The following is a 144,179-nucleotide window of genomic DNA, read 5'->3' as shown; positions in this document are numbered from 1 at the left end:
AGATCAAGGATCCCCTAAAGGTTCCCTCACGGTTGTACAAACCGATTTCAAGGCGATGCCTGAAGATAAACCAAGTTTTGTTGTTCGAACAAAACGGTGTCCACGAGCAGTTTCCAATGTTTATTTATGTGAGCAAATCTGTCTCTGATATAAATCTCTTTCTGGTACAAGAATATGATCCCAGAAACTACTTTTCCTCATACAGTAGACAACTAATGAACACATTCCAATGAAAGTTAACAACAACTTGCATTCCCAGACTGCCTTGAATGGAATAAACATTCCCAAGCGGATTCACGGAGAAGTAAAAGGAATAAGAAGGTGTCAGGAGGACTGGCGAAAACCTTGGTCAAAGAGTGGGTTTAAGGAGGGTGTAAAATGAGCAGAAGTAAATGGAGAATCGGAGGGGATATGATTGGTTTTCAAGAGTAGAATTTCGACGACTCCTGACCAAGGAAGGAAATAGTAGGAAGGACGGCAAAAGCTTGAAGCAAGAGATGGCTTCTTGGAAGGTCTGAAAAAGAAAAGAACTTGCTTTTCTCCAGCGCCGTTCTTGACCTCGGGACGTCCCTAATCAGTCAATGAAGTACATTGTGAAGAGTAGTCGCTGTGTTAATGGAGGAAACGTGGCAGCCAATTTGCACGTATCAAGCTCCCACACACTGCAATGAGATAAATGTCCAGAAAGTCGGTTTTATAAACATTGGTTGAAGGGTAAATATTGGCCAGGACACTGGAAGGAACTCCCCTGCTCATTTTCGAATATTGATGTGGGATCTTTTACATCTACCTGAGAGGGCAGATGAGCCCTCGGCTTAAAGTATCCTACCGTCGACACCATCGACAGGACAGCGCTCCCAGAGTACTGCCCATCCGACAGTACCGCGCTCTTTTAGCACTGACCATCCAGCAGTGCGCCAGTCCCTCGGTGCCGACCCTCCGACAGTGCAGCACTCCCTCACTGCTGACCCTCAGACAGTACTGTGCTGCCTCAATATTGACCCTCCAACAATACAGCACTCCCTCAGTACTGACCCTCCGAGAGTACTGTGCTCCCTCAGTACTGACCCTCCGAGAGTAATGTGCTCCCTCAGTACTGACCCTCCGAGAGTAATGTGCTCCCTCAATACTGACCCTCCGAGAGTAATGTGCTCCCTCAGTAGTGACCCTCCGATAGTCGAGTGCTCCCTCAGGACTGCACTGCAGTGTCAGCCGGGATTATATGTTCAAGTCTCTGGAATTAGACTTCAATGCACAGACTTCTATCTCACAGGGGAGACTGCGACCACTGAGCCACGTCTGACACGTGAAAGGAGGAATGGAGATGGAGGGGCTGAGGGTGGGCATTCAGGAGCGTGGATATGGCTGAAGGCACGACTGTCAGAAGTGGGACAAATGGACTGCAGATGCACAAGCGGCCAGAGGTGGAGGAGCAGAATGTTTGGGAGGGGCTGTCGAAACTGGTAGTTTATAGAGATAGGGAGGGGTGAGACCCTGATGGATTCAAGTGTGAGAAAGAATAAAAATAAACTAAAGGCTGAGGAGATTGGAATCCAAAGCAAGTCAGTAAGGGCTTGAGTGGTTGGTGAGTGACTCACCAATCAAAAAAACCAGGGGTGAGGATGGAATCCCTGGCAAAGTTCATGACTTCCCAATTTTTAACTGGAGGAACTGGCGGCTCATCTAAAACAGAATGTGGACCTGACAACACAAAGATATTGGAAGGGTCAAGAGAGGCGGTGGTTTCGTCAGCGTCCATCTGAAAGCTGGTCCGTGTCTGTGGACTGTGTCACCAAAGGGCAGCATGTAGATGAGGAAGAGGAGGGAGCCAAGGATTGAACCTTTGGTAACATCAGAGATAACGGTGATAGGGTGGGAAGAGAAGCTTCTCCTGGCTATGATCAGATAGGTGAGTGCAACCAAGTGAGGGGAGTCCCAGCAAAAGAGGCCAGTGTCCGATGAATGAGATGGTGACGGGTGAGTTGTCTGTAGGTATGGAAATGGGGAGGGGTGGGCTATGGAGGGTTTTAAACCCAAGGATGAGAATTTTAAATTTAAGTGATATGGAACTGGGAGCCAGTGAGGGTCAGTGAGGCCGAGCAGGACCTGGTGCTGGTTGGACACGGACAAGAGTTTTGGACGAGCTCACGTTTATAGAAGGTGGGGATTGGGTGGCCGGTCAGGAGTGCATTGGAGGAATGGAGTCTGGAGGGGACAGAGACATTGATGAGGGTTTCAATGGCAATGGGCTGAGGAAGGAATGGAGGCGGTGAGGGAATTAAGGGGCCTTTGTGATGGAGGTGAAAAGGGGTCATGAGCTGAGCTCGGTTTTACACGGGACCAATTTTACTGGAGCCGTTAACCAATGTAGAATAAACGGGTAAACATCTGCAGTAAAATAGCGGAGAGAGGAATGTCAATGGGACACGTTCAGTCTCCGTCCCCTAATATCACCCACATTCATTTCGAGGCTGCAATCCTCAACCTGCCCTTTAACTGTCCTCGTGTCAGAGACTCACAATTCATATTTTGACTGGGAAACTACAGGAACAGAGTGAAACGGGTCTGCTGTGTCCCTGGGTTCAGTGCACACTGCGGAGACATCTGTCTAAATTATAAATGAAACACCAGGAGTGAACATGGTCAATGCAGTTATAAAGAAGCTGCAAATGCAGCCGTTTATTATTGTTGGATCAGTCCTGTATGAGATCAGATTTAAACTTTATTCCTGAGAGAGGTCTGATTAAGTAATAACATGGACTTTGAGATGTTTGTGTTTTATTCACCACATTATTTACATCGGAGTCAAAGCTGCTGATATAATGTGTTTGTTAAACTGACTGTAACTAATAGCAATGATCAGGAGTATAACCGTGTCAGTGGAGACTTAGCCCCTGTATAAATCAGGGCTTGTTGGAATGGATCAGCTCAGAGTGCCTGCTGGAGCTGTGGTTTCCAGGGTAACAGAAGTCAGTGCTTCTCACAGAAATGGAAGATCCAGTAATCTATCAGATACAACGTATTTATTATCCTGTTCTTGCAGCCATTGGAGTTCCGGGTAAGCCGTTATCTCATCTGTTAAAGGTGTAAATCGGTGTTAACTCTGCTGCTGTACTTGGCAAATTGTTTTTTGTCCCGACATATTTTACACAGTCACTTGTTCTGTTCTATTGGTTGAATGATGGAATGTGTTAAGTCTCTGCTCTTTCGGTATTGAGGCGCTGCATTATATCTGTCATGAATTTGTCGATCCAACCCTGGCATTGTTACAGGATTATTCCCTGTACTGAATGTATTGGAATCAGGTGTCTGGGCTAAGAGTTGGTATCAGACCATCAGGAGATGATAATAGTTTCTTGTTGTGGAACTAACCTGTCCTGGAATATGTTTTCATCAATGTGTTTTCAGTGATTGATAATGAGACAGCTCACGGTCTCAGTGTTACAAGGAGGCAGCGCAATGTCCTCCCTCTCCAATAACATGCTTCAGTTTAACTGAGATTTCAATGTATTTATTGGTGATCACTGTTACGAAATATTATTTCATTATGTGTGTATCTGACGCCGCTTCAGATGTCTGGTTACTGAACTGAGTTTGCTGCTGACTCTTTCACATCTCCTTCTCTGCTTCACTGTGGATGAATTCACTGACTGTCACTGGACTTCACTGTAAAAGTGAAATGTTTTGATGTTTTGTGGTCTCAATTTGCACTGTCCCTGTTGAAATCAGCAGCCCTTCTATGTACCTGTAGGTTATAAGTGTGATGTTGGCGTTTTATAAATTGAACAATCCCGCCATCTATCACTTTACTTTATAATTACTGGAGAAGGAATCTCAATTATTGTGAGATCTGTCTGGTAGAGGGATTCGATTCTGTTTATTCCATGATTTGTGGATGAAGTGAACAGTGTTGGTGAACAGGTGGAGAATTGGATGATCTGTGGAAATATTGAACTATTCCACAAAGGCTTCACTATTTAATAAACTGACACTGAGAATAGGATCGGTGGAACACGGGGCTGGTGAACAGAATGCAGGCACAGGATGATAGGATTTAATCGGATATGAAAATGGACTTGAGATAGGGAGTAGAGTGAGTGATAGAGAGGGTGACTGAGAGGGAAAGCGAGAGGCTGTGGTGTGAATAATTCATCAGAATGAACTGCTGAAACTTCCAGTACAATTAAACATCGAAAATGTGATTTGAAGGTGTTATTATGAAGTGGTCAGATTGGGTGAGTTTTTATTGTGGGACTCGCTCCTCATGTTTATATCCCTGTCAGGTCCTCAGTCTGTTTTTGTGAATGTTCCTTGTTTTCCAACTTAAAATTAAACATAATGAAAACTTACTTCAAGAACACAATCAGTAATTTCTTGATCGTAATGAATCATTCGGATACTCTGTTTTTAAAGCTCGGCTGAATTCAATAAACAACTGGGTTGATTTAATTAATAAATATCTATTTAATTTCAATTGAAGGTACAAAGTATATTTATTGAACATATTTTACACCCAACACAGGTTCCCTGACATCAATAACCACAGAAATGAACTGTTGAATGTATTAGTTGGATTTTGTAAGTTGGAGCTATATATTTGATTGCCTCGAACACTCTGCTGCAGTCTCTCTCTCTCCGAATCCCAGCCTCTCCTCCCACTGCATTTTATCCTCTGTCTCCTCATCCGTTCCTTCAGTTTGTCCACTTTCCCAAACCATCTGCTCCTGACTCCCCTCCAGCTCTTACATATCCTTTTCCTTGCCTCCCTCCCAATCTCACTCACTGGCTCGGTCTCCAACTGCCTTTCCCATTTAGTGCCTGCCCCTGTCGGCTCACTTAACCCAGAACAACAAAGCAGCTGCACCTCCCCCTGTCCCCTCACATTCACGGCCTTTCCCCTCTCTTTCCTCGTCCGTCTGGAGCCCAAACCCGGTTTAATCCACTGTATTCCCGGTGTGTAAAACCCCTTCTCCCTTCCCCAAGGCACTGCACCCTCACTCAGCCCTTCCACTAGATCCGGTGCTCACTTTATTCACTTTCTGTATCCATCTCCCAATTCATTATTGATCATTGTGTTTAAAAACATATCTCTGCCCGAAAGCACTGCCCAGGTCAATCAATCACTTTCCACCCTGCGATGCAGCAACAAAGCTGGAAATTTCACCCCAGATCATCTCAATCTGCTGCTTTGACTCCAGGTCTGATCAGTAATTTCTCTGCTTCCTTTTCTCTCTCTTCCAGTTAACTTGGTGGCGATTGTGATCCTGTCCCGAGGAAAGTGCGGTCTCTCCAAATGTATCAGTGTCTACCTGGTGGGAATGGCAGTGGCCGATCTCATGGTCGTTATCGCTGATCCGATATTGAGATGGATTAATGAGCTGTATCTCTCATGGTCATTCCTGCACATCACTCCCGTGTGTAGTTTTGTTATATTCTTGTGTTATGTAACCGCGAATGTTTCTGTCTGGTTCACAGTCGCTTTCACCTTTGATCGATTTGTGGCCATTTGTTGTGAGAAGCTGAAAACTAAATATTGCACCGAGAAAACGGCGGCTGTGGTTCTGGGAACAGTGAGTGTGCTGGGCTGTTTGGAGAGTGTCCCCTGGTACTTTATATATGAAACTTTATATATAATTGATAATGTTCCCTGGTTTTGTGTGGTTAAACCGAGCTTCCGTACTTCCCCCGCATGGACCGCATTTGACATGTTTCACCTCATTTTAACCCCTTGTGTCCCGTTCTGTCTGATTTTACTGTTCAATGTTCTGACTGTCAGGCGTATTTTAGTGTCCAGTCGAGTCCGCATGGGACTCCGGGGCCGCAGCAATGGAGAGAATCAGAGTGATCCAGAGATGGAGAACCGAAAGAAATCCATCATTTTACTCTTCAGTATATCGGGCAGTTTTATACTGTTGTGGCTGACATGGGTTGTATTTTTCATTTATGTGCGAATTGCAGACATTCGGAATTTTTACTCCTACACTGACCCTGTTTATCTCACACAACAGACAGCAAAGATGCTGCAGCTTCTCAGTTCCTGCACAAACACGTGTATTTATGTCCTGACCCAGACTAAATTCAGAGAGGAGCTGAAGAACGCGGTGAAATACCCACTCAATCTAATTATTAAATTAGTGAAATCATAGAAAGAACAGAAGGGTTTCAAGCACTAGAACTAAATTCCATTTCATTCTCCATCCCCTACACTTCCCAGGGGATGGAAAGTACATTTTATATTAGCAGCACAGAGCCATTAAATGATCTTAAATCTGATTCGAAGATTATATTTTATTGATAATCTGACCTATTGAGGCAGCATTTGCTTTGCAGACAACACGTGAATTGTTGCTCAAAATAGCGGCACCAAAGAGCTCAGCTGGACTTTAATTAACTGACCGCAAGGCAAAATGGGCAAAGCTGGAAATCAAAGTCACTTCTGTGGCCCTGTTCAGAATGTGTGTACTCCACATAAATTGTGAGAGAGAGGGAGAGAGGAAGGGAGAGACGGAGAGAGAGACGGGAGACAGAGAGAGAGAGCGTGAGAGACAGAGAAAGAGGGACAGAGATAGTGTGGAGGGGGAGAGCGGGAGAGAGAGAGAGAGAGTGAAAGAAAGAGAGAAGGAGCTAGAAGGAGGGAGAGAAAGGGAGAGGCAATTAGAGAGGGACAGAGAGAGGGAGAGAGAGAAAGAGTGAAAGATGGAGAGAGGGTGCTCGAAAGAGGGAAAGAGAGGGATAGGCAATTAGAGAGAGACAGAGAGAGGAAAACAGAGAAAGAGAGACAGAGGGGGAGAGAGGGAGAGAGAGACAGAGAATGTGACAGAGAGAGACACAAAGAGAGAGGCAGGGAGAGAGAGACAGAGAGAAAGAGAGAGGGAGGGCAGAGAGAGAGAGACAGAGAGAAAGAGAGAGGGAGAGACAGGGAGGGCAGAGAGAGAGACAGAGAGAGGGAGACGGAGGGAGAGAGAACACAAGGACAAAAGAAATATACCAATTACAAAAGTGCAGAAACAAAGAGGGGCAGAGATAGAGTTACTCGGAGACGAAGAGAAACAAGGAGTAGGTTATTTAGATTGGAGATAAAAATAAAGAGAGAAAAAAAGCATATATTATAATGAGAGAGAGACAACACAAATATGGATGGAACGAGAGTGAAACACTGACAAATGATTATAAAGTGATCGGAGCGGAGAGGTAATTAGATGGAAGAAAGCAATTCAAAATAACTAGAGACTGAGAGTGAGGCAGAGCAGGAGAGTGTCAGACATAAAAAGACAGTAAGAGAAAGAGAGAAATAGGAACAGAAAGCAAGGAGAATAATAGAAAACAGGAGAGATGGGAGAAATACAAAGATTAAAATGGAGACTGAGAGAGATGGAATGAAATACTGAAACAGATGGAAAGAAGAGATCGAGAAGTCAAATGGAACCGGAGAGAAAGAAGGAGACAGAAGTAGAGCTGGAGAGAGTGAAAAACAAACAGAATAGAACAAAGACAGGTGAAAAGGGAAAAGTAGATCCACAGAGAGAAACAATGAGAGAGGTGATGCCGGGATGCCCCACAATAAAGTCACTCAGCCTTGTGTACCTGACCCTGACCATTACTTACTGCAGGAGTTTCCCAGCTGCTCTGTGCAGTAAAAAATCATCTGATAAACGAAAGGCTGAAATTAAATCAGCTTCAGCATGTCTGAAGGAAAAGGATGATTAAAAGGTGGAAGGACTGTTAAAAGGATTGTTAATGACACATTGTGAAAGATCACACAGCAGAGGATAGATCACCATAGCAACAAGAACGATTCAAGGAGGGCTCGAGGTCGTTTGAACACCTGCCGACTTAACTTGGTTACGTTGTGGATACTGAGAGACAACAAGTGAAGTGTCAATCAATCGTGGGTTATATTTGTCTGAACCAATTGTTGATAACCCACCGTCCCAGAGGTGTGATTCTTTGTTAAAAAGGTCTTTAAAATCTGGGCAGACGTTGATTGGAGAGAGACACAGATCCACCACGACTGCTCCAACCTCATCTTTCACTTCCTGGCAGCACCACCTCACCTGGAATCTTCCTGACTGCTCGCTAACTCCCAGCTTGATGCCTCGATGCTGGTTTACAGATTGCCTGTGAAGCAGATGGCCTGGATACAAGAGAAAGTCACACTACACTACAACGGTCTCCATCAAAATACCTGGAATCTTCGCGGCAAGATTGAACCAACCATGAGGATATAACTGTTGTTATGGGATCAGTCTAAGATAGATATTTGATTTCCAAACAGTTACGTATTTTGGGAATTCAGAGTGTGTTGTTTTATTGTTGTTGAAGCAATTCTAAATCTGGCATAAACCAAAGATGTTGATTAAATTGTAATCTCAATTTTTCTAGTAAATTAATAATAATAATAAATGATTGTTTTGTTCATAAAGCCATGGTTTGTGCCTGAAGTTTCTTTAGGATAAAGAGCCCATTATTTCAATATAAAATTAAACATCGTGGAGACAAAAAGTCATTGATCCCAAATTAAAGTGTAAAATCACTTTGCACCTTTTTGCTCCTCCATCTGGACCATGTGTAACTTTCCCAGTGAGCTGCTGGATTCTGTAATAATTCACAATGTACTCTTACCCCTTCTGCTGTGTTACTAAACTGGACAGGGTCCCTCAGCACTCTCCTGATCTGCTACTGTTACAAATACTGTTATTGTTTCAGATTAAAGAAAAATATTAATAATGGAGAAATGAATTAAATCCCAGATCAGAACTACATTCAGATTGAGTCCAATTTTACTCTGATTTATTTAACAGAAGCTAGAATTACATTCTCTACACAAAATGGCTAATTGGACCTTTCCTCCGAATGTCTGGTCTCTCCTTCTCGGTCACCATTACGTCCAAATAACCAAATGTTAATCCACTTTTTTTTCAGAAGTTCACCTTTTGTTGTTTAATTCCCTCACTGCACCGCTGTCTTTGTGTTACACACCAGCTGGTGCCGTTCTCACTCAGTTTGTAGTTCAACAGTGATTTAACAGGAACAACAAATGAACCCTCTCCATGTCTCTCACCAGAACAAGCTTCTCCTTGCCCCTCAGTAAGATGGCTGCCTTACTCATGTCCATTCAGTTTCACGTTCACGGCGTTGAAATTATTGTTCATCGATTCATGGTTTCATGGTGGGTACGATGCAAGAGGGAGTCCATTCAGCCCACCATGCTTTTGCCAGCTCTTTGAAAGCGCTATCCAATTAGTCCCATTTCCCGCTCTGCTTTTCCCCCACAGCCCTTTTGGAGGCTTTGTAATAGTAGGTGTATAATGGAAATACATATATATGTGTATGTGCAAATTTAGTTGCAAATGATTGTCTCTCAATCTTTTACTCTTGAGATTCTTCTCCTTTATGAACTGGGCTTTGCTTGTGCGCAAATGAATGTTGCTGAGAGATTGTCCCTGCAACTGAGTGAGGGATCATGCTGTGCATTAGTTTTTTGAAAAAAACACTTTTTTGCTTTGGCTCTTTTATACGTCATGAATTTGTTTGAACTCTTTGGCAGATTGGAAAAAGCCACTAACTGTAAGTTGACCACAAACTACAGGCTTTTTGTCCATTGCTAATTAAAACAAGAGAAAAGAGCAAAGGTAAAGTTCGTTCACCTTTGCAAACTGCAACATAAAGGGGTAAAGTAGCAAAAAATGCCCAGAGTTTTGTCGCCTGCTCCAGCAACAGAAGAGAAAATGAGCACAGGAGTAATGTGGACCATGCAGAAAACACTAACCAGAATAGACAGACAGACCAGCACCTTTTAGGGGAGAGGTGAGAGGGAGTGGGTGAGTGAGGGAATGAATTTCAAAGCAGTAGAGAAAACCCTGCAAACTTGTATTAGAGAGAGAGAGAGAAGCAACTTGTGCTCTTCAGCCTGCCCTGAGTGTCTTTCTGTCTCTCTCTCTCTCCCAACTTTTCTCTCTTTTCTTTAGATTCTCTGATTTGTAACTGGGGAGTTTCTTTGTCAGTGGTGTTTGGTGAGAGATTGCCTGCCTATGTAATGGAGTGAGTGAGTGAGTGAGTGAGTGTGAATGTGTGTGAGTGAGTGAGTGTGAGGGAGCTCTGGGCTCTTGCTGTGCCCTTTCAATCACTTGCTTTGTTTTTAATCAATTCCTTTTCAGCACCTCTCTCTCTCCCTAAAGAGGATATTTTTTTTGTGGAAATGCTGTAACATGAAGATGTGGAAAGAGAATTTTTGGGAGGAGGAGGAATCCTTGGACAAGAAGCTTTCTCTCCACAGGGAACTGACCGAGGCCTTCACCACAGGCTGCACTCAATGTGGCTCATGTGAGTTTTGCCTGGGTCACTGTGGGATCGGTGGGAGCACTGTGGGATCACGGGTTCCTGTGGGATCACTGGGATACTGCAGGTTCACTGGGGCACTGGCGGCCATTTTGTTTCAGCTTCATGGGGTGACAGGAGAAACTACTTTACCCATTCTATGTAATATAGAAATATTATATACATATATATATATATATATATACATATATATATATATCTTATTTTATATACACATGAAAGTCTCTCAAACATTTACACAAATTCAGTTTGGATACTGGGACCTCTGGGTGCACTGTGGGATCACTGGGATCACTTTGGGAGCACTGTGACATTATCACTGGGTGTGCAGGAGGATCACTGGGTCACTCTGCGATCACTGTGGGATCACTGGGTTCAATGTGGATCACTGGGACAATGTGGATCACTGGGATACTGTGCATAACTGTGGCATAACACTGGGTGTACTGTGGGGGTCACTGGGTCACTCTGCGATCACTGTGCGATCACTGGGTGCACTGTGGATCACTGGGACACTGTGGATCAATGGGGCACTATCACTGGGTGTACTGTGGGATCACTGGGTCACTCTGCGATCACTGTGCGATCACTGGGTTCTCTGCGGATTACTGGGACAATGTGGATCACTGGGACGCTGTGCAAGACTGGGGCAGTAACACTGGGTGCACTGTGGGGGTCACTGGGTCACTCTGCGATCACTGGGTGCACTGTGGATCACTATGACACTGTGGATCAATAGGGCACTATCACTGGGTGCACTGTGGGATCAATAATCACTGTGGGGACTCTATGGGATATTTACTTACCCAGTTGGGCCGAATGACCTCTGTTTCTCTGCTGTACATTCGATGTAATTCTATGTAGTATACAAATATAGATAATGTTGTTATGATGTTGTGGGAAAACAGGGAATCCCGGAGAGACTTCCTTACACAGATGGGCCGAATGGCCTCTTTCTGTGCCGTGCAGTATTCAATGCTATATATATATATATATATATCTCAAAAGATAAATATTTTATATATACAAGCAAATGTTGTAAAATAGAATTAGAAATCGGGCTGAATGGCCTCTGTACTATACTCTGTTGTACTGTACATTCAATGTAAAATATATGTAACTGTATAATTCTATTATATATTATATTATACCATATATTCAACAATTTGTTGTTGTTGTCAAATAAGAAATTCAGGGGAATTTCTTTACCCAGATGGGCTGAATGGCCTGTTTCTGTGCCGTGCTGTATTCTATGTAAAATATATATAAAGAAATGTACGGGGTTAAATTCGATAACCCCCGAATCCGGGCGCGGGGGGCGATTAACCCCCGAGTGATTAACCTGCACCCGGTCGTTGAGATGCAGACAGTCCGTGAGATTGGTGCTGCCTGGTGATTTACCTGATTCCTGCGAGCAGTCAGGCCTGGCTGTGCTGTTGAGCGGCTTCTCACCAGCAGGGGGGCCCTGATATTGCGTGAGTGGTGAGCGCCTCGAAAAGGCAGCCCGCACCTCTTCAAGGCAGGCCGCACCTCTGAAAGGCAGGCCGCACCTCTGAAAGGCAGGCTGCACCTCTTAAAGGCAGCCCGCACCTCTTAAAGGCAGGCTGCACCTCTGAAAGGCAGCCGGCACCTCTTAAAGGCAGGCTGCACCTCATAAAGGCAGGTTGCACCTCTTAAAGGCAGGCTGCACCGATTAAAGGCAGCCTGTACCGATTAAAGTCAGGCTGCACCTCTTAAAGGCAGGCTGCACCGATTAAAGGCAGGCTGCACCGATTAAAGTCAGGCTGCACCTCTTAAAGGCAGGTTGAACCTCTGAAAGGCAGCCCGTACCTCTTAAAGGCAGGCTGAACCTCTGAAAGGCAGCACGCACCTCTCAAAGGCAGCCCATACCTCTCAAAGGCAGGCTGAACATCTGAAAGGCAGGCTGCACCTCTTAAAGGCAGGCTGAACCTCTGAAAGGCAGGCTGCACCTCTTAAAGGCAGGCTGCACCGATTAAAGTCAGGCTGGATCTCACAAAGTCAAACATTTGATTCAGATTCAAACCTCCGGGGTCATTTCCTCTCGTACAGTTTTGATTGGCAGCTTCTTTTGAATTAAACAAACCATTGCTTAAAATGACTGGCTCCCAGTCACTGTTTTGAAGCCATTTTTCACCTTGTCTTTTTCAAACTGGTGAGTCTGTTTGGAATCTCTGAGAATGTTAATCAAGTCGACAGCTTCCATAGTTTGTGATAAAAAGACAACAAAGAACCAGGATGTTCGAAAGTTCGGTCACAGTTTCGTATAGTATTTGTGAATTATTTATTATTTTCTTTTCCATTAAGGATCTGGTTGAGCTTTACAGTAAAACTGTTGTCTTACTGCTACTATTTTGTTTGTTCTCTTATTGTTTCATCAATTTGTTTGGCAGTTAAAGTCTAAAACAAGCTCTAGTGTAGTGTGAATCTGTCTCCCTCTGAAGAGCAGGCACTATTAGGCACTGGATAGAACGAGTGGGCTGAGATAATCTGAAGCGGTTTCACTGTTCATTACCTGGCGCCCTTCAAATGTTACATTGATATCAGGACAAGCGGAAACACTGAGACATTGGGAGTGAAGCCTCACCTAACAGAGGAGCTGTTTTTTCAAGCTTAGAAATACAGCTGATTTTAAATCAGCAAACATTCACTTCATTAAAGTAGACAAAAAGGCAACTATCTCTGAACTGTCGCCACTCTCTCAAAAACATAGATATTTTACTGATCGGGGAATAATGGTCTTGTTCAAACTGTACAAAATAAAAATCAATTGTGATCTTTTTAAAATAATGAACTGATTTAAAGCATTGTCCAACCAAACAAAGGCACCAAGAATTCCCAGGACATTGAGAGATTATGAGTGGGCAATACTGTGGCAAATGGGGTTCAATGTGGGGAAAGGTGAGGTCATCCACTTCGGATCTAAGAAAGATAGATCAGAGAGTTTTCTAAATGGTGAGGAGCTCGGAACTGTGGAGGAGCAGAGAGATTTAGGTGTCCAAGTACAGAAATCATTAAAAGCTAGTGGACAGTTAAAAAAATAATTAAAAAGGCTAATGGAATGTCGGCCTTTATTTCAAGAGGGCTGGAATATAAAGGGGTGGAAGTTATGTTCCAGCTGTACAGAGCTCTGGTTAGACCCCATCTGGAGGACCGCATTCAGTTCTGGGCACTGCACCTCAGGAAGGATATATTGCCAATGGAAGGGCTGCAGCGCAGATTCACCAGAATGATCTCGTGGCTAAAAGGGGTTAAATTATGAGGACAGGTTGCATGGACTAGCCTTGTATTCCCCTGAATAAAGAAGATTAAGGCGTGATTGAATTGAGGTGTTTAAGATGATGAAAGGATTTGATAGGGTAGATAGAGAGAAACTACTTCCTCTGTTGGGGGAGTCCAGAACAAAAGGCCATAACCTTAAAATTGGAGCTCGGCCGTCCAGGGGTGATGTCAGGAAGCACTTCTTCACACAAAGGGTCGTAGAAATCTGGAACTCTCTCCCACAAAAGTCTGTTGAGGCTGGGGGTCAATCCGAAATTTCAAAACGGAGATTGATAGATTTTTATTAGTCAAGGGTATTGATGATTAAGGAACCAAGGCGGGTAGATGGAGTTAACATACTGATCAGCCATGATCTAATTGAATGGCAGAACAGGTTGAGGAGCTGAATTGTCTACTCCTGTTCCTATGTTACAGGCTCGTGTGGCTGAATGGACTTCTCTTGTTCCTATGTAACATGCTCGAGGGGCTGAATGGACTCCTCTTGTTCATATGTAACATGCGCGACAGGCTGAATAGCGTCCAGATCCTGTATAACAGTCTCGAAGGGCTGAATGGCTTCCTCTGTTCCAGTGCAACGAGCTCGAGGGGCTTAATGGCCGAGTCCTATTCCAGTGTAATCGGCTCGAGGTGCTGAATGGCCTTCAGTTCCCGTGGAACACGCTCGTGGGGCTGAATGGCCTGCTGCTGTACCTATCTAACAGGCTTGAGAGGCTGATTGGCCTCCAGGTCTGATGTTTCGGGCTCGAGGGGCTGAATTGCCTTCAATTCCCGTATAACACGCTCGAGGGGCTGAATGGTCTGCTGCTGTTCCTGTGTAACAGGCTTGAGATGCTGATTGGCTAACAGATCTAGTCTAAGGTGCTCGAGGGGCTGAATGGCCTCCTCCTGTTGCTATCTTACAGGCTTGAAGGGTTGATTGGCGTCTAGTTCCTATATAACAGGCTCGAAGGGCTGAATGGCCTTCAGTTCCCAGATAACAGGCTCGAAAGGCTAAATGGCCTCCTCCTTTTGATATTTGACAGGCTTGAGGGGTTGATTGGCCTCAAGTTCCTGTATAACAGGCTCAGAGGGCTGAATGGCCTCCTCCTGATTCTATGTAACAGGCTTGAGGGGATGATCGGCCTCCAGTGACGATGTAACGGGCTTGAGGGGCTGAATGGCCTCCTCCTTTTCCTGTGTAACAGCCTTCAGAGGCTGAATGGCCTTCAGTTCCCATATTAAAGGCTTGAGGAGCTCAATGGCCTCCTTCTGTTCCTGTCGAACAGCCGTGAAGGACTTGCGGCCAATTTGTCCAAGATGTCGGGCGAACTTGCCACCATTTTGTCTAAAAATTAGAGCCGAACCTTTCAGGAGCGAGATTAGAAAACATTTCTACACACAAAGGGTGGTAGAAGTTTGGAACTCTCTTCCGCAAATGGCAATTGATACCAGCTCAATTGCTAAATTTAGATCTGAGATAGATAGCTTTTTGGCAATCAAAGGTATTAAGGGATATGGGCCAAAGGCGGGTACATTGAGTTCGATCACAGATCAGCCATGATCTTATCAAATGGCGGAACAGGAACGAGGGGCTGAACGTCCTACTCCTGTTCCTATGTTCCTATGATATTATTTATATGGAATTCCGACAGGCATTTGATAATGTTCCACACAAGAGACTGTTGGCAAAAATGAAAGCGCATGGAACTTGAGGCAATGTATTGGCATGGGTAGAGAATTGGTTAGGAGATAGTAGTCAGAGAGTGGGGATAATGGGTACATACTCCAATTGGCAGGATGCGACTCGTGGTGTCTCCCAGGGATCTGTAACTAGGGTCTCAGATTGTCACCATATTTATCAATGACTTAGATGAAGGAACAGAGAGTCGTATATCCAAGTTTGCTGATGACACTAAGTTAGGTGGTACAGTGAGTAGTGTGGATGCGAGTGGAAAGTTGCAAAGGGACATTGATAAATTTAGTGAGTGGGCAAAACTATGGCAGATTGAGTTCAATGTGTGGTAATCCACTTTGGACCTATGGTCAGGGTATTTTCCAAATGGTAAGAAGCTCGGAACTGTGGAGAAGCAGAGAGAATTAACGGTTCATTTACATAAATCAGTAAAAGCTAACGGACGGGTCCAAAAATAATTTAAAAGGCGAACGGAATGTTAGCCCTTATCTCAGGGGGCTGGAATATAAAGAAGTGGAAGTTATGTTCCAGTTTTTTAAAGCTCTGGTTAGACTGCGTCTGGAGTAACTGCGTTCAGTTTTGAACACTGCACCTCAGGAAGGATAGATTGGCCTTGGAGGGAGTGCAGAGCAGATTCACCAGAATGTTACCGCGGTTAAAAATGTTAAACTATGAGGACAGGCTGCATGGACTGGGCTCGTATTCCCTCGAGTACCGAAGATTGAGGGGCGGTCTGAGCGAGGTGTTTAACATGTTTAAATGAGTCGATAGAATAAAGAGAGAGAGAATCAATTTCCTCTGGGGAATCAAGAACGAGGGGGACAGAACCTTAAAATTAGAACCATGCCATTCAGGTTCGAAATCAGGAAGCACTTTTTTACACAATGGGCAGTAGAAGTCTGGAACTCTGTCCCCCAAAAGACTGTGGATGCTGGGGTTCAATTGAAGCTTTCAAGACTGAGATCGATAGATTTTTGTTGGGTAAAGGTATCGAGAGATAGGGAGCAAAGACGGGTAAATGGATTTGCGGTTCAGATGATCTCTGATCTAATTGAAGGGTGGAACAGGTTCAAGGGGCGAAATGGCCTCCTCCTGTTCCCAATGGAAATGTTGAGAATATGCTTTATTGATGCTGTGATGCCAGGTCCCACACCTGTCAAAACAAGGCCACATTTGGGAGTTTAATAACTTTGAAATGAACATCTTTCTTTTGTGACTTGTGCAACTTCGATCAATTGAATAGTTATGAAAGAGAATCAATGCCGTCATTCTAATTTCTGGCTGACCACCAAAGCAAAGGTTTCCGTAGTGTAGTGGTTATCACGTTCGCCTCACACGCGAAAGGTCCCCGGTACGATCCCGGGTGGAAACATTATGTTGGGGCAGATGTTTTTTTCATCTGTGAAAGAGCCGGTCCTGTTAAATTTAACACAAATTCGTGGTCTCACGAGCACTGAACATTTTAAACCGAGCCCTTCAAAATACAGTGTGTAAAATGAGAAGGGATAAAAAGTTCATCGCACAAAAGAAATGATTTCAAACTTCCCTCAGTCGCCTTTCTGCAAAATAACGTTATCGGTTAATTAATGGTGATGAAAACAATGATCGTTTTTTTTTCTTGCCACAGCCTTTCAATTAGTTCATGCGACTAATATAACAAGTGTTCAAAAGTTGCTTTTCTGACCGGGAATCGAACCGGAGCCGCGGCACCCTCTGAAGAGCAAGCACTATTCGGCACTGGATCGAACGAGTGGGCTGGAACCCTTCAAATGTTGCACTGATATCAGGATAAGCGGAAACACTGATACATTGGGAATGAAGCCTCACCAACAGAGGAGCTGCTTTTTCAAGCTAAGAAATACAGCTGATTTTAAATCAGCAAAATTTCACTTCATTAAAGTAGACAAAAAGGCAACTATCTCTGAACTGTCGCCGCTATCTGAAAAACACAGACATTTTATTGATCGGGGAATAATGATCTTGTTCAAACTGTACAAGTTAAAAATCATTTCGAATCTTTTAAAAATAACAATCTGATTTCAAGCATTCTCCAACCAAACAAAATCACCAAGCATTCCCAGGATATTGGGAGATTATGTGAGTGGGTAAAACTGTGGTAAATGGAGTTCAATGTGGGGAAATGTGAGGTCATCCACTTCGGATCTAAGAAAGATAGATCAGAGAATTTTCTAAATGGTGAGGAGCTCGGAACTGTGGAGGAGCAGAGAGATTTAGGGTCCAAGTACAGAAATCATTAAAAGCTAGTGGACAGTTACAAAAATAATTAAAAAGGCTAATAGAATGTTGGCCTTTATTTCTCGAGGGCTGGAAAATAAAGGGGTGGAAGTTATGTTCCAGCTGTACAGAGCTCTGGTTAGAGCCCATCTGGAGAACTGCATTCAGTTCTGGGCACTGCACCTCAGGAAGGATATATTGGCCTTGGAAGGAATGCAGCACAGTTTCACCAGAATTATAGCCGGGCTAGAAGGGTTATATTATGAGGACAGGTTGAATAGACTAGGCTTTATTCCCCTGAATATAGAAGATTAAGGGGTGATCTAATTGAGGTGTTTAAGATGATTAAAGGAGTTGATAGGGTCGATGGAGAGAAACTACTTCCTCTGGTGTGGAATCCAGAACAAGGGGGAATAACCTTAAAATTAGAGCTCGGCCGTTCACGGTTGATGTCAGGAAGCACTTCATTCTGTTGAGTCCTGGGGTGAATACGAAATTTCAAAACGAAGATTGCAGATTTGTGTTAGGCATGGGTATTAATAATTAAGGAACCAAGGCGGGTAGATGGAGTTAAGATACAGATCAGCCATGATCGAATTGAATGGCGGAACAGGTTGAGGAGCTGAATTGTCTAATCCTGTTCCTGTGTAACAGGCTCGTGTGGCTGAATGGACTCATCTTGTTCCTGCATTAACATGCTCGAGGGGTTGAATGGACTCCTCTTGTTCCTATGTAACATGCGCGAGGGGCTGAATGGCATCCAGATCCTTTATAACAGTCTCGAAGGGCTGAATGGCCTCCTCCTGTTCCAGTGCAACAAGCTCGAGGGGCTTAATGGCCGAATCCTATTCCAGTGTAATAGGCTCGCGGTGCTGAATGGCCTTCAGTTCCCGTATAACACGCTCGAGGGGCTGAATGGCCTGCTGCTGTTCCTATGTAACAGGCTTGAGGGGCTGATTGGCCTCCAGGTGTGGTGTAACGGGCTCGAGGGGCTGAATTGCCTTCAGTTCCCATATAACAGGCTCGAGGGGCTGAGTGGCCTCCTCTTGTTCCTATTTTACAGGCTTGAGGGGCTGATTGGCCACCAGATCTGGTGTAAGTTGCTCGAGGGGCTGAATGGCCGCCTCCTGTTGCTACCTTAGAGGCTTGAAGGGTTGATTGGCGTCTAGTTCCTGTATAAACGGCTCGATGGGCAGAATGGCCTTCAGTTCTCAGATAACAGGCTCGAGGGGCTGAATGACCTCCTCCTTTTGCTATTTGACAGGCTTGAGGGGTTGATTGGCCTCAGGTTCCTGTATCACATGCTCGAAGGGCTGAATGGCCTCCTCCTGATTCCATGTAACAGGCTTGAGGGGATGATCGGCCTCCAGTAACGATGTACCGGTCTTGAGGGGCTGAATGGCCTCCTCCTTTTCCTGTGTAACAGCCTTCAGAGGCTGAATGGCCTTCAGTTCCCATATAAGAGGCTTGAGGAGCTCAATGGCCTCCTTCTGTTCCTGTCGAACAGCCGTGAAGGACTTGCCGTCATTTTGTCCAAGATTGCCGCCGTGATTACAGCTATTTTGTCCAAGATGTCTGGCGAACTTGCCACCATTTTGTCTCAAAATTAGAGCCGGACCTTTCAGGAGCGAGATTAGAAAACATTTCTACAAACAAAGGGTGGTAGAAGTTTGGAACTCTCTTCCGCAAACGGCAATTGATACCAGCTCAATTGCTAAATTTAGAAGTGAGATTGATAGCTTTTTGGCAATCAAAGGTATTAAGGGATATGGGCCAAAGGCGGGTTTATGGAGTTAGATCACAGATCAGCCATGATCTCATCAAATGGCGGAGCAGGAACGAGGGGCTGAATGGCCTACTCCTGTTCCTATGTTCCTATCATATTATTTATATGGAATTCCGACAGGCATTTGATAAGGTTCCACACAAGAGACTGTTGGCAAAAATGAAAGCGCATGGAACTTGAGGCAATGTATTGACATGGGTCGAGAATTCCTCAGGAGATAGGAGACAGAGAGTAGGGATAATGGGTACAAACTCCAATTGGCAGGATGCGACTAGTGGTGTCCCCCAGGGATCTGTAACTGGGGTCTCAGCTTGTTACCATATTTATGAATGACTTAGATGAAAGAACAGAGAGTGGTATATCCAAGTGTGCTGATGACACTAAGTTAGGTGGTACAGTAAGTAGTGTGGATGCGAGTGGAAAGTTGAAAAGGGACATTAATAGATCAAGTGAGTGGGCAAAACTCTGGCAGATGGAGTTCAATGTGGGGTAATCCACTTTGGACCTATGGTCAGGGTATTTTCCAAATGGTAAGAAGCTCGGAACTGTGGAGAAGCAGAGAGAATTAACGGTTCATTTACATAAATCAGTAAAAGCTAACGGACGGATACAAAAATAATTTAAAAGGCGAACGGAATGTTAGCCTTTATCTGAGGGGGCTGGAATATTACGAAGTGGAAGTTTTATTACCGTTATGTAAAGCTCTGGTTAGACTGCGTCTGGAGTAACTGCGTTCAGTTTTGGACACTGCACCTCAGGAAGGATAGATTGGCCTTGGAGGGGGTGCAGAGCAGATTCACCAGAATGTTACCGGGGCTAAAAAAGGTTAAATTATGAGTACAGGCTGCATGGACTGGGCTCGTATTCCCTCGAGTACCGAAGATTGAGGGGCGGTCTGAGCGAGGTGTTTAACATGTTTAAATGAGTCGATAGAATAGAGAGAGAGAGAATCAATTTCCTCTGCGGAATCAAGAACGAGGGGGACATAACCTTAAAATTAGAACCATGCCATTCAGGTTCGAAATCAGGAAGCACTTTTTTACACAAATGGCAGTAGAAGTCTGGAACTCTGTCCCCCAAAAGGCTGTGGATGTTGGGGGTCAATTGAAGCTTTCAAGACTGAGATCGGTAGATTTTTGTTGGTTCAGGGTATCGAGGGATCGGGAGCAAAGGCGGAGAAATGGATTTGAGGTACAGATCATCTCTGATCTAATTGAAGGGCGGAGCAGGTGTTCGGGGCTGAATGGCCTCCTCCTGTTCCCAATGGAAATGTTGAGAATATGTTTATTTGAGGCTGTGACGTCAGGGTTAATCCCTGTCCCAACAAGGCGGGCCACATTTGGGAGTTTAATAACTTTGAAATGAACATTTTTCTTTTGTGACTTGTGCAACTTCGATCAATTGAATAGTTATGAAAGAGAATCATTGCAGTCATTCTAATTTATGGCTGATAATCAAAGCAAAGGTTTCCGTAGTGTCGTGGTTATCACGTTTGCCTTACACGCAAATGGATCCTGGGCCGGAACATTATGTCGGGGCAAGTTTTTTTCCCTCTGTGAAATAGCCAGTCTTGTTAAATTTATCACAAATCCGTGGTCTCACGAGCACTGAACATTTTAAACCGAGCCCTTAAAAATACAGTGTGAAAAATGAGAAGGGATAAAAAGTTCATCGCACAAAAGAAATTATTAAAGTTTTTCAACTTCCCTCAGTAGCCTTTCATTCTGCAAAATAACGTTATTGGTTAATTAATGGCGATGAAAACAATGATTGTTTTTTTTTTCATCCAACTGAGTTTGAGTACTTTCATGCGATTAATATAACAACTGTTCAAACGTTAGTATCCTGATTGGGAATTGAACCCCGACCGCGGTTATAAGTGCGTTAAATCCTAACCACTCGACCATCAGGGAGCACTGTTGTGAATTTTATCAGATGTAACATGGATTTCTCTTTCTCTGTGATTCAGCTTTTAATTCTTTTTAGTTCCTGATTGCGGATATTCCCGTGATGAAATAGGAATAAAGTACAATAGGTTCAGGAAAACCCGGGGAGGTGGCATCGCGCTCACCGAGCCTCTCCAGCAGCATTTATCTGACCAAGCACTGGAGTGAGTGAAACTTTCTCCGGGTGGCGGGGGGGGGGGGGGGGGGGTGGGGGCTCTCAATGTGGAAAGGGTGGCGAGTGAAAAAGAGATTTATCAGTCAGGATGGCCGAGCGGTCTAAGGCGCTGCGTTCAGGTCGCAGTCTCCTTTGGAGGCGTGGGTTCGAATCCCACTTCTGACATCCTATTTTATTTGTAGCTTGAGCTGCAGTTGATTTTTCGGCCCAGTTGATTTGCTCTTCCCGCAATAACCAATCCGGTCTCCATCCATGGCACGTTTTGAAGCCCACCGGCTCATCCCGAAACCGAGCTTCAACGAAAATATGCTGGAAACACAAGGTGGTCATTCAAAAACTACAGAGAACAGACACTTGGGGAAATGTACCATCAGAACAAGAAGTGGGCTGTTTCGCCCCTCGAGCCCACTCCGCCATTTGATTAGATCATGGCTGATCTGTGATCTAACTCCATATCCCTGCCTTTGGCCCATATCCCTTCATACCTTCGGTTGGCAAAAAGCTATCGATCTCAGATTTAATTTTTAGACTGCGCCCCCTCGTCCTAGAATTCCCAACCAGCGGAAATAGTTTCTCCCTATCCAGAAAATGTCAATGACACAGTCAATGAAAGGTGCAGTTCACGAAGGCGACTCACCAGCACCTTCTCAAGAGCAATTAGGGATGGGCAATAAATGCTGACCTTGCCATTGACACCCACATCCCATGAATGAAGACAAAAAAGGTCGCCTGCATGGCCGAGTAATTTCATCCTGCTAAACGACGTGAAGAATGAAACCATCGGTTTCAGTCCTCGATGTCTTATTTTTCATTACACACTAATACATAACACAGATACACAGAGATATATTGATAATCACCAAACAGGTACACCCAAATGTATTTATAAGTGTCACAGATGCAATCATATGTATTTATAACGAGATATATCATATTGTAAAAATAATCAAAATAAATTTATAAATGACACACATAACATAAACACTCATTTTATAAAGAAGCATGACATCCATTTATACACATCCATTGTTTAAATTTTCACAACGTCTTGTTAGCAGTCCTGAACAAAGTTCACACATCGAAAGTCTCAGCGTTTTTTCAGATGCTGCCTGTCCTGTTCTGATTTTTAGCAGTTCCTTTCCTGTGATGTGATGATTCTGGGTGCCGGGTGTGTGCAATTAGATTTGATGCAGTCATGCTGCCGCGGATAGGTGAAGGCTGCTTCTGAGGCTGCCTGACACCCGGTGGGAGTGGGCGGGGATTTGGTAATCTGAAATAAATGAAACGGTGTATGAGAAAATTACATGAAGGTAAACATCCACGTCCCTGCCATCAGACTTCGAAGCGCAACGATAGCGCGTCTGATTCCACATCGGGAGGTAACGTGTTTAAGTCACGTCGGGGTTTTCCATGTATTTAGCGCTGGTAGGAGTCTGAGTAATTCCGGAAATCATTTTGCATTCCCTTTTCAACAATAAACAGAACGATGCTCTGAATTCTGCCTCACTAGTTCCCCAGCGTCAGGGAGAGAAGCGTCTGATTCCCTCATTTATTTATTGCAAGAAACAGACACAAACACACTTATTAATTCAAAATCAGCCTGCAGCTCCACACGCACAGAGATAAACACAGCCAGAGAGACAGGCAAACACCGGGAAATAGACAAACCGGTTTCTCAGAGAATTGCCTGTACCTCCACGGTCGAATGGAAGGGCGCGATGGCCCCAATGGCCTGCTTCTGAGCTGCATCCTTCTGTGATTCTGAACTCAGCCCCTGGGGCGGAGCCAGCAGCCGCCTCGCTGCAATAACAGACCAAATGGAAAACCTGAAGCAGGCCCAGCTAGCTCAGTTGGTAGCTTATGAGACTGTTAGGGTCGTGGGTTCAAGCTCCACCTTGGGCAAATTCTGTTTTAAACTATTACTCTGCTTTCGCGAGTGAACCCTCCGCTTGCTTGACTGTCAGTACAAGAGACGAGTCTGTAAGTGCCGCGTCGTGTGCAATGTTCAAAACTTTAAAAGGAGCAGAAGTTTATTAGGAGTTCAGATACACAAACCTCTCTGATGAGCCTGAGATTTTGTCAGAGGTTGCTGCCTCCCCTCCATCTCTTACCCTCTGACGAGGCACTTGCTCCGGTTTCAATTTACAAACTGGGTGAGTTGGTGATCGGGTGTAGGAGAGCTGGTTTGTGATCTGAGTAGGAGACTCAGCGGCCCCGGGTGAGACAGAGAAAAAAATCAGTCCAGGCCCCGGCTCCAATCTGCGGATGTGGAAGAAAACACGGGAGGAGGGTGCAGTGTGAGGTCCCTGTCAAACCAACTGCCCGAACAAAGCTGGCCACAGTCACAGAATCAGAATGGCTACTTCCTGAGGCGGGGGGAGGCCGGTTCATTTGGAAAAGGATCCGGACGAGAATGCTCTGATTCATAAGGTTAGGGGAGGGAAATTAGGGAGCTCCTTCGGAACGTTAATTACTTGAAAATGAAGCCTTTTTCCTGTGCAACTTGTGTGGTTTTGATGAATGAAATGGTTGTAAAAAGGCATCCGTGGAGAAGGATTGAGAGCTTTCAGGACCAGAGGGGAAATTAGGAGATTTTGTTTTTCACACAGAGGGTTGTTACGATCTGGTAGCCACTCCCTGAAAGGGTGGTGGAAGCAGCTTTCATAGGAACTTTCAAAAGGCAATTGGACAGGTACTTGAAGAGAACTGATTTGCAAGGTGACGGGGAAAAGGCTGGGTTTTTTGGGACTAAATTGGACAGCTCTTTCAAAGAGTAGGCAGGACAACACGGCCGAATGGCCTCCTTCTGTGCTGTAATATTCTATGATTCTATTCCATGATTTTAGTGTGGGACAGGAGAGATGTTGTTTAAAGAGAAGTAAAATTGTCCCAATCAGAGCAGAGAGAGGTGACTGGTCAGTTCCCCTCTGTCCAGTATAAGTCACCAGCGGTTTTTTTGTGGTGTCGTGGTTACCAGTTCGCATTACACACGAACGGCCCTGCTTTTGATCCTGGGCGGACAATTTATATTGCAGTTACTGTTCACATTCTATATTAATGACTTAGATGAGGGGACCGAGTTTAATGGATCCAAGTTTGCTGATGATAAAGAGATAGATGGGAAAGTAAGCCGTGAGGAGGACGCAAAGGGAGGTGGACAGGTTAAGTGATTGGGTAAGAAAGTGGCAGTTGGAGTATAAGGTGGGAAAATGTGAAATTGTCCACTTTGGTAGGAAGAATAGAAAAGCAGAATATTTTTCAAAAGGTGAGAGTCCAATAAATGTTGGTATTCAGAGGGAGTTGGGTTTACTTGTAAATAAATCACAGAAATTTAACATGCAGGTACAGCAAGCAATTAGGAAGAAAAATGGTATGTTGGCCTTATTGCAAGGAGGTTGGAGTATAAGGAAGTCTTGCTGCAATTAAATAGGGTTTGGTGAGAACACACCTGGAGTACTTTGATGTAGTCCGCATAGATTTTAGCAAGGCTTTTGACAAGGTCCCAATTGACAGACTGGTCAAAAAAGATGGAATTGCACGAGAGAGGGGACAGAGGAGATTTACGAGGAGGTTGCCATGGCTGGAGAATTTTGGCTGTGAGGAAAGATTGGATAGGCTGGGGTTGATTTCTTTGCAACGGAGGAGGCTGAGGGGTGATTTAATTGAGGTGTACAAAATTATGAAGGGCCGAGATAGAGGCGATTGGAAGGACCTATTTACCTTTGCAGGGAGGTCAATAACCAGGGAGCATAGATTTAAAGTGATTGGTGGAAGGATTAGAGGGGAGCTGAGGGGAATTTTTTTCACCCAGAGGGTGGTGGGTGTATGGAACGCACTGCCTGAAAGGGTGGGAGAGGCAGAATCCCTCGTTACATTTAAATAATACTTGGATATGCACCTGAAGTGGCGTAACGTAAAATGCTACGGACCGAGTGCTGGAAAGTGAGATTAGACTGGGTGGCTTATTTTCGGCCGGCGCGGACGCGATGGGCAGAATGGCCTCCTTCTGTGCGGTAAATTTGCCATGATTCGACAAAACTTGCGTTTGTTTTTTGTAAAAGCAAAATTCCCGAACCGAGAATCGAACCCAGGCCACAGCTGTGAAAGTCCCGAATTCTAACCACAAGACCACCAGGGAAGCCATGGCAGATTTTCAAATACATCTGGGAGTGTTTACATTAGGTACAAATAACATTTCTGGTTTCGTGACTCTGTTATTTACAAATGTATTATTGTATTATTTGTATCATTTATTTATTTATTTATTGGGGTGTATATATTGTGAAGCTACTTTTGGCGCTGATATGAGTCTGTATAATTCCGCAATTAATGCTTCATTTGCGTTTTCACAATAACAAGTCTGTCTCACTTGTTCCCCAGTGTCAGGGAGGGAAGTGTCTGATGCCCTCTTTTATTTAATGTTAAAAACAGAAGACAAACACTCGGATTCGTTCAATATCAACCTGCAGGTCGACAGAGACACAGAGATAATCACAGCCAATGATATGGACAGCCAGGGTCGAGTTCACTGAGACGACAGACAAGAGTGGTTGCAACTTCCAGGCCCGGCCAACTCATTCGGCAGCACATGAGCCTCTTAAACTCAGGGTCGTGGGTTCGAGCCCCACGTTAGGCGAATGCTCTTTTCAACTGTTTCTGTTGCTTTCAGGGGAGAACCCAAGCTCTGATTCCCCCTGACCTCCCGTGCAGTGTCACCGCGCACATTGTGGCCGCGCCCGGGCTGATTTCTCTCTCTCTCACCCGGGACCGCTGAGTCTGCTATACCGTGATCACCAACTCATCCAGTTTGTAAATTTAAACCGGAACAGGTGCCTCACAAAGGGCAAGAGAAGTAGGGAAGGCTGCAACCTCTGACAAAATCTCATTCCCATTGGAGGTTTGTGTATCTGAACCCCGAACACTTTCTGCAACTTTAAAAAGTTTTGACATTCACTGTACAGGACGCGGCACCTTGAGACTCGTCTCTGACACTCACAGTGATGCGTCTGGCCGTTTTCACTCGTTAAACAGAGATTGTGACATTGTGATATTGTCTTAGACACCCTCACCAGCGGAAAGGTTTTGTCTATCTACCTTTCAAAATCCTAAAAAGCCTTCAAAATTCCAGGGAATACAAGTGTGTAACCGCTGCTCATAATTTAACCCTTCGAGCCCTGCTAACGTTCTGGTAAATCTGGGCTGCGCTCCTTCCAAGACCAATATACCCTTTTGGAATAAAAGGGAATAAAACTTGAAATGAGCATCACTGAGGATCAGTTTTCTCTCACTCAAAGTTTCGTGAAGTAAAAGATACAGCTTTTCAATAATAAGGGAGCAGCCATTGTCGCCTTTTTTGGCAGGAGAAAAAAACTCCTACCTGGATTTTTATGGAGAGCAAGTTTCAACATAACATTTATGCTCTGGAACCTTTCGTGTGTTAGAGCAAACGCGATAACCGCTACACTACGGAAACTGCTACTATTTCATTAACAGCAATGGTGAACTGACTTACTCTCCTGTCTCTGTTCTGATTTGGAATGTGTTGCTTCTCCGTCCAGCAACACTTAACATGTTACAAAACAGAAGGAGATCATTCGGCCCATCGTGCCTGTGCTAGCTCTTTGAAAGTGCTATCCAATGGTCTCACCACCCATAAGCTCTTTCCTCAGAAGCCCTGCAATTTATTTTCCTTTTCAAGTATTTATCCAATCCACTTTTGAAAGTTACTATTGAATCTGCTTCCACCGGCCTTTCAGGCAGCGCATTCCAGATCATAACAACTCGCTGTGTAAATTATGTTCCCTCATGTCGCCTCTGGCTCTTTTGCCAATTACCTGAAATCTGTGTCCTCTGGTTACCGACCCTTCTGCCACTGAAAACAGTTTCTCCTTATTTGCTCTATCAAAACCTTTCATTATTTTGAACACTTCTGTCAAATCTCCCCTTAACCTTCTCTGCTCCAAGGGGATAATCCCAGCTTCTCCATTCTCGCCATATAACTGAAGTCCCTCATCCCTGTTACCATTCTAGTAAATCTCCTCTGCACCCTCTCCAAGGCCTTGACATCTTTCCTAAAGTGCGGTGCCCAGAATTGAACACAATACTCCAGCTGCAGCTTAATCAGTGTTTTGTAAACGTTTGTCATAACTTTGTTGCTTTTTTACTCTATGCCCCGATTAATAAAGTCCATTTCACAAGGCTGTCTATGTCCTCCTGAAGTCTGATAGTATCTATCACATTGTTTGATCGATTCCCGAGTTTCGTGCCATCTGCAAACTTTGAAATTATACCCTGTACACCCAAGTGCAGGTCATTAATGTATGTAAGAAAAATGAAAACTTTTTGCAGTGTGACTTGTGTGACTTTAAGCCGAGTTTATAGAACATCTTCTCATAATTTAAGGCATCGCACCCTGGTAACAATCTGGTGAATCTGTGCTGCACTCCTTCCAAGGCCAATATATCCTTTCAGATTAAAAGGGTATAAACTTGAAATAAGCGTCACTGTGGATCAGTTTTCGCTCACTCAAAGTTATCTGTTGAGTGAAATAAAAGAAAGCGCTTTTAAAGAATAAGCAAGCAGCCACTATCGCCCCTTTTGACAAGCCTATTTTGTGGCACTTTATCAAACGCCTTTTGAAAGGCCATATACAAAACATCAACCACATTGCCCTCATCAGCCGTCTCTGTTAACTAATCAGAAAACTCAATCAAGATTTGCCAAGAAAGCCACAGTGGCTTTCTTGTCCAAATGACAATTGATTTTGTCCCGGATTATCATTTCTAAAAGCTTCCCACTACCGTGGTTAAACTGACTGGCCTTTAATTGCTGCGTTTATCCTTTCACTCTTTTTTGAGCAAGGGTGTAAAATCTGCAATTCTCCAGTTCTCTGGCACCAAACCCTGTATCGAAGGAGGATTGAAAGGTTATGGCCAGGACCTCTGTCATTTACACCCTTACTTCCCTCAGCAACCTAGGATGCATTCTATTCGGACCAGGTGACTTATCTACTTTAAGTACAGCCAGCCTTTCTAGTATCTCCTCTTTATCAATTTTCACCCCATCCAGTATCCCAACTACCTCCCCTTTTACTGTCATTTAGGCAGCATTTTCTTCCCCGGTAAAGACGGATGCAGAATACTCATTCAGTACCTAAGCAATGCCCTATGCCTTCATGTGTAGATCTCCTTTTTGGTCCCTAATCGGTCTTACCCCTCCTCTTACTACCCGTTTACTATGTATATGCTGATCGAAGACTTTTAATGACTTGCTGAAGGGATCGAGTTTAACGTATCCAAGTTTGCTGATGATACAAAGCTAGGTGGGAAAGTAAGCTGTGAGGAGGACACAAAGAGTCTGCAAAGGGATATAGACAGTTTTAGTGTGTGGGCAAGAAGGTGGCAGATGGAGCATAATGTGGGGAAATGTGAGGTTATTCACGTTGGTAGGAAGAACAGATAAACAGTATATTTTTGTAATGGTGAGAAACTATTAAATGTTGATGTCCACAGAAACTTGGGTGTCCTGGACACCTGATCTCCAGGTTGTACTAACCTAGTATAAGCATATAAAACCTGATGACGGAGAAAGGCTAAATAAACACGAAGACATGAAACAATCCTTGGTGGTTTCTGAGAGTCAGCAAAGTCGGATGGTTTACGATCATGAGTTAAGATCAGTGGTGTTTACGTACAGAACAATGTAACCGAATCGTATAAAGATAGGGCATGCTCCCTTCTCAAATGTTAGAGCTCTCAATAGGGGTCAGTCAGAAGTCCATTGCCACAGGCAGTCAGCACAGGTCAGTTCTGATATATCTGGATTCGCAGACAGGTCAGGTTGTGTTGATTGCTTGACATTAATGTAATCTGTAGACAGTTGTATTATAATAATAATCCTGTTGAATGTAATGTTGAAGACAGCTGTGGTACAACTCTGTTGTAAGTCAATCTACCAAACTTGCTATTTTGTAACCACTCGGGCTAAAATCTAGCGGAAGTTATTGTTGATGGATTAACAACTCATAGTTGCGACAGTAACGGGAGAAATCCGCTAACATTCACTTTATATATAAACATCACACCCATAGTTTATATTTTCACACGTTCTCTTTTGCAGTTCTAACCAAAGTCCAAACATCGAATGTCCACGTGTTTTTCAGAAGTTTCCCGTCCTGTTATGTATTTTGAGCAGTTTCCGACAGACATAAACATCACACCCACAGTTTATATTTTCACACGTTCTTTTTTGCAGTTCTAATCGAAGTCGAATCACCGAAAGTCTAAGTGTTTTTTAGAAGTTTCCCCTCCTGTTCTGTAACTTGAGCAGTTTCCCACATCCTTTTCCTGTGATGTGATAATTCTGGGTGCAGGATGAATGTAATTGGATTTGCTGCAGTCCGATGACAGCAGGCGATGGAAGCGAGCGCCATGCTGCCCCTGACAGGTGAAGGATGCTTCTGATGCTGCCTGACATCCGGTGGGAGTGGGCGGGGATTTGAAAGCCAACCCATTCGACCAATCTCGGAGCTCAAAAGCGGTGCTTGACAAACATTGATAGAAACAATCACCCATTAAAACACCCAGGCATCGTAGAGCAACGGTAGCGCGTCTGACTCCAGATCAGAAGGTTGTGTGTTCAAATCACGTCGGGGTCACAGTTTTTTCCCTGAGAGCCGGTTTGAACAATTCTGCAATTCAAGTTTTCTTTGCGTCTTCACAATTAACAGAACCCTGCTCGAAAGTCTGCCTCTGGTCGGGAGGGAAGCACCTGATGACCTCATTTATTTAATGCAAATAACAGAAGACAAACACACATCTTCGTTCAAAAACCACCCTGCAGGTGGACACATAGTGAGATAAACACAGGGCAGAGATGCAGACAGTATCCGGAAACATAGGGAAATAGACAAGAGAAATAGATTGAGCGCTTTGTTATCAGAAAATTGTCTGAACCTCCACGGTCAATGAAAGGGCTTTTGTTGGCCGGTTTCCCATTGAACCGGAGAATTCGGGAGAACTTGGTGGATGGTTGGTTCGTATTCCCTTGTCCCCCACCATTGGAAAAGGTTTGTCCATCCCACCGGACTAACTCCTTTCAAAAGCCACTCTGTCCGAAGCCAATATATCCTTCCAGATGAGAAGGGAATAAAACTTGAAAAGAGCGTCACTGTGGATCAGTTTTCTCTCACTCAAAATTATCTGTTTAATGAAGTAAAATATGCAGGTGACAAAGAATACGGCAACAGCCACTGTCTCCCTTTTTGGCAGGAGAAGAAAATCGATCTGTCTGTTTGTGGAGACCAAGTTCCAACATAATGTTTCCGCCCGGGATCGAACTGGGGACCTTTCGCGTGGAAAGCGAACGTGATAACCGCTACACTACGGAAACCGATGGCATAGTATGTAACACAATGGGTAGCTGAATGGTGTGCTCTCTCTGCTCGGACTTGGAATGTGTTCTTTCCATTGCAGCTGGAGACACAGACAGTGGCTGCTCCCCCTTAACTTTAAAAACTCTCAGGGTAGTGGGTTTGAGTCCCACCTTGGGCGAGTACCGTTTTAAACTTTTATGCTGCTTCCACCCACCCCCCTCCGTCTCACCGCACACGATGGGGCCGCGCCCGGGCTGAATCTCTCCATTTCGGTTTCCGCCCCTGTCGCAGCATGAAATGGTCCTTATCAAAGTCACAAATGATACCCTATGTGACTCCAACCATGATAAACTATCCCTCCTCATCCTTCTCAAATACAATATCTCACCGTGCTGTTATGCTGTTAGACTAGTTTCCTCTATCTGCTCTTATTTGGAATGTGTTGCTTTTCCATCTGACAACAGTTAGTATCATGGTATTATGTTAGTCCACAAGAGGAGATCATTCGGCCCATCGTGCCTGTGCCGGGTCAAACACACGTATTCGTTCAAAATAAGTTCAGAGACAGATTGAGTGTTTTTTTTATCAGAAAATTGCCTGAACCCCCACAGTCCACAGCTTTCCTCCTCGCTATCAACCACACGGCCTACTTTTATGTCAACCGCAAATTTCTCAATCATGCCCCCTACGCTTAAGTCCAAATCGTTAATGTATACCACAAAAAGCAAAGGACCAAGTACCGAGCCCTGCGACACCCCACTGGAAACAGCCTTCCAGCCGCAAAAACACCCGTTGACCATTACCCTTTGCTTTCTACAACTCAGCTAATTTTGGATCCAATAAGCCACATTCCCTTGGATCCCATGGGCCTTTACTTTTTCGACCAATCTGCCATGTGGGAATTTTTCAAAAGCCTTGCTACAATCCATGTAGACTACATCAATTGCGCCACCCTCATCGATCCTCCTTGTCATCTCCTCGAAAAATTCAATCAGGTCAGTTGGACACGACCTCCCCTCAACAAATCCATGCTGACTGCCCTTGATTGGTCCGTGCCTTTCGAAGTGACAGTTGATCCTGTCCCTCATTTGAAATGGAGTCTTTCTCCTGCTTGCTGCAATAACAGATCAGGCGGTTATTCAGACTCAGGCCTGGCTAGATCAGTTGGTGGAACATGAGACTATTAATCTCAGCATCGTGGGTTCGAGCCCCACATTAGGCGAAGACCATTTTAAAGTTTTATGCTGCTATCACTGGCCAACAGTGCAGAAATAATGCAGAAGAAAGCATGGAATCGGTAGTCAGAATGGCCGAGCGCTCCAAGGCGCTGCGTTTCAGGTCGCAGTCTCTTCTGGAGGCGTGGGTTATAATCCCACTTCTGACATTGCTGATTTTTACCAAGACGTGGAAATATTTTATTTGCGGATTGGGCTGCAGCTGATTTTTCTGCCAAGTTGATTTGCTCCTCCCACAAAAGCAACTGGCTTTGTCATGCATATGTGACTTGAGAAGTTTTGAATGGTGAAATGTTTGACATATTAATGACCGGGACAAAGAAATAGAACAGCAGTGGGAAACATTTAAAACGATGATCGATAAAGTCCAGGAGAAATATATCCCACGACAAAGCAAGAAAAAACTAGCCAGAAATGATACAACAGGGATGAATAAAGAAATAAGGACAAAATTGAAACAAAAGAAAAAGGCACACAAGAGACAATAAAGGAGAGAGGGGAATGTGAAAAGACTGGGAAAGAAGTCTAAAGAACTATTGGAAAGGCAAAAAGGAAGATCAAAAAAGCGAAGTATTCTGGACACATCAACAGCCAAAGAAAATTTAGGATTGGAATAGGGCCACTAAGGGATACACATGACAAACTCACAGGCAATGACAGCGAAATGGCAGAAATATTAAATAATCACTTTGCTTCAGTATTTACCAGGGAGACTAATATTGTGGGCATGACAGGAGAAGAAGAGATCAAAAAAAATATAAAGACATTTAAGATCGAAAGGGGGGAGATAATTGATAAACTAATCAAAGCGAGAGAGGAAATTTCCTGTTCGGAGCCGAACCACAGTTTCAAACCGCTCAGCCACGCTAATTTCCGTATTACTGTTCAGGAGCTCATTTCACAGGGACGCGATTACTGCGCTCCATTTAGAGAGGCTCAGTGACAGGTGGAAATTGACCTATTAATAGAATCATAGAATAGGACAGCGCCATTCAGATGCCATTCGGCCCATCGTGCCTGTGCCAGCTCTCTGAAAGTGCTGTCCAGTTAGTCCCACTCGCCTGCTGTTTCCCCATAGATCAGAAAAAGTTTCCATCCAAGCGTTTATCCAATTCCCTTTTGAAAACTGTGAGTTAAGAAAAACAATATTGAAAGGGGTGCTGGGGCCTCTGCAGAGTCGATGTAGAGTGTGTGATGATTGAAGTTATCAAGATGGTTGCTTTACACATGGTATGTTGTGCAATCATCCTGAAATATCTTCAATATCCAATACCAATTGAATTTCAAATCTGACGGACAAACACTGGAAAACAAGTCACGAGTGAACGCAAATCATCTGGGACCCGTTTTCAGCCTCACCGCACTTTAAATAAAGTGAAATAACTTTGCATTGAAAAGATTTGGAACTTGCATCTGTACCTTTATCTGTTCCATTTCTTAAAGTTGCTGGCGTCTGATGATGAACACGCCTCTGCTCCCTCCATTGAACAAGAAAGGAGGTGTTTGACGTTGACGGGACCTGTTGGTTCTGAGCTCATTCTTTCCATTGAGTGGGTTCGCGTCCTTCAACTTTAGCCCAGCGTTGAACTTCGCAGCAAACAAGTTCGACACCGTCTCACCGCGGACGCTGACTGCCATGTTTATTGTAAACAATTTTACAACACCAAGTTATAGTCCAGCAATTTTATTTTAAATTCACAAGCTTTCGGAGGCTTCCTCCTTCCTCAGGTGAACGTTTGTTGGAAATGACAAACGTTTCCAACAAACGTTCACCTGAGGAAGGAGGAAGCCTCCGAAATCTTGTGAATTTAAAATAAAATTTCTGGACTGTAACTTGGTGTTGTAAAATTGTTTACAATTGTCAACCCCAGTCCATCACCGGCATCTCCACATCATGCCATGTTGATTGTTATTTCTTTCAGACCTAAATAAATAGTGACCGTGATTTTAAATTTGCACTCAGTGATTTTTAGGTAGTCTCCTTTCAGTGTTTCAAAGGCGACCCCTAATTTATGATAGTCCGGCCATTTCACCAGCCGTGTTGAAAACAAAACATGTCTCTGCTTTTCGCGTCTTTTTTCGAAAGGCAAAAAATATTTTTCCCGTGACCTCTGAAGGATGGACAAGTACAGTTCAGAAAGCAGAAGCAAGTTCACCGAGCTTAAATCGTCTGACCACGTTAAAGGCGATATATACAGATATATATATATATATATATATATATATACACAAGTAGTTGCTGTCTGTTTCTGTGGTTGTCTTTTTTCTGTGTGTGTCCATCTGCAGGTCGATTTTGAATCAATACCAGTATTCGTGTCAGTTTGTTGCATGAAATAAATGAGGGTATCAGGCGCTCCCCTCCCTGCCACTGGGGAGGCACTGAGTCAGGGTTGAGACCAAACTTCTGTTTTGTTTTGTGTGAAAAAGCAATTGAAACCTTCATTCGGGAATTATCCAGTCTCATGTGAGCGGTGAAAGAAACAGTGACCCCGATGTGATGTGAACACACAACCTTTTGATCTGGAGTCAGACCTTTGCGCCACGCACTCTGAAGACAGGATCCTGGATGTTATTATATTTTTTGAATGTTTCTCAAACACCGTTTCATATATTGGTTAAATAGATAGGGCTTATCAAATCTCCGCCAGATCCCACCGGGTGTGAGACAGTCTTGGAAGCAGCCTTCACCCCCAATATCACGCTGGCATTCATCGCCTGCTCCCAGCGGACTGCATGAACAGGGCTGGGAGAGAAGGACTTTGTTCACATCATTCAGCAATGTGAATCGTTAAATATTTAATCATTTTTAATGGGGACAAGGTTTACAAAATGCTCCCGCTCAGTTCCGAACCGGGGCCCTTTCGCTTGCTCGGCAAACGTGATAACCACTATACTACGGAAAACTGATGCTTCAAGCTCTGTGATATGGATATAACCCCTCAGCCAAACTAATTTCCGTATTACTGTCCAGGAGCTCATTTCACAGGGATACATTTACTGCACTGTATTTCGGAAGGCTGCAGAGAAGGATCGGTGGCGATGGTCAGGCAGGGAATCCCAGAGCATCGCGCCGACACAAACATTTCACTGTTTTTCATGTACCTGTTATCCGACCGCAGTTTAAACTTTTGCGAATGGCATGCTCAGATGATATTGTTCATTGAGTGTTTTCTTGCTCGAAACATCAGCCTTTATGGTTAACAGCCGAACGCGCTAACCGATTGCGCCACAGAGACCAACCGGTGCGGTTTCTTGCAAGATACACGAAAGCAGCGTGTCACCTGACCAAAGTTTCAAGTTGCAGCCACAGAAATGTAGTTGTCCATTATCAGTGTTACTTTTCCAGAAATAAAGGAAGGAACATTGTTTGTGGAAACATGGAAACGGTCTGATCTCGCTCACAGCATCGATATCACCGCCAACCAGCTCTCCTGCAACCGGCGCGCTAATCGCTGCTTTGTCTGTTACTTATTAGCACTGCGGGAGAGCATTCGTCACACGGATTGCAGCGGTTCAACAAGGCGGCTCACCACCACCTTCTCAAGGGTAATTAGGGATGGGCAATAAATACTGGCCTCGCCAGCGACACCCACATCCCATTAACGAATAAAAAATATTAATTTCAGATTCTGCATCAGTTTGAGGTGCTGTATTGGATTAAGCTGTTGTATTTGTTTGAGGTACTTTATTGCTTTGAGATACTGTATTAGATTTAGATGCTGTATTAGTTTGAGGTATCAATTTATGTTTCAGGTTCTGTATCGGTTTGACGTACTGTATTAGTTTAAGGTGTTGTATTTGATTGAGGTACTGTATTAGTTTGAGGTACTTTATTAGTTTGAGATGATGTATTAGCTTGAGGTATTATATTAGTTTCAGATTCTCTATCCGTTTCAGGTATTGTATTCGCTTGAGGTACCGTATTAGTTTGAGGTACTGTTTTAATTTGAGAAGCTCTATCAGTTTGAGGTGTTATATTAGTTTGGGGTATCTGTATTGTAAGGAAAGAGTTAGTCTTTATATTGAATTAATATTAACCTTTACCATTTGCCTCTTAAGTAAGGAAGTATAAATCTCTGTTGGGAGAATGAAACTACAATCATAAGTCAGATTTGCTTCATTTTATATGCATGCATATGTTTAATATAGAGACGAGTAGATTCTGAAGTCCAGAAACTCTTGGATCGGAGCTGATATCATAATACTCATAAGTTTAATTATCCTTTTGATATAAACAATTCTCTGACAATCATAACAAGGCCTTTAAATCATTCAGAGCTGGTGTGTATGTGTGTCAGACAGCATTGTGTGCTATTCGTCTTACCAGCGTCACAGGGAAGCAGGAGAGGTGTGAGATCTGTATGAATGCTACGTATCATTCCAAGCTGACGCAGCGGGAAAGGACTGTACTGGTGAGAGATAAACACCATTCTGCTCTCTGGTCAATGGGCAAGGCCATATGATTCAACGAACAAGTTCAAAAGTTATAGTTATAACTAATGCCTAAAGCAGAACACCTGGCTGTGCCGAAGGAGCCTGCTTGCACCACAAGGCTGCATCTAGTGGAGGAGTGTAGTTAGGTGATGAGGGAAGTGATACTCTGATGACAGAGAAAATTCTGGAAACCTTCAGCAGGTCAGGCAGAATCTGTGGAGAGAGTAACAGAGTTAATGTTTCAGGTCAATGACCTTTCATCAGAACCACGTTGGGCAGTTGTGTTTGGTAATAGTATGAAACATTGGAATTGTTTCACTCATGTGGGGTGATTTGGGTACTTTTCTGTCTTTGGAAGTTGAAGAGTAAAATAAGGGCTCGTCCGGGATTTGAACCCGGGACCTCTCACATATTTGGATAGACAACCCCGAAGCGAGAATCATACCCCTAGACCAACGAGCCCGTTGACAAAAACCAATGCATTCAAGAGCCAGCCGTCGTAAATCCCTTTTTGTTGGCTATCCTTGATAAGCAATTATGAGGACAGGTTGCAAAGACCAGACTTGCATTCCCTTGAGTGCAGAATATTCAGGGGTGATCTAATTGAGGTGTTTGGATTATTAAAGGATTTGACAGGGCAGATAGAGACTATTTCCTCTGGTGGGGAGAGTCCAGAACAAGGGGGCATAACCTTAAAATTAGAGCTGGGCCGTTCAGGGTTGATGTCAGGAAGCACTTCTTCACACAAAGGGGAGTGGAATTCTGGAACTCTCTCCCTCAAAAAGCAGTTGAGGCTGGGGGTCAATTGAAAATTTAAAAACTGAGATTGATAGATTTTGGGGCTAATTCGGGAGTTTAATGCCTTTGACATTTTTTCCCTGTGACTTGGACAGTTTCGATCGATGAAATATTCGTGAAAAGAGTCAGTGCAAAGAGAGTCAACAGTTCATGTTTTCCCGAGACACTTCCTTCAGAGCTAAGAACGAAAAGTTTCTCATTTCCATAGTGCAGCGGTTATCATGTTCACCAGTTACACGCAGAAAGTCCCCGATTTAACTTCGGAGGGAAGCATGTTGTTGGGACTTGCTCCCCATAAACCTCCAGGGTCGAGTTTGTTCATGCATGAAAGGGGCTACAAACCTTTTTAAATTTAACAACGGCTACACCAGATTCCTGGTATAATAAGCACTAAACACTTTTAAGCAGACTCCTAAAATACAGTACGTAAAACGGGAAGGGATAAAAGTTCATGACATACAAAACACAAAGATTTATTGACGTTTTAATTGTCACTTGGCAAACAAGTTAGCATTTCCTTCAGTGTGCAACAGAACGTATTAATGGCGATTAAAAAAACATTAAATGCCTCACAGACTTGAATTATTATTGTGCAATGAACTATTCCCAACCACAAGGGAACACTGCATCAAACATATATATTTAAGTATATAATAAGTATATATAATATATATCTACATATATATAATGTATGCCATCAGTAGACCTCGTGGTGAAACGGTAGCGCGTCTGACTCTGGATTCTGAAGGCTGCGCATTTAAATCATGTCGAAATCACTACTTCTTATACCATTCATATCAGCCTGGATAATTTCGGAATCACTGCTTTTTAATAATAAACGAAACTTTGCTCACTAGTTCATTGTTCATTGCTCCCTGTCATTGATAATTTGAATGAAATATTAATCTAGCTAAGCCGGAGAACAAAATATTAAACAAGCGAAACAAATACTGAGCAAAATTATTTGCAATGTTTGGGGGGAAGTGCAGCTGAAAAGCAGAAGATCTGAATGGAATGATCAATGATTGAGCGGAATACATTGCTCGACTTGTTACTCGATTGCCTTCTTGCACAGCACCTCACAAACCCGTGACCTCAACCACCTAGAAGGACAAAGGCAGCAAGTACATGGGAATAACACCACCTGCACGTTCCCCTCCAAGTCACACACCATCCCGACTTGGAAATATATCGGCCGTTCCTTCATCGCCGTTGGATCCTGGAACTCCCTACCTAACAACACTGAGGTCGAACCTTCACCACACGGACTGCAGCGGTTCAAGAAGACGGCTCACCACCACCTTCTCAAGGGCAATTAGGTTTGGGCAATAAATTCTGGCCTTGCCAGCGACACCCACATCCCATGAACGAATAAAACAAAATCTCTGTGCTCCTCCAATTCTGGCCTCTTGCGCATCCCCGATTTAAATCGCTCCACCATTGGCGGCTGTGCCTTCAGCAACCTAAACTCTGGAAATGCCTCCTTAAACCTCTCCGCCTCTCTCTCCTTTAACACATACCTTAAAACCGACCTCTTCGACTAAGCTTTTGGTCACCTGTCCCAATATCTCCTTATGTGGCTTATTGTCAAATTTTGTTCAATAACGCTCCCGTGAAGCACCTTGTGACGTTTTACTACGTTAAAGGCGCTCGACAAATGCAGGCTGTGTCCTCTGGTTATCGACCCTCCTTCCAATGGAAACAGCTTCTCCCCATCCATTCTATCAAAATCCCCTCATAATTTTGAATACCTCTATTAAATCTCCCCTTAACCTTATTTTGCTCGAAGGAGAAAAATCCCAGCTTCTCCAGTCTCTCCACATATCCCATCACTGGACACGATGGAAGGCGGAGGTTTGCAACCAGGTTTGCAAATTATTGCCAGTCGGGAGCTGGACAAATCGAAAGGAACCGAAATGACAAACAGCTTTGTGAATCTATAGATACGCTTTGGGAAACGGAATTGGAGTCGAATAAAAGACTGACCAGACAGGCGGCCAAGACGCAGCTGAGTCGGCATGTCCCCCTGGAACAGTTACTCTGATGTTGTGGATGAAATTATGAGTTCGGAGCCATTTAAAGCGCTCCCAGTTACTGCAGATCAGGGATCAAAACCTGACATCAGCGTCAGGACGCTTAGAATACTTTTTCTTTGTTTGTTCATGGGATGTGGGCGTCGCTGGCGAGGCCGGCATTTATTGCCCATCCCGAATTGCCCTTGAGAAGGTGGTGGTGAGCCGCCTTCTTGAACCGCTGCAGTCCGTGTGGTGAAGGTTCTCCCACAGTGCGAATTAGTAACAGACAAAGCACCGGTGGGCGCGCCGGTTGCAGGAGAGCTGGTTGGCGGTGATATCGACGCTGTGAGCGAGACCAGACCGTTCCCATGTTTCCACAAACAATGTCCCATCCTTTGTTTCTGGAAAAGTAACACTGATGGTGGACAATTGCATTTCTGTGGCTGCAACATGTAACTTTGGCTAGGTGACACGCTGCTTTAGTGTATCTTGCAAGAAAAAAGATCAGACGGTCTCTGTGACGCAATCGGTCAGCGCGTTCGGCTGTTTATCGAAAGGTTGGTGGTTCGAGACCACCCAGGGACGGAAATGGCACCTTTTTCTTCCCACTTTTGGATTCATTGCCTCGTTCTGATCGCCCTGAAGCCGGTGCCATGTTTTAATTCCTGATCTGCAGCAACTGGGAGCACTTTCAATGGCTCCGATCTCTTCATCTCATTTCAAGTTTTCTAACGTGTGATTTGGCTGCAAGAAAACACTCTGTGAACAATGTCATCTGAGCATGCCTGATTCGCCATAATTTACACTGCGGTCGGATATCAGGCACATGAAAAAAAAACAGTGAAATGTTTGTGTGGGCGCGATGCTCTGGGATTCCCTGCCTGACCATCGCCACCGATCCTTCTCTGCAGCCTTCCGAAATACAGCGCAGTAAATGTGTCCCTGTGAAATGAGCTCCTGGACAGCAATACGGAAATTAGTTTGGCTGATGGGTTATATCCCTAATACGGAGTTGGAGGCAGCAGGTTTCCGTCGTGCAGTAGTTAACACGTTCGCCTCACACGCGAAACGTCCCCGGTTCGAAACCGGCATGAAATATTTTGAAACCTTGTCCCCATTAAAAATGATTAAATATTGAACGATTCACATTGCTGATCAAATGTGAACAAAGTCCATATCTCCCAGCCCTGTTAATGCAGTCCGCTGAGAGCAGGCGATGAATGCCAGCGTGATATTGGGGGTGAAGGCTGCTTCCAATGCTGTCTCATTCCCGATGGGATCTGGCGGAGATTTGATAAGCCCAATCCATTCAACCAATCGATGAAACGGTGTTTGAGAAACATTCAAAAAATATAATAACATCCAGGATCCTGTCTTCAGAGTGCGTGGCGCAAAGGTCTGACGCCGGATTAAATTGCTGGTGAACTTGCTTCAGCTTTCTGAAATGTACTTGTCCATCCTTCAGAGGTCACGGGAAATATGTTTTTTGCCTTTCGAAAAAAGACGCGAAAGTTAGAGACATGTTTTGTTTTCAACACGGCTGGTGAAATGGCCGGACTATCATAAATTCGGATTCGCCTTTGAAACATTTAAAGGCGACTACCTAAAAATCACTCAGTGCAAATTTAAAATCACGTTTACTATTTATTTCGGTCTGAAAGAAATAACGATAAACGTGTCAGTCAGTGCCCGCGGTGAGACGGTGATGAACCTGTTTGCTGCGAAGTTCACCGCTGGGCTAAAGTTGACGCCGTTTAAAAGACATGAACCCACTCAATGCAACGGATGAGCTCAAAACCAACAGGTCCCGTCAACGTCAAACACCTCCTTTCTTGTTTAATCGAGGGAGCAGAGGCGTGTCCATCATCAGACGCCAGCAACTTTAAGAAATGGAACAGATAAAGGCACAGATGCAAGTTCCAAATCTTTTCAATGCAAAATTATTTCACTTTATTTAAAGTGCGGTGAGGCTAAAAATGGGTCCCAGATGATTTGCGTTCACTCGTGACTTGTTTTCCAGTGTTGGTCCGTCAGGTTTGCAACTCAATTTGGATTGGATATTGAAGATATTTCAGGATGATTGCACAACATACCATGTGTAAAGCAACCATCTTCATAACTTCAATCATCACACATTCTACATCGACGCTGCAGAGGCCCCAGCACCACTTTCAATATTGTTTTTCTCAACTCACAGCTTTCAAAAGGGAATTGGATAGACGCTTGGATGGAAACATTTTCAGGGCTATGGGGAAACAGCAGGCGAGTGGGACGAACTGGACAGCACTTTCAGAGAGCTGGCACTGGCACGATGGGCCGAATGGCGCTATCTTATTCTATGATTCTATTAATAGATCAATTTCCGCTTTTCTCGTAGCCTCCCTAAATGGAGCGCAGTAATCGTGTCCCTGTGAAATAAGCTCCTGAACAATAATCCGGAAATTAGCGTGGCTGAGCGGTTCGAAACTCTGGTTAGGTTTCTAACTGGAAATTCCCTCTCGAAGATTGATTAGTTTATCAATTATCTCCCCCTTTCGATCTTAAATGTCTTTACATATCTTTTTGATCTCTTCTTCTAATGTCACGCCCACAATACCAGTCTCACTGGTAAATACTGAAGCAAAGTGATTATTTAATATTTCTGCCATTTTGCTGTCATTGCCTGTGAGTTTGTCGTGTGTATCCCTTAGTGGCCCTATTCCTATCCTGAACTTTCTTTGGCTGTTGATGTGTCTCGAATACTTTGCTTTTTTTGATATTCCTTTTTGCCTTTCTAATAGTTCTTTAGACTTCTTTCCCAGACTTTTCACATTCCCCTCTCTCCTTTATTGTCTAGTGTGGGCCTTTTTCTTCAGTTTCAATTTTGCCCTTGTTTCTTTATTCATCCCTGGTGTGTCATTTCTGGCTAGTTTGTTCTTGCTTTTTAGTGGGATATATATCTCCTGGACTCGATTGATCACCGTTTTAAATGTTTCCCACTGCTGTTCTATTTCTTTGTCCAGGTCATTAATATTTCAAAATTTTCACCGTTTGAAACTTCTCAAGTCACATTTCCATCACAAAGCCAGTTGCTTTTGTGGGAGGAGCAAATCAACTTGGTCGAAAAATCAGCTGCCGCCCAATCCACAAATAAAATATTTTCACGTCTTCGTAAAAATAAGCAATGTTAGAAATGGGATTCCAACCCACGCTTCCAGACGAGACTGCGACCTGAACGCAGCGCCTTAGACCGCTCGGCCATCCTGCCTACAAATTTAACGTTTCATTCTGCATCAATTCTGCACCGTTGGCCAGTGAAAGCAACATAAAAGTTTAAAATGATACTCGCCCAACGTGGGGCTCGAACCCACGACCCTGAGATTAAGAGTCTCATACTCTACCGACTGAGCTAGCCGGGCTTGCGTACCCAGTACCACCTTATCTGTTATTGCAGCAAGCAGGAGAAAGACACCATTTCAAATTATTGGAATCAATTCTGAGGGACAGGATGAACTGTCACTTCGAAAGGCACGGACAAATTAAAGACAGTCAGCATGGATTTGTTATGGGGAAGTTGTGTCTGACTAACCTGATTGAATTTTTCGAGGAGGTGATAAGAAGGATGGATGAGGGTAGCGCAATTGATGTCGTCTGCATGGATTTTAGCAAGGCTTTTGAAAAGTTCCCACATGGCAGACTGGTCAAAAAAGGAAAGGACCATGGGATCCAAGGGAATGTGGCTTGTTGGATCCAAAATTAGCTCCGTGGCAGGAAGGAAAGTGTAATGGTCGACGGGTGTTTTTGTGGCTGGAAGGCTGTTTCCAGTGGGGTGGCGCAGGGCTCGGCACTTGGTCCTTTGCTTTTTGTGCTCTACATTAACGATTTGGACCGAAACATAGGGGACATGATTAAGAAATTTGCGGGTGACACAAAAATAGGCCATGTGGTTGATAGCGAGGAGGAAAGCTGCAGACTGTGGGGGTTCAGGCAATTTTCTGATAACAAGGCACTCAATCCATCTCTGAACGAATTTTGAACGAATACGTGTGTTTGACCCAGCACAGGCACGATGGGCCGAATGATCTCCTCTTGTGGACTAACATAATACGATGATACTAAGTGTTATCAGTCGGAAAAGCAACACATTGCAAATAAGAGCAGAGAGAGGAAACACGTCTAACAGCATAACAGCACGGTGAGATATTGTATTTGAGAAGGATGAGGAGGGATAGTTTATCATGGTGGTAGTCACATGGAGTATCATTTGTGACTTTGATAAGGACCATTTCATGCTGCGACTGGGGCGGAAACCGAATTGGAGATATTCAGCCCGGGCGCGGCCCCATCGTGCGCGGTGAGACGGAGGGGGGTGGGGGATGTGTCAGAGCTGGGGCTCACCGGTGGAAGCAGCATAACAGTTTAAAACGGTACTCGCCCAACGTGGGGCTCAAACCCACTACCCTGAGAGTTTTTAAAGAAAAGGTGGAGCAGCCACTGTCTGTATCTCTTGCTGTGCTTGAAAGAACACATTCTAAGTACGAGCAGAGAGAGGACACCATTCAGTTGCCCATTGCGTTAAACACGATGCCATCGGTTTCTGTCGTGTCGCGGTTATCACATTTGATAACATGCGAAAAATCCCCGGTTCGATCCCGGGCGGAAACATTAGGTTGGAACTTGGTCTCCATAAACATCCAGGTTGATTTTCTTCTCCTGCCAAAAAGGGAGACAGTGGCTGCTCCCTTATTCTTTGTAAGCTGCATCTTTTACTTCATTAAGCAGATAACTTTGAGTGATAGAAAACTGATCCTCAGTGACGCTCATTTAAAATTTTATTCCCTTTTACTCCAAAAGGGTATATTGGCCTTGGAAGGAGCGCAGCCCAGATTTACCAGAATGTTAGCAGGGCTCGAAGGGTTAAATTATGAGGAGCGGTTACATACTTGTATTCCCTGGAATATAGAAGGCTTTTTAGGATTTTGAAAGGGAGATCGACAAACCCTTTCCGCTGGTGAGGGAGTCTAAGACAATATCACAATATCACAAAAGCTGTTTTACGAGTGAAAACAGCCCAACGTATCACTGTGAGTGTCAGAGACGAGTCTCGAGGTGCCGCGTCCTGTACAGTGAATGTCAAAACTTTTAAAAGTTGCAGAAAGTGTTAGGGATTCAAATACACAAACCTTTAATGGGAATGAGATTTTGTCAGAGGTTGCAGCCTTCCCTACTTCTCTTGCCCTTTGGGAGACACCTGTTCCGGTTTAAATTTACAAACTGGATGAGTTGGTGATCACGGTACAGCAGACTCAGCGGTCCCGGGTGAGAGAGAGAGAAATCAGCCCGGGCGCGGCCACAATGTGCGCGGTGACACTGCACGGGATGTCGGGGGGAGTCAGAGCTTGGGTTCACCCCTGAAAGCAACATAAAAAGGTTAAATCAGAATCCGCCCAACATGAGGCTTGAGTTTACGCCCCTGAGATTTAGAGTTTCACACTCTATCGACTGAGCTAACCGGGCATGAAAAACTCAGCCGCTCTTGTCTATCATTGCAGTAAACTCGCCCCTGGGTATGCATGTGCAGCAATCCCAACATAACGACCATATCATTGGCTGTGTTTATCTCTGTGTGTGTGTCCACCTTCAGGTTGATTTTGAACGAATACGATTGTTTGTCTTCTGTTTGTAACATCAAATAAAAGAGGGCATCAGACACTTCCCTCCCTGACACTGGGGAACCAGTGAGACAGACCTGTTATTGTCAAAACGCAAATGAAACATTAATTGCGGAATTATATGGACTCTTATCAGCGCCAGAAGTAGATTTACAGTATATACACCCCAATAAATAAATAAATAATACAGATTCATGTAAATACATTTGCAACTAACAGAGTCACTAAACCATAAATATTATTTGTACCTAATAGCAACTTTCCACGTTTTCCCTGGTGGTCCAGTGGTTCGGATTCGGCGCTCTCACCGCCACGGCCCGGGTTCGATTCCCGGTCAGGGAATTTGCTCTTGCAAAGAACACGAGCCACTTTTGCAGAATCATCGCAAATTGACGGCACAGAAGGAGGCCATTCGGCCCATCGCGTCCGGGCCGGCCGAAAATGAGCCACCCAGCCTCATCCCACTTTCCAGCAATCGGTCCGTCGTCTTGCAGGTTACACCACTTCAGGTGCAAATCCAAGTATTTTTAAAAAAAAATGTAACGAGGGATTCTGCCTATACCACCCTTTCAGGCAGTGAGTTCCAGACCCCAAACACCCTCTGGGTGAAAAAATTCTCCTCAGCTCCCCTCTTATCCTTCTACCAATCACTTTAAATCTATGCCCCCTGGTTATTGACCTCCCTGCTATGGTAAATAGATCCTTCCCATCCACTCTATCTCGGCCCTTCATAATTTTGTACATCTCAATTAAATCACTCCTCAGATTCCTCTGTTCCAAAGAAAACAACCCCATCCTCTCCAATCTTTCCTCACAGCCAAAAATCTCCAGCCCTGGCAACCTCCTCGTAAATCTCCTCTGTACCCTCTCTAGTGCAATCACATCTTTTTTGACCAGTCTGCCAATTGGGACCTTGTCAAAAGCCTTGCTAAAATCCAAGTAGCCTACATCAAAGTACTCCAGGTGTGTTCTCACCAAAGCCCTATTTAATTGCAGCAAGACTTCCTTACTCTTATACTCCAACCACCTTGCAAAAAGGCCAACATACCATTTTTCTTCCTAATAGCTTACTGTACCTGCATGTTAACTTTCTGTGATTTGTTTACAAGTACACCCAACTCCCTTTGAATATCAACATTTATTGGACTCTCACCTGATAAAAACTATTCTGCTTTTCTATTCTTCCTACCAAAGTGGACAATTTCACATTTTCCCACCTTATACTCCAACTGCCACCTTCTTACCCAATCAATTAACCTGTCCACCTCCCTTTGCGTCCTCCTCACGGCTTACTTTCCCACCTACCTTTGTATCATCAGCAAACTTGGATACATTACACTCGGTCCCCTCATCCATGTCATTAATATAGAATGTAAACAGCAATTGCAACATAAATTGTCCGCCCAGGATCGAAAGCAGGGCCGTTCGCGTGTCAAACGAACTGGTAACCACTACAACACAAAAAAACCGCTGGTGACTTATACTGGGCAGAGGGGAACCGACCAGTCACCTCTGTCTGCTCTGATTGGGACAGTTTTACCTCTCTTTAAACAACATCTCTCCTGTCCCACACTTAAATCATGGAATTGCATCATAGAATATTACAGCACAGAAGGAGGCCATTCGGCCGTGTTGCCCTGCCTACTCTTTGAAAGAGCTGTCCAATTTAGTCCAAAAAACCCAGCCTTTTCCCCATAACCTTGCAAATCAGTCCTCTTCAAGTACCTGTCCAATTGCCTTTTGAAAGTTCCTATGAAAGCTGCTTCCACCACCCTTTCAGGGAGTGGCCACCAGATCGGAACAACCCTCTGTGTGAAAAAAATCTCCTCATTTCCCCTCTAGTCCTAAAAGCTCTCAATCCTTCTCCAAGGATGCCTTTTTACAAACATTTCATTCATCAAAAACCACACAAGTTACACCGGAGAAAGTCTTCATTTTCAAGTAATGAACGTTCCGAAGGAGCTCCCTAATTTCCCTCCCCTAACATTATGAATCAGATCATTCTCGTCCGGATCCTGTTCCACATGAACCGGCCACGCCCACCCCCGTCAGGAAATAGCCATTCTGATTCTGTGACTGTGGCCAGCTTTGTTCGGGCAGTTGGTTTGACAGGGACCTCACACCGCACCCTCCTCCCGTGTTTTCTTCCACATCCGCAGATTGGGGCCGGGCCTGGACTGATTTTTTTTCTCTGTCTCACCCGGGGCCGCTGAGTTTCCTGCTCAGATCACAAACCAGCTCTCCTACACCCGATCACCAACTCACCCAGTTTGTAAATTGAAACCGGAGCAAGTCCCTCGTCAGAGGGCAAGAGATGTAGGGGAGGCAGCAACCTCTGACTAAATCTCAGGCTCATCAGAGAGGTTTGTGTCTCTGAACCCCGAATAACCTTCTGCTCCTTTTATAGTTTTGATCATTGCGCACGAGGCGGCACTGACAGAATCGTCTCTTGCACTGACAGTCAAGCAAGCGGAGGGTTCACTTGCAAAAGCAGCGTCAAAGTTTAAAACAGAATTTGCCCAACGTGGAGCTCGAACCGACGACCACAAGATTAAGAGTCTTATGCTCCACCGACTGAGCTCGCCGGGCCCACTAAAATCTTTCCATTTGGTCTGTTATTGCAGTGAGGCAGCTGCTGGCTCCCCCCGAGGGGCTGAGTTTCGAATCGGAGAAGGAGACAGCTCAGAAGCAGGCCATTCGGGCCATCGCGCCCGTGCCTTGTCCTACAAACCATGTACCAGATTCTCCTGAATTCCAAGGTGTGGAACGAAAGCGAACAACAAAAGCCCTTACATTCGACCGTGGAGGTACAGGCAATTCTCTGAGAAACCGGTTTGTCTATTTCCCGGTGTTTGCCTGTCTCTCTTGCTGTGTTTATCTCTGTGCGTGTGGAGCTGCAGGCTGATTTTGAATTAATAAGTGCGTTTGTGTATGTTTCTTGCAATAAATAAATGAGGGAATCAGACGCTTCTCTCCCTGACACTGGGGAACTAGTGAGGCAGAATTCAGAGCAGGGTTCTGTTTATTGTGAAAAAGGGATCTCAATATGTATTATTCAGTCTCTTACCAGCGCGAAGAACAAGTGCGACCCAGACGTGATTTAAACACTGAGCTATCTCATCTGGAGTCAGTACGCGCTACCATTGCGCCACGAAGTGAGATGGTAGAGAGTTGGGTTTTACCTTTATGAACGTTTCTCATTTACTGTTTCATTTATTTCAGATTCCCAAATCCCCGCCCACTCCCACCGGGTGTCAGGCAGCCTCAGAAGCAGCCTTCACCTGTCCGCGGCAGCTTGTCTGCAGAAAACCCAATGGCACACACCCGGCACCCAGAATCATAACATCACAGGAAAGGAACTGCTCAAAATGCAGAAGAGGACGGGCAGCATCTGAAAAAACGCGGAGACTTTCGGTGTGTGGAATTTGTTCAAGACTGCTCAGAAGACGGTGTTAAAATGTAAACTATGGATTTGTATAAATGGATGTCATGCTTCTTTATAAAGTGTGTGTTTATGTTCTGTGTGCCATTGAAAAAATTATTTTGATTATTTTTAAAATATGATATATCTTGTCATAAATATGTATGATTGCATCTGTGACATTTATAAATACATTTGGGTGTAACTGTGTGGTAGTTATCATTATATCTCTGTGTATCTGTGTTATGTATTTGTGTGCAATGAAAAATAAGACATAGAGGACTGAAGCCGATGGTTTCATTCCTCCCGTCGTTTAGCAGCAGGAAATTACTCGGCCATGCAGGCGACTTTTTTGTCTTCATTCATGGGATGTGGGTGTCAATGGCAAGGTCAGCATTTATTGCCCATCCCAAATAGCTCTTGAGAAGTTGCTGGGGAGCCTCCTTCGTGAACTGCAGCTTTTATTGACTGTGTTATTGACATTTTCTGGATTTGCAGAAACTATTTCCGCTGGTTGCGAATTCTAGGACGAGGGGGCACAGTCCAAAAATTAAATCTGAGATAGATAGCTTTTTGCCAACCGAAGGTATTAAGGGATATGGGCCAAAGGCAGGTATATGCAGTTGGATCACAGATCAGCCATGATCTTATCAAATGGCGGAGTGGGCTCGAGGGGCTGAATGACCTACTCCTGTTCCTATGTTACATTTCCCCATGTTACATTTCCCCAAGTGTCTGTTTTCTCCATAGTTTTCACAGAGGAAAAAAAAACCTGCCCCAACATAATGCTACCGCCCATGATCGAAACGGGGACTTTCTGCATATCAGGACAAGGTGATAACCGCTACACTACGGAAACCTCTGTTCTGATTAATAGCCAGAAGTTCGAATGACTGCATTGATTCTCTTTCATAACTATTCAATTGATCGAAGTTGCACAAGTCACAAAAGAAAAATGTTCATTTCAAAGTTATTAAACTCCCAAATGTGACCTGCCTTGTTTGGACAGGGGTTGACCCAGACGTCACAGCCTCAACAAAGCATATTCTCAACATTTCCATTGGGAACAGGAGGAGGCCATTGAGCCCCTTGAACCTGTTCCGCCCTTCAATTAGATCATTGATGATCTGCACCTCAAATCTATTTACCCTCCTTTGCTCCCGATCCCTCGATACCCTCACCCAACAAAACTCTATCGATCTCAGTCTTGAAAGCTTCAATTGCCCCCCAGCATCCACAGCCTTTTGGGGGACAGAGCTTCAGATTTCTATTGCCCTTTGTGCAAAAAAGTGCTTCCTGATTTCGAACCTGAGTTGCATGGTTCTAATTTTAAGCTTATGTCCCCCTCGTTCTTGATTCCCCAGAGGAAATTGATTCTCTCTCTCTCTCTATTCTATCGAATCATTTAAACATGTTAAACATCTCGCTCAGACCGCCCCTCAATCTTCTATACTCGAGGGAATACGGGCCTAGTCTATGCAGCCTGTCGTCATAATTTAACCTTTTTAGCCCCGATAACATTCTGGTCAATCTGCTCTGCACCCCTTCAAAGGTCAATCTATCCTTCCTGAGGTGCAGTGTCCAAAACTGAACGCAGTTGCTCCAGACGCAGGCTAACCAGAGCTTTATATAACTGCAACATACATTCCACTTCTTTATATTCCAGCCACCTGAGATAAAGGTTAACACTCCGTTAGTCTTTTAAATTATTTTTGGACCCGTCCGTTAGCTTTTACTGATTTATGTAAATGAACCGTTAATTCTCTCTGCTTCTCCACAGTTCCGAGCTTCTTACCATTTGAAAAATACCCTGACCATAGGTCCAAAGTGGATTACCCCACATTGAACTTCATCTGCCATAGTTTTGCCCACTCACTTAATCTATCAATGTCCCTTTGTAACTTTCAACTCGCATCCACACTACTTACTGTACCACCTAACTTAGTGTCATCAGCAAACTTGGATATACGACTCTCTGTTCCTTCATCTCAGTCATTGATAAATATGGTGACAAGCTGAGACCCCAGTTACAGATCCCTGGGGGACACCACTAGTCACATCCTGCCAATTGGAGTATGGACCCATTATCCCGACTCTCTGTCTCCTATCTGCGAACCAATTCTCTCCCCAAGTCAATAATTTGACTCAAGTTTCATGCGCTTTCATTTTTGCGAACAGTCTCTTGTGTGGAATCTTATCAAATGCCTGTCGGAATTCTATATTAATAATATCATAGGAACATAGGAACATACCCTTTGTGTATAGAAGTGTTTTCTAATCTCACTCCTGAAAGGTCTGGCCCCTCGTCCGAGAATCCCCAACCAGCGGAAATAGTTTCTCTCTATCCAGAAAATGTCAATGACACAGTCAATGAAAGGTGCAGTTCTCGAAGACGGCTCACCAGCACCTCCTCAAGAGCAATTAGGGATGGGCAATGAATGCTGATCTTGCCATTGACACCCACATCCCATGAATGAAGACAAAAAAAGTCGCCTGCATGGCCGAGTAATTTCCTGCTGCTAAACGACGGGAAGAATGAAACCATCGGCTTCAGTCCTTTGAACGAACTGTATACACTTGCCGTCGAGCTCAATTCCCACTTGGTCCTCTGCCCCGAATATCCACTGCATCAGAAAATCCTCCATAACATAGAATCACAGCATGGAAACATCATAGAAGGAGGCCATTCGGCACATCGTGCAAGTGCCAACTCTTTGAAAGAGCTATCCAATTAGACCCACTCCCCTTCCCTTTCTCCATAGCCCTGCAAAATTTTCCCCATCAAGTTTTTACCCAGTTCCTCTTTGAATGTTATTATTGAATCTGTTTCCACCACCCTTTCAGGCAGTGCATTCCAGATCATGACAACTCGCTGCGTGAAAACATTCTCCTCATCTCACCTCTGTTGCCAATTACCTTAAATCTATGTCCTCTGGTTACCATCCTTTCTGGCACTGGAAATAGTTTCTCCTGATTTATTCTATCAAAACCTTTCATGATTTTGAACACCTCTGTTAAATCTCCCCTTAACCTTCTCTGCTCAAAGGAGAACAACCCCAGCTTCTGCAGTCTCTCCACCTCACTGAAGTCCCTCATCCCTGGCACCATTCTAGTAAATCACCTCTGCACCCTCTCCAAGGCCTTGACATCCTTCCTAAAGTGTGGTGGGCAGAATTGTGTGGTCGCCAGCTGGGGCCTAAACAGTGATTTATAAAGGTTTAGCATAAGTTCCTTGCTTTTGTACTCTAGGCCTCTATTAATAAAGTCACCGATTCAGAATACTTTTTTTTTACAATCTATTCAACTTGTCCTGCCACCTTCAAAGATTTGTGTACGTATACCCCCAGGTCTCTCTGTTCCTGCACCCCCTTTAAAATTGCACCATTTAGTTTAAAGAGCTGGCACAGACACGATGGGCCGAATGGCCTTCTGTGATTCTATGATTCTATGTTTTTGATTACACCTCTTTGAAGCGCTTTGGGATATCCCCCAGAAGTGGGAGTCAGCAGTTCACTTTCTCCCTTAACACTTCCATCTGACCTGGGCTGGATTAAATAGATGTTTTCGTGGTGTAATGGTTATCATGTTGGCCTCACACGAAAAACTCCCCGTTTAATCCCGGGTCAGAAACAATTTGCTGGAACTTGCTCCTCACAAACTTCCAGGCGCGAGCTTTGTCTCGTGTAAATTGGGCTGCAATCCTTTCAAATTCAACAACGGCTGCATCAGATTCCTGGTCTCATAACCACTGAAAACTTCGAAGCAGTCTCCTAAAATAAAGTGAGTAAAATGAGAAGGGAAGAAAGTCAGAAAAGTTAGCGTAGTTTCGACAGTCATTCATCAAACTTGTTAGCATTTCGTTCAGTGCGAAACAGAAAGTTGTGTGTTTATTAATGGTAGTTAAGAGAATCATCTCAGAGACTTGAAACAGTTTCTCCTTATTTGCTCTATCAAAACCTTTCATAATTTTGAACACCTCTATCAAATCTCCCCTTAACCTTCTCTGCTCTGAGGGGATAATCCCAGCTTCTCCAATCTCGCCACATAACTGAAGTCCCTCCTCCCTGTTAGCATTCTAGTAAATCTCCTCTGCACCCTCTCCAAGGCCTTGACATCTTTCGTACAGTGTGGTGCCCAGAATTGAACACAATACTCCAGCTGTAGCCTAACCAGTGTTTTATAAACGTTTTGCATAACTTTGTTGCTTTTGTACTCTATGCCTCTATTAATAAAGCCCATTTCACAAGGCTGTCTATATCCTCCTGAAGTCTGATACTATCCACCACATTGGTTACGACATTCTCGAGTTTCGTGTCATCTGCAAACTTTGAAATTATACCCTGTATACCCAAGCCCAGGTCATTAAAGTATTTATCAAAAATGAAAAGTTCTTGCAGTTTGACTTGTGTGATTTTAAGCCTAGTTTATATAGCATCTTGTCATAATTTAACGCATTGCACCCTGGTAACAATCTGGTGAATCTGTGCTGCACTCCTTCCAAGGACAATATATCCTTTCAGATTCAAAGGTATAAACTTGAAATCAGCGTCACTGTGGATCAGTTTTCGCTCACTCAAAGTTATCTGTTGAGTGAAATAAAAGAAAGCGCTTTTAAAAAATAAGGAAGCAGCCACTGTCGCCCCTTTTGACAAGCCTATTTTGTGGCACTTTATCAAACGCCTTTTGAAGGGCCACAAACACAAAATCAACCACATTGCCCTCATCAGCCCTCTTGGTTAACTCATCACAAAACTCAATCACGATTTGCCTTTAACAAATCCACAGTGGCGTTCTATTATCAATCCACACTTGTCCAAGTGACTATTAATTTTGTCCCAGATTATCGTTTCTAAAAGCTTCCCACCACCGTGGTTAAACTGACTGGCCTGTAATTGCTGGGTTTATCCTTACACCCTTTTTCGATCAAGGGTGTAACATCTGCAATTCTCCAGTTCTCTGGCACCAAACCCTGTATCTAAGGAGGATTGAAAGATTATGGTCGGGACCTCTGCAATTTACACCCTTACTTCCCTCAGCAACCTAGGATGCATCCCATTCGGACCAGGTAACTTGAAGTACAGCCAGCCTTTCTGGTATCTCCTCTTTAGCAATTTTCACCCCATTCAGTATCTCAGCTACCTCCCCATTTACTGTGATTTCGGCAGCATTTTCTTCCTCGGTAAAGACAGATGCAAAATACTCATTTCGTACCTCGGCCATGCTCTATGCCTTCATGCTTCGATCTCCTTTTTGGTCCCTATTCGGTCTTACCCCTCCTCTTACTACCCGTTTACTATTTATATGCCTATAGACGACTTTTAATGACTTGATGAAGGGATCGAGTGTAATGTATCCAAGTTTGCTGATGATACAAAGTTAGGTGGGAAAGTAAGCTGTGAGGAGGACACAAAGATTCTGCAAAGGGATATGGACAGTTTAAGTGTGTGGGCAAGAAGGTGGCAGATGGAGTATAATGTGGGGAAATGTGAGGTTATTCACTTTGGTCGGAAGAAAAGAAAAACAGAATATTTCTTAATTGGTGAGAAATTATGAAATGTTGATGTCCAGAGAATCTTGAGTGCCCTGGAAACCTGAACTCCAGGTTGTGCTAACCTGGTATAAGCATCCAAAACCTGATGACGGAGAAAGGCTAAATAAACACGAAGACACGAAACAATCCTTGGTGGTTTCTGAGAGTCAGCAAAGTGGGATGGTTTACGACCATGAGTTAAGATCAGTGGTGCTTACGTACAGAACAATGCAGCCGAATCGTCTAAAGATAGGGCATGCTCCCTTCTCAAATGTTAGAGCTCTCAATAGGGGACAGTCAGAAGTCCATTGCCACAGGCAGTCCGCAAACGTCAGGTCCGATATACCTGGATTCGAAGACAGGTCAGGTTGTGTTGATTGCTTGTCATTAATGTAACCTGTAGACAGTTATATTAAAATAATAATACTGTTGAATGTAATGTTGAAGACTGCTGTCGTGCAACTCTGTTGTAAGTCAACCTATTAAACTTGCAATTTTGTAACCACTCGGGCTAAAATCAAGCGGAAGTTATTGTTGATGGATTAACAACCCATAGCTGCGAGAGTAACGGGAAAAATCCGCCAACAAACATTCAATTTACATATAAACATCACACCCATAGTTTATATTTTCACACGTTCTTTTTTGTAGTTCTAACCAAAGTCTAAACACCGAAAGTCTCAGTGTTTTTCAGAAGTTTCCCCTCCTGTTATGTATCTTGAGCAGTTTCCCACATCCTTTTCCTGTGATGTGATAATTCTGGGTGCAGGATGAATGTAATTGGATTTGCTGCAGTCCGCTGACAGCAGGCGATGGAAGCGAGCGCCATGCTGCCGCTGACAGGTGAAAGAGACTTCTGATGCTGCCTGACATCCGGTGGGAGTGGGCGGGGATTTGAAAGCCAACCCATTCCAACAATCTCGGAGCTCTAAAGCGGTGCTTGACAAACATTGATAGAAACAAACACGCAGTGTTACATCCAGGCCTCGTGGCGCAACGGTAGCGCGTCTGACTCCAGATCAGAAGGTTGCGTGTTCAAATCACGTCGGGGTCACAGTTTTTTCCCTTAAGGCTGGTTTGTATAATTCTGCAATTCATGTTTTCTTTGCGTCTTCACAATTAACAGAACCCAACTCTGAAGTCTGCCACTGGCTCCCCAATGTCAGGGAGGGAAGCACCTGATGCCCTCATTTATTTCATGCAACGAACAGAAGACAAACACACGTCTTCGTTCAAAAACCAACCTGCAGGTGGACACATCGTGAGATAAACACAGGGCAGAGATGCAGACAGTATCGGGAAACAGACAAGAGAAAGAGATTGAGCGCTTCGTCATCAGAAATTTGTCTGAACCTCCACGGTCAATGAAAGGGCTTTTGTTGGTCGGTTTCCCATTGCACTGGAGAATTCAGGAGAACTTGGTCGATGATTGGTTCGGTTCCCTTGTCCACCACTGGCGGAAAAGGTTTGTCGATCCTACCCTACCAACTCCTTTCCAAAGCCAATATATCCTTCCAGATTAAAAGGGAATAAAACTTGAAGTGAGCGTCACTGTCGATCAGTTTTCTATCACTCAAAGTTATCTGTTTAATGAAGTAAAAGATACAGCTTACAAAGAATAAGGGAGCAGCCACTGTCTCCCTTTTTGGCAAGAGAAGAAAATCAATCGGGATGTATTTGGAGACCAAATTCCAACATAACGTTTCTGCCCAGGATCGAGCCGGGAACTTCCCCGTTTTAAAACAAACCTGATAACCGCTCCACTACGGAAACCGACAGCATTTTATTCAACACAACGGACAACTGAATGGTGTCCTCTCTCTGCTCGGACTTGGAATGTGTTGTTTCAAGTGCAGCGAGAGACACAGACAGTGGCTGCTCCCCCTTTTCTTTAAAAACTCTCAGAGTAGTGGGTTTGAGCCCCACGTTGGGCGAGTACCGTTTTAAACTTTTATACGGCTTCCATCGGTGAGCCCCAGCTCTGACATTTACACGCACCCCGCCCCCCCCCCCGCCTCTTCCGTCTTTCCGCGCACGATGGGGACGATCCCGGGCTGAATCTCTCCAATTAGCTTTCCGCCCCTGTCGCAGCATGAAATGGTCCTTATCAAAGTCACAAATGATACCCTATGTGACTACCACCATGATAAACAATCCCTCCTCTTCTTCACAAATACAATATCTCACCGTGTTGTTATGCTGTTAGACTGCTTTCCTCTCTCTGCTCTTATTTGGAATGTGTTGCTTTTCCGTCAGACAACACTTAGTATCATCGTATTATGTTAGTCCACAAAAGGAGATCATTCGGCCCATCGTGCCTGTGCCAGACCAAACCCACGTATTCGTTCGAAATTTTATCAGAGATAGATTGAGTGCTTTGTTATCAGAAAATTACGTGAACCCCCACAGTCTACAGCTTTCCTCCTCGCTATCAACCACACGGCCTATTTTTGGGTCACACGCAAATTTCTTAATCATACACCCTATGTTTAAGTCCAAATCGTTAATGTATACCAGAAAAAGCAAAGGACCAAGTACCGTGGCCTGCGGCACCCCACTGGAAACAGCCTTCCAGCCACAAATACACCCGTCGACCATTACCCTTTGCTGCCTGCCACTGAACCAATTTTGGATCCAACAAGCCACATTCCCTTGGATCCCATGGGCCTTTACTTTTTTGACCAATCTGCCATGTGGGAACTTTTCAAAAGCCTTGCTAAAATCCATGTAGACTACATCAATTGCGCTACCCTCATCGATCCTCCTTGTCACCTCCTCGAAAAATTCAATCAGGTTATTCAGACACGACCTCCCCATAACAAATCCATGCTGACTGTCCTTGATTAATCCGTGCCTTTCTAAGTGACAGTTTGTCCTGTCCCTCAGAATTAATTCCAATAATTTGAAGGGGAAGTCATGTCTGACAAATTTGCTTGAGTTCTTCGAGGATATAACGTATAGGGTGGATAAAGGGGAACCAGTGGACATAGTGTATTTAGACTTCCAGAAGGCATTCGACAAGGTGCCACATAAAAGATTATTACTTAAGATAAAAAATCACGGGATTGGGGGTAATATTCTGGCATGGGTGGAGGATTGGTTATCGAACAGGAAGCAGAGAGTTGGGATAAATGGTTCATTTTCGGACTGGCAACCAGTAACCAGTGGTGTTCCACAGGGGTCGGTGCTGGGTCCCCAACTCTTTACAATCTATATTAACGATTTGGAGGAGGGGACCGAGTGCAACATATCAAAATTTGCAGATGATACAAAGATGGGAGGGAACGTAGAGAGTGAGGAGGACATAAAAAACCTGCAAGGGGATATAGACAGGCTGGGTGAGTGGGCGGAGATTTGGCAGATGCAATATAATATTGGAAAATGTGAGGTTATGCACTTTGGCAGGAAAAATCAGAGAGCAAGTTATTTTCTTAATGGCGAGAGACTAGAAAGTACTGCAGTACAAAGGGATCTGGGGGTCCTAGTGCAAGAAAATCAAAAAGTTGGTATGCAGGTGCAGCAGGTGATCAAGAAAGCCAACGGAATGTTGGCTTTTATTGCTAGGGGGATAGAATATAAAAACAAGGAGGTATTGCTGCAGTTATATAAGGTATTGGTGAGACCGCACCTGGAATACTGCATACAGTTTTGGTCTCCATACTTAAGAAAAGACATACTTGCTCTCGAGGCAGTACAAAGAAGGTTCACTCGGTTAATCCCGGGGATGAGGGGGCGGACATATGAGGAGAGGTTGAGTAGATTGGGACTCTACTCATTGGAGTTCAGAAGAATGAGAGGCGATCTTATTGAAACATATAAGATTGTGAAGGGGCTTGATCGGGTGGATGCGGTAAGGATGTTCCCAAGGATGGGTGAAACTAGAACTAGGGGGCATAATCTTAGAATAAGGGGCTGCTCTTTCAAAACTGAGATGAGGAGAAACTTCTTCACTCAGAGGGTGGTAGGTCTGTGGAATTTGCTGCCCCAGGAAGCTGTGGAAGCTACATCATTAGATAAATTTAAAACAGAAATAGACGGTTTCCTAGAAGTAAAGGGAATTAGGGGTTATGGGGAGCGGGCAGGAAATTGGACATGAAGCTGAGTACGGATCGGTCAATGCCCTGTGGGTGGCGGAGAGGGCCCAGAGGCTATGTGGCCGGGTCCTGCTCCGACTTCTTGTGTTCTTTAGATTTGTGGTTGGGATCAGATCAGCCATGATCTTATTGAATGGCGGAGCAGGCTCGAGGGGCCGATTGGCCTACTCCTGCTCCAATTTCTTATGTTGTTATGTTCTTAAATGGAGTCTTTCTCCGGCTTGCTGCAATAACAGATAAGGCGGTTAGGAAAGCTTAGGTCCGGCTAGCTCAGTCGGTCGAGCATGAGACTCATAATCTCAGGGTCTCTCCAAGGCGCTGATTTCTGCGACCGGCGGCCCTTGACGCGCATGCCCGCTGCGCCCCTTCGAATGGAGATAGACCGTATTCTACCTCGCGCGGCATTCTGGGTAATGTCATCCGCCATTGTAAGCCCCTCTTGCTGATTATTCTGTGATGGGGTTTAGAAGGGCGAGGTTTATCCAATCAAAAGCAAAATAATGCGAATGCTGGAAATGTGAATTGTAAAGAGAAAATGCTGGAAATCATCAGCAAGTGAGGCAGCATCCGTGGAGAAAGTCATCCTTAGGTTTCTGGTTGGAACTAGCGAGCGTGCTTTTGGAGGAAGCAGCAATGAGCTCAAGGCCGTTCTCTTAACTTTACAGGCAGCCGACTGATTAACATGTTGGTGCTGAGGGAGAGAAGGCCTCTTTTCATTTCGCAAACCTAAAAGCTTTTTGTGTCTGCCCGAACACTGCTGATTTGCTCGAGCATTTGCCTCTGCTCACCAGCAGGGAGTGCCTTTGAATAACAACACGTCAAACCGCACTCAAGGGCAATTAGGGATGGGCAACAAAGGCCGGCCTCGCCAGCGACGCCCACATCCGACGAACGAATAAATAAAAAAAAAACGCTTTCAGGACAAAAAGTCTTCTATCAGTCAAACAGGGCTCTGGCTGCTCCCTCAAGCGGGGAGCGACTGTTCCTTCCCGGTAACCTCGTCTGCCTTCCGCAGGCTCGGGCTCTTCTCAGCATCATTCACCATTACTGTGGCTTCCCGTTCTGCTGTTGCTCACTTGCTGATGTACGATATCGCCGATTGGAGCAAAGTATTGATTGTATTCAGGGAGGGGCTAACCCAAGGCAAGATTTCTCTGCTGGTCATGGAGCTGCTTGGAGGCGAGTTCAAAGCAGCTACTGTGAAGGGCAGGGACCGAGTAAATCTCCGTCAGGCCCACGTGACTGCACGAGTCGGGGTGTTTAAAACGGTGAACAATCAAGAAACAGAAGGATCTTTGCTGCTTCCCTTCGATCGCTCAGCTGGTAGAACAGAGGACTATAGTGGAAATCAATGGAGAATCACCCTTAGGTTGCTGGTTGAATTCCGTCTCCAAGTAGCGAATGTGATTTTGGAATAAGCAGCATTTTGATCAAGGCCGCTTCCTGTGGCTTCCCGTTCTGCTGTTGCTCAATACCGTGGATTGGAGCAAAGTATTGAATATATTCAGGGAGGGGGCAATTCGTGGCGCTGCCTGGAGGCGAGTGTGAAGTGATTCTTGTGAAGCGTAATTTAGCGCCCGGAGTTAGCTGAAATGGTAGAACGCTCACTTAGCATGTGAGAAGCAATGGAATCGATCCTCGTATTCTCCACTCAATTATTTACCTCAGGTAATTGTCCCGAAACAAAAATGGTGCCAGTTTTCAGCAAATCCAGAACCCACATGAATCCTCAGCTTCGATAAAGTGAGGTCAATAGGCAGTAAACCTTTTGGTGTGCTGCAGTGAGCAAAAGTATTTGATTTTGTTGTTTCGCAAAGATGGAAAGATGAAGTGAGACATGGAAAAAAGCTTCACAGGTCCTGATATCTTTTCTGTGGATTGAACTCAGGATTTACAAAGTTAATAAAACTAATGCACTCCCTGCTGTGTGAAGAGCGCACGAATGGTGGAGACTGCCAGGCAGCACTGCCAATTAGTTCAGTTTGCAAGCTATCTAAAGTCATAAAGTAATGGACAGTTTGCAAAAACAATCCAGTCAGGGAGGAGTTGACCAGACCATCTTCTGATTTGTCATTAGACACGATATCCACAGCTCCACGGTGTGCAGAGAAAGTAGCAGCTCACACTGCCACAGCGCTGCTGTCTGAGCAGGAAATGAGTCTGTCTCGGTCATGCACACGTGACTCCACGAGTGTCAAAAGGCGCACAGTGAATATTTACCAAAGAGAGCAATCCTGGCTGCTTCCCTTCGCACAGCGCAGCACTGCAATACAATTATCAGATAAAAGTCATCCTTAGGTTTTTGGTTGGAACTAGCGAACGTGCTTTTGGAGTAAGCAGAAATTAGCTCAAGGCCGTTTTCTTTACTTTCCAGACAGCCTGCAGCTTAACATGTTGGCGCTGAGGCACAGGAGACCTCCTTTCCTTTCTGAAACCTGAAAGCTTTTTGTGTCTGCCCGAAAACGGCTGTTTTGCTCCAGCATTTGCCTCTGCTCACCAGCAGGGAGTGCCTTTGAGTAACAACACTTCAAACCACACTGACTTTCAGGCAAATCAGCCTTCGATCGGTCAGTCAGACAGACAGACAGACAGAGCTCTCGCTGTTTCCTCAAGCTCGGGCTGCTGTTCTTTTCCGATGACCTCGTCTGCCTTCCGCAGGCTCGGGCTCTTCTCGGCATCATTCACGATTACTGTGCCTTCCCGTTCTGCGGTTGCTCACTTGCGAATACTCGACACCGCGGATTGGAACAAAGTATTGAAAAAATTCAGGGAGGTGGCAATTCGTGGCGCTGTTTGGAGGCGAGTGTGAAGCGACTATTGTGAAGGGCAAGTGGACTCGCTAAGTAGGGGAATTAGCTCAAATGGTAGAGCGCTCGCTTTGCATGCGAGAAGTAGCGGGATCGATGCCCGCATTCTCCACTCACTTTTTTACCTTGGGGAATTGTCCCGAAACAAAAATGGTGTCAGTTTTCAGCAAATCCAGAACCCACGTCAATCCTCAGCTTCGATAAATCGAGATCAATGAGCAGCAAATCTTTTGGTGTGCTGCAGTCAGCAAAAGTTTTTTATTTTGGTGTTTAGCAAAGATGGAAAGATGAAGTGAGACATGGAAAAAAGCTTCACAGGTCCTGATATCTTTTCTGTGGATTGAACTCAGTATTTACAAAGTTAATAAAACTAATGCATTCCCTGCTATGTGAAAAGCGCACGAACGGTGGAGACTGCCAGGCAGCATTACCAATAAGGTAAGTTTGCAAGCTATCTATAGTCATAAAGTAATGGACAGTTGGCAAAAACAATCCAGTCAGGTAGGAGTTGTCCAGACAATCTTCTGATTTGTCATTAAACACGAAATCCACTGCTCCACTGGTCTCGGGTGTGCAGAGAAAGTAGCAGCTCATACTGCCACAGCGCTGCGGTCTGAGCAGGAAATGAGTCAGTCTCGGTCATGCACACGTGAATCCACCAGTCCGGGAGTGTCAAAAGGCGCACAGTGAATATTGACCAAAGAGAGCAATCTTGGCTGCTTCCCTTCGATCGTTCAGCTAGTACAGCGGAGGACTGCAATACAATTAACAGAGAAAAGTCATCCTTAGGTTTCTGGTTGGAACTAGCGAACGTGCTTTTGGAGCAAGCAGAAATTAGCTCAAGGCCGTTTTCTTTACTTTACAGACAGCCAAAAGCTTAACATGTTGGCGCTGAGGCACAGGAGACCTCCTTTCCTTTCTGAAACCTGAAAGCTTTTTGTGTCTGCCCGAAAACGGCTGTTTTGCTCTAGCATTTGCCTCTGCTCACCAGCAGGGAGTGCCTTTGAGTAACAACACGTCAAACCGCACTCACTTTCAGGCAAATCAGCCTTCGATCGGTCAGTCAGACAGACAGACAGACAGAGGTCTCGCTGTTTCCTCAAGCTCGGGCTGCTGTTCTTTTCCGATGACCTCGTCTGCCTTCCGCAGGCTCGGGCACTTCTCGGCATCATTCACGATTACTGTGCCTTCCCGTTCTGCGGTTGCTCACTTGCGAATACTCGACACCGCGGATTGGAACAAAGTATTGAAAAAATTCAGGGAGGTGGCAATTCGTGGCGCTGTTTGGAGGCGAGTGTGAAGCGACTATTGTGAAGGGCAAGTGGACTCGCTAAGTAGGGGAATTAGCTCAAATGGTAGAGCGCTCGCTTTGCGTGCGAGAAGTAGCGGGATCGATGCCCGCATTCTCCACTCACTTTTCTACCTTGGGGAATTGACCCGAAACAAAAATGGTGTCAGTTTTCAGCAAATCCAGAACCCACGTCAATCCTCAGCTTCGATAAATCGAGATCAATGAGCAGCAAATCTTTTGGTGTGCTGCAGTCAGCAAAAGTTTTTTATTTTGGTGTTTAGCAAAGATGGAAAGATGAAGTGAGACATGGAAAAAAGCTTCACAGGTCCTGATATCTTTTCTGTGGATTGAACTCAGTATTTACAAAGTTAATAAAACTAATGCACTCCCTGCTATGTGAAAAGCGCACGAACGGTGGAGACTGCCAGGCAGCATTACCAATAAGGTAAGTTTGCAAGCTATCTATAGTCATAAAGTAATGGACAGTTGGCAAAAACAATCCAGTCAGGTAGGAGTTGTCCAGACAATCTTCTGATTTGTCATTAGACACGAAATCCACTGCTCCACTGGTCTCGGCTGTGCAGAGAAAGTAGCAGCTCATACTGCCACAGCGCTGCGGTCTGAGCAGGAAATGAGTCAGTCTCGGTCATGCACACGTGACTCCACCAGTCCGGGAGTGTCAAAAGGCGCACAGTGAATATTGACCAAAGAGAGCAATCTTGGCTGCTTCTCTTCGATCGTTCAGCTAGTACAGCGGAGGACTGCAATACAATTAACAGAGAAAAGTCATCCTTAGGTTTCTGGTTGGAACTAGCGAACGTGCTTTTGGAGTAAGCAGAAATTAGCTCAAGGCCGTTTTCTTTACTTTACAGACAGCCAAAAGCTTAACATGTTGGCGCTGAGGCACAGGAGACCTCCTTTCCTTTCTTAAACCTGAAAGCTTTTTGTGTCTGCCCGAAAACGGCTGTTTTGCTCTAGCATTTGCCTCTGCTCACCAGCAGGGAGTGCCTTTGAGTAACAACACGTCAAACCGCACTCACTTTCAGGCAAATCAGCCTTCGATCGGTCAGTCAGACAGACAGACAGACAGAGGTCTCGCTGTTTCCTCAAGCTCGGGCTGCTGTTCTTTTCCGATGACCTCGTCTGCGTTCCGCAGGCTCGGGCTCTTCTCGGCATCATTCACGATTACTGTGCTTTCCCGTTCTGCGGTTGCTCACTTGCGAATACTCGATACCGCGGATTGGAACAAAGTATTGAAAAAATTCAGGGAGGTGGCAATTCGTGGCGCTGTTTGGAGGCGAGTGTGAAGCGACTATTGTGAAAGGCAATTGGTCTCGCTAAGCAGCGGAATTAGCTCAAATGGTAAAGCGTTCGATTAGCATGCGAGAAGTAGCGATATCGAGGCCCGCATTCTCCATTCACTTTATTATCTTGGGGAATTGTCCCGAAACAAAAATGGTGCCAGTTTTCAGCAAATCCAGAACCCACGTCAATCCTCAGCTTCGATGATGAGAGGTCAAGGAGCAGTAAATCTTTTGGTGTGCTGCAGTAAGCAAAAGTTTTTGATTTTAGTGTTTAGCAAAGATGGAAAGATGAAGTGAGACATGGAAAAAAGCTTCACAGGTCCTGATATCTTTTCTGTGGATTGAACTCAGGATTTACAAAGTTAATAAAACTAATATATTCCCTGCTGTGTGAAAAGCGCACCAACGGTGGAGACTGCCAGGCAGCACTGCCAATTAGGTTAGTTTGCAAGCTATCTAAAGTCATAAAGTGATGGACAGTTGGCAAAAAACAATCCAGTCAGCTCGGAGTTGTCCAGACAATCTTCTGATTTGTCATTAGACACGATATCCACTGCTCCACGGTGTGCAGAGAAAGTAGCAGCTCACACTTCCACAGCGCTGCGGTTTGAGCATGAAATGAGTCAGTCTCGGTCATGCACACGTGACTCCACGAGTCCGGGAGTGTCAAAAGGCGCACAGTGAATATTTACCAAAGAGAGCAATCCTGGCTGCTTCCCTTCGTAAAGCAGAGGACTGGAATACAATTATCAGATAAAAGTCATCCTTAGGTTTTTGGTTGGAACTAGCGAACGTGCTTTTGGAGTAAGCAGAAATTAGCTCAAGGCCGTTTTCTTTACTTTACAGACAGCCTACAGTTCAACATGTTGGCGCTGAGGCACAGGAGACCTCCTTTCCTTTCTGAAACCTGAAAGCTTTTTGTGTCCGCCCGAAAACGGCTGTTTTGCTCTAGCAGTTGCCTCTGCTCACCAGCAGGGAGTGCCTTTGAATAACAACACGTCAAACCGCACTCACTTTCAGGCAAATCAGCCTTCCATCAGTCAGACAGACCGACAGACAGACAGAGCTCTCGCTGTTTCCTCAAGCTCGGGCTGCTGTTCTTTTCCGATGACCTCGTCTGCGTTCCGCAGGCTCGGGCTCTTCTCGGCATCATTCACGATTACTGTGCTTTCCCGTTCTGCGGTTGCTCACTTGCGAATACTCGATACCGCGGATTGGAACAAAGTATTGAAAAAATTCAGGGAGGTGGCAATTCGTGGCGCTGTTTGGAGGCGAGTGTTAAGCGACTATTGTGATGGGGAAGTGGACTCGCTAAGTAGGGGAATTAGCTCAAATGGTGGAGCGCTCGCTTAGCATGCGAGAAGTAGCGGGATCGATGCCCGCATTCTTCACTCACTTTTTTTACCTTGGGGAATTGTCCCGAAACAAAAATGGTGTCAGTTTTCAGCAAATCCACAACCCACGTCAATCCTAATCTTCGATAAAGAGAGGTCAAGGGGTAATAAATCGTTTGGTGTGCTGCAGTCAGCAAAAGTTTTTGATTTTGGTGTTTAACAAAGATGGAAAGATGAAGTGAGACATGGAAAAAAGCTTCACAGGTCCTGATATCTTTTCTGTGGACTGAAATCAGGATTTACAAAGCTAACAAAACGAATGCACTCACTGCTGTGTGAAAAGAGAACGAACGGTGGAGACTGCCAGGCAGAACTGCCAATTAGGTCAGTTTCCAAGCTGTCTGAAGTCATAAAGTAATGGACGGTTTGCAAAAACAATCCAGTCAGGTCGGATTAGACCAGACAATCTTCTGACTTGTCATGAGACACGATATCCACTGCTCCACTGGTCTCGGGTGTGCAGAGAGAGTAGCAGCTCTCACTTCCACAGCGGTGCGGTATGAGCAGAAACCGAGTCAGTCTCGGTCATGCACATGTGACTCCACTCCATGTGAGTCCGGGAGTTTCAAAAGGCACACAGTGAACATTTACCAAAGAGAGCAATCTTTGCTGCTTCCCTTCGATCGTTCAGCTGGTGCAGCGGAGGACTGCAATACAATTAACAGATCAAAGTCATCCTTAGATTTCTGGTTGGAACGAGCGAACGTGCTTTTGGAGTGAGCAGAAATTAGCCCAAGGCCGTTTTCTTTACTTTACAGACAGCCGACAGCTTAACATGTTGGCGCTGAGGCACAGGAGACCTCCTTTCGTTTCTTGAACCAGAAAGCTTTTTGTGTCTGCCCGAAAATGGCTGTTTTGCTCGAGCACTTGCCTCTGCTCACCAGCAGGGCGTACCTTTGAATAACAACACGTCAAACCGCACTCACTTTCAGGCAAATAAGCCTTCCATCAGTCAGACAGACCGACAGACAGACAGAGCTCTCGCTGTTTCCTCAAGCTCGGGCTGCTGTTCTTTTCCGATGACCTCGTCTGCGTTCCGCAGGCTCGGGCTCTTCTCGGCATCATTTACGATTACTGTGCCTTCCCGTTCTGCGGTTGCTCACTTGCGAATACTCGATACCGCGGATTGGAACAAAGTATTGAAAAAATTCAGGGAGGTGGCAATTCGTGGCGCTGTTTGGAGGCGAGTGTTAAGCGACTATTGTGATGGGGAAGTGGACTCGCTAAGTAGGGGAATTAGCTCAAATGGTGGAGCGCTCGCTTAGCATGCGAGAAGTAGCGGGATCGATGCCCGCATTCTTCACTCACTTTTTTTACCTTGGGGAATTGTCCCGAAACAAAAATGGTGTCAGTTTTCAGCAAATCCACAACCCACGTCAATCCTAATCTTCGATAAAGAGAGGTCAAGGGGTAATAAATCGTTTGGTGTGCTGCAGTCAGCAAAAGTTTTTGATTTTGGTGTTTAACAAAGATGGAAAGATGAAGTGAGACATGGAAAAAAGCTTCACAGGTCCTGATATCTTTTCTGTGGACTGAAATCAGGATTTACAAAGCTAACAAAACGAATGCACTCACTGCTGTGTGAAAAGAGAACGAACGGTGGAGACTGCCAGGCAGAACTGCCAATTAGGTCAGTTTCCAAGCTGTCTGAAGTCATAAAGTAATGGACGGTTTGCAAAAACAATCCAGTCAGGTCGGATTAGACCAGACAATCTTCTGACTTGTCATGAGACACGATATCCACTGCTCCACTGGTCTCGGGTGTGCAGAGAGAGTAGCAGCTCTCACTTCCACAGCGGTGCGGTATGAGCAGAAACCGAGTCAGTCTCGGTCATGCACATGTGACTCCACTCCATGTGAGTCCGGGAGTTTCAAAAGGCACACAGTGAACATTTACCAAAGAGAGCAATCTTTGCTGCTTCCCTTCGATCGTTCAGCTGGTGCAGCGGAGGACTGCAATACAATTAACAGATCAAAGTCATCCTTAGATTTCTGGTTGGAACGAGCGAACGTGCTTTTGGAGTGAGCAGAAATTAGCCCAAGGCCGTTTTCTTTACTTTACAGACAGCCGACAGCTTAACATGTTGGCGCTGAGGCACAGGAGACCTCCTTTCGTTTCTTGAACCAGAAAGCTTTTTGTGTCTGCCCGAAAATGGCTGTTTTGCTCGAGCACTTGCCTCTGCTCACCAGCAGGGCGTACCTTTGAATAACAACACGTCAAACCGCACTCACTTTCAGGCAAATAAGCCTTCCATCAGTCAGACAGACCGACAGACAGACAGAGCTCTCGCTGTTTCCTCAAGCTCGGGCTGCTGTTCTTTTCCGATGACCTCGTCTGCGTTCCGCAGGCTCGGGCTCTTCTCGGCATCATTTACGATTACTGTGCCTTCCCGTTCTGCGGTTGCTCACTTGCGAATACTCGATACCGCGGATTGGAACAAAGTATTGAAAAAATTCAGGGAGGTGGCAATTCGTGGCGCTGTTTGGAGGCGAGTGTGAAGCGACTATTGTGAAGGGCAAGTGGACTCGCTAAGCAGGGGAATTAGCTCAAATGGTAGAGCGCTCGCTCAGCATGCGAGAAGTAGCGGGATCGATGCCCGCATTCTCCACTCACTTTTTTTTACCTTGGGGAATTGTCCCGAAACAAAAATGTTGTCAGTTTTCAGCAAATCCAGAACCCACGTCAATCCTAAGCTTCGATAACGAGAGGTCAAGGGGTAATAAATCTTTTGGTGTGCTGCAGTCAGCAAAGGTTTTTGATTTTGGTGTTTAACAAAGATGGAAAGATGAAGTGAGACATGGAAAAAAGCTTCACAGGTCCTGATAACTTTTCTGTGGACTGAAATCAGGATTTACAAAGCTAACAAAACGAATGCACTCACTGCTGTGTGAAAAGAGCACGAACGGTGGAGACTGCCAGGCAGAACTGCCAATTAGGTCAGTTTCCAAGCTGTCTGAAGTCATAAAGTAATGGACGGTTTGCAAAAACAATCCAGTCAGGTCGGATTAGACCAGACAATCTTCTGACTTCTCATGAGACACGATATCCACTGCTCCACTGGTCTCGGGTGTGCAGAGAGAGTAGCAGCTCACACTTCCACAGCGGTGCGGTATGAGCAGAAACCGAGTCAGTCTCGGTCATGCACATGTGACTCCACTCCATGTGAGTCCGGGAGTTTCAAAAGGCACACAGTGAACATTTACCAAAGAGAGCAATCTTTGCTGCTTCCCTTCGATCGTTCAGCTGGTGCAGCGGAGGACTGCAATACAATTAACAGATCAAAGTCATCCTTAGATTTCTGGTTGGAACGAGCGAACGTGCTTTTGGAGTGAGCAGAAATTAGCCCAAGGCCGTTTTCTTTACTTTACAGACAGCCGACAGCTTAACATGTTGGCGCTGAGGCACAAGAGACCTCCTTTCGTTTCTTGAACCAGAAAGCTTTTTGTGTCTGCCCGAAAACGGCTGTTTTGCTCGAGCACTTGCCTCTGCTCACCAGCAGGGCGTACCTTTGTGTAACAACACGTCAAACCGCACTCACTTTCAGGCAAATAAGCCTTCCATCAGTCAGTCAGACCGACAGGCAGACAGAGCTCTCGCTGTTCCCTCGAGCTCGGGGGGCTGTTCTTTTCAGATGACCTCGTCTGCGTTCCGCAGGCTCGGGCTCTTCTCGACATCATTCACGATTACTGTGCCTTCCCGTTCAGCGGTTGCTCACTTGCGAATACTCGATACCGCGGATTGGAGCACAGTCGTGAAAAAATTCAGGGAGGTGGCAATCCGTGGCGCTGTTTGGCGGCGAGTGTGAAGCGACTATTGTGAAGGGCAATTGGTCTCGCTAAGCAGGGGAATTAGCTCAAATGGTAGAGCGCTCGCTTAGCATGCGAGAAGTAGCGGGATCGATGCCCGCATTCTCCACCCAATTTTTACCTTGGGGAATTGTCCCGAAACAAAAATGGTGTCAGTTTTCAGCAAATCCAGAACCCACGTCAATCCTCAGCTTCGACAAAGAGAGATCAAGGAGCAACAAATCTTTTGGTGTGCTGCAGTAAGCAAAAGTTTTTGATTTTGGTGTTTAGCAAAGATGGAAATATGAAGTGAGACATGGAAAAAAGCTTCATGGGTCCTGGTCTCTTTTTTGTGGATAGAACTCAGGATTTACAAAGTGAATAAACCTTATGCATTTCCTGCTTTTTTAAAAGCGCACGAACGGTGGAGACTGCCAGGCAGCACTGCTAATTAGGTTAGTTTGCAAGCTATCTAAAGTCATAAAGTAATGGACAGTTGGCAAAAACAATCCAGTCAGGTCGGAGTTGTCCAGACAATCTTCTGATTTGTCATTCGACACGATATCCACTGCTCCACGGTGTGCAGAGAAAGTAGCAGCTCACACTGCCACAGCGCTGCGGTCTGAGCAGTGAATGAGTCAATCTCGGTCATGCACACGTGACTCCACGAGTCCGGGAGTGTCAAAAGGCGCACAGTGAATATTGACCAAAGAGAGCAATCTTGGCTGCTTCCCTTCGATCGTTCAGCTGGTGCAGCGTAGCACTGTAATAGCATTAACAGATAAAAGTCATCCTTAGCTTTCTGGTTGGAACGAGCGAACGTGCTTTTGGAGTAAGCAGAAATTAGCTCAAGGCCGTTTTCTTTATTTTACAGACAGCCAAATGCTTAACATGTTGGCGCTGAGGCACAGGAGGCCTCCTTTCCTTTCTTCAACCTGAAAGTTTTTTGTGTCTGCCCGAAAACGGCTGTTTTGCTCGAGCACTTGCTTCTGCTCACCAGCAGGGCGTACCTTTGAATAACAACACGTCAAACCGCACTCACTTTCAGGCAAATAAGCCTTCCATCAGTCAGTCAGACCGACAGACAGAGCTATCTCTGTTTCCTCAAGCTCGGGCTGCTGTTCTTGTCCGATGATCTCGTCTGCGTTCCGCAGGCTCGGGCTCTTCTCGGCATCATTCACGATTACTGTGCCTTTCCATTCTGCGGTTGCTCACTTGCGAATACTCGATGCCGCGGATTGGAGCAAAGTATTGAGAAAATTCAGGGAGGTGGCAATTCGTGGCGCTGTTTGGAGGCGAGTGTGAAGCGACTATTGTGAAGGACAATTGATTTCGCTAAGCAGGGGAATTAGCTCAAATGGTAGAGCGCTCGCTTAGCATGCGAGAAGTAGCGGTATCGATGCCCGCATTCTCCACTCACTTTTTTACCTTGGGGAATTGTCCCGAAACAAAAATGGTGTCAGTTTTCAGCAAATCCAGAACCCACGTCAATCCTCAGCTTCGATAAAGAGAGATCAAAGAGTAGCAAATCTTTTGGTGTGCTGCAGTAAGCAAAAGTTTTTGACTCTGGCATTTAGCAAAGATGGAAAGATGAAGTGAGACATGGAAAAAAGCTTCACAGGTCCTGATATCTTTTCTATGGATTGAACTCAGGATTTACAAAGTTAATAAAACTAATGCACTCCCTGCTGTATGAAAAGCGCACGAACGGTGGAGACTGCCAGGCAGCACTGCCAATTAGGTTAGTTTGCAAGCTATCTAAAGTCATAAAGTAATGGACAGTTGGCAAAAACAATCCAGTCAGGTCGGAGTCGACCAGACAATCTTCAGACTTGTCATGAGACAAGGTATCTCCTGCTCCACTGGCCAAGGCTGTGCAGAGAAAGTAGCAGCTCACACTGCCACAGCGCTGCGCTATGAGCAGGAAATGAGTCAGTCTCGGTCATGCACACGTGATTCCACGAGTCCGGGAGTGTCAAAGGGCGCACAGTGAACATTCACCAAACAGAGCAATCTTGGCTGCTTCCCTTCGATCGTTCAGCTGGTACAGCGGAGGACTGCAATACAATTAACAGATAAAAGTCATCCTTAGGTTTCTGGTTGGAACTAGCGAACGTGCTTTTGGAGTAAGCAGAAATTAGCTCAAGGCCGTTTTCTTCACTTTGCAGACAGCCAAAAGCTTAACATGTTGCCGCTGAGGCACAGGAGACTCCTTTCCTTTCTGAAACCAAAAGCTTTTTGTGTCTGCCTGAAAACGGCTGTTTTGCTCGAGCACTTGCCTCTGCTCACCAGCAGGGCGTACCTTTGAATAACAACACATCAAGCCGGACTCACTTTCAGGCAAATAAGCCTTCCATCAGTCAGTCAGACCGACAGACAGACAGAGCTCTCGCTGTTTCCTCAAGCTCGGGCTGCTGTTCTTGTACAATGACCTCGTCTGCGTTCCGCAGGCTCGGGCTCTTCTCGGCATCATTCACGATTACTGTGCCTTCCTGTTCTGCGATTGCTCACTTGCGAATACTCGATCCCGCGGATTGGAGAAAAGGATTGAAAAAACTCAGGGAGGTGGCAATTCGTTGCGCTGTTTGGAGGCGAGTGTAAAGCGACTATTGTGAAGGGCAAGTGGACTCGCTAAGTAGGGGAATTAGCTCAAGTGGTAGAGCGCTCGCTTAGCATGCGAGAAGTAGCGGGATCGATGCCCGCATTTTCCACTCACTTTTTTACCTTGGGGAATTGTCCCGAAACAAAAATGGTGTCAGTTTTCAGCAAATCCAGAACCCACGTCAATCCTCAGCTTCCATAAATCGAGATCAAAGAGCAGCAAATCTTTTGTGTGCTGCAGTCAGCAAAAGATTTTGATTTTGGTGTTTAGCAAAGATGGAAAGATGAAGTGAGACATGGAAAAAAGCTTCACAGGTCCTGATATCTTTTCGATGGATTGAACTCAGGATTTACAAAGTTAATAAAACAAATGCACTCCCTGCTGTATGAAAAGCACACGAACGGTGGAGACTGCCAGGCAGCACCAACAATTTGGTAAGTTTTCAAGCTATCTAAAGTCATAAAGTAATGGACAGTTGGCAAAAACAATCCAGTCAGGTAGGAGTTGTCCAGACAATCTTCTGATTTGTCATTAGACACTATATCCACTGCTCCTCGGTGTGCAGTTCATACTGCCACAGCGCTGCGGTCTGAGCAGGAAATGAGTCAGTCTCGGTCATGCACACGTGACTCCACGAGTCCGGGAGTGTCAAAAGGCGCACAGTGAATATTTACCAAAGAGAGCAATCCTGGCTGCTTCCCTTCGATCGTTCAGCTAGCACAGCGGAGGACTGCAATACAATTAACAGATAAAAGTCATCCTTAGGTTTCTGGTTGGAATTAGCGAACGTGCTTTTGGAGCAAGCAGAAATTAGCTCAAGGCCGTTTTCTTTACTTTACAGACAGCCTACAGCTTAACATGTTGGCGCTGAGGCACAGGAGACCTCCTTTCCTTTCTCAAACCTGAAAGCTTTTTGTGTCTGTCCGAAAACGGCTGTTTTGATCGAGCACTTGCCTCTGCTCACCAGCAGGGCGTACCTTTGAACAACAACACGTCAAACCGCACTGACTTTCAGGCAAATCAGCCTTCCATCAGTCAGTCAGACCGACAGACGGACAGAGCTCTCGCTGTTTCCTCAAGCTCGGGCTGCTGTTCTTTTCCGATGACCTCGTCTGCGTTCCGCAGTCTCGGGCTCTTCTCGGCATCATTCACGATTACTGTGCCTTCCCGTTCTGCGGTTGCTCACTTGCGAATACTCGACACCGCGGATTGGAACAAAGTATTGAAAAAATTCAGGGAGGTGGCAATTCGTGGCGCTGTTTGGAGGCGAGTGTTAAGCGACTATTGTGAAGGGCAAGTGGACTCGCTAAGTAGGGGAATTAGCTCAAATGGTAGAGCGCTCGCTTTGCATGCGAGAAGTAGCGGGATCGATGCCCGCATTCTCCACTCACTTTTTTCCCTTCGGGAATTGTCCCGAAACAAAAATGGTGTCAGTTTTCAGCAAATCCAGAACCCACGTCAATCCTCAGCTTCGATAAATAGAGATCAAAGAGCAGCAAATCTTTTGGTGTGCTGCAGTCAGCAAAAGTTTTTGATTTTGGTGTTTAGCAAAGATGGAAAGATGAAGTGAGACATGGAAAAAAGCTTCACAGGTCCTGATATCTTTTCTATGGATTGAACTCAGGATTTACAAAGTTAATAAAACTAATGCACTCCCTGCTGTATGAAAAGCGCACGAACGGTGGAGACTGCCAGGCAGCACTGCCAATTAGGTTAGTTTGCAAGCTATCTAAAGTCATAAAGTAATGGACAGTTGGCAAAAACAATCCAGTCCGGTAGGAGTTGTCCAGACAATCTTCTGATTTGTCATTAGACACGATATCCACTGCTCCACTGGCCGAGGGTGTGCAGAGAAAGTAGCAGCTCTCACTGCCACAGCGCTGCGGCATGAGCAGGAAATGAGTCAGTCTCGGTCATGCACACGTGACTACACGAGTCCGGGAGTGTCAAAAGGCGCACAGTGAATATTTACCAAAGAGAGCAATCTTTGCTGCTTCCCTTCGATCCTTCAGCTGGTACAGCGGAGGACTGCAATACAATTAACAGAGAAAAGTCATCCTTAGGTTTCTGGTTGGAACTAGCGAACGTGCTTTTGGAGTAAGCAGAAATTAGCTCAAGGCCATTTTCTTTACTTTACAGACAGCCAAAAGCTTAACATGTTGGCGCTGAGGCACAGGAGACCTCCTTTCCTTTCTGAAACCTGAAAGATTTTGTGTCTCCCCGAAAACGGCTGTTTTGCTCGAGCACTTGCTTCTGCTCACCAGCAGGGAGTGCCTTTGAGTAACAACACGTCAAACCGCGCTCACTTTCAGGCAAAAAAGCCTTCCATTGGTCAGTCAGACAGAGCTCTCACTGTTTCCTCAAACTCGGGCGGCTGTTCTTTTCCGATGACCTCATATGCCTTCCGCAGGCTCGGGCTCTTCTCAGCATCATTCACGATGACTGTGCCTTCCCGTTCTGCTGTTGCTCAATTGCGAACACTCGATACCGCGGATTGGAGCAAAGCATTGAATGCATTCAGCGAGGGGGCAATTCGCGGCGCTGCCTGGAGACGAATGTTAAGCGATTATTGTGAAGGGCAAATTCACGGCTGCAACTGGGGAATTAGCTCAAATGGTAGAGTGCTCGTTCAGCATGCGAGAAATAGCGGGATCGATGCCCGCATTCTCCACTCACTTTTTTACCTTGGGGAATTGTCCCGAAACGAAAATGGTGTCAGTACTCAGCAAATCCAGAACCCACGTCAATCCTCAGCTTCGATAAAGAGAGGTCAAGGAGCAGCAAATCTTTTGGTGTGCTGCAGCGAGCAAAAGTTTTTGATTTTGGTGTTTAGCAAAGATGGAAAGATGAAGTGAGACATGGAAAAAAGCTTCACAGGTCCTGATATCTTTTCTATGGATTGAACTCAGGATTTACAAAGTTAATAAAACTAATGCACTCGCTGCTGTCTGAAAAGCGCATGAACGGTGGAGACTGCCAGGCAGCATTATCAATAAGGTAAGTTTGCAAGCTATCAATAGTCATAAAGTAATGGACAGTTGGCAAAAACAATCCAGTCAGGTAGGAGTTGTCCGGACAATCTTCTGATTTGTCATTAGACACGATATCCACTGCTCCACTGGCCGAGTGTGTGCAGAGAAAGTAGCAGCTCACACTGCCACAGCGCTGCGGTCTGAGCAGGAAATGAGTCAGTCTCGGTCATGCACACGTGACTCCACGAGTCCGGGAGTGTCAAAAGGCGCACAGTGAATATTGACCAAAGAGAGCAATCTTTGCTGCTACCCTTCGATCGTTCAGCTAGTACAGCGGAGGACTGCAATACATTTAACAGAGAAAAGTCATCCTTAGGTTTCTGGTTGGAACTAGCGAACGTGCTTTTGGAGTTAGCAGAAATTAGCTCATGGCCGTTTTCTTTACTTTACAGACAACCAAAAGCTTAACATGTTGGCGCTGAGGCACAGGAGACCTCCTTTCCTTTCTTAAACCTGAAAGTTTTTGGAGTCTGCCCGAAAACGGCTGTTTTGCTCGAGCACTTGCCTCTGCTCTCCAGCAGGGCGTACCTTTGAGTAACAACACGTCAAACCGCACTCACTTTCAGGCAAATGAGCCTTCCATCAGTCAGTCAGACCGACAGACAGAGCTCTCGCTGTTTCCTCAAGCTCGGGCTGCTGTTCTTGGCCGATGACCTCGTCTACGTTCCGCAGGCTCGGGCTCTTCTCGGCATCATTCACGATTACTGTGCCTTTCCATTCTGCGGTTGCTCACTTGCGACGACTCGATACCGTGGATTGGAGCAAAGGATTGAGAAAATTCAGGGAGGTGGCAATTCCTGGCGCTGTTTGGAGGCGAGTGTGAAGCGACTATTGTGAAGGGCAATTGGTCCCGTTACGCAGGGGAATCAGCTCAAATGGTAGAGCGCTCGCTCAGCAAGCGAAAAGTAGCAGGATCAATGCCCGCATTCTCCACTCACTTTTTTACCTTGGGGAATTGTCCAGAAATAAAAATGGTGTCAGTTTTCAGCAAATCCAGAACCCACGTCAATCCTCAGCTTCGATGAAGAGAGATCAATGAGCAGCAAATCTTTAGGTGTGCTGCAGTAAGCAAAAGTTTTTGATTCTGGTATTTAGCAAAGATGGAAAGATGAAGTGAGACATGGAAAAAAGCTTCACAGGTCCTGGTATCTTTTCTGTGGATTGAACTCAGGATTTACAAAGTTAATAAAACTAATGCACTCCCTGCTGTGTGAAAAGCGCACGAACGGTGGAGACTGCCAGGCAGCACTGCCAATTAGGTTAGTTTGCAAGCTAACTAAAGTCATAAACTAATGGACAGTTGGCAAAAACAATCCAGTCAGGTAGGAGTTGTCCAGACAATCTTCTGATTTTCATTGGACACGATATCCACTGTTGCACTGGTCCAGGGTGTACAGAGAAAGTCGCAGCTCACACTGCCACAGCGCTGCGGTCTGAGCAGGAAATGAGTCAGTCTCGGTCATGCACACGTGACTCCACGAGTCCGGGAGTGTCAAAAGGCGCACAGTGAATATTGTCCAAAGAGCGCAATCTTGGCTGCTTCCCTTCAATCCTTCAGCTAGTACAGCGGAGGACTGTGATACAATTAATACATAAAAGTCATCCTTAGTTTTCTGGTTGGAACTAGCGAACGTGCTTTTGGAGTAAGCAGAAATTAGCTCAAGGCCGTTTTCTTTACTTTACAGACAGCCAAAAGCTTAACATGTTGGCGCTGAGGCACAGGAGACCTTCTTTCCTTTCTGAAACCAAAAGCTTTTTGTGTCTGCCCGAAAACGGCTGTTTTGCTCCAGCACTTGCCTCTGCTCACCAGCAGGACGTACCTTTGAGTAACAACACGTCAAACCGCACTGACTTTCAGGCAAATGAGCCTTCCATCAGTCAGTCAGACAGACAGACAGACAGAGCTCTCGCTGTTTCCTCCAACTCGGGCGGCTGTTCTTGTCCGATGACCTCGTCTGCGTTCCGCAGGCTCGGGCTCTTCTCGGCATCATTCACGATTCCTGTGCCTTCCCGTTCTGCTGTTGCTCAATTGCGAACACTCCAGACCGCGGATTGGAGCATTGAATGCATTCAGGGAGGGGGCAATTCGTGGCACTGCCTAGAGACGAGTGTTAATCGATTATTGTGAAGGGCAATTGGGCCCGTTACGCAGGGGAATTAGCTCAAATGGTAGAGTGCTCGCTTAGCATGCGAGAAGTAGCGGGATCGATGCCCGAAATTTCCACTCACTTTTTTACCTTGGGGAATTGTCCCGAAACAAAAATGGTTTCAGTTTTCAGCAAATCCATAACCCACGTGAATCCTGAGCTTCGATAAATCGAGGTCAAGGGGCAGTAAATCTTTTGGTGTGCTGCAGTCAGCAAAAGTTTTTGATTTTGGTGTTTTGCAAAGATGGAAAGATAAAGTGAGACATGGAAAAAAGCTTCACGGGTCCTGGTATCTTTTCTTTGGATTGAACTCAGGATTTACAAAGTGAATAAAACTAATGCATTTCCTGCTCTGTTAAGAGTGCACGAACGGTGGAGACTTCCAGGCAGCACTTCCAATTAGGGCAATTTGCAAGCTATTAAAAGTCATAAAGTAATGGACAGTTTGCAAAAACAATCCAGTCAGGTTGGAGTTGACCAGACAATCTTCTGATTTGTCATAAGACACGGTATCCACTGCTGCATTCGCCTCTCGGGTGTGCAGAGAAAGTAACAGCTCACACTCCCACAACGATGCGCTATGAGCAGGAACCGAGTCAGTCTCGGTCATGCACACGTGACTCCACGAGTCCGGGAGTGTCAAAAGGCGCACAATGAACATTTACCAAAGAGAGCAATCTTTGCTGCTTCCCTTCGATCGTTCAGCTGGTACAGCGGAGGACTGTAATACAATTAACAGATAAAAGTCATCCTTAGGATTCTGGTTGGAACGAGCGAACGTGCTTTTGGAGTAAGCAGAAATTAGCTCAAAGCCGTTTTCTTTACTTTACAGACAGCCGACAGCTTAACATGTTGGCGCTGAGGCAGGAGACCTCCGTTCCTTTCTTCAACCTGAAAGCTTTGTGCTTCTGCCCGAAAACCTCTGTTTTGCTCGAGCAGGGCAAGTGCACCTTTGAGTCACAACACGTCAAACCGCACTGACTTTGTTACGAACAGAAGACAAACACACGTCTTCGTTCAAAAACCACCCTGCAGGTGGACACATAGTGAGATAAACACAGGGCAGAGATGCAGACAGTATCCGGAAACATCGGGAAGTCGACAAGAGAAATAGATTGAGCGCTTTGTTATCAGAAAAATGTCTGAACCTCCGCGGTCAATGAAAGGGCTTTTGTTGGTCGGTTTCCCATTGAACCGGATAATTCGGGAGAACTTGGTGGATGTTTGGTTTGGTTCCCTTGAACCCACCAGCGGAAAAGGCTTGTCGATCCCACCCGACAACTCGTTTCAAAAGCCACTCTGTCCAAAGCAAATGTATCCTTCCAGATTAAAAGGGAATAAAACTTGAAAAGAGCGTCACTGTGGATCAGTTTTCTCTCACTCAAAGTAAACTGTTTAATGAAGTAAAAGATGCACCTTCCAAAGAATCAGGGAACAGCCACTGTCTCCCTTTTTGGCAGGAGAAGAAATTCGATGTGGATGTTGCTGGAGACCAAGTTCCAACATAATGTTCCTGCCCGGAATCGAACTGGGGACTTTTTGCGTACAAAGCAGACGTGATAACCGCTACACTACGGAAATGGATAATATTTCACTAAACAATGGGCAACTGAATGGTGTTCTCTCTCTGCTCGCAGTTGGAATGTATTGTTTCAAGTGCAGCAAGAGATACAGACAGTGGCTGTTCCCCCTTTGCTTTAAAAACTCTCAGGGTGGTGGGTTTGAGCCCACGTCGGGCGAGTACCGTTTTAAACTTTTATGCTGCTTCCACCGGTGAGCCCCAGCTCTGACACTTCCCCCACCCCCCCCTCCGTCTCACCGCTCACGATGGGGCCGCGCCCGGGCTGAATCTCTCCAATTCGGTTTCCGCCCCTGTCGCAGCATGAAATGGCCCTTATCAAAGTCACAAATGATGCCCTATGTGACTACCACCATGATAAACTATCACTCCTCATCCTTCTCAAATACAATATCTCACCGTGCTGTTATGCTGTTAGACGAGTTTCCTCTCTCTGCTCTTATTTGGAATGTGTTGCTTTTCCGTCTGACAACACTTCGTATCATCGTATTATGTTAGTCCACAAGAGGAGATCATTCGGCCCGTCGTGCCTGTGCCGGGTCAAACGCACATTTTCGTCCAAAATTCGTTCAGGAATAGATTGAGTGCTTTGTTATCAGAAAATTGCCTGAACCCCGACAGTCTACAGCTTTCCACCTCAATATCAACCACACGGCCTATTTTTGTGTCACCCGAAAATTTCTTCATCATGCCCCCTACGTTTAAGTCCAAATCGTTAATGCATACCACAAAAAGCAAAGGACCAAGTACCGAGCCTTCCGGCACCCCACTGGAAACAGCCTTCCAGCCGCAAAAACACCCATCGACCATTACCCTTTGCTTCCTGCCACTGAGCTAATTTTGGATCCAACAAGCCACATTCCCTTGGATCCCATGGGCCTTTAATTTTTCGATCAATCTGCCATTTGGGAATTTTTCAAAAGCCTTGCTAAAATCCATGTCGACTACATCAATTGCGCTACCCTCATCGATCCTCCTTGTCACCTCCTCGAAAAATTCAATCAGGTTAGTCAGACACGACCTCCCCTGAACAAATCCATGCTGACTGTCCTTGATGAGTCCGTGCCTTTCGAAGTGACAGTTTATCCGAGCCCCCAGAAATTATTCCAATAATTTGAAATGGAGTCTTTCTCCTGGTTGCTGCAATAACAGACAAGGCGATTAAAGTAACCATGCCCGGCGAGCTCAGTCGGTCGAGCATGAGATTCTTAATCTCAGGGTCGTGGGTTCGAGCCCCACTTTGGGCGAGTGCGATTTTCAACTTTTATGCTCAATTCACTGACCAACAGTGCAGAAATAATGCAGAATGGAATATGCATTCGGTAGTCAGGATGGCCGAGCGGTCTAAGGCGCTGCGTTCAGGTCGCAGTCTCTTCTGGAGGCGTGGGTTCGAATCCCACTTCTGACATTCCTTACTTTTACTAAGACGTGAAAATATTTTATTGGTGGATTGGGCTGCAGCTGATTTTTCGACCAAGTTGAGTTGCTCCTCCCACAAAAGCAACTGGCTTTGTGATGGAAATGTGACTTGAGAAGTTTCAAACGGTGAAATGTTTGACATATTAATGACCTGGACAAAGAAATAGAACAGCAGTGGGAAACATTTAAAACGGTGATCAATAGAGTCCAGGAGAAATATATCCCACTGAAAAGCAAGAACAAACGAGCAAGAAATGACACACCAGGGATGAATAAAGAAATAAGGGTAAAATTGAAACTGAAGAAAAAGGCACACACTGGACAATAAAAGAGAGAGGGGAATGTGAAAAGACTGGGAAAGAAGTCTAAAGAAATATTAGAAAGGCAAAAAGGAATATAAAAAAAAGCTAAGTATTCGAGACACAACAACAGCCAAAGAAAATTTAGGATAGGAATAGGGTCACTTAGCGATACACACGACAAACTCACAGGCAATGACAGCGAAATGGCAGAAATATTAAATAATCACTTTGCTTCAGTATTTACCAGGGAGACTGGTATTGTGGGCATGGCAGTAGAAGAAGAGATCAAAAAATATGTAAAGACATTTAAGATGGAAAGCGGGGAGATAATTGATAAACTAATCAAACTCAGAGAGGAAATTTCCTGTTCGGAGGCTAACCAGAGTTTCAAACCGCTCAGCCACGCTAATTTCCGTATTACTGTTCAGGAGCTCATTTCACAGGGACACGATTACTGCGCTCCATTTAGGGAGGCTCAGTGAAAGGCGGAAATTGATCTATTAATCGAATCATAGAATAAGACAGCGCTATTCGGATACCATTCGGCCCATCGTGCCTGTGCCTGCTCTCTGAACGAGCTGTCCAGTTAGTACCACTCGCCTGCTGTTTCTCCATTGCCCTGAAAATGTTTCCATCCAAGCGTTTATCCAATTCCCTTTTGAAAACTGTGAGTTAAGAAAAACAATATTGAAAGGGGTGATGGGGTCTCTGCACCGTCGATGTAGAGTGTGTGATAATTGAAGTTATCAAGATGGTTGCTTTACACATGGTATGTTGTGCAATCATCCTGAAATATCTTCAATATCCAATACAAATTGAATTGCAAACCTGAAGGACAAACACTGGAAAACAAGTCACGAGTGAACGCAAATCATCTGGGACCCGTTTTCAGCTTCACGGCACTTCAAATAAAGTGCAATAACTTTGCATTGAAAATATTTGGAACTTGCATCTGTGCCTTCACCTGTTCCATTTGTAAAAGTTGCTGGCGTCTGATGATGTACACGCCTCTGCTCCCTCCATTGAACAAGAAAGGAGATGTTTGACGATGACGGGACCTGTTGCTTATGAGCTCATCCTTCACATTGAGTGGGTTCGCGTTTTTTAAACGGCGTCAGCTTTAGCCCAGCGGTGAACTTCACAACAAACAAGTTCGACACCGTCTCACCGCGGGCATTGACTGACATGTTTATTGTTATTTCTTTCAGACCAAAATGAATAGTGACCGTGATTTTAAATTTGCACTAAGTGATTTTTAGATAGTCGCCTTTAAATGTTTCAAAGGCGACTCCTAATTTATGATAGTCCGGCCATTTCACCAGCCGTGTTGAAAACAAAACATGTCTCTGCTTTTCGCGTCTTTTTTCGAAAGGCAAAAAATATATTTCCCCTGGCCTCTGAAGGATGGACAAGTACATTTCAGAAAGCTGAAGCAAGTTCACCGAGCTTAAATCGTCTGACCACGTTAAAGGCAATGTATACAGATATATATGCAAGTCGTTGCTGCCTGTTTCTGTGGTTCTCTTTTTTCTGTGTGTGTCCATCTGCAAGTCGATTTTGAATCAATACCAGTATTCGTGTCAGTTTGTTGCATGAAATAAATGAGGGTATCAGGCGCTCCCCTCCCTGCCACTGGGTCGGTGCTGAGTCAGGGTTTAGGCGAAACACCTGTTTCTTTTCTGTGAAAAAGCAATTAAAACCTTCATTCGGGAATTATCCAGTCTCATGTGAGCGGTGAAAGAAACAGTGACCCCGATGTGATGTGAACACGCAGCCTTTTGATCTGGAGTCAGACCTTTGCGCCATCCACTCTGAATACAGGATCCTGGATGTTATTATATATATATATGAATGTTTCTCAAACACCGTTTCATTTATCCCACCTTGGTTGAATGGACAGGACTTACCAAATTTCCACCAGGTCCCACCGGGTGTGGGACAGTATTGGAAGCAGCCTTCACCCCCAATATCACGGGTCTTTCATCGCCTGCTCTCAGCGGGCTGCAAGTTATGGACTTTGTTCACATTTAATCAGCAGTGTGAATCGTTAAATATTTACTCATTTTTAATGGGAACAAGGTTTACGCCCGGTTTCGAACTGGGGACCTTTCGCGTGTTATGCGAACGTGATAACCACGACACGACGGAAACCTGAAGCTTGCAGTCCCGTGTTTGGGACATAACGCCTCAGCCAAGCTGATTTCACAGGGATACATTTACTGCGCTGTATATCGGAAGGCTGCAGAGAAGGATCGGTGGCGATGATCAGGCAGGGAATCCCAGAGCATCGCGCCCACACAAACATTTCACTGTTTTTCATGTGCCTGATATCCGACCGCAGTTTGAACTGTAGCGAATCAGGCAAGCTCAGATGACATTGTTCACAGAGTGTTTTCTTGCAGCCAAATCACACATTCGAAAACTTGAAATGAGATTACGAGATCGGAGCCATTTAAAGTGCTCCCAGTTACTGCAGATCAGGAATTAAAACCTGGCATCGGCTTCAGGGCTATCAGAATGAGGCAATGAATCCGAAAGTGGGAAGAGAAAGGTGCAACTTTCGTCCATGGGTGGCCTCAAACCACCAAAGCTTTTGGTTAACATCCGAACACGCTAACCGATTGCGCCACAGAGACCACCCAATGCATGTGTTTGCAAGATACACTAAAGCAGCGTGTCACCTAGCCAAAGTTACAAGTTGCAGCCACAGAAATGCAATTGACAACTATCAGTGTTACTTTTCCAGAAACAAAGGATGGGACATTGTTTTTGGAAACATGGAAACGGTCTGGTCTCGCTCACAGCATCGATATCACCGACAACCAGCTCTCCTGCAACCGACGCGCCCACCGGTGTTTTGTCTGTTCCTCAGTCGCACTGTGGGAGAACCTTCACCACACGGACTGCAGCGGTTCAAGAAGGCGGCTCACCACCACCTTCTCAAGGGCAATTCGGGATGGGCAATAAATGCCGGCCTCGCCAGCGACGCCCACATCCCATGAACAAATAAAGAAAAAGTATTCTAAGCGTCCTGACGCTGATGTCAGGTTTTGATCCCTGATCTGCAGTAACTGGGAGCGCTTTAAATGGCTCCGAACTCTTAATTTCACCCACAACATCAGAGTAACTGTTCCAGGGGGACATGCCGACTCAGCTGCGTCTTGGCCGCCTGTCTGGTCAGTCTTTTATTCGCCTCCAATTCCGTTTCCCAAAGCGTATCTATAGATTCACAAAGCTCTTTGTCATTTCGGTTCCTTTCGATTTGTCCAGCTCCCGACTGACAATAATTTGCAAACCTGGTTGCAAACCTCCGCCTTGCATCGTGTCCAGGGATGGGTTATGTGGAGAGAGTGGACAATCTGGGATTGTTCTCCTTCGAGCAAAATAAGGTTAAGGGGAGATTTAATAGAGGTATTCAAAATTATGAGGGGATTTTGATAGAATGGATGGGGAGAAGCTGTTTCCATTGGCAGGAGGGTCCATAACCAGAGGATGCAACCTGCATTTGTCGAGCGCCTTTAACATAGTAAAACGTCACAAGGTGCTTCACGGGAGCGTTATTGAACAAAATTTGACACTAAGCCACATAAGGAGATATTGGGACAGGTGACCAAAAGCTTAGTCGAAGAGGTAGGTTTTAAGGTATGTGTTAAAGGAGAGAGAGGCGGAGAGGTTTAAGGAGGCATTTCCAGAGCTTAGGTTGCTGAAGGCACAGCCGCCAATGGTGGAGCGATTTAAATCGGGGATGCGCAAGAGGCCAGAATTGGAGGAGCACAGAGATTTTTTTTTATTCGTTCATGGGATGTGGGTGTCGCTGGCAAGGCCAGAATTTATTGCCCAAACCTAATTGCCCTTGAGAAGGTGGTGGTGAGCCGTCTTCTTGAACCGCTGCAGTCCTTGTGGTGAAGGTTCTCCCTCAGTGTTGTTAGGTAGGGAGTTCCAGGATCCAACTGCGATGAAGGAACGGCCGATATATTTCCAAGTCGGGATGGTGTGTGACTTGGAGGGGAACGTGCAGGTGGTGTTATTCCCATGTACTTGCTGCCTTTGTCCTTCTAGGTGGTTGAGGTCACGGGTTTGTGAGGTGCTGTGCAAGAAGGCAATCGAGTCACAAGTCGAGCAATGTATTCCGCTCAATCATTGATCATTCCATTCAGATCTTCTGCTTTTCAGCTGCACTTCCCCCCAAACATTGCAAATAATTTTGCTCAGTATTTGTTTCGCTTGTTTAATATTTTGTTCTCCGGCTTAGCTAGATTAATATTTCATTTCAATTATCAATGACAGGGAGCAATGAACAATGAACGAGTGACCAAAGTTTCGTTTATTATTAAAAAGCAGTGATTCCGAAATTATCCAGGCTGATATGAATGGTATAAGAAGTAGTGATTTCGACATGATTTAAATACGCAGCCTTCAGAATCCAGAGTCAGACGCGCTACCGTTTCACCACGAGGTCTACTGATGGTATAGATTATATATATATATATATATATATATTATATATACTTATTATATACTTAAATATATATGTTTGATGCAGTGTTCCCTTGTGGTTGGGAATAGTTCATTGCACAAAAATAATTCAAGTCTGTGAGACATTTAATGTTTTTTTAATCGCCATTAATACGTTCTGTTGCACACTGAAGGAAATGCTAACTTGTTTGCCAAGTGACAATTAAAACGTCAATAAATCTTTGTGTTTTGTATGTCATGAACTTTTATCCCTTCCCGTTTTACATACTGTATTTTAGGAGTCTGCTTAAAAGTGTTTAGTGCTTATTATACCAGGAATCTGGTGTAGCCGTTGTTAAATTTAAAAAGGTTTGTAGCCCCTTTCATGAATGAACAAACTCGACCCTGAAGGTTTATGGGGAGCAAGTCCCAACAACATGCTTCCCTCCGAGGTTAAATCGGGGACTTTCTGCGTGTAACTGGTGAACATGATAACCGCTGCACTATGGAAATGAGAAACTTTTCGTTCTTAGCTCTGAAGGAAGTGTCTCGGGAAAACATGAACTGTTGACTCTCTTTGCACTGACTCTTTTCACGAATATTTCATCGATCGAAACTCTCCAATTCACAGGGAAAAAATGTCAGTCATTAAACTCCCGAATTAGCCCCAAAATCTATCAATCTCAGTTTTGAAATTTTCAATTGACCCCCAGCCTCAACTGCTTTTTGAGGGAGAGAGTTCCAGAATTCCACTCCCCTTTGTGTGAAGAAGTGCTTCCTGACATCAACCCTGAACGGCCCAGCTCTAATTTTAAGGTTATGCCCCCTTGTTCTGGACTCTCCCCACCAGAGGAAATAGTCTCTATCTGCCCTGTCAAATCCTTTAATAATCCAAACACCTCAATTAGGTCACCCCTTAATATTCTGCACTCAAGGCAATGCAAGTCTGGTCTTTGCAACCTGTCCTCATAATTGCTTCTCAAGGATAGCCAACAAAAAGGGTTTTACGACGGCTGGCTCTTGAATGCGTTAACTTTTGTCAACGGGCTCGTTGGTCTAGGGGTATGATTCTCGCTTCGGGGTTGTCTATCCAAATATGTGAGAGGTCCCGGGTTCAAATCCCGGACGAGCCCTTATTTTACTTTTCAACTTCCAAAGACAGAAAAGTACCCAAATCACCCCACATGAGTGAAACAATTCCAATGTTTCATACTATTACCAAACACAACTGCCCAACGTGGTTCTGATGAAAGGTCATTGATCTGAAACATTAACTCTGTTACTCTCTCCACAGATTCTGCCTGACCTGATGAGGGTTTCCAGAATTTTCGATGTCATCAGAGTATCACTTCCCTCATCACCTAACTACACTCCTCCACTAGATGCAGCCTTGTGGTGCAAGCAGGCTCCTTCCGCACAGCCAGGTGTTCTGCTTTAGGCATTAATTATAACTATAACTTTTGAACTTGTTAGTTAAAACATATGGCCTTGCCCATTGACCAGAGAGCAGAATGGTGTTTATCTCTCACCAGTACAGCCCTTTCCCGCTGCGTCAGCTTGGAATGATACGTTGCATTCATACATATCTCACACCTCTCCTGCTTCCCTGTGAAGCTGGTAAGACGAATAGCACACAATGCTGTCTGACACACATACACACCAGCTCTGAATGATTTAAAGGCCTTGTTATGATTGTCAGAGAATTGTTTATATCAAAAGGATAATTAAACTTATGAGTATTATGATATCAGCTCCGATCCAAGAGTTTCTGGACTTCAGAATCTACTCGTCTCTATATTAAACATATGCATGCATATAAAACGAAGCAAATCTGACTTATGATTGTAGTTTCATTCTCCCAACAGAGATTTATACTTCCTTACTTAAGAGGCAAATGGTAAAGGTTAATATTAATTCAATATAAAGACTAACTCTTTCCTTACAATACAGATACCCCAAACTAATATAACACCTCAAACTGATAGAGCTTCTCAAATTAAAACAGTGTCTCAAACTAATACGGTACCTCAAGCTAATACAATACCTGAAACGGATAGAGAATCTAAAACTAATATAATACCTCAAGCTAATACATCATCTCAGACTAATAAAGTACCTCAAACTAATACAGTACCTCAATCAAATACAACACCTTAAACTAATACAGTACCTCAAATCGATAGAGAACCTGAAACATAAATTACTACCTCAAACTAATACAGCATCTCAATCTAATACAGTATCTCAAAGCAATAAAGTACCTCAAACAAATACAACAGCTTAATCCAATACAGCACCTCAAACTAATGCAGAATCTGAAATTAATATTTTTTTTTATTCGTTAATGGGATGTGGGTGTCGCTGGCGAGGCCGGTATTTATTGCCCATCCCTAATTACCCTTGAGAAGGTGGTGGTGAGCCGCCTTGTTGAACCGCTGCAATCCGTGTGACGAAGGCTCTCCCGCAGTGCTAATAAGTAACAGACAAAGCAGCGATTAGCGCGCCGGTTGCAGGAGAGCTGGTTGGCGGTGATATCAATGCTGTGAGCGAGATCAGACCGTTTCCATGTTTCCACAAACAATGTTCCTTCCTTTACTTCTGGAAAAGTAACACTGATAATGGACAACTGCATTTCTGTGGCTGCAACATGAAACTTTGGCCAGGTGACACGCTGCTTTCGTGTATCTTGCAAGAAGCCGCACCGGTTGGTCTCTGTGGCGCAATCGGTTAGCGCGTTCGGCTGTTAACCGTGAAGGCTGATGTTTCGAGCAAGAAAACACTCAATGAACAATATCATCTGAGTATGCCATTCGCAATAGTTTAAACTGCGGTCGGATAACAGGTACATGAAAAAAACAGTGAAATGTTTGTGTCGGCGCGATGCTCTGGGATTCCCTGCCTGACCATTGCCACCGATCCTTCTCTGCAGCCTTCCGAAATACAGCGCAGGAAATGTATCCCTGTGAAATGAGCTCCTGGACAGTAATACGGAAATTAGTTTGGCTGAGGGGTGATATCCATATCACAGAGCTTGCAACATCAGTTTTCCGTAGTGTTGTGGTTATCACGTTTGCCGAGCACGTGAAAAGTCCCCGGTTCGAAACCGGGCGGTAACATTTTGAAACCTTGTCCCCATTAAAAATGATTAAATATTTAACGATTCACATTGCTGAATGATGTGAACAAAGTCCACATCTCCCAGCCCTGTTCATGCAGTCCGCTGGGAGCAGGCGATGAATGCCAGCGTGATATTGGGGGTGAAGGCTGCTTCCAATACTGTCTCACACCCGGTGGGATCTGGCGGAGATTTGATAAGCCCGATCTATTTAACCAACATATGAAACGGTGTTTGAGAAACATTCAAAAAATATAATAACATCCAGGATCCTGTCTTCAGAGTGCGTGGCGCAAAGGTCTGACTCCAGATCAAAAGGCTGCGTGTTCACATCACATCGGGGTCACTGTTTCTTTCACCGCTCACATGAGACTGGATAATTCCCGAATGAAGGTTTTAATTGCTTTTTCACACAAAACAAAACAGATGTTTGGTCTAAACCCTGACTCAGTACCTACCCAGTGGCAGGGAGGGGAGCGCCTGATACCCTCATTTATTTCATGCAACAAACTGACACGAACACTGGTATTGATTCAAAATCGACCTGCAGATGGACACACACAGAAAAAAGACAACCACTGAAACAGACAGCAACTATTTGCACATATATATATATGTATATATATATATATCGCCTTTAACGTGGTCAGACGATTCAAGCTCGGTGAACTTGCTTCAGCTTTCTGAAATGTACTCGTCCATCCTTCAGAGCTCACGGGAAATATATTTTTTGCCTTTCGAAAAAAGACGCGAAAGGTAAAGACATGTTTTGTTTTCAACACGGCTGGTGAAATGTCCGGACTATCATAAATTAGGGGTCACCTTTGAAAAATTTAAAGGAGACTACTTCAAAATCACTTAGTGCAAATTTAAAATCACGGTCACTATTTATATAGGACTGAAAGAAATAACAATAAACGTGTCAGTCAGCGCCCGCGGTGAGACGGTATCGAACTTGTTTGCTGCGAAGTTCACCGCTGGGCGAAAGCTGACGCCGTTCAAAAGACGCGAACCCACTCAATGTAAAGGATAAGCTCATAACCAACAGGTCCCGTCAACGTCAAACACCTCCTTTCTTGTTCAATGGAGCGAGCAGAGGCGTGTACATCATCAGACACCAGCAACTTTAAGAAATGGAACAGATAAAGGCACAGATGCAAGTTCCAAATCTTTTCAATGCAAAGTTATTTCACTTTACTTAAAGTGCGGTGAGGCTGAAAACGGGTCCCAGATGATTTGCGTTCACTCGTGACTTGTTTTCCAGTGTTTGTCCGTCAGGTTTGCAATTTAATTTGTATTGGATGTTGAAGATATTTCAGGATGATAGCACAACATACCATGTGTAAAGCAACCATCTTGATAACTTCAATCATCACACACTCTACATCGACGCTGCAGAGGCCCCAGCACCCCTTTCAATATTGTTTTTCTTAACTCACAGTTTTCAAAAGGGAATTGGATAAACGCTTGGATGGAAACTTTTTCAGGGCTATGGGGAAACAGCAGGCGAGTGGGACTAACTGGACAGCTCTTTCAGAGAGCTGGCACAGGCACGACGGGCCGAATGGCTTTAGAATGGCGCTGTCTTATTCTATGATTCTATTAATAGATCAATTTCCACCTGTCACTGAGCCTCTCTAATTGGAGCGCAGTAATCGTGTCCCTGTGAAATGAGCTCTTAAACAATAATACGGAAATTAGTGTGACTGAACGGTTTGAAACTCTGGTTCGGCTCCGAACAGGAAATTTCCTCTCGAGCTTTGATTAGTTTATGAATTATCTCCCCCCTTTCGATCTTAAATGTCTTTATTTTTTTTGATCTCTTCTTCTCCTGTCATGCCCACAATATTAGTCTCCCTGGTAAATACTGAAGAAAAGTGATTATTTCATATTTCTGCCATTTCGCTGTCATTGCCAGTGAGTTTGTCGTGTGTATCCCTTAGTGGCCCTATTCCAATCCTAAATTTTCTTTGGCTGTTGATGTGTCTAGAATACTTTGCTTTTTTGATATTTCTTTTTTCCTTTCTAATAGTTCTTTGGACTTCTTTCCCACTCTTTTCACATTCCCCTCTCTCCTTTATTGTCTAGTGTGGGCCTTTTTCTTTCGTTTCAATTTTGTCCTTATTTCTTGATTCAACCCTGGTGTGACATTTCTGGCTATTTTTTTCTTGCTCTGTCGTGGGATATATTTCTCCTGGACTCTATTGATCAGCGTTTTTATTGCTTCCCACTGCTGTTCTATTTCTTTCTCCAGGTCATTAATATGTCAACCATTTCACCATTTAAAACTTCTCAAGACACAGATGCACGACAAAGCCAATTGCTTTTGTGGGAGGAGCAAATCAACTTGGCAGAAACATCAGCTGCAGCCCAATCCACAAATAAAATATTTCCACGTCTTAGTAAAAATAAGGAATGTCAGAAGTGGGATTCGAACCCACGCCTCCAGAAGAGACTGCGACCTGAACGCAGCGCCTTCGGCCGCTCGGCCATTCTGACGACCGATATCATGCTTTATTCTGCATTATTTCTGCACTGTTGGCCTGTGAAAGCAGCATGAAGGTTTAAAATGGCCCTCGCCGAACATTGGGCTCGAACCCACGATCCTGAGATTAAAAGTCTCATGTTCTACCGACTGAGCTCGCCGGGCCTGAGCACTGATAACCGCCTTATCTGTTCTTGCAGCAAACAGGAGAAAGACTCCATGTCAAATGAGGGACAGGATAAACTATCACTTCGAAAGGCACGGACCAATCAAGGGCAATCAGCATGGATTTGTTCAGGGGAGGTCGTGTCTCACGAACCTGATTGAATTTTTCGAGAAGGTGACAAAGAGGATCGATGAGGGTAGCGCAATTGATGTAGTCTACATGGATTGTCGCTAGGCTTTTGAAAAATTCCCACATGGCAGATTGGTCGATAAAGTAAAGGCCCATAGGATCCAAGGGAATGTGGCTTATTGGATCCAAAATTAGCTCAGTGGTCGAAAGCAAAGGGTAATGGTCAATGGGTGTTTTTGCGGCTGGAAGGCTGTTGCCAGTGTTTTGCCGCAGGGCTCGGTACTTGGTCCTTTGCTTTTTGTGGTTTACATTAACGATTTGGACTTAAGCGTAGGGGGCATGATTGAGAAATTTGCGGGTGACACAAAAGTAGGCCGTGTGGTTGATAGCGAGGAGGAAAGCTGTAGACTGTGGGGGTTCAGGCAATGTTCTGATAAAAAAACCACTCAATCTGTCTCTGAACGAATTTTGAACGAATACGTGTGTTTTACCCGGCACAGGGACGAGGGGCCGAATGATCTCCTCCAGCGGACTAACATAATACAATGATACTAAGTGTTGTCAGACGGAAAAGCAACACATTCCAAATAAGAGCAGAGAGAGGAATCTAGTCTAACAGCGTAACAGCACGGTGAGATATTGTATTTGAGAAGGATGAGGAGGGATAGTTTATCATGGTGGTAGTCCCATAGGGTATAATTTGTGACTTTGATAAGGACCATTTCATGCTGCGACAGGGGTGGAAACCAAAATGGAGAGATTCAGCCCGGGCGCGGCCCCATCGTGCGCGGTGAGACGGAGGGGGCGGGTGGAAGCAGCATAAAAGTTTAAAACGGTACTCGCCCAACGTGGGGCTCAAACCCACTACCATGCGAGTTTTTAAAGATAAGGGGGAGCAGCCGCTGTCTGTGTCTCTTGCTGCAATGGAAACAACACATTCCAAGTACGAGCAGAGAGAGCACACCATTCAGCTGTCCATTGTGTTACCTACCATATCATCGGTTTCCGTAGTGTAGTGGTTATCACGTTTGTTTTACATGCGAAAGGTCCCCGGTTCGATCCCGAGCGGAAACATTATGTTGGAACTTGGTCTCCACAAACAGACAGATCGATTTTCTTCTCCTGCCAAAAAGGGAGACAGTGGCTGCTCCCTTATTCTTTGTCAGCTGCATCTTTTACTTCATTGAACAGATAATTTTGAATGAGAGAAAACTGATCCACAGTGACGCTCTATTCAAGTTTTATCCCCTTTTAATCTGGAAGGATATATTGGCTTTGGACAGAGTGGCTTTTGAAAGGAGTTAGTCGGGAGGGATCGACAAAACTTTTCCGCTGGTGAGTGACAAGGGAACCGAACCAACCATCTCCCAAGCTCTCCCGAATTCTCCGGTTCAATGGGAAACCGGCCAACAAAAGCCCTTTCATTGACCGTGGAGGTTCAGACAATTTTCTGTTAACAAAGCGCTCAATCCATGTCTCTTGTCTATTTACCGATGTTTCCGGATACTGTCTGCATCTCTGCCCTGTGTTTATCTCACTATGTGTCCACCTGCAGGGTGGTTTTTGAACTAAGATGTGTGTTTGTCTTCTGTTCTTTACATTAAATAAATGAGGTCATCAGGTGCTTCCCTCCCTGACACTGGGGAACCAGAGGCAGACTTCAGAGCAGGGTTCTGTTCATTGTGAAGACGCAAAGAAAATTTGAATTGCAGAATTGTTCAAACCGGCTCTCAGTGAAAAAACTGCGACCCTGACGTGATTTGAACACATAACCTTCTTATCTGGAGTCAGACGCTCCACCGTTGCGCCACGAGGCCTGGGTGTTTCATTGGGTGTTTGTTTCTATCAATTTTTATCAAGCACCGCTTTAAAGCTCCGAGATTGGAGGAATGGGTTGGCTTTCAAATCCCCGCCCACTCCCACCGGATGTCAGGCAGCATCGGAAGTATCCTTCACCTGTCAGCAGCAGCATGGCGCTCGCTTCCATCTCCTGCTGTCATCGGACTGCAGCAAATCCAATTACATTCATCCTGCGCCCAGAATTATCACATCACAGGAAAAGGATGTGGGAAACTGCTCAAGATACATAACAGGAGGGGGTCTTCTGAAAAACACTTAGACTTTCGGTGTTTCGATTTCGATTAGAACTGCAAAAAAGAACGTGTGAAAAAAGAAACTATGGTGTGAAGTTTATCAAAAAAGTGAATGTTTGTAAGCGGATTTCTCCCGTTACTGTTGCAACTATGGGTTGTTAATCCATCAACAATAACTTCCGCTTGATTTTAGCTCGAGTGGTTACAAAATAGCAAGTTTAATAGATTGACTTCCAAAAGAGTTCCACTACAGCTGCCTTCAACATTACATTCAACAGTATTATTATTATAATATAACTGTCTACAGATTACATTAATGACAAGCAATCAACACAACCTGACCTGTCTGCGAATCCAGGTATATCAGACATGATCTTTGCGGACTGCCTGTGGCAATGGACTTCTGATTGTCCCCTACTGAGAGCCCTAACATTTGACAAGGGAGCATGCCCTAACTTTATACAATTCGGCTGAATTGTTCCGTACGTAAGCACCACTGATCTTAAATCATGGTCGTAAACCATCCCACTTTTCTGACTCTCAGGAAGCACCAAGGATTGTTTCATGTCTTAGTGTTTATTTAGCCTTTCTCTGTCATCACGTTTTATGTGCTTATACTAGGTTCGCACAACCTGGAGTTCAGGTGTCCAGGACACCCAAGTTGCTCTGGACATCAATATTTAATAGTTTCTCACCATTTCAAAAATATTCTGTTTTTCTGATCTTCCTACCAAAGTGAATAACCTCACATTTCCCCACATTATACTCCATCTGTCACCTTCTTCCGCACACATTAACCTGTCTATATCCCTTTGCAGACTCTTTGTTTCCTCCTCACAGCTTACTTTCCCATCTAGCTTTGAATCATTAGCAAACTTGGATATATCACACTCGATCCCTTCATCAAGTCTTTAAAGTCTTCCACAGGCATATAAAAATAAACGGTGAGTAAGCGGAGGGGTAAGACCGATTAGGGACCAAAAAGGAGATCTACGCATGAAGGCATGGCTGAGGTACTGAATGAGTATTTTGCATCTGTCTTTATCGAGGAAGAAAATACTGCCCAAATCACTGTAAAAGGGGAGGTAGTTGAGATACTGGATAGGGTGAAAATTGATCAAGAGGAGATACCAGAAAGGCTGGCTGTACTTAAATTCACCTGGTCCGAATGGGATGCATCCGAGGTTGCTGAGGGAAATAAGGGTTTAAATTGCAGAGGTCCTGGCCATAATCTTTCAATCCTCCTTAGATACAAGGTTTGGTGCCAGAGAACTGGAGAATTGCAGATGTTACACCCTTGTTCAAAAAAGGGTGTAAGGATAAACGCAGCAACTACTGGCCAGTCAGTTTAACCACGATGGTGGGAAGCTTTTAGAAATGATAATCTGGGACAAAATTAATAGTCATTTGGACAAGTGTGGATTGATAATAGAAAGCCACTGTGGATTTGTTAGAGGCAAATCGTGATCGAGTTTTGTGATGAGTTAACAGAGAGGGCTGATGAGGGCAATGTGGTTGATGTTGTGTAAATGGCCTTTCAAAAGGCGTTTGATAAAGTGCCACAAAATTGGCTTGTCAAAAGGGGCGATAGTGGCTGCTTCCTTATTCTTTAAAAGCGCTTTCTTTTATTTCACTCAACAGATAACTTTGAGTGAGCGAAAACTGATCCACAGTGACGCTTATTTCAAGTTTATACCCTTTGAATCTGAAAGGATATATTGGCCTTGGAAGGAGTGCAGCACAGATTCACCAGATTGTTACCAGGGTGCAATGTGTTAAATTATGAGAAGATGTTATATAAACTAGACTTAAAGTCACACAAGTCACACTGCAAAATGTTTTCATTTTTGATACATACATTAATGAGCTGGACTTGGGTATACAGGTTATAATTTCAAACTTTGCAGATGACACGAAACTCGGGAATTTAGTAAACATTGTGGTGGATAGTATCAGACTTCAGGAGGACATAGACAGCCTGGTAAATGGACTTTATTAATAGAGGCATATCGTATAAAAGCAACAAAGTTATGCAAAACGTTTATAAAACACTGGTTAGGCTGCAGCTGGAGTATTGCGTTCAATTCTGGGCACCACACTTTAGGAAAGATGTCAAGGCCTTTGAGAGGGTGCAGAGGAGATTTACTAGAATGGGAACAGGGATGAGGGACTTCAATTAAGTGGCGAGAATGGAGAATCTGTGATTATCCCCTTAGAGCAGAGAAGGTGAAGGGGAGATTTGATCGAGGTGTTCAAAATTATGAAAGGTTTTGATAGAGCAAATAAGGAGAAACTGTTTCAAGTCTCTGAGATGATTCTATTAATTACCATTAATAAACCCACAACTTTCTGTTTCGCAATGAACGAAATGCTAACAAGTTTGCCGGGTGACTGTCGAAACTACGCTAACTTTTCTGACTTTCATCCCTTCTCATTTTACGCACTTTATTTTAGGAGTCTGCTTAAATGTGTTCAGTGGTGATGAGACCAGGAATCTGGTGCAGCCGTTATTGAATATGAAAGGATTGTTGCCCAATTACACGAGCGAAAGCTCGCGCCTGGAAGTTTGTGAAGAGCAAGGACCAGCAAATTGTTTCTGACCCGGGATTAAACCGGGAGTTTTTCGCGTGTGAGGCCAACATGATAACCATTACACCCCGAAAACATCTATTTAATCCAGCCCAGGTCAGATGGAAGTATTAAGGGAGAAAGTGAACTGCTGACTCCCACTTCTGGGGGATATCCCAAAGCGCTTCATGGAGTTGAAATCAAAAACATAGAATCATAGAATCACAGGAGGCCATTCGGCCCATCGTGCCTGTGCCAGCTCTTTAAAATAAATGGTGCAATTTTAAAGGGGGTGCAGGAACAGGTACACCTGGCGGTATACGTACACAAATCTTTGAAGGTGGCAGGACAAGTTAAATAGATTGTAAAAAAAATGTATTCGGAATCGTTGACTTTATTAATAGAGGCATCGAGTACGAAAGCAAGGAACTTATGCTAAACCTTTCTAAATCACTGGTTAGGCCTCAGCAGGCCACGTCACAATTCTGCCCACCACACTTTAGGAAGGATGTCAAGGCCTTGGAGAGGGTACAGAGGTGATTTACTAGAATGGTGCCAGGGATGAGGGATTGCAGTGAGGTGGAGAGACTGGAGAAGCTGGGGTTGTTCTCCTTTGAGCAGAGACGGTTGAGGGGAGATTTAACAGAGGTGTTCAAAATCATGAACGGTTTTGATAGAATAAATCAGGAGAAACTATTTCCAGTGCCAGAAAGGATGGTAACCAGAGGACACAGATTTAAGGTAATTGGTAACAGAGGTGAGATGAGGAGAATTGTTTTACGCAGCGAGTTGACATGATCTGGAATGCACTGCCTGAAAGGGTGGTGGAAACAGATTGAATAATAACATTGAAAGGGGAACTGGATAAATAATTGAAGGGGAAAATTTTGTAGGGATATGGGGGAAGGGAAAGGGAGTGGGTCTAATTCGATAGCTCGTTCAAAGAGATGGCACAGGCACGATGGGCCGAATGGCCTCCCTCTGTGATGTTTTCATGCTGTGATTCTATGTTATGGAGGATTTTCTGATTCAGTGGATATTCGGGGCAGAGGACCAAGTGGGGATTGAGCTCGACGGCAAGTGTGTACAGTTCGTTCAAAGGACTGAAGCCGATGGTTTCATTCTTCCCATCGTTTAGCAGCAGGAAATTACTCGGCCGTGCAGGCGACATTTGTCTTCGTTCATGGGATGTGGGTGTCAATGGCAAGGTCAGCATTTATTGCCCATCCGTAATTGATCTTGAGAAGGTGCTGGTGAGCCGCCTTCGTGAACTGCACCTTTCATTGACTGTGTCATTGACATTTTCTGGATAGATAGAAACTATTTTCGCTGTTTGGGGATTCTGGGACTAGGGGGCACAGTCTGAAAATTAGAGCATGACCTTTCAGGAGTGAGATTACAAAACTCTTCTACACACAAAGGATGGAAGAAGTTTGGAACTCTCTTCCCCTAACGGCAATTGATATTTGCTTAATTACTAATTTTAAATCTGAGATAGATAGCTTTTTGCCAACCGAAGGTATGAAGGGATATGGGCCAAAGGCAGGTATATGGAGTTCGATCACAGATCAGCCATGAACTTATCAAATGGCGGAGCGGGCTCGAGGGGCTGAATGGCCGACTCCTGTTCCGATGGTACATTTCCCAAAGTGTATGTTCTCTCCAAAGATGTTGAATGACCGCCTTGTGTTTCCAGCATATTTTCTTTTAAAGCATGATTTTGGGATGAGCCGGTGGGCGTCAAAACGTGCCGTGGATGGAGACCGGGTTGGTTATTGCGGGAAGAGCAAATCAATTGGGCCGAAAAATCAACTGCAGCTCAAGCAACAAATAAAATAGGAGTCAGAATAATCGATGTCAGAAGTGGGATTCGAACCCACGCCTGTAAATGAAACTATGACCTTAACGCAGCGCCTTAGACCATTCGGCCATCCTAACTGACATAGAATTGGTTCGCTCGCCATCCTTTCCACATTGACACCCGCCCCCCCCCCACGGAGAAAGTTTCACTCACTCCAGTGCTTGGTAAGATAAATGCTGCTGGAAAGGCTCGGTGAGCGGGATGCCACCTCCCCGGGTTTTCCTGAGCCTATTGTCCTTTATTCCTATTTAATCACGGGAATATCCGCAACCAGGAGCTAAAAAGGATTAAAAGCTGAATGACAGAGAAAGGGAAATCCACGTTAAATCTGATAACATTGCAAACAGGGTTCTTTGCTTGTCTGGTGGTTAGGATTCGGCGTTCTTATCTCTGTAACCCGGGTACGATTCTGATTTCTCGTCAGGGAAGCAGCTATTGAACACTTGTTATATTAATCGCATGTAAGAAAAATAACAATCTTTGTTTTATTCACCATTGATTAACCGATAATGTTATTTTGCAGAATGAAGGGCGACTGAGTGAAGTTGGAAAACGTTAATAATTTCTTTTGTGCGATGAACTTTTTATCCCTTCTCATTTTACACATTGTATTTTTAAGGGCTCGGTTTAAAATGTTCAGTGCTCGTGAGACCACGAATTTGTGTTAAATTGAACAAAACCGGCATTTTCACAGAGGGTTCATTTGCTGTTCCTGTTAAATCACTGTTGCACCATAGTTAAAGATACAAACTGAGTGAGACTGGCACGAGCTGATGTTTAACACAAAGACAGCGGTGCAGTGCGGGAATCAAAGACCAAAATGTGAACTTCTGCAAGAAAATGGATTATTATTTAGTTATTTGGACATAATTCTTACAGAGAAGGAGAGACCAGACATTCGGAGGAAAGGTCAAATGAGCCATTTGGTGTAAAGTTTGTAATTCTAGTTTATATTAAATAAATCAGTGTAAAATTGGACTCAATCTGAATGTAGTTCTGATCTGGGATTTGGTTTATTTCTCCATTATTCATATTTTTCTGTAATCTGAAACAATAACAGTATTTGTAACAGTAACAGAACAGGAGAGTGCTGCGGGACCCTGTCCAGTTTCGTAACACAGCAGAAGTGGTAAGAGTACATTGTGATTTATTACAGAATCCAGCAGCTCACTGGGAAAGTGACACATGGTACAGATGGAGGAGCAAAAAAGTGCAAAGTGATTTCACGCTTTAATTTGGGGCAATTACTTTTTATCTCCACAAGGTTTAATTTAAAATTTAAATAATTGGCTCTTTATCCTAAAGAAACTTCAGGCACAAACCATGGCTTTATGAACAAAACAATCATTTATTATTATTAATGCACTAGAAAATTTACATTAGAATTTAATCAACACGTTGGATTTATGCCCGATTTAGAATTGCTTTCACACCAATAAAACAACATACTCTGAATTCCCAAAATGCATAACCGTTTGCAAATCCAATGTCTATCTTAGACGAAGCCCATAACGAAAGTGATATCCTTATGGTTGGCTCAAGCTTGCCAGGAAGACTCCAGGTACATTGATGGACACCGTTGCACTGTAGCCTGATTTTCTCTTGTATCCAGGTCATCTGCTTCACAGGCAATCTGTAAACCTGCATTGAGGCATTAGCTGGGAGGTCATGACCAGTCATGATGATTCCAGGTGAGATTGTGTTGCTAGGAAGTGAAAGGTGAGGTTGCAGCAGGAATGGTGGATCTGTGTCTCCCTCCATTCAACTTCTATCCGGCTTATAAAAACCTTTTAAACTCAGAATCACACCTCTGAGACAGTGGTTATCAACACTAGGTTCCTACAAATACAACCCATGATTGATTGACACTTCACTTGTTTTCTCTCAGTGTCCACCACGTAACCAAGTCAAGTCGGCAGGAGTTCAAACGACCTCTAGACCCCCTGGAATCGTTATTATTGGCATGGTGATCTATCCTCTCCTGTGTTTGCCTTTCACAACGTGACATAAATAGTTATTTTAACAGCTCTTCCACCTTTTAATCGTCCTTTTCCTTCAGACATGCTGAAGCCGATTTAGACTCAGGCTTTCGTTTATCAGATGATTTTTTACCACACAGAGCAGCTGGGAAACTCCTGCAGTAAGTAATGGTCAGGGTCAGGTACACAAGGCTGAGTGACTTTATTGTGCAGCCTCCAGGCATCACCTCTCTCTTTGTTTCTCTCTGTGGATCTACTTTTTCCTTTCCCTTCCTTTTATGTGTCTCTTCCTCCTTCCTTTTTCATCTGTCTTTATATCATTCTGTTTGTTTCTCACTCTCTCCAACTCTACTTCTGTCCACTTCTTTCTCTCTGTTTCTAATTGACTTCTCGAACTCTTCTTTGCATCTATTTCTGTATTTCATTCCATCTTTCTCAGTCTCTGTTTTAATCTTTGTATGTCTCCCTCTCGCCTGTTTTCTATTTTCTCCCTGCTTTCTGTTCCTCTTTCTCTCTTCCTCTTTCTCGTTTTATGTCTGACACTCTCCTGCTCTGACTCTCTCTCAGTCTCTAGTTATTTTGAATTGATTTCTTCTGTCTATTTACCTCTCCACTCCTATTTCTTTGTAATTATTTGGCAGTGTCTCTCTCTCATTATATATATATATATACACTTTCTTTCTCTCTTTATTTTTCTCTCTTGTCTTAATAACCTACTCTTTATTTCTCTCCATCTCTGAGTAACTCTGTCTCTGCCCCTCTTTATTTCTGCACTTTTCTAATTGCTACATTTATTTTGTCCTTGTGTTCTCTCTCCCGCTGTCCCTCTGTCTGTCTCTCGTCTCTCTCCCATTGTCTCTCTGCCTGTCTCTGTCTCTCACTCTCTCTGTCTCCCTCTCTCTCTGCCCTCTCTGTCTCTCCCTCTCTCTCGCTGTCTCTCTCTCCCTGCCTCTCTTGTTGTCTTTCTCTTGGTCTCTCTCTCTGTCTCTCACTCCTTGCCTCTCTCTTTGTCTCTCTCTCGGTCTCTCTCTCACTGTCTCTCTCTCTCTCTCTCTATCTCTCTCTTTCCCTCGCTTCCCTCTCTCTATATCTCCCTCTCTGTCTCTCAGCCTCTCCTTCTTTCTCTCCCTCTCTCTCGCCCACTCTCTCTCCCTCTCTCACCCTCTTCCTCTCTCTTCCCCCTTGTCTCTCTTCCTCTGTCACTCTCTCTGTCTCTATCCACCTCCCTCTTTGTCTCTGGCTTTCCGTCTCTCATTCTCTCTGTCTCCCTCTGTCTGTCTCTCTCTGTCTCTCCCTAATTACCTCTCCCTTTCACTCCCTCTTTCTCGCTTCCTCACTCCCTCTTTCTCTCTCTCTCTCTCTCTCTGCCTCCAGCTCTCCGCCTCCCCCTCTCTCTCCCTGTCCATCTCTCTCTCTGCCTCTCACGCTCTCTCTCTCTCTCTGTCTCCCGCTCGCCCCCTCCTTCTCTCCATGTCTCTCTCTCTCTTTGTCTCTGTCTCCCTCCCTCTCTCCTTTCCTCTCTCCCTCTGTCTCATCATTTATGTGGAGTACAGACGTTCTAATCAGGTCCACAGAAGTGACTTTGATTTCCAGATTGGCCTATTTTTCCTTGCGGTCAGTTAGTTTAAGTCCAGCTGAGCTCTTTCGTGCCGCCATTTTGAGCAACAATTCACGTGTCATCTGCAAAGCAAATCCTACCTCAATCGGTCAGATTATCAATAAAATATAATTTCAGATTCAGATTTAGGATCATTCCAGGGCTCTGTGCTGCTAATATAAAATGTACGTTCCATCCCCCGGGAAGTGTAGGGGATGGAGAATGAAATGGGATTTAGTTCTCGTGCTTGAAACCCTTCAGCTCTTTCTATGATTTCACTAATTTAACAATTACATTGATTGGGTATTTCAACGCGTTCTTCAGCTCCTCTCTGAATTTATTCTGGGTCAGGACATAAATACACGTGTTTGTGCAGGAACTGAGAAGCTGCAGCATCTTTGATGTGTGTTCTGTGAGATAAACAGGGTCAGTGTAGGAGTAATAATACCGAATGTCTGCAATTCGCAGATAAATATAAAAGACAACCCATGTCAGCCACAACAGTATAAAACTGCCCGATATACTGAAGAGTAAAATGATGGATTTCTTTCGGTTCTCCATCTCTGGGTCACTCTGATTCTCTCCATTGCTGCGGCCCCGGAGTCCCCTGCGGACTCGACTGGACACTAAAATACGCCTGACCGTCAGAACATTGAGCAGCAAAATCAGACAGAACGGGACACAAGGGGTTAAAATGAGGTGAAACATCTCAAATGCGGCCCATGCGGGGGAAGAACGGAAGCTCAGTTTAGTCTCACAAAACCAGGGAACATTATCAATTATATAGTGAGGTTCATATGTAAAGTACCAGGGGACATTCACCAAACAGCCCAGCACACTCACTGTTCCCAGAACCACAGCCGCCGTTCTCTCGGTGCAATATTTAGTTTTCAGCTTCTCACAACAGATGGCCACAAATCGATCAAAGGTGAAAGTGACTGTGAACCAGACAGAAACACCCGTGGCTGCATTACTCAAGGAGGCAATAAAACTACACACGGGAGAAATGAACAGTAATGAAATTCCGAAATACATCATACCAATCCAATTCAATATCACACCAATGATAACAACCATGAGATCGCCCACTGCCATTCCAACGAGGTAGACACTGATACATTTGGAGAGTCCGCACTTTCCTCGGGACAGGATCACAATCGCCACCAAGTTAACTGTAAGAGAGAGAAAACGAAGCAGAGAAATTACTGATCAGACCTGGAGCCAAAGCAGCGGTTTGAGAGGATCTGGGGTGAAATTTCCAGCATTTTCAGAGAGATGTTTTTAAACACAATGATCAATAATGAATTGGGAGATGGATATAGAAAGTGAATAAAGTGAGCACTGGATCCAGTGGAAGGGCTGTGTGAGGACACAGTGCGTGTGGGGAAGGGAGGAGGGGTTTTACACACCGGGAAACCAGCGGATTAAAGACGGGTTTGGGCTCTGGACGGACGGGGAACGAGAGAGAAGGGTCGGGAAGGTGAGGGGACAGGGGGAGATGCAGCTGGTTTGTTGCTCTAGGTTCAGTGAGCCGACCGGGGCTGGCACTAAACGAAAAAGGCATCTGGAGACCGAGCCAGTGAGTGAGATTTGGAGGGAGAAAAGGAAAAGGACATGTAGGAGCTGGAGGGAAGTCAGGAGCAGATAGTTTCGGAAAGTGCACAAATTGAAGGAACGGATGCGGAGACAGAGGATTCAATGCAGTGTGAGGAGAGGCTGGGATTCACAGGGAGAGACTGCAGCAGAGTGTTAGAGGAAATCTAATCTATCGGTCCCACTAACACAATCCAACTAATACATTCAACAGTTCATTTCTGTGGTTATTGGTGTCAGGGAACCTGTGTTGGGTGTAAAATATGTTCAATAAATTTACTTTGTACATTCAAATAAAATTCAATTTAAAAATATTAACTAAATCAACCTCGTTGTTTATTGAAGTCAGCCGAGCTTTAAAAATACAATATCCCAATATTTCCTCACGATCAAGAAATTACTGATTCTATTCTTCAATTTTAATTATGTTTATTGTTAATGTGGAAAACAAGGAACATTCACAAAAACAGACTGAGGACCTGACAGGGATATAAACATGAGGAGCGAGTCCCACAATAAAAACTCACCCAATCTGACCACTTCGTAATAACACCTTCAAATCACATTTTCTATATTTAATTGTACTGGAAGTTTCAGCAGTTCATTCTGATGAATTATTCACACCACAGCCTCTCGCTTTCCCTCTCAGTCGCCCTCTCTATCACTCACTCTATTCTCTATCTCAAGTCCATTTTCATATCCGATTAAATCCTATCATCCTGTGCTTGCATTCCGTTCACCAGCCCCGTGTTCCACCGATCATAAGAACATAAGAACATAAGAAATAGGAGCAGGAGTAGGCCAATCGGCCCCTCCAGCCTGCTCCGCCATTCAATAAGATCATCGCTGATCTGATCCTAACCTCAAATTTAAATTCATGTCCAATTTCCTGCCCGCTCCCTGTAACCCCTAATTCCCTTTACTTCGAGGAAATTATCTATTTCTGTTTTAAATTTCTTTAATGATGTAGCTTCCACAGCTTCCTGAGGCAGCAAATTCCACAGACCTACTGCCCTCTGAGTGAAGAAGTTTCTCCTCATCTCAGTTTTGAAAGAGCAGCCCCTTATTCTAAGATTATGCCCCCTAGTTCTAGTTTAACCCATCCTTGGGAACATCCTTACCGCATCCACCCGATCAAGCCCCTTCACAATCTTATATGTTTCAATAAGATCGCCTCTCATTCTTCTGAACTTCAATGAGTAGAGTCCCAATCTACTCAACCTCTCCTCATATGTCCGCCCCCTCATCCCCGGGATTAACCGAGTGAACCTTCTTTGTACTGCCTCGAGAGCAAGTATGTCTTTTCTTAGGTATGGACACCAAAACTGTATGCAGTATTTCAGGTGCGGTCTCACCAATACCTTATATAACTGCAGCAATACCTCCCTGTTTCTATATTCTATCCCCCGAGCAATAAAAGCCAACATTCCGTTGGCCTTCTTGATCACCTGCTACACCTGCATACCAACTTTTTGATTTTCTTGCACTGGGATCCCCAGATCCCTTTGCACTGCAGCACTTTCCAGTTTCTCGCCATTAAGATAATAACTTGCTCTCTGATGTTTCCTGCCAAAGTGCATAAACTTACATTTTCCAATATTGTATTGCATCTGCCAAATCTCCGCCCACTCACCCAGCCTTTCTATATTCCCTTGTAGGTTTTATATGTCCTCCTCTCTCTCTACTTTCTCTCCCATCTTTGTATCATCTGCAAACTTTTATATGTTTCACTCGGTCCCCTCCTCCAAATCGTTAATATAGATTGTAAAGAGTTGGGGACCCAGCACCGACCCCTGCGGAACACCACTGGCAACTGGTTGCCAGTCCGAGAATGAACCATTTATCCCAACTCTCTGCTTCCTGTTCGATAACCAATCCTCCACCCATGCCAGAATATTACCCCCAATCCAGTGATTCTTTACCTTGAGCAATAATCTTTTATGTGGCACATTGTCGAATGCCTTCTGAAAGTATAAATACACTACGTCCACTGGTTCCCCTTTATCCACCCTGTACGTTATGTCCTCAAAGAACTCAAGCAAATTTGTCAGACATGACTTCCCCTTCATAAAGCCATGCTGACTTTGTCCTATTAAATTATGTTTATCCAAATGTTCCGCTACTGTCTCCTTAATAATAGACTCCAACATTTTACCCACCACAGATGTTAGGCTAACTGGTCTATAATTTCCAGCCTTCTGCCTACTACCCTTTTTAAATAAGGGTGTTCCATTAGCAGTTTTCCAATCTGCCGGGACCTTTGCCGAGTCCAGAGAATTTTGTATCCTGTTCTCATTGTCGGTTTGTTAAATAGTGAAGCCTCTGTGGAATAGTTTAATGTTTCTACAGATCATTCAATTCTCTATTTGTTCACCTACACTGTTCACTTCATCTACAAATCATGGAATAAACAGAATCGAATGCCTCTTCCAGACAGATCTCACAATAATTGGGATTCCTTTTCCTGCAATTATAAAGGAAAGGGATAGATGTCGGGACTGTTCAATTAACAAGCCGCTAACATCACACTTATTATCTACAGATAAATAGAAGGACTCCTGATTCCAGCAGATACAGTCCAAACTACGAACATACGGGCATACGAATTAAGAGCAGGATTAAGCCATTCGCCCCCTCAAGCCTGCTCTGCCATTTTTAAAGATCATGGCTGATCTGATTGTGACCTCAATCCTACTTTCCCGTTTACCTACGATAACCTTTGACTCCCTTGTTAATGGGGAATCTATCTCACTCAGCATTAAAAATGCTCAATGACCCTGCCTCGAGCGCTCTCTGGGGAAGGGAGTTCCACAGACTCAAGACCCTCGGAGAGATAAATTCTCATCATCTCCGTCTTGAATGGGAGACCCCTTAGTTTTAAACTGTGACCACCAGTTCTAGTCTCTCCCATAAGGAGAAACATCCTCTCAGCATCTCCGCCTTCTGGTCCCCTCAGGATATTGTATGTTTCAATATGACGACCTCTCATTCAACTAAACTCCAGTGTATACAGGCCCAGCTTGTCCAACATTTGCTCATAAGATAACTCCCTCATCCCAGGAATCAGTCGAGTGAACCTTCTCTGAACCGCCTCCAAGGCAATTATGTCCTTTCATAAATAAGGAGACCAAAACTGCACGCAGTATTCGAGATGTGGTTTCACCAATGCCCTGAACAACTGCAGCAAAACATCTCTACTTTTATTTTCCATTCCCCGTGCAATAAATGACAACATTCCATTTGCCTTCCTAATCATTTGTTGTACCTGCATACTAACTTTTTGAGAGTCTTGTATGAGGACCCCCTGATCCCTCTGTTCCTCAGAGTTCTGCAATCTCTCTCCATTTAAATAATATACTGCTCTTCTGTTCCTCTTGCCAAAATGGACAAGTTCACATTTTCACACATTATACTCCATCTGTCAAATTTTTGCTCACTCACTTAAACTATCTCTATCCCTTTGCAGATTCCTTACGTCCCCTACACAACTTACTTCCCTACCTTCATTTGTGTCATCAGCAAATTTAGCAACCGTACATTCGGTCCCTTCATCCAAGTCATCAATACAGCATAATATCAAAACATTTAATTTCACAGTGAAGTCCAGTGAATTCATCTACAGTGAAGCAGAGAAGGAGATATGAAAGAGGCAGCAACAAACTCAGTTCAGTAGCCAGACATCTGAAGCGGCGTCAGATACACTCACAATGAAATAATATTTCATAACAGTGATCACCAATAAATACATTGAAATCCCAGATAAATTGAAGCATTTTATTGGGGATGGAAGACATGCACTGCCTCCTTGTAACACTGAGACCTTGAGCTTTCTTATTGTCAATCATTGAAAACACATTGATGAAAACATATTCCAGGACAGGTTAGTTCCACAACAAGAAACTGTTATCATCTCCTGATGGTCTCATATCAACTCTTAGCCCAGACACCTGATTGGAATACATTCAGTGCAGAGAAAAATCCAGTGACAATGCCAGTGTTGGATATACAATGTTCATGACAGATATATGGAGTGTGATGGAATACTCTCCACTTGCCTGGATGAGTGCAGCGACAACAACACTCAAGAAGCTCGACACCATCCAAGATAAAGCAGCCCGCTTGATTGGCACCCTGTCCACCACCCTAAACATTCACTCGCTTCATCACCGGTGCACAGTGGCTGCAGTGTGGACCATCCACAGGATGCACTGCAGCAACTCGCCAAGGCTTCTTCGACAGCACCTCCCAAACCCGCGACCTCTGCCACCTAGAAGGACAAGAGCAGCAGGCGCATGGGAACAACATCACCTGCACGTTCCCCTCCAAGTCACACACCATCCCGACTTGGAAATATATCTCCGTTCCTTCATTGTCGCTGTGTCAAAATCCTCGTACTCCCTTCCTAACAGCACTGTGGGAGAACGTTCACCGCACTGACTGCAGCGGTTCAAGAAGGCGGCTCACCACCACCTTCTCAAGGGCAATTATGAATGGGCAATAAATGCCGTCCTCGCCAGCGACGCCCACATCCCATGAACGAATATAAAAAACATGCATCTCCTACAAGATCGAAAGAGCAAAGACTTAACACATTCCATTATTCAACCAATAGAACAGAACAGGTGACTGTGTAAAATATGCAGGGTGAAGAAACAATTTTCCATGTACAGCAGCAGAGTTAACACCGATTTACTGCATTAACAGCTGAGATAACGGCTTACCCGGAACTCCAATGGCTGCAAGAACAGGATAATAAATGCGTGTTATCTGAATCATTATTGGATATTCCATTTCGGTGAGAAGCACTGACTTCTGTTGCCCTCGGTACCACAGCTCCAGCAGGCACTCTGAGCTGATCCATTCCAACAAGCCCTGATTTATACAGGGGATAAGTCTCCACTGACACGGTTATACTCCTGACCATTGCTGTTAGTTACAGTCAGTTTAACAAACACATTACATCAGCAGCTTTGACTCCGATGTAAATAATGTGGTGAATGAAGCACAAACCTCTCAAAGCCCATGATATTACTTAATCAGATCTCTGTCAGGATAAAGTTTAAATCTGTTCTCATACAGGACTGATCCAACAATAATGCGCTGCTCCATTTACGGATTTAATATAATTTTATTGACCATGTACACACCTGTTAATTCATTTATAATTTAGACCGATTTCTCCAAAGTGTGGACAGAATCCAGGGACACAAGCAGACCCGTTTCACTCTGTTCCTGCAGTTTCCCAGTTAAACTATGAATTGTGAGTCTCTGACACGAGGACAGTTAAAGGGCAGGTTGAGGATTGCATCCGAGAAATGACTGTGGGTGATATTAGGGGACGGACACTGAACGTGTCCCATTGACATCCCTCTCTCCGCTATTTTACTGCAGATGTTTACCGTTTATTTTACATTGGTTAACGGCTCCAGTAAAATTGGTCCCGTGTAAAACGAGCTGAGCTCATGACCCGAAGTGACCTCCATCACAAAGGCCCCGTGATTCCCTTACCCACCTCCATTCCTTCCTCAGCCCATTGCCATTGAAACCCTCATCAATGCCTCAGTCCCCTCCAGACTCCATTCCTCCAATGCACTCCTGACCGGCCACTCAACCTCCACCTTCCATAAATCTCCAAAACTGTGTAGTCCGTGTCCAACCACCAACAGGTCCTTCTCGGCCTCACTGACACTCAATTGCTTCCGGTCCCATATCCATTACTTTTATAATTCTCATCCTTAGGTTTAAATCCCTCCATGGCCAGCGCTTCCCCATCTCTACACCCACAGACAACCCACCCGTCACCTCCTCATCCATCGGACACTGGCCTCTTCTGGTGGAACTACACTCACTTGGTTCCACTAACCTATCTGATCAGAGCAAGGCGAAGCTTCTCTTCCCACCCTATCACCGTTATCTCTGATGTTTCTAAAGGTTCAATCCTTGGCTCCCTCCTCTTCCTCATCCACATGCTGCCCTTTGGTGCCATTGTCCGCCGACATGGACCAGCTTTCAGATGGAAGCTGAAAAAAGCACCACCTCTCTTGACCCTTCCAATGTCTTTGTGTTTTCAGGCCCACACTTCCTGTTTTAGATGAGCCAACAGTTCCTCCAGGTAAAAATTGGGAAGTCATGATTTTTGGCCCTAAAATCTCCACATCCTTGCCACAGATTCCATCGCCACCGCTGGCTTTTTGATTGGTGAGTTTCTCATCAATCACCAAAGCCCTTACTGACCTGCATTGGATTCCAGTCTCCTAAGCCTGTAGTTTATTTATATTCTTTCTTACATTTTATTCCATCAGGGTCTCACCCATCGCTATCTCTGTAACCTCCTCCAGTCTGACACCCCCTCCCAAACACTCTGCTCCTCCACCTGTGGTCGCTTGTGTATCCTCAGTCCATTTGCCCTAAATTTGATGCCCGTGCATCCAGTCATATCCACGTTCCAGAAAGCAGAACCTGAGCCCCTCCATCTCCCTCTCCGCCTTTCAGTTTTCAGACGTGGCTCATTGTAGCAGTCTCGCCTCTGAGTCAGAAGGTTGTGAATTCAAGTCTAACTCCAGAGACTTCAACACATAATCCGGGCAGACACCACAGTGCCATTCTGAGGGAGCTTTGTACTGTTGGAGGGTAAGTACTGAGGGAGTGCTGCACTGTCGGAGGGGCAGTACTGAGGGAGTGCTGCACTGTCGGAGGGGCAGTACTGAGGGAGTGCTTCACTGTCGGTGAGGCAGTACTGATGGAGTGCTGGACTGAGGGAACACAGTACTTATGGAAGATCAGTACCGAGGGAGCGCAGTACTGTCGGATGGCCAGTACTGAGTGAGTGTTGCACTGTAGCAGGGTCAGTACTAAGGAAGGGCTGGATTGTCGGAGGGGCTGTATGGACGGAATTCTGCACTGTCAGAGGGGCAGCACTGCAGGAGTGCTACACTGTCATGGGTTCAGTAGTGAGGGAGTGCTGCACTGCCGGTGGGGCAGTACTTCGGCAACGCAGCACTGTCAGAGGGTCAGTACTGAGGGAGCACTGCACTGTCGGAGGATCAGTACGCAGGGAGCGCTGTACTGTCGAAGGGGCATTACGGAGGGTGTTCTGCACTGTCGGACGGGTAGTACTGAGGGAGTGCTGCACTACCGGAGGGGCAGTACTGAGTCAACGCAGCACTGTCAGATGGTCAGCACTGAGGGAGCGCTGTACTGTCGAAGGGGTAGCATTGAGGATGTGCTGCACTGTCGGAGGGTCACTAGTGAAGGAGCGCTGTACTGTCGAAGGGGTAGTATTGAGGTAGTTCTGCACTGTCGCAAGGTCAGTAGTGATGGAGCGCTCTACTGTCGAAGGGGTAGCAATGACGAAGTGCTTCACTCTCGGAGGTTCAGTAGTGAAGGAGCGCTGTACTGTCGAAGGGATAGTATTGAGAAAGTGCTGCACTGTTGTGGATGCCGCCTTGCAGACGAGACGTTAAACCGAAGCCCCATCTGCCTTCTCAGGTAGTTGTAAAAGATCCCACAGCACTATTCGAAAAAGTGCAGGCGAGTTCTCACCGGTGTCCTGGGCAATATTTATCCCTCAACGAACATCACTAAAACTGATTTTCTGGTCATTCATCTCATTGCAATATGTGGGATCTTGCTGTGTACAAATTGGCTGCAGCTTTTCCTACATTACCATCGTGACTACACTTCAAAATCAAAGAATTATAGAATGGTTACAGCACAGGTGGAGGCATTCGGCCTATCGAGCCCGTGCTGGCTCTTTGTAAGAGCAATCCAGCTAGTCCCAATCCCCCGCTCTACCCCGTAGTGCTGCAAAGTTTTTCACTTCAAGTATTTATCCAATTCCTTTTTGAAGGCCATGATTGAATCTGCTTCCACCACCCTTTCATGCAGCTCATTCCAGATCGTAACAACTCGCTGCGTAAAAAAAGTTTTTCCTCACATCGCCTTTTGTTATTTTGCCAATCACCTGAAATGATTTTGAACGCTTCTATCAAATCACCTCTTAACCTTCTCTGCTCTAAGGAGAACAACATCAGCTTCTCCAGACTCTCCACGTAACTGAAGTCCCTCATCCCTGGAACCATTGTAGTAAATCTTTTCTGCACCTTCTTTATCTTCTTCACATCCTTCCTAAAGTGTGGTGCCCCAGAATTGGACACAATACTCCAGTTGTGGTCGAACCAGCGTTTTATAAAGGTTCCACATCACTTCCTTGCTTTTGTACTCCATGTCTGTATTTATAAAGCCCTTGACGCCACATGCTTTTTTAACCGATTTCTCAAACTATCCTGCCACCTTCAATGATTTGTGCACATATACCCCCAGGTCTCTCTGTTCCTGCATCCACTTTGGAATTGTACCATTTAGTTTATATTGCCTATCCTCATTCTTCCAGCCAAAATGCATCACTTCGCACTTCTCTGCGCTAATTTCATCGGAACATAGGAACAGGAGTAGGCCATTCAGCCCCTCGTGCCTGCTCCGCCATTTGATAAGATCATGGCTGAACTGTGATCTAACTCCATATATCTGCCTTTGGCCCATATCCCTTCATACCGTTGGTTGCCAAAAATCTATCTATCTGACATTTAAATTTAGCATTTGAGCTAGTATCAATTGTTTTTTTGTGGAAGAGAGTTCCAAACTTCTACCACGCTTTGTTTTAGAAATGTTTTCGAATCTCGCTCCTGAAAGGCCTGGCTCTAATTTTTAGACTGTGCCCCGAACTCCTAGAATCCCCAACCAGCGGACATAGTTTCTCTCTATTCACCCTATCTGTTCCCCTTAATATCTTATAAACTTAGATCAGATCATCCCTTAACCTTCGAAACTCCAGAGAATACAACCACATTTTGTGTAAGTGCTCCTCGTAAATTAACCCTTGAATTCCGGGTATCATTCCAGTAAACCTATGCTGCACTCCCTCAAAGGCCAATATGTGCTTCCGAAGGTGCCGTGCCCAGAATTGCTCACTGTACTCCAGGTGCGGTCTAACCAGGGTTTTGTATAGCTGCAGCATAACTTCGACCCCCTTGTACTCTGGTCGTCTAGATATCAAGGCCAGCATTCCATTAGCATTATGGAGTATTTTCTGCACCTGTTCATGACACTTCAATGATCTATTTGCCTGAACCCCTCGGTCCCTTTGGACGTCAACTCTTTTTAACGTTTTTCCATTTAGAACGTACCCTGTTCTATCCTTTTTTGATCCAAAGTGGATGACCTCACATTTGTCTACATTGAATTCCATTTGCCACAGTTTTGCCCATTCACCTAATCTATCAATATCGCTTTGTAATTTTATGTTTTCATCTACACTGCTTACAATGCCACCAATCTTTGTGTCATCGGCAAATTAGATATGAGACTTTCTATGCCTTCGTCGAAGTCGTTAATAAATATTGTGAATAACTGAGGCCCCAAGACAGATCCCTGCGGGACTCCACTAGTCACATCCTGCCAATGTGAGTACCTACCCATTATCCCTACTCTCTGTCGCCTTTAGCTCAGCCAACTTTCTAACCAAGTCCGTACTTTTCCCTCGATTCCATGGGCTTCTATCTTAGCTAGCAGCCTCTTATGTTGGACCTTATCAAATGCCTTCTGGAAGTCCATATAAATAACATCGATTGACATTCCCCTGTCCACTACTTTAGTTCCCTCCTCAAAAAATTCAATCAGCCTTTCAGGCACTACCTACCTTTCACAAATCCATGCTGGCTCTCTCTCATTAACTGAAAATTCTCGAGGTGTTCAGTCACCCTATCCTTAATTATGGACTCCAGCATTTTCCCCACAACAGATGTTAGGCTAACAGGTCTATAATTCCCTGGTTTCCCTCTCTCTCCTTTCTTAAAAAACGGAATGACGTGCTATTTTCCAATCTAGAGGGACAGTTCCTGAATCTAGAGAACTTTGAAAGATTATAGTTAGGGCATCTGCAACCTGCTCACCTACTTCCTTTAAAACCCTGGGATGGAAACCATCTGGTCCTGCGGATTTGTCACTCTTTAGTGCTATTATATTGTTCATTACTGTTGCTTTACTTATGTTAATTTTGTCGAGTCCCAGTCCCCGATTCATTATTAGTTTTCTTGGTAATTCTGGCACGCTATCATCTTTTTCTACTGTAAATACTGACGCAAAGTAATCGTTCAACATGTCCACCATTTCCCCATTTTCAATGGCAATATCCCCACTTTCAGTTTTTAAAGGGCCAACACTGCTCCTGACCACCCTCTTTTTCCCAATGTAACTATAAAAGTTCTTCGCATTGGTTTTGATATCCCTTGTAAGTTTCTTTTCATACTCTCTTTTTGTAGCTCTTACTATCTGTTTTGTGACGCTTTGTTGATCTTTGTATCTTTCCCATTCGCTCGGATCTGTGCCACCTTTTGCCTTTTTGTTTATCCTTTCATTATGTATAATACTCTCCCTTACCTCTTTAGTTGTCCTCGGCTGTTTTTTTTTTGGCAACTATAGATCAGGGGTATAAACCGATTCTGTATCACGTTAAATGTTTCTTTAAACATTTCCCACTGATCATCAAGCGTTTTACCCATTAGCAGATTTGCCCAGTTTACTCTGGATAGTCTCTGTCTCATCCCATTGAAGTCGGCCTTTCCCAAGTCTAGAGTCTTAGCAGCTGACTCACTTTTTTTCCTTTCAAACACCACATTGAAGTCGATCATGCTATGATCGCTATTGGATACGTTTTCGCGTACAATTAAGCCGTTAACGATATCTGCCATTTGTCCGCCCATTCCACCAGCCTGTCTGTGTCCTCTTGAAGTCCATCACTATCCTCCTGACCGTTCACTACACTTCCAATTTTTGAGCCTTCTGTAAATTTTGAAATTGTGCACTGTACACTGAAGTCCAAGTCATTAATATATATTAAGAAAAGCAGTGGTCTTAATCCCGACCCCTGGGGAACACTTCCTCCAGTCTGAAAAACAACCGTTCACTTCTGCTCTCTGTTTACTTTCAATTAGCCAATTTCGTATCCATGCTTCCACTGCAGTTTAATTCCTTGGGCTTCAATTCTGCTGACAATCCTATTATGTGGAACATTATCAAACAACTTTTAAAAGTCCATATACACATCAACTGCATTGCCCTCATCAACCCTCTGTTATCTCATGAAAAAACTCAGTCAAGTTAGTTAAACACGATTTGCCTTTAAAAAAATTCGTGCTGGCTTTCCTTTATTAATCAACAATTGTGTAAGGGACTATTAATTTTGTCCCGGATTATCGTTTCTAACAGCTTCCCCACCACCGAGGTTAAACTGACTGGCCAGTAGTTGCCGGGTTTATCCTTACACCCTTTTTTGAAAAAGGGTGGAACATTTGCAATTCTCCGGTCCTCGGGCACCACCCCCATATCTAAGGATGATTGGAAGATTATGGCCAGAACCTCTGCAATTTCCACCCTTACTTCCCTCAGCAATCTAGGATGCATCCCAGCCGGACCGGGTGACTTATTTATTTAAGTACAGCCAGCCTTTCTTGTCGTTCCTCCATCAATTTTTAGCCTATCCAGTATCTCAACTACCTCTTTTTTATCTGTGTGTTTTCTTCTTCCTTGGTAACGATAGATGCAAAGTACTCATTTAATACCTCAGCTAGGACGCAGGGACTTGGCCTAACATTTAGAGCCAGGACATGCAGGAGTGAAGTGAGGAAATGCTTCTACGCACAAAGGGTGGGAGATGTTTGGAGCGCTCTTCTGCAAACGGCAGTTGATGCCAGCTCAATCGAGAATTCTAAATCTGAGTTTGATGGATTTCTGTGAACCAATGATATTAAGGGATATGGGGCTAAGGCAGGTATATGGAATTAGGTCACAGGTCCACACTGATCTGATCGAAGCGTGGAATAGGCTTGAGGGGCAAAATGCCACCGCCACTTGCTGCCTCCTCATATGTGAAAGCTTCTCCTGCAAGAAAGCGGGACGTGTGTCTGGGTGATGTTGATATCATGGTTGAATATCTATCAGTGTGTGTGGCCTGTGAGTTGTGGGTGTGCTGCTTGCAACGGTGGTAATGTGTAAGGGTGAGAGGGTTGAGTACTGAAGGAAAGAGTTGGTTGGTATGTGGGTGATGGGGTGTGCAGTGCGTGGAGCAATGGATGCGGCTCGTGGTGTAGTTGGTAGGAGGCGCCACTTGACTGTTGACCTCACTCATCTTGACCACTCATGTCAAAGTATTGAACTTCTTCCTGTACTTCATCCATGTTCATGATGCTGTGCACCTGGCATTGACCTCATCCCCGACTGCCTCCCACTACCTTTTGAGTGTATGTCTGGAGGACCTCTTGCCTACCGTGGATATAGGATGTCCCTCCTTCAGTCCACCTCTTACACCAAGGCCTCTGGTGCATCAGCAGAGAACCTTGGTGCACGGAATCTCAGGCCGGCAGATTGGTGAGGTCTGGCCTGCAGATTGGAGGATGTGGGATTTACTGGTGTGCAACCTTTATTCAATATTTTAAATTAACTCATCAGTATTTAAAAATAGGGATGGGACCTGCATCTGTGCTTTATATGTGCGATGTCTTATCTCTGTTCAGACTCTGTGCAGACAGTAGGCTGATATATTCAGCGAATAACAGCTACCAGCTACCTTTAAGAGATTTCTCACAGCGAGCTTGCCTTTAAGAGATTGGAGCTACCCCCTGCTGGTGGAAATTGCGAATTGCATGGAACCCTCGTTCAATGCTGATTTCCAACGCAGATTGCAGGTGAGTCCTCAGGCCTGACGAAAATCTCGTCCTGCCTGCGCAGGGACCATTGGGCACGGGGTAACAGCGGATCGTGCTCCTCCCGCCCAAAAACAGGTCCTATCCAATTCTCCCCCTCAATATCCAGGTCACATTCCAGTAAATGTGCTCTGCACTCCCAAGGCCAATATGTCCTTCCGGAGGTGTGGTACCCACAACTGAACGCTGTACTCCAGGTGTGGTCTAACCAGTGCTTTGTATATTTGTAGCATAACTTCTACCCCATTGTATTCTAGTCCTCTCGATATAAAGACCAGCGTTCCATTCGCATTTTTTTATTATTTTCTGTACCTGCCCATGATATTTTAATGATCTATATACAGTGACCTCTAAATCTCTTGTGAATTTGTGATTTCCGTTCCCACTGCTGTTTCCCTGCACCAGTTACAAAGTACAGTCCTGGTCGCACTGCTGCTGAGACCCTGTGCTTCTGCCATCTCAAGCCTTCATTTCTCCAACACTCTCACCACCTGACATATTTAAATTAGCCAAGCCAGGAAATACCACCTGGAATCACAGAGCCTGAACCTCAGATCTCACGGTGCGACTCCTGCAGTTAAAGGGTCCTCACCCTATGATCTCACGGTGTGACTCCTGCAGTTAAAGGGGCCTCACCTTGCGATCTCACCGTGTGACCTGTCCAGTTAAAGGCGCGACAGATAGACAGAGGGAATTGTCCCAGCTCCAGAAAAGCATGCGGGATCCGCTCCAGCTGCAGTCGATGGGGATCGATGCCGGGGAGGAACTCAGGGAGTTGAAGGACCAGCAAGTCTCACTCCTTGCCTCCGAGGCCTCGAATATCACCTTTCGGTCCAGAGTCCGCTCTGGTGATCAGCAGCCTGAAGGAGGAAGAGGGCTCGGTGCCGTTTTCACAGACTGACATACTGAGGATCAGCAAGTCTTTTTATGCCGGGCTGTATGACGCGAAGCCGTGAGACAACACGGCCTCCCAGTCCTTCCTGTCCTCTCTCTCTTGGAGGACAGCGAGCGGGAGAGCCTGGATTGGTTACTGACCTTGGACGAGCTAACAAAGGCCGTCTGGTCCTTCGAGAAGAGTAGATCTCCCGGGAGCGATGTTTACCCGTTGACTTGTAATCGGCTCTGTGGAACTGGATAGACCCAAACCTATTGGAAGTGAACGGGGGTATGCTTCTGGCAGGCAGCATGTCAGAATCCACGAGGAAAGGCATCATCACCCTCATCTACAAGCAGAAGGGGGAGAGGGAATAAATGAGAAATTGGCGACCAATTTCCTTGCTAAATGCTGACGACAAGATTGTGTCGAAGGCCATCGCTGACAGGCTCGAATCTGTTCTGTGGCGGGTGATCCACGCGGATCAGACCTGTACTGTACCCGGAAGGAAGATCTCTGATCGCCTTGCGCTGCTCAGGGATACGATCGCCAACGTGCAGGACAGAGGGGTGAACACCTGCCTCATCAGCCTGGACCAGGAGAAGGCCTTCGACAGAATATCCCACGCATACATGATTGACGTACTACCCAAAATGGGGTTTGGGGATGGAATCAGCGATTGGATCCGACTGCTCTACATGGACATCCATTGCACAGTCCGAATCAATGGGCGGGAGTCAGAGAGTTTTCCGATCAGATCTGGAGTCAGACTGGGTTGTACTCTCTCTGCGGTCTTGTTCATGTGTTGTGTCGAGCTGTTTGCTGCGTTAATCAGAAAGGACACAGTAATCAGGGGGGTGACGATCCCAGGCAGTGGAGGCTGTCAGGTTAAGGCTTCCCTGTAAATGGATGACGTCACCGTCTTTTGACCCGATCAGCAGTCGATCCACAGACTGATGGACATCTGCGATCGTTTCAAGCTGGCCTCGGGGTCCAGAGTGAACCGCAGTAAGAGTGAGGCCATGTTCTGTGGCAGGTGGGAGACCCGATCCTTTGTTCCCTTCACCGTTAGGTCCGACTACCTGATGGTGTTGGGGATCGGGTTCGGGGGCCCCAGGACTCCACCAATAAATGGGAAGGGAGCGTCGCCAAGGCCAAACAGAAGCTTGGTATGGTGGGAGGGGGCGCTCCCTCTCCATAACCAACAGGAACCAGGTGATAAAGTGTGAGGTACTCGGGGTCTTGTTGTAGGTGGCCCAGGTCTGGCCCATTCCCCACAGCTCCGTCACCACAGTCAGCCGAGCTGTCTTCCACTTTGTCTGGAGGTCCTAAGTAGAATGCGTCCACAGGGACACCATGTACAATACACTGAGAAAACTGGGTCTAGCCAACCGAGCAGACGCAGGAGGTCCCGTTCAGCTGGCCTGCCCCCCACCACCTGTCCCAGGTGGAGAAGTTCCTGAGTTGGAACCACTTCGACCACAAGACCGTCAGACAGTGGAACGTTCAGGGGGCTCTGCATGTAAAGGAGAGGGTGGATCCGATCGACCAGTTCCCCGACCAGAAGGTCGATGCCATTTGGCAGAACGTCTTGTCGCCAGAACTGACCAACAGGCAACAGGATGTGGCCTGAATGGTGGTGAGAAGGGCCCTCCCAGTGCAGTCCTTCCAACACACATGGAATCTCAGCATCACTTCGAGCTGCCTTCAAGGCTGCGGGAATGGGACCGTCGTCCGTCTCCTGGTGGACTGGACCTTCATGCAGAATGTGTGTGGAGAGATGCGTTGGTATCAGTCCCAGTTCATCCCCAACACCTCAGTAACACAGGACGCTGTGCTCTATGGACTGTTCCCCGGGAGGCACACCGAGACAGATATCAACTGCTACTGGAAGACCATCAACTCGTTGAAGGAGGCCCTTTGGCCCGCCCGAAACCTGCTGGTCTTCCAGCTGAAGGAGCTGTCCACGACCGAGTGTTGCCGACTGGCAGACTCCAAGGTCCAGGAGAACGTGCTGCGGGATGCACTGAGGCGCGTTGCGGCCTACGCAAGGGCCCTATGGGGAAAGAGCACCGTGTAAAGCCATACCACCTTTTATTATACAGAATGTACTCTGACACATGTACTGTGTATTGTATTGAAATAATGGGATCATAGTGTGTACGATTTGTTTTGTATTGTTTTGAATTGAAATTGTGAACTTCAACCCTGATCTGTATGTATCATTAAATATTATGAAATAAAGTATATTTTGAAAATAAAATTGCCGTTCAACGGCACTCCTTTGAGCAGCGAGAGACCTGTCCGAAAGAGTGACAGAAGTCTTTTTTGCCTGAAAGTGAGTCCGGTTTGACGTGTTGTTGCACAAAGGCACTCCCTGCTGGTGAGCAGAGGCAAATGCTCGAGCAAAACAGCCGTGTTCGGACAGACAAAGAAAGCTTTCAGGTTTGAGAATGGACAAGTGCCAACATTTTAAGCAGTAAGCAGTCTGTAAAGTTAAGAGAGCGGCCTTGAGCTCAATACCGCTCAATCCAAAAGCACGTTCATTATTTTGAGCCAGAATTAAACCAACGATTTAAGAGTGATTTTGCTTTCAAGTTTTAATCTCTACAAGTTTTCCACACTACCAGCTGAACGATCGAAGGGAAGCAGCAAAGGTCCCTCTTTTTGATGATTGTTCACCGTACGCCTTTTGACACTCCCAGACTCGTGGAGTCGCGTGGGCATGAACGAGACTGACTCGGTCCCTCCTCATACCGCAGCGCTGTGAGAGTGTGAGCTCCGACTTACTCGACACACCTTTGGCCAGTCGAGCAATGGGGAACGTGTCTGACCAAAATTCAGAAGATTGTTGGTTCGATTTCCACCTGGATGGAGAGTTTTTGCAAACTGCCGATTAGTTTATGATTTTACACCTTGCAAACTGTCCTACTTGATAGAGCTGCCTGGAGTTTTTTGCATCAAGTGTCTTCTTAGCGCAGCAGGCAGCGCGTCAGTCTCATAATCTGAAGGTCCTGAGTTCAATCCTCAGAGAAGGCATCGTTAAGCTTTTTTTTTCAATCTTTGCCGAAGACCAAAATCATGAATTTTTGCTTCCTGCAGCACACCAAAAGATTTGCTGCCCCTTGACCTCTCTGTACCGTAGCACGCAGTGAAGCTTAAGAAGTACATGGACCATGGACTCGCTGAAAACTGACGCCACTTTTGTTTCTGGACAATTGACCCAAGTCAAAAGGTGAGTGGAGAATGCAAGAATCTATCTTGCTATCTCTCACCTGCTCAGCGAGCATTCGTCTTGAATCATAGAAACATTCCAGCACGGAAGGAGGCCATTCGGCCCATCGAGACCACACCAGCTCTGTGCAAGAGCAATCCAGCTGGTCCCACTCCACCGCCCCATCGTTTTTCCTGATGTCATCTATGGTGCTTTTGCCAATCATGTTACATCTATGCCCTCTGCTCCTTCACCCTTCTGCAAATGGGAACGATTTCTCTCTATATACTCTGTCTAATCCCTTCATGGTTTTGACAATTTCTATCAAATCTCCAGCTTCTCCAGTCTATCCACGTAACTAAAGTCCCTCATCCCTGGAATCATTCTAGTAAATCTCTTCTGCACCCTCTTTAACGCCTTCATATCTTTCCTAAAGTGCGGCGCCCAGAAGTGGACATAATACTGCAGTTGTGGCTGAACCAGTGTTTTCTAATGACTTCCATACTTTAGTGCTCTCTGCCTCTATTTATAAAGCCTAGGATCCCGTATGCTTTTTTAACCACTTTCTCAACCTGCCCTGCCACTTTCAATGATATGTGCACATATACCCGCAGATCTCTTTGTTCCTGTATCACTGTTAGAATTAAGCCCTCTAGTTTATATTGTCTCTCCTCGTTCTTCCTACCGAAATGCATCAATTCGAATTTTTCTTCGTTAACTTTCATTTGCCATGTTTCCGCCCATGCAGCCAGTCTGTATATATTCTCCTGAAGTCTATCACTATCCTCCCCACTGTTTTTAACCCTTACAAGTTTTGTGTCATCTGCAAATTTGGAGATTGTGCCCTGTACACACAAGTTCAAGTCATTAACATATATAAAGGAAAGCAGTGGTCAAAGCACCGACCCCTGGGGAACATCACTGTCCACCTCCCCCCAGTCCCAAAAACAACCGTTCACCACTACTCTGTTTCCTGTCCCTTAGCCGATTCTGTATCCATGTTGCTACTGCCCACTTTATTCAATGCCCTTCACAGTCGTTGTTTCGCACTCGCCTCCAAGCAGTTCCACGATCAGCAGAGAAATCTCGCCTTGGGTTGGCCCCCTGCCTGACGACAATCAATACTTTGCTCCAATCGGTGGTATCGAGCGTGAGCAAGTGAGCAACAGCAGAACGGGAAGCCCCAGTAATCGTGAATGATGCTGAGAAGAGCCCGAGACTGCGTAAGGTAGATGAGATCTCAGGAAAGGAACAGCGGCCCCGAGCTTGAGGGAGCAGCGAGAGCCCTGTCTGCCTGATCGAAGACATTTTTGCCTGAAAGCGGTTTGAAGTGTTGTTGCTCAAAGGCACTCCCTGCTGGTGAGCAGAGGCAAATGCTCGAACAAAACAGCCGTGTTCTGACAGACACAGAAAGCTTCAAGGTTTGACAAAGGAAAAGTGCTCTCCTGTGCCTCAGCGCCAACATGTTAAGCCGTAGGCTGCCTGTAAAGTTAAGAGAATGGCCGAGAGCTACTTACTCCAAAAGCACGTTTATTACTTCGAACCAGCAAACTTTGATCTGTTAATTGTACTATAGTTCTCCGCTCGACAAGCTGAGCGATCGAAAGGAAGCAGCTCATGTCTCTCTCTTTGGTGATTGTTCACCGTGCACCTTTTGACACTTCCGGACTCGTGGAATCGCGTGGGTATGACCGAGACTGACTCAGGAACTGCTCATTCTCCAGCGTTGTGGAAGTGTGCGTTACTGCATGCTTTTTGAAAACTGGGCCAGTGGAGCAATGGATAACGTGTGGAGGTTCAATTCCCGTTTGATTCGAAAGTTTCTGCGAATTTTTTTTTATTACAAAACATACATTACTGCATAAAATTTAAGAATACACAGAGTTAAAATTAAATTTCACAATTTCGAAGCAATACAGTGCAATACAGACCGTATCTCACGGTATGAACCGTCCAGTTACAGGGGCCTCATGCTGTGATCTCACGGTATGAACCGTCCAGTTAAAGGGGCCTCATGCTGTGATCTCACGGTGTGAACCGTCCAGTTGAGGGGGCCTCATCCTGTGATCTCATGCTCTGAACCGTCCAGTTAAAGGGGCCTCACCTTCTGATCTCACGGTGTGATCCATCCAGTTAAAGGGACCTCAAAGATTATCTTTCGTTCCAGAGTCCGCTCCGTGGAGCAGGACGAGAAGTGCTCGCGCTTCTTCTTCCAGAAGCTGCTCAGGGAGACTTCTGTGATCAGCAGCCTGAAGAAGGAAGAGGGCTCGGTGACGTCTTCACAGACCAACATACTGAGTCCACCCCACCTTGTAATTTGCTAATTTACCTCATGCTTTAATATTGCATTTTTTTGATAAAGATTAGAAAGCTATTTGATAAACTTGAGTAATGAAGAAGGAGAGTCAGAAAGCGATAGAGAAACAACAACAGAGCAATAAACAGGTGGAGTGAGAAACAGATATAGAGACATAGGGAGATAAAGGTAAAAAGATAGATAGCTATATGGATAGATAGATGGATAGATAGAGATCGATAGATAGGTAAGTCTACATATTGATAGATGGCTAGAGAGATGTATAGATAGAGAGAGTTGGATAGAGAGATATATAGATAGATGGATGGCTAGATAGATGGATAGAGAGATATATAGATAGATAGATGGATGGATAGATAGATGGATATAGAGATATATAGATAGAAAGATAAATAGATAGGTAGATGGATAGAGAGACAGATGGATAATTAGATAGATGGATAGAGAGATAGATAGATAGAGAGATAGATAGATAGAGAGATAGATAGATAGAGAGATAGATAGATAGAGAGATAGATAGATAGTGAGATAGATAGATAGTGAGATAGATAGATAGATAGATAGATAGATAGATAGATAGATAGATAGATAGATAGATAGATAGATAGATAGATAGATAGATAGATAGGTTGATAGAGAGATAGATAGGTTGATAGAGAGATAGATAGATAGGTAGATAGTTAAACAGATGGATGGATAGATAGATGGATAAAGAGATATATAGATAGAAAGATAGATAGATAGGCAGATGGATAGAGAGATAGATGGATAGAGAGATAGATAGATAGAAAAAATACATTTAAAGCAGTGGAGAGACAATGATACATTCGAATCGGTCGAAGGAGATTGATACTGATTTTTAATAAGGTGAAAATAACAATGGATATAGTTGAAAGAGATAAAGAAACATAAAATTCGGAGAAAGAGAGCACGATAGACAGATTTATAATTAGAGACAGAGTGAGAGATTGGCAGAAGCAGCGATGGAGAAATGGAGTAAGTTGGAACATTGGAGGGGGGGCGGGGAGTGGGTGCAGGAATAGTCCGTCTTTTTGTGATAGTTTAATTGAAATGTATTGTGTCAATTGAAGATCAATTAGCAATGGACAGCTACAGATTGCCCGGTACAAACTCAAATATCCCTCGCCCCAATAAAGCTATGCTGGTAAAGAAACAACTCCAATCAAACCCAAACTGAACTGCAACAAATCAGCAAAGGTGACTTGAAAGGCATCGAGTGATGAGCTTCAGACGAAATGTACTGGGGATGTTGCACTGAATTATGCCGATAATGGAAGGCCCTGCGGTGATATTACGCACCACGTGTTTCTCTGCTCTAATGTTGAGAAAAGACTCGAAATTAATTGAATTGCAGCTCCTGAACGGGACTTTCTCCTGCAGCTTAATATCCTCTTAACAGATCCGCCACCTGTCAAGGTCAACCTGCTTGTCCTGGTCGGACTTTGACATTTCAGTTAATGGTTAGTTTTGGGGTACTGTATTTGTTTGAGTTGAACTATTAGTTTGAGGTGCTGTATTGTTTGAGGAACACTATTAGTTTGAAGTGAGGTATTTGTTTGAGGAACACTATTGGTTTGAGGTGCTGGATTTGTTTGAGGAACACTATTAATTTGAGGTGCTGGATTAGTTTGAGGAACACTATTAGTTTGAGGTGCTGTATTTGTTTGAGGAACACTATTAATTTGAGGTGCTGGATTAGTTTGAGGAACACTATTAGTTTGAGGTGCTGTATTTGTTTTAGGAACACTATTAGTTTGAGGTGCTCTATTTGTTTTAGGAACAATATTAGTTTGAGGTGCTGTATTTGTTTGAGGAACACTATTATTTTGAGGTGCTGGATTAGTTTGAGGAACACGATCAGTTTGAGGTGCTGTATTTGTTTGAAGAACACTATTAGTTTGAGGTGCTGGATTAGTTTGAGGAACACTATTAGTTTGAGGTGCTGGATTAGTTTGAGGAACACTATTAGTTTGAGGTGCTGTATTTGTTTGAATAACACTATTAGTTTGAGGTGCTGGATTAGTTTGAGGAACACTATTAGTTTGAGGTGCTGTATTTGTTTGAGGTACACTATTAGTTTGAGGTGCTGTATTTGTTTGAGGAACACTATTAGTTTGAGGTGCTGTATTTGTTTGAGGAGCACTTTTAGTTTGAGGTGCTGTATTAGTTTGAGGAACACGATTAGTTTGAGGTGCTGTATTTGTTTGAGGCACACTATTAGTTTGAGGTGCTGTATTAGTTTGAGGAACACGATTAGTTTGAGGTGCTGTATTTGTTTGAGGAACACTATTAGTTTGAGGTGCTGTATTTGTTTCAGGTACAGTATTATTACGAGGTACTGTATTAGTTTGAGGTGCTGTATTTGTTTGAGGAACACTATTAGTTTGAGGTGTTGTATTTGTTTGAGGTACACTATTAGTTTGAGGTGCTGTATTTGTTTGAGGAACACTATTAGTTTGAGGTGCTGGATTAGTTTGAGGAACACTATTAGTTTGAGGTGCTGTATTTGTTTGAGGTACTGTATTAATTCGAGATACGTTATTAGCTTGAGGTACTGTATTAGTTTGAGGTACTGTATTTGTTTGAGGCACTGTATTAATTCGAGGTACAGTGTTAGTTTGAGGTGCTGCGTTAGTTTGAAGTGCTGTGTTAGTTTAAGATGCTGTACTAATTTGAGGTAATATATTAGTTCGAGGTACTGTATTAGCTTGAGGTGCTGTATCAATTTGATGTGCTGTATCAGTTTGAGGTGCTGTATTAGTGTGAGGTGCTGTATTAGTTTGAGGTGTTGTATTAGTTTGAGGTGTTGTAGTAGTTTGTGGTGTTATATTATTTTCAGAATCTGTGTCAGTTTGAGGTTCTGTGTTAGATTAAGGTGTTGCATTCGTTTGAGGTACTGTATTAGTTTGAGGTACTGTATTAGTTTGAGGTACTTTTTTAGTTTGAGATACTGTATTAGTTTGAGATGCTGTATTAGTTTGAGGTATTCGATTAGTTTCAGGCTCTGTATCGGTTTGAGGTATTTATTAGTTTGAGATGATGTATAAGTTTGAGGTACTATATTAGTTTCAGGTTCTTTATCGTTTGAGGTACTTTATTAGTTTGAGCTACTGAATTAGATTAAGATGCTGTATTAGTTTGAGGTATTATATTAGTTTCAGGTTCTGTATCGGTTTGTATTAGTTTAAGGTGTTGTATTTGTTTGAGGTACTGTATCAGTATGAGACGATGTATTAGCTTGAGGTATTATATTAGTTTCAGGTTCTCGATACGTTTGAGGTACTGTATTAGTTTGAGGTACTATTTTAGTTTGAGAAACTCGATCAATTTGAGGTGTTATATTAGTTTGGGGTATCTGGATTGTAAGGAAAGAGTTAGTCTTTATATTGAAGTAATATTAACCTTTAGCTTTTGCCTCTTAAGTAAGGAAGTATAAATCTCTGTTGGGAGAATGAAACTACAATCATAAGACAGATTTGCTTCATTTTATATGCATGCATATGTTTAACATAGAGACTAGTAGATTCTGAAGTCCAGAAACTCTTGGATTGCAGCTGATATCATAATACTCGTAAGTTAATTGTCCTTTTGATATAAACAATTCTCTGACAATCATAACAAGGCCTTTAAATCATTCAGAGTTGGTGAGTATGTGTATCATACAGCATTGTGTGCTATTCGTCTTACCAGCTTCACAGGGAAGCAGGAGAGGTGTGACATCTGTATGATTGCGACGTATCGTTCCATACTGACGCAGCGGGAAAGGGCTGTACTGGTGAGAGATAAACACCATTCTGCTTTTCGGTCAATGGGCAAGGCCATATGTTTTAACCAACAAGTTCAAAAGTTATGGTTATAATTAATGCCAAAAGCAGAACACCTGGCTGTGTGGAAGGAGCCTGTTTGCACCACAAGGCGACATCTAGTGGAGGAGTGTAGTTAGGTGATGAGGGAAGTGATACTCTGATAACATGGAAAATGCTGGAAACCCTCAGCAGGTCAGGCAGAATCTGTGGAGAGAGAAACCGAGTTAATGTTTCAGGTCAATGACCTTTCATCAGAACCAAGTTGGGCAGTTGTGTTAGGTAATAGTATGAAACATAGGAATTGTTTCACTCATGTGAGGTGATTTGGAGACTTTTCTGTCTTTGGACGTTCAAGATCAAAAGTAAAATAAGGGCTCGTCCGGGATCTCTCACATATTTGGACAAACAACCCCGAAGCGAGAATCATAACCCTGGACCAACATACCCATTGGCAAAAGCCAATGCACTCAAAAGCCATCGTAAAACCCCTTTTGGTGGCTATCCTTGATAAGCAATTATGAGGACAGGTTGCATAGACTGGACTTGCATTCCCTTGAGTATAGAATATTAAGGGGTGATCTAATTGAGGTGTTTAAGATGATTAAAGGATTTGACAGGGCAGATAGAGACTATTTTCTCTGGTGGGGAAAGTCCAGAACAAGGGGGCGTAACCTTAAAATTAGAGCTCAGCTGTTCAGGAGTGAGGTCAGGAAGCACTTCTTCACACAAAGGGGAGTGGAAATCTGGAACACTCACCCCCAAAAAGCTGTTGAGGCCGGGGGTCAATTGAACATTGCAAAACTGAGATTGATTGATTTTGGGGCTAATTCGGGAGTTTAATGACTTTGAGATTTTTCCCTGTGACTTGTATAGTTTCGATCGATGAAATATCCCACAGTCCGACTCAATAACAGACAAAGCACCGGTGGGCGCGCCGGTAGCAGGAGAGCTGGTTGGCGGTGATATCGATGCTGTGAGCGAGACCAGACCGTTTCCATAAACAATGTCCCATCCTTTATTTCTGGAAAAGTAAGACTGATAGTGGACAATTGCATTTCTGTGGCTGCAACATGTAACTTTGGCTAGGTGACACGCTGCTTTGGTGTATCTAGCAAGAAAAAGCACCGGGCGGTTTCTGTGGCGCAATCGGTTAGCGCGTTCGGCTGTTAACCGAAAGGTTGGTGGTTCGAGCCCACCCAGGGACGGAAATTGCACCTTTTTCTTCCCACTTTCGGATTCATTGCCTCATTCTGATCGACCTGAAGCCGGTGCCAGGTTTTAATTCCTGATCTGCAGTAACTGGGAGCACTTTAAATGGCTCCGATCTCTTCATCTCATTTCACGTTTTCTAATGTGTGATTTGGCTGCAAGAAAACACTCTGTGAACAATGTCATCTGAGCATGCCTGATTCGCCACAATTTACACTGCGGTCGGATATCAGGCACATGAAAAAAACAGTGAAATGTTTGTGTGGGCGCGATGCTCTGGGATTCCCTGCCTGACCATCGCCTCCGATCCTTCTCTGCAGCCTTCCGAAATACAGCGCAGTAAATGTATCCCTGTGAAATGAGCTCCTGGACAGTAATACGGAAATTAGTTTGGCTGAGGGGTTATATCCCTATCACGAGGTTGGAGGTGTCAGGTTTCCGTAGTGTAGTGGTTATCACGTTCGCCTAACACGCGAAAAGTCCCCGGTTCGAAACCGGGCGGAAATATTTTGAAACCTTGTCCCCATTAAAAATGATTAAATATTGAACGATTCACATTGCTGATTAAATGTGAACAAAGTCCAGATCTCCAAGCCCTGTTAATGCAGTCCGCTGAGAGCAGGCGATGAATGCCAGCGTGATATTGGGGGTGAAGGCTGCTTCCAATGCTGTCTCATTACCGGTGGGATCTGGCGGAGATTTGATAAGCCTCATCCATTCAACCAATATATGAAACGGTGTTTGAGAAACATTCAAAAAATGTAATAACATCCAGGATCCTGTCTTCAGAGTGCGTGGCGCAAAGGTCTGACTCCGGATTAAAAGGCTGGTGAACTTGATTCAGCTTTCTGAAATGTACTTGTCCATCCTTCAGAGGTCATGGGAAATATGTTTTTTGCCTTTCGAAAAAAGACGCGAAAGTTAGAGACAAGTTTTGTTTTCAACACGGCTGGTGAAATGGCCGGACTATCATAAATTCGGAGTCGCCTTTGAAACATTTAAAGGCGACTACCTAAAAATCACTTCGTGCAAATTTAAAATCACGGTTCCTATTTATTTCGGTCTGAAAGAAATAACGATAAACGTGTCAGTCAGTGCCCGCGGTGAGACGGTGATGAACTTGTTTGTTGCGAAGTTCACCGCTGGGCTAAAGTTGACGCCGTTTAAAGGACGCGAACCCACTCAATGTCAAGGATGAGCTCATAACCAACAGGTCCCGTCAACGTCAAACATCTCCTTTCTTGTTCAATGGAGGGAGCAGAGGCGTGTACATCATCAGACACCAGAGAACTTTAAGAAATGGAACAGATAAAGGCATAGATGCAAGTTCCAAATCTTTTCAATGCAAAGTTATTTCACTTTATTTGAAGTGCCGTGAGGCTAAAAACGGGTCCGAGATGATTTGCGTTCACTCGTGACTTGTTTTCCAGTGTTTGTCCGTCAGGTTTGCAATTCAATTTGTATTGGATATTGAAGATATTTCAGGATGATTGCACATCATAACATGTGTAAAGCAACCATCTTGATAACTTCAATCATCACACACTCTACATCGACGCTGCAGAGACCCCAGCACCCCTTTCAATATTGTTTTTCTTAACTCACAGTTTTCAAAAGGGAATTGGATAAACGCTTGGATCAAACTTTTTCAGGGTTATGGGGAAACAGTAGGCGAGTGGGACGAACTGGACAGCTCTTTCAGAGAGCTGGCACTGGCACGATGGGCTGAATGGCGCTATCTTATTCTATGATTCTATTAATAGATCAATTTCCGCCTTTCACTGAGCCTCCCTAAATGGAGCGCAGTAATCGTGTCCCTGTGAAATAAGCTCCTGAACAGTAATACGGAAATTAGCGTGGCTGAGCGGTTTGAAACTCTGGTTAGGCACCTAACAGGAAATTTCCTCTCTAAGATTGATTAGTTTATCAATTATCTCCCCCTTTCGATCTTAAATGTCTTTACATATCTTTTTGATCTCTTCTTCTACTGTCATGCCCACAATACCAGTCTCCCTGGTAAATACTGAAGCAAAGTGATTATTTAATATTTCTGCCATTTCGCTGTCATTGCCTGTGAGTTTGTCGTGTGTCTCCCTTAGTGGCCCTATTATCATAGAATCATAGAATCATAGAATCATAGAAGTTACAACATGGAAACAGGCCCTTCGGCCCAACATGTCCATGTCGCCCAGTTTATACCACTAAGCTAGTCCCAATTGCCTGCACTTGGCCCATATCCCTCTATACCCATCTTACCCATGTAACTGTCCAAATGCTTTTTAAAAGACAAAATTGTACCCGCCTCTACTACTGCCTCTGGCAGCTCGTTCCAGACACTCACCACCCTTTGAGTGAAAAAATTGCCCCTCTGGACCCTTTTGTATCTCTCCCCTCTCACCTTAAATCTATGCCCCCTCGTTATAGACTCCCCTTAAGAGACATGTTTTGTTTTCAACACGGCTGGTGAAATGGCCAGACGATCATAAATTCGCAGTCGCCTTTGAAACATTTAAAGGCGACTACCTAAAAATCACTTCGTGCAAATTTAAAATCACGGTTCCTATTTATTTCGGTCTGAAAGAAATAACGATAAACGTGTCAGTCAGTGCCCGCGGTGAGACGGTGATGAACTTGTTTGTTGCGAAGTTCACCGCTGGGCTAAAGTTGACGCCGTTTAAAGGACGCGAACCCACTCAATGTAAAGGATGAGCTCATAACCAACAGGTCCCGTCAACGTCAAACACCTACTTTCTTGTTCAATAGAGCGAGCAGAGGCGTGTACATCATCAGACGCCAGCAACTTTAAGAAATGGAACAGATAAAGGCATAGATGCAAGTTCCAAATCTTTTCAATGCAAAGTTATTTCACTTTATTTGAAGTGCCGTGAGGCTAAAAACGGGTCCGAGATGATTTGCGTTCACTCGTGACTTGTTTTCCAGTGTTTGTCCGTCAGGTTTGCAATTCAATTTGTATTGGATATTGAAGATATTTCAGGATGATTGCACATCATAACATGTGTAAAGCAACCATCTTGATAACTTCAATCATCACACACTCTACATCGACGCTGCAGAGGCCCCAGCACCCCTTTCAATATTGTTTTTCTTAACTCACAGTTTTCAAAAGGGAATTGGATAAACGCTTGGATCAAACTTTTTCAGGGTTATGGGGAAACAGCAGGCGAGTGGGACGAACTGGACAGCTCTTTCAGAGAGCTGGCACTGGCACGATGGGCTGAATGGCGCTATCTTATTCTATGATTCTATTAATAGATCAATTTCCGCCTTTCACTGAGCCTCCCTAAATGGAGCGCAGTAATCGTGTCCCTGTGAAATAAGCTCCTGAACAGTAATACGGAAATTAGCGTGGCTGAGCGGTTTGAAACTCTGGTTAGGCACCTAACAGGAAATTTCCTCTCTAAGATTGATTAGTTTATCAATTATCTCCCCCCTTTCGATCTTAAATGTCTTTACATATCTTTTTGATCTCTTCTTCTACTGTCATGCCCACAATACCAGTCTCCCTGGTAAATACTGAAGCAAAGTGATTATTTAATATTTCTGCCATTTCGCTGTCATTGCCTGTGAGTTTGTCGTGTGTCTCCCTTAGTGGCCCTATTATCATAGAATCATAGAATCATAGAATCATAGAAGTTACAACATGGAAACAGGCCCTTCGGCCCAACATGTCCATGTCGCCCAGTTTATACCACTAAGCTAGTCCCAATTGCCTGCACTTGGCCCATATCCCTCTATACCCATCTTACCCATGTAACTGTCCAAATGCTTTTTAAAAGACAAAATTATACCCGCCTCTACTACTGCCTCTGGCAGCTCGTTCCAGACACTCACCACCCTTTGAGTGAAAAAATTGCCCCTCTGGACCCTTTTGTATCTCTCCCCTCTCACCTTAAATCTATGCCCCCTCGTTATAGACTCCCCTTAAGAGACATGTTTTGTTTTCAACACGGCTGGTGAAATGGCCAGACGATCATAAATTCGCAGTCGCCTTTGAAACATTTAAAGGCGACTACCTAAAAATCACTTCGTGCAAATATTCCTATCCTAAATTTTCTTTGGCTGTTGATGTGTCTCGAATACTTTGCTTTTTTTGATATTCCTTTTTTGCCTTTCCAATAGATCTTCAGACTTCTTTCCCAGTCTTATCACATTCCCCTCTCTCCTTTATTGGCTAGTGTGTGCCCTTTTCTTCAGTTTAAATTTTGCCCTTGTTTCTTTATTCATCCTTGGTGTGTCATTTCTGGCTAGTTTGTTCTTGCTTTTTAGTGGGATATATTTCTCCTGGACTCTATTTATCACCGTTTTAAATGTTTCCCACTGCTGTTCTATTTCTTTGTCCAGGTCATTAATATGTCAAACATATCACCGTTTGAAACTTCTCAAGTCACATTTCCATGACAAAGCCAGTTGCTTTTGTGGGAGGAGCAAATCAACTTGGTCTAAAAATCAGCTGCAGCCCAATCCACAAATAAAATATTTTCACGTCTTCGTAAAAATAAGCAATGTCAGAAGAGGGATTCGAACCCACGCCTACCGGAAGAGATTGCGAACTGAACGCAGCGCCTTAGACCGCTCGGCCATCCTGACTACAAATTTAACGTTTCATTATGCATCAATTCTGCACCGTTGGCCAGTGAACGCAACATAAAAGTTTTAAATGATACTCGCCCAACGTGGGGCTCGAACCCACGACCCTGAGATTAAGAGTCTCATGCTCTACCGACTGAGCTAGCCGGGCCTGATGGTACATCACCGCCTTATCTATTATTGCAGCAAGCAGGAGAAAGACTCCATTTCAAATTATTGGAATCAATTCTGAGTGACAGGATCAACTGTCACTCCGAAAGGCACGGACGAATCAAGGACAGTCAGCATGGATTTTTTAAGTGGAGGTCGTGTCTGACTAACCTGATTGAATTTTTCGAGGAGGTGACAAGGAGGATCGATGAGGGTAGCGCAATTGATGCAGTCGACATGGATTTTCGCAAGGCTTTTGAAAAATTCCCACATGGCAGATTGGTCAAAAAAGTAAAGGCCCATAGGATCCAAGGGAATGTGGCTTATTGGAGCCAAAATTGGCTCAGTGGCAGGAAGCAAAGGGTAATGGTCGACGAGTGTTTTTTGTGGCTGGAAGACTGTTTCCAGTTGGGTGCTGCAGGGCTCCGTACTTGGTCCTATGCTTTTTGTGGTATACATTAACAATTTGGAATTAAACGTCGGGGGCATGATTAAGAAATTTGCCGGTGACACAAAAATTGACCGTGTCGTTGATAGCGAGGAGGAAAACTGTAGACTGTGGGTGTTCAGGCAATTTTCTGATAACAAAGCACTCAATCTATCTCTGAATGAATTTTGAACGAATACGTGTGTTTGACCCAGCACAGGCACGATGGGCCGAATGATCTCCTCTTGTGGACTAACATAATACGATGATACCAAGTGTTGTCAGACATAAAAGCAACACATTCCAAATAAGAGCAGAGAGAGGAAACTAGTCTAACAGCATAACAGCACGTTGAGATATTGTATTTGAGAAGGATGAGGAGGGATAGTTTATCATGGTGGTAGTCACATAGGGTATCATTTGTGACTTTGATAAGGACCATTTCATGCTGCGACAGTCTCTGGCACTGTGTGTGAGTGTGGGATTCATTCTGTATCTGTCAGTCTCTGGTACTGTGTGTGAGTGTGGGATTCATTCTGTATCTGTCAGTCTCTGGTACTGTGTGTGAGTGTGGGATTCATTCTGTATCTGTCAGTCTCTGGTACTGTGTGAGTGTGGGATTCATTCTGTATCTGTCAGTCTCTGGTACTGTGTGTGAGTGTGGGATTCATTCTGTATCTGTCAGTCTCTGGTACTGTGTGTGAGTGTGGGATTCATTCTGTATCTGTCAGTCTCTGGTACTGTGTGTGAGTGTGGGATTCATTCTGTATCTGTCAGTCTCTGGTACTGTGTGTGAGTGTGGGATTCATTCTGTATCTGTCAGTCTCTGGTACTGTGTGAGTGTGGGATTTATTCTGTATCTGTCAGTCTCTGGTACTGTGTGTGAATGTGGGATTCATTCTGTATCTGTCAGACTCTGGTACTGTGTGTGAGTGTGGGATTCATTCTGTATCTGTCAGTCTCTGGTACTGTGTGTGAGTGTGGGATTCATTCTGTATCTGTCAGTCTCTGGTACTGTGTGAGTGTGGGATTTATTCTGTATCTGTCAGTCTCTGGTACTGTGTGTGAGTGTGGGATTCATTCTGTATCTGTCAGTCTCTGGTACTGTGTGAGTGTGGGATTTATTCTGTATCTGTCAGTCTCTGGTACTGTGTGTGAATGTGGGATTCATTCTGTATCTGTCAGTCTCTGGTACTGTGTGTGAGTGTGGGATTCATTCTGTATCTGTCAGTCTCTGGTACTGTGTGTGAGTGTGGGATTCATTCTGTATCTGTCAGTCTCTGGTACTGTGTGTGAGTGTGGGATTCATTCTGTATCTGTCAGTCTCTGGTACTGTGTGAGTGTGGGATTTATTCTGTATCTGTCAGTCTCTGGTACTGTGTGTGAATGTGGGATTCATTCTGTATCTGTCAGACTCTGGTGCTGTGTGTGAGTGTGGGATTCATTCTGTATTTGTCAGTCTCTGGTACTGTGTGTGAGTGTGGGATTCATTCTGTATCTGTCAGTCTCTGGTACTGTGTGTGAGTGTGGGATTCATTCTGTATCTGTCAGTCTCTGGTACTGTGTGTGAGTGTGGGATTCATTCTGTATCTGTCAGTCTCTGGTACTGTGTGTGAGTGTGGGATTCATTCTGTATCTGTCAGTCTCTGGTACTGTGTGTGAATGTGGGATTCATTCTGTATCTTGTCACTCTCTGATACTGTGTGTGAGTTTGGAATTGATTCTGTATCTTGTCAGCAGTGTGTGTGAGAGTTTGTGATTAATTCTTTATATAAAACTGTGTGTTAGTGTGGGATTCTTTCGGTATCTGTCAGTCTCTGGTACTCCATGTGACTGTGGGACTCATTCTGTATATACAGTCTCAAGTACTGTATGTGGGAGTTGAATTCATCCTATATATGCAGTTACTCATACTGCATGTGATTGTGGGATTCATTCTGTATATACAGTCTCCAGTACTGTATGTGGGAGTTGAATTCATCCTATATATGCAGTTACTCATACTGCATGTTAGTGTGGGATTCATACTGTACCTGTCAGTCTCTGGCACTGTGTGTGAGTGTGGGATTAACTGTGTGTCTGTCAGTCTCTTGTACTGTATGTGAGTTTGGGATTCGTTCTGCATCTGTGAGAGTTGGAGTCATTCTGTGTCTGTGTGTCTCTGGTACTGTCTCTGAATGTGAGATTCATTCTGTATCTGTACGTAATTATTCTCTCAGATTAAATTATGGTGTTCAATATTGCAGCTTTTATATCTCAATGTTTAAATATTTTTACTCCTTGTTTAATTGGTAAATATGGACATACTTTCGGATTTGATGCTGGAGGTTTTAACCAGATTATTTGTGTGCTTTTTGGAGTACTATTAAATCTGTATTTCTGTGAGTACTGTTGTGGATGATAATGTATCTTTAAAACTGATAAGGTGACATTTTTGAATTGGTATGTAATGTGTAGATCAGTCTGTAGAAATGGAATTGATACCGTATCTTTCAGTCTAATATTGTATGAGATTTTTGGACTGGTATGTAATGTGTATCTCAGTCTGCACGAATAGAATTGATACTCTATCTTTAAATCTATTCTACGAGTTCATTCTGAACAGGTGTCTAATTTGTCTCTCAGGTTTACTATCTTTCAATATTTCTCAATCTGATACTCTGCCTGAGTTTTGGACTTGTGTGCAATTTGTATCATATGATACACATTTCGAATGGATATTCCATGGATTAAAGTCATGTGTGTGAGAGTTCTGGGCTAGTATTCAATTTGAATCTAAGGGGTACATTATTGGGATTCATTCTGTACCTTTGAATCGGGTACCATGTGTGATTTCTATCTGGTATTTAATTCGTAGCTAATGTTGCTCTATTGTGAGATTGACACAGTGCCTTTCACTCTGAGAGTGTGATTTTGGACTGGGATTTTTGTATCTACCTGTCAGCGGGACTGAGTTAGGGGGAAATGGAACAGTGTCTGCCTCACCTACTCTGCTTGACTGTTGGATTGAAAATGTGTCTCTGGAAATTGTGATCATTGTGGGACTGACTACTCCTGCTGTCTGAGACAGTGGAACTGATGAGCTGTCTGTGTCTCTGTGCTCTGTGAGTGATAATATACTTACTGTGTGTGAGAAGGAGCTGGCTGTACTGTTCCTTCTGCCTTAGGTGGAGGAAGCATCACATTTATTCTGGATCGTTCAAGGGTTTGCCTGGAGAAAGAAAATGATCTCTTGTTACTCAGGAACAGGTGAGGTAGAAAAGACAGAAGTGATCAGTTTAATATCTCTGTTAATGATCATTTTGAATATCCACAAATGAAATCCAGTGATACAAACAGTGTCAGTGTCTGACTCCACTGCAGTACTGCAGCACTCAGCTTCTGCATACCAGGTGTGTTGGGCTGTTTTACAACAATTTAATGACATCCAGACACGGCCCAACCCCTGCACCGATCCATGAATGGGACGACCCGATGGGGCAGGGACCTTTGTACAGGTCAGGTTTCTAATCCCCTCTCCCATGGGACTAACCGTTCAACGGAAACCAAACAGCCGCTGTTTAAAATGTGTCCTTCACACTTCTCACCTGATGCCTGCAATAGATGCTCTTTGTATAACTCCCCACATCCTTACTGTCCGGCTCTGTTTCCACTCTTCACTGTCCAATAACAATAAACAGGGGGAGATTGGAACTAAACCAGGACCATTCACGACTGGTTTGGGGAGAGAAAGCAGCAATGATTTTAATAGCAGGTTCTTCCCATTCACTCTCCCTTCCCCTGGACACACCCTGTCCACACACAGCCCGAGAATGACCTCTCCCTTCCCCCCTCTCACTCCATGTTCCGGGACCAGTTCCTGATCCACTCCGCCTCTTGCAAACAGCCCCCGGACTCCCCCTGAACTTCCCCCGGACTCAATGCCGATCTCTGAGCCCATCTGCGGACACGGTCCCGAAGCGATGATCTGCTGTAACGAGGCTGCTCTTTGCTCCCTTCCCCCGGGGGCCGTGATCTCTCCATTCCCGGCTGTTTTAAACCATCTTCTTCCACTCACTGAGGGAATGGCGCCCACAATTCCCAATCCAAAAATCGATGGCAACTTTCCCCAATTGGAATTTTTCCGAGTCTGAGCAAAGGAAGTGGGTCTGGGGGAAAGGTCAGAGGGAATGGGGTCCACAGGCAGTGCAGGAACAGGCACCAGAATGGGAAACAGATGGGATTCCACCAGTGCCTAACGCTGGAATCCAGACTGACTTTACAATCTCCAACTATTAAACTAGATGTTTCCATCCCTGCTGTTTCTCTCGGGGTCTTTTGATGGTAAACAGCCTTTCAGAGATAAAGTGAGCGGCTGTGAAATCAGCCAATGGATTCCCTTCATTCATGGCCCCTATAATGTGCGACTGAGAGAGGATTTCTCAAACCAATCCTGGAGAAACATGGGAGGAAAGTGGGAGTCGGTGTATTTGCTGGGACCGTGTAGGCTTACTATGAGGCAGCAAAAGTCGCAGATTAATGTAACCGGAGTGAAACTGTAGCTCACTGAGAGTAATATCGAACAGCCCTGAGCTGTAAAACTGCAGATAGTACAACAGGCATTAGAGGGTTAAATGTGGCCCATTATTTCTGTCCCTCTCTGTACTGTCCCTGAGTGTGGGATTAATAGTGTTTCTGACCCTTGTACAATATCAGTGAGAGATGAGATTGCATCTTCTGTCTCTCCAACGCGATCTTTCTGGATAAAACGGCACTTTCCCGGTCAGTCTGGAACTAACACTGTTAACGTCTGTCTGTCACTGTGTCTCACCGCTCTCTCTGTCTATCTCACCGTGTCTGCCTCCCTCTCTCTCTCTGGTGCTGTATATGAAGGTGGATACTGTTATTGAGCGTGATCTGGACACAGATAGGAAGTTTAATACTGATACTGTCTCTCTCTCTCTCTCTCTATTGCTGGACATGAAAGTCGGATACTGTCTGATATAAAATAGAGAGAATGAGATGTCCGGGCCGGGCCTCACTGTAACTGGGGATGTTTCGGCTCCATTCCCGGTTCATGGTCATAATCTTTTCACAGATTCAGGGCGAGAGTCTCTGTGAGACGGGAACACTGGCGGAGAAACTCCGCGTCATAACTCAAACCCCAACACATGAGATTCTCCAAATAAGCTGGAATAAGGTGTTTGTGAAACGCTGAACCCGTCTGGGAGGGGATGTGTGGGGAGATAGAAGAGGGAAACAGACTGAAATGGAGGAGCCGAGTTGACTTGTTATTGAATGGACTGTATTTAGGCAGGAATATTAACGATTTCTCATTGTAACGGGGCTTATTTGAAAGCTTCGGGTTTTGGGAATCCTTGAATATGAAGCCCGGGTCTGTCAGGGTTTGTGCGGAGCGCTGAGGTTCGGTTCTATTATCGATAAACGGTTTGAAACTGTCGGATGGAGAGAACTGGAGGTGGAGCTGGAAGATCAGAGGCCGCTCTCCGCTCTGTCACTCTGACTGTCTCCTCCCCTCCCGATTTCTCTGTTTAATCCCCCATATGGAACCAAAGCGGGTCGGTGGAATCTAAACACGGTTTACTCGTTAACAGGACGAAAGGCGAGTAATGTTCCTGATCTCCTGGGCACCAGGCAATTCAACGTTATTTGTTTCTGTACAGAGTTACATTTCAGTGATTCCCCAGTGAGTTTGATGCGTTAAGTAAATAATCCAACAAAATAGAACAGAAACGGAGCGAAGCGCTGAATTCCACAGATGTAGAAAGGTTAGTCGAGCAGTTCTGGTGATTCTTTACGAGCCCAGCATGGCAAGTAGTTTAAATAAATACAAGAAACCTGGTGATGTGTGGGCTGGGGTCTATAAGTCACCGTTTAAAGTACCGGACTGTGGTCACTGCCCCGACTCCAGTCCCATTAATACCTCATCTCGTCCACAACGAGACAAAAGCAGCTCAGAGCCACACTGGTAGCATGATATCAGGGTCTCCCTTCAGACAGTCACCAGCCCTTTCACAGATACAGAGGGTGGCTCTGAAAAGAGCCTTTACATCGAGTTACATCGAAACTACGGCACAGAACAGGCTATTCGGCCCAACTAGTCTATGCCGGCGTTTATGCTGCTCATGAGCCTCCTCCTTCCTTACTTCATTCAACCCTATCGGCATATCCTTCTATTCCTTTCTCCCTCATGTGCTGATCTATCTTCCCCTTAAATGCCCCTATGATATTTGCCTCAGCTACTCCTCGTAGTTGCAAGTTCCACATTCGAACCACTCTCTGGGTAAAGCAATTTCTCCTGAATTCCCTATTTGATTTATTAGTGAATATTTTATATTTATTACCTGAAGTTTTGGACTCCCCACAAGTGGAAATATTTTCTCTACATCTATCCTAACAAACCCAGTAATTATCTTAAAAACCTCGATCAGATCAACTCTCAGCCTTCTCTTTTCGAGTGAAACGAGACCCAGTCTGTTCAGTCTTTCCTGATAAGAATATCCTCTCATTCCTGGTATCATCCTTGTGAATCTTGTTTGCACCTTCTCCAATGCCCCTATGTCCATAATATGGAGACGAGACCAGTTCGCAGTATTCCAAGTCTGGTCTAAACAAGGTTCTATACAAGTTTAACATAACTTCTTTGCTTTTCAACTCTATCCCTCTGGAAATGAATCCCAGTGTTTGATTTGTCTTTTTATGACCTGATTAACCTGGGTCGCTACTTTTCGTAATTTGTGTATCTGTACCACTAGATCCCTTTGCTCCTCTATCCCGTTTACACTCTTATTATCCAAGCAGTGTGTGACCTCCTGATTGTTCATTCTGCAAGTTTATTAATGCCCTCTTGCATTTTGATGCATTCTTCCTTTGTATTAACTAAATCCCCCAATTTGGTGTCGTCCACAAATTTTGGAATTGTTCTTCCGATTCCCGAATCCAAATCGTTCATGTAAATTGTGAAGAACAGTGGTCCCAGCAACTGGAACTCCACTTCCCACCTTTTGCCAGTCTGAGTAGAGACCCTTAACCTCTATTCTCGGCTTTCAGTTTTGAAGCCAACTTACTATCCATTCTGCCACCTGACCTGACTCCACGTGCTCTGAACTTAGCCATGAGTCTACAATGTGGTACATTATAGAAGGCCTTCGGAAAATCCAAATATATCACATCTACTGCATTAAACTTGTCTACACTTTCTGTTCCTTCTTCAAAGATTTCAATAAGGTTGGTCCTGTCCTTTGGGTTATCAGATTAAGCCTTGGCCGGTTTACTTGCTCTTGGAGCTCACAATGCTGGATTTCTTCGGCAGCAGCACGGCCTGGATATCAGACAACACCCTGAGTGATGGTCACCCGTCCCAGCAGCTTGTTGAGCTCCTCGTCGTTGCGGATGGCCAGCTGCAGGTGTCTGGGGATGATGCGGGTCTTCTTGTTTGTCCCGGGCCGCGTTGCCGGTCACCTCGAGGATTTCAGCCGTCAGATACTCGATGCACAGCAGCCAGATAGACCGGGGCTCCGGCACCCACACGTTCAGCATAGTTCCCCTTTCGCAGGAGCCTGTGAACACGGCTCATGGGCAACTGCAGTCCGGCCCGGGATGAGCGAGACTTGGCCTTGGACAGAGCTTTACCGCCGGTTTTTCCTCTTCCAGACATTTCCACAATCTCACAAACACTTTCACAAAGAATGAAGAAATCCTCCCGCACTCGCCCTTCTTATACCTTCTGGAGGAGTACAGTGGGGGCACTTGTGATGGGTCTCTCTCAGAGTGTTTACACTGCCCGCTCACCCTCACTGATATTCTATCTTTGAACTGCTGTAATATTGTCCTTTAGTAATATTGCTGCTCCTCCTCCTTTCCATATTTCCCTGTCCTTTTTAAAGTTCTTATGGACTTGAATATTAAGCTGCCATTCCTGCCCAGTTGGTAGTCAGGTCTCTGTAATGATTTAATGGAATTATTTAACTTTACTCAATGTCTGATGTGAGCTGTGGTAAAATGTATTTCCAGCTGGTCAAGTATTGCAGGTATCGACTGTCTCTTCAGTCCGATATCAGGTGAAGAATTACTGGCTGGTGTGGAATTTCCATTGATTGGGGGTTGGTGAAATCTACTGGGCGGAAACAGGAACTGCAACTGAGCGAGAAAGGATCCGTCAGAAACCAGTGAAAATGAAGAACAAAATCCAACAGCCTGCAGTGTCTGTTCAGGATCTGATGTTTGGGAACTATTTTAATGTTGATTATTTTCAGCGATGGTGGTATAGTGGTGAGCATAGCTGCCTTCCAAGCAGTTGACCCGGGTTCGATTCCCGGCCATCGCAATTAAGTGTTCTTATTAGTTTATTTCCATCAGAAACTCTTAAGTTTACAATCGAATTTGATGCAGTTCAGTTGGATATTGTTTCCAAGACAGAATCGAGTGTAATTGCAGTAAAATGTTATCAACCTTCATTTATTTTCCCTATCGAAGGAAAAGAGGAAAAACATGCTGGAAATACTGATTTGCCAAGGGTCGAATGAGAGTGAGGAAGGGAAATGATATGTTAGCCTTTTTTGGAAGGGTGTTGGAATATAAGAGTGAGGAGGTCTTGCTGCAATTGTAGTATGAGGAAATATTGTGCAAAATTGGACAATATTGGTTGGAGTTTAGAAGAATGAGAGTTGATCGCATTGAAATGTATAAAATTCTTAGACGGCTTGGCAGTGTGGATGCTGAGAGTCTGATTCCCCTGGCGGGAGAGTCAAGAACGAGAGCTCATACTCTCAAGATGAGGGGTCGGCCATTTAGGACCAACATGAGGAAACATTTCTTCACTCGAAGGATTGTGAATCTTTGGAATTCTCCACAACCCAGAGGGCTGTGGATGCTCAGTCGTTGAGTTATATTCAAAGCTGAGATCGATAGATTTTAAGAGAGCAACATGCATTATAAAGAGTTGGACGACCATGCATTATAAACAGTGAGAGCACCATGCATTATAAAAGCGAGAGCACCATGCATTGTTATCAGTGAGAGCACCATGCATTTAAAAAAGTGAGAGCACCATGCATGACAAACAGTGAGAGCAGCATTGATTATGAACAGTGAGACCAATATGCATTTTAAACAGTTAGAGCACCGTGCATTATAAACAGTGAGAGCACCGTACATTATAAACAGTGAGAGCAACATGCATTATAAACAGTGAGAGCACCATGCATTATAACCAGTGAGAGCACCATGCATTATAATCAGTGAGAGCAGCATTGATTATGAACAGTGAGACCAATATGCATTATAAACAGTGAGAGCACCATGCATTATAAACAGTAAGAGCACCGTGCATTATAAACAGTGAGAGCACCATGCACTATAAACAGTGAGAGAACCATGCATTGCAAACAGTGAGAGCAGCATTGATTATGAACAGTGAGACCACGATGCATTTAAAACAGTGAGAGCACCGTGCATTATAAACAGAGAGAGCACCATGCATTATAAGCAGAGAGAGCACCATGCATTGTAAACAGTGAGAGCACCATGCATTATAAACAGTGAGAGCACCATGCATTTTAAACAGTGAGAGCACCATGCATTTTAAACAGTGAGAGCACCACGCATGATAAACAGTGAGAGCACCGTGCACGATAAACAGTGAGAGCACCGTGCACGATAAACAGTGAGAGCACCATGCATTATATACAGTGAGTGCACCATGCATTACAAGCAGTGAGAGCACTATGCACATTAAACAGTGAGAGCACCATGCATTATAAACTGTCAGAACACCATGCATTATAAACAGTAGGAGCACAATGCATTATAAACAGTGAGAGCACCATGCATTATAAACAGTGAGAGCACCGTGCATTATAAGCAGTGAGAGCACAAAGCATTATAAACAGTGAGAGCACAATGCATTGAATGCAGTGAGAGCAACATGCATGATAAACAGTGAGAGCAACGTGCATTATAAACAGTGAGAGCACCATGCATTATAAACAATGAGAGCAACGTGCATTATAAACAGTGAGAGCACCATGCACATTATACAGTGAGAGCACCATGCATTATAAACTGTCAGAACACCATGCATTATAAACAGTAGGAGCACAATGCATTATAAACAGTGAGAGCACCATGCATTATAAACAGTGAGAGCACTGTGCATTATAAGCAGTGAGAGCACAAAGCATTATAAACAGTGAGAGCACAATGCATTGAATGCAGTGAGAGCAACATGCATGATAAACAGTGAGAGCAACGTGTATTATAAACAGTGAGAGCACCATGCATTATAAGCAATGAGAGCAACGTGCATTATAAACAGTGAGAGCACCATGCATTATAAACAGTGAGAGCACCATGCATTATAAACAGTGAGAGCAACATACATTATAAACAGTGAGAGCACCATGCATTATAACCAGTGAGAGCACCATGCATTATAATCAGTGAGAGCAGCATTGATTATGAACAGTGAGACCAATATGCATTATAAACAGTGAGAGCACCATGCATTATAAACAGTAAGAGCACCATGCATTATAAACAGTGAGAGAACCATGCATTATACACAGAGAGATACCAAGCATTATATACAGTGAGAGCACGATGCATTATAAACAGTGAAAGCACCATGCATGATAAACAGTGAGCGCACCATGCATTATAAACAGTGAGAGCACGATGCATTATATACAGTGAGTGCACCGTGCATTACAAGCAGTGAGAGCACTATGCACATTAAACAGTGAGAGCACCATGCATTATAAACTGTCAGAACACCATGCATTATAAACAGTAGGAGCACAATGCATTATAAACAGTGAGAGCACCATGCATTATAAACAGTGAGAGCACTGTGCATTATAAGCAGTGAGAGCAACATGCATGATAAACAGTGAGAGCACAATGCATTGAATGCAGTGAGAGCAACATGCATGATAAACAGTGAGAGCAACGTGTATTATAAACAGTGAGAGCACCATGCATTATAAACAGTGAGAGCAACGTGCATTATAAACAGTGAGAGCACCATGCATTATAAACAGTGAGAGCACCATGCATTATATACAGTGAGTGCACCATGCCTTATAAGCAGTGAGAGCACTATGCACATTAAACAGTGAGAGCACCATGCATTATAAACAGTGAGATACCAAGCATTATAGACAGTGAGAGCACGATGCATTTTAAACAGTGAGAGGACCATGCATTTCAACCAGTGAGAGCACCATGCATTATAAACAGTGAGAGCGCCATGCGTTATAAACAGTGAGAGCGCCATGCATTATAAACAGTGAGAGCGCCATGCATTATAAGCAGTGAGAGCACCATGCATTTTAAACAGTGAGAGGACCATGCATTATCAACAGTGAGAGACCAATGCATTTTAAACAGTGAGAGCACCATGCATTACAAACAGTGAGAGGAGCATTGATTATGAACAGTGAGACCAATATGCATTATAAACAGTGAGAGCACCTTGCATTCGAAACAGTGGGAGCACCATGCTTTATAAAGAGTGAGAGCAACATGCATTATAAACATTGAGAGCAACATGCATTGTAAGCAGTGAGAACACCATGCATTTAAAACAGTGTGAGTACCATGCATTATAAAGAGTGAGAGCCCCATGCATTTTAAACAGTGAGAGCACCGTGCATTTTAAACAGTGAGAGCACCGTGCATTATAAACAGTGAGAGCACCGTGCATTTTAAACAGTGAGAGCACCTTGTATTTTAAACTGTGAGTGCACCTTGTATTTTAAACTGTGAGTGCACCTTGTATTTTGAACTGTGAGAGCACCGTGCATTTTAAACAGTGCACCTTGTATTTTAAACTGTGAGAGCACCATGCATTATAAATTGTGAGAGCACCATGCATTAAAAACAGTGAGAGCACCATGCATTGTAAACAGTGAGATACCAAGCATTATATACAGTGAGAGCACCATGCATTTTAAACAATGAGAGCACACTGCATGACAAACTGTGGGAGCACCATGCTTTATAAGCAGTGAGAGCACCATGCATTATAAACCGTGAGAGCACCATGCATTTAAAACAGTGAGAGCACCATGCATTTTAAACAGTGAGAGCACCATGCATTATGGGCAGAGAGAGCACCATGCATTTTAAACAGTGAGAGCACCGTGCATTATAAACAGTGAGAGCACCGTGCATTTAAAACAGTGAGAGCACCGTGCATTTTAAACAGTGAGAGCACCTTGTATTTTAAACAGTGAGAGCAACGTGCATGTTTATCAGTAAGTGCACCGTGCATTTTAAACAGTGAGAGCACCGTGCATTTTAAACAGTGAGAGCACCATGCATTATGAACAGTGAGAGCACCGTGCATTTAAAACAGTGAGAGCATCGAGCATTTTAAACAGCAATTGCACCTTGTATTTTGAACAGTGAGAGCACCGTGCATTTTAAACAGTGAGAGCACCGTGCATTTTAAACAGTGAGAGCACCGTGCATTTTAAACAGTGAGAGCACCTTGTATTTTAAACCATGAGTGCACCTTGTATTTTAAACTGTGAGAGCACCGTGCATTTTAAACAGTGAGAGCACCGTGCATTTTAAACAGTGAGTGCACCTTGTATTTTAAACTGGAGAGCACCGTGCATTTTAAACTGTGAGAGCACCGTGCATTTTTAACAGTGAGAGCACCGTGCATTTTAAACAATGAGAGCACCGTGCATTTTAAACAATGAGAGCACCGTTCATTATAAACATTGAGTGCACCGTGCATTTTAAACAGTGAGAGCACCTTGTATTTTAAACTGTGAGAGCACCTTCTATTTTAAACTGTGAGAGCACCGTGCATTTTAAACAAGGAGAGCACCGTGCATTTTAAACAATGAGAGCACCGTGCATTTTAAACAGTGAGAGCACCGTGCATTTTAAACAGTGAGAGCACCGTTCATTATAAACATTGAGTGCACCGTGCATTTTAAACAGTGAGAGCACCTTGTATTTTAAACTGTGAGTGCACCTTGTATTTTAAACAGTGAGAGCACCGTGCATTTTAAACAGTGAGAGCAACGTGCATTTTTATCAGAAAGTGCACCGTGCATTTTAAACAGTGAGAG

The 144,179-nt window shown here is 44.5% G+C and overlaps 19 non-coding genes across 19 annotated transcripts; 14 read left to right on the top strand and 5 right to left on the bottom strand.

The window, feature by feature from the left end:
* Positions 1-16,609: 16,609 nt before the first annotated feature.
* On the top strand, positions 16,610-16,682 carry trnav-cac (transfer RNA valine (anticodon CAC)). The gene has a single exon. It is a non-coding gene; the product is annotated as a tRNA-Val (tRNA).
* A 4,852-nt stretch (positions 16,683-21,534) lies between these two features.
* trnal-cag (transfer RNA leucine (anticodon CAG)) lies at positions 21,535-21,617 on the top strand. The gene has a single exon. It is a non-coding gene; the product is annotated as a tRNA-Leu (tRNA).
* Positions 21,618-30,769: 9,152 nt separating this feature from the next.
* trnag-ucc (transfer RNA glycine (anticodon UCC)) lies at positions 30,770-30,842 on the bottom strand. Its single transcript has one exon. It is a non-coding gene; the product is annotated as a tRNA-Gly (tRNA).
* Positions 30,843-31,974: 1,132 nt separating this feature from the next.
* Positions 31,975-32,047, top strand: trnan-auu (transfer RNA asparagine (anticodon AUU)). The gene has a single exon. It is a non-coding gene; the product is annotated as a tRNA-Asn (tRNA).
* A 4,821-nt stretch (positions 32,048-36,868) lies between these two features.
* trnap-cgg (transfer RNA proline (anticodon CGG)) lies at positions 36,869-36,956 on the bottom strand. Its single transcript is given in 2 exon segments — positions 36,869-36,904; positions 36,921-36,956. It is a non-coding gene; the product is annotated as a tRNA-Pro (tRNA).
* A 2,862-nt stretch (positions 36,957-39,818) lies between these two features.
* trnan-guu (transfer RNA asparagine (anticodon GUU)) lies at positions 39,819-39,892 on the top strand. Its single transcript has one exon. It is a non-coding gene; the product is annotated as a tRNA-Asn (tRNA).
* Positions 39,893-42,632: 2,740 nt separating this feature from the next.
* On the bottom strand, positions 42,633-42,705 carry trnak-cuu (transfer RNA lysine (anticodon CUU)). Its single transcript has one exon. It is a non-coding gene; the product is annotated as a tRNA-Lys (tRNA).
* A 2,523-nt stretch (positions 42,706-45,228) lies between these two features.
* Positions 45,229-45,300, top strand: trnae-cuc (transfer RNA glutamic acid (anticodon CUC)). The gene has a single exon. It is a non-coding gene; the product is annotated as a tRNA-Glu (tRNA).
* A 9,591-nt stretch (positions 45,301-54,891) lies between these two features.
* Positions 54,892-54,963, top strand: trnaw-cca (transfer RNA tryptophan (anticodon CCA)). Its single transcript has one exon. It is a non-coding gene; the product is annotated as a tRNA-Trp (tRNA).
* A 24,156-nt stretch (positions 54,964-79,119) lies between these two features.
* trnak-cuu (transfer RNA lysine (anticodon CUU)) lies at positions 79,120-79,192 on the top strand. Its single transcript has one exon. It is a non-coding gene; the product is annotated as a tRNA-Lys (tRNA).
* A 78-nt stretch (positions 79,193-79,270) lies between these two features.
* On the top strand, positions 79,271-79,353 carry trnal-cag (transfer RNA leucine (anticodon CAG)). Its single transcript has one exon. It is a non-coding gene; the product is annotated as a tRNA-Leu (tRNA).
* Positions 79,354-85,166: 5,813 nt separating this feature from the next.
* Positions 85,167-85,254, top strand: trnap-cgg (transfer RNA proline (anticodon CGG)). Its single transcript is given in 2 exon segments — positions 85,167-85,202; positions 85,219-85,254. It is a non-coding gene; the product is annotated as a tRNA-Pro (tRNA).
* A 4,398-nt stretch (positions 85,255-89,652) lies between these two features.
* trnal-cag (transfer RNA leucine (anticodon CAG)) lies at positions 89,653-89,735 on the bottom strand. The gene has a single exon. It is a non-coding gene; the product is annotated as a tRNA-Leu (tRNA).
* Positions 89,736-91,017: 1,282 nt separating this feature from the next.
* On the top strand, positions 91,018-91,090 carry trnav-uac (transfer RNA valine (anticodon UAC)). The gene has a single exon. It is a non-coding gene; the product is annotated as a tRNA-Val (tRNA).
* Positions 91,091-118,305: 27,215 nt separating this feature from the next.
* Positions 118,306-118,378, top strand: trnam-cau (transfer RNA methionine (anticodon CAU)). The gene has a single exon. It is a non-coding gene; the product is annotated as a tRNA-Met (tRNA).
* A 7,450-nt stretch (positions 118,379-125,828) lies between these two features.
* trnan-guu (transfer RNA asparagine (anticodon GUU)) lies at positions 125,829-125,902 on the top strand. The gene has a single exon. It is a non-coding gene; the product is annotated as a tRNA-Asn (tRNA).
* A 438-nt stretch (positions 125,903-126,340) lies between these two features.
* On the top strand, positions 126,341-126,413 carry trnav-aac (transfer RNA valine (anticodon AAC)). The gene has a single exon. It is a non-coding gene; the product is annotated as a tRNA-Val (tRNA).
* Positions 126,414-130,592: 4,179 nt separating this feature from the next.
* trnak-cuu (transfer RNA lysine (anticodon CUU)) lies at positions 130,593-130,665 on the bottom strand. The gene has a single exon. It is a non-coding gene; the product is annotated as a tRNA-Lys (tRNA).
* An 8,680-nt stretch (positions 130,666-139,345) lies between these two features.
* trnag-ucc (transfer RNA glycine (anticodon UCC)) lies at positions 139,346-139,417 on the top strand. The gene has a single exon. It is a non-coding gene; the product is annotated as a tRNA-Gly (tRNA).
* Positions 139,418-144,179: the final 4,762 nt, after the last annotated feature.

The sequence above is a fragment of the Heptranchias perlo genome, unplaced genomic scaffold (assembly GCF_035084215.1).
Source record: "Heptranchias perlo isolate sHepPer1 unplaced genomic scaffold, sHepPer1.hap1 HAP1_SCAFFOLD_50, whole genome shotgun sequence".
NCBI lineage: Eukaryota > Metazoa > Chordata > Chondrichthyes > Hexanchiformes > Hexanchidae > Heptranchias > Heptranchias perlo.
The sequence above is the reverse complement of the archived record's forward strand: the minus strand, read 5'-3'. Positions and strand labels throughout refer to the sequence as shown.